General features: G+C 41.5%; 3 protein-coding genes across 10 annotated transcripts; 2 read left to right on the forward strand and 1 right to left on the reverse strand.

Annotated features, from left to right (window-relative positions):
• The first annotated feature begins 1,942 nt into the window (after positions 1–1,942).
• Positions 1,943–13,641, forward strand: trmt9b (tRNA methyltransferase 9B). Of its 2 annotated transcripts, XM_044031933.1 has the most exons (4): positions 1,943–2,022; positions 8,859–9,052; positions 9,229–9,402; positions 10,259–13,641. In XM_044031933.1, the coding sequence occupies exons 2-4, from the start codon at positions 8,896–8,898 to the stop codon at positions 11,200–11,202; spliced, it is 1,275 nt and encodes a 424-aa protein (XP_043887868.1). In that variant the 5' UTR covers positions 1,943–2,022; positions 8,859–8,895; the 3' UTR covers positions 11,203–13,641. The 2 variants fall into 2 exon arrangements, with proteins under 2 accessions (XP_043887868.1, XP_043887867.1); XM_044031932.1 differs by lacking the exon at positions 1,943–2,022 and having other exon boundaries at positions 7,926–9,052.
• hdac12 (histone deacetylase 12) lies at positions 13,631–18,333 on the reverse strand. 3 transcript variants are annotated; one of them, XM_044031934.1, is made up of 8 exons: positions 18,091–18,331; positions 17,868–18,014; positions 16,788–16,947; positions 16,244–16,440; positions 15,206–15,356; positions 14,424–14,540; positions 14,186–14,328; positions 13,631–14,065 (listed from the first exon to the last, which is right to left on the reverse strand). In XM_044031934.1, the coding sequence occupies exons 1-8, from the start codon at positions 18,190–18,192 to the stop codon at positions 14,042–14,044; spliced, it is 1,041 nt and encodes a 346-aa protein (XP_043887869.1). In that variant the 5' UTR covers positions 18,193–18,331; the 3' UTR covers positions 13,631–14,041. The 3 variants fall into 3 exon arrangements, with proteins under 3 accessions (XP_043887869.1, XP_043887870.1, XP_043887871.1); XM_044031935.1 differs by lacking the exon at positions 17,868–18,014; XM_044031936.1 differs by lacking the exon at positions 13,631–14,065 and having other exon boundaries at positions 14,262–14,328; positions 14,402–14,540; positions 18,091–18,333.
• A 7,762-nt stretch (positions 18,334–26,095) lies between these two features.
• stard13b (StAR-related lipid transfer (START) domain containing 13b) lies at positions 26,096–116,052 on the forward strand. 5 transcript variants are annotated; one of them, XM_044032752.1, is made up of 18 exons: positions 26,096–26,232; positions 27,380–28,331; positions 38,451–38,582; positions 40,231–40,356; positions 47,258–47,291; positions 103,132–103,203; positions 105,688–105,769; positions 107,963–108,026; positions 108,727–110,063; positions 110,170–110,340; positions 111,897–112,056; positions 112,291–112,489; positions 112,648–112,861; positions 113,737–113,851; positions 113,941–114,162; positions 114,508–114,725; positions 114,822–114,998; positions 115,176–116,052. In XM_044032752.1, the coding sequence occupies exons 2-18, from the start codon at positions 27,489–27,491 to the stop codon at positions 115,291–115,293; spliced, it is 4,284 nt and encodes a 1,427-aa protein (XP_043888687.1). In that variant the 5' UTR covers positions 26,096–26,232; positions 27,380–27,488; the 3' UTR covers positions 115,294–116,052. The 5 variants fall into 5 exon arrangements, with proteins under 5 accessions (XP_043888687.1, XP_043888689.1, XP_043888688.1 ...); XM_044032754.1 differs by lacking the exons at positions 26,096–26,232; positions 27,380–28,331; positions 38,451–38,582; positions 40,231–40,356; positions 47,258–47,291 and adding an exon at positions 70,979–71,185; XM_044032753.1 differs by lacking the exons at positions 26,096–26,232; positions 27,380–28,331; positions 38,451–38,582; positions 40,231–40,356; positions 47,258–47,291 and adding an exon at positions 77,462–77,747.
• The last annotated feature ends 28,127 nt before the right edge of the window (positions 116,053–144,179 follow it).

Raw genomic sequence — 144,179 nt, forward strand, 5'->3', positions numbered from 1 at the left:
GCATATCTATCTATATATCACTAGCTAGCATATCTATCTATCTATCTATCTATCTATCTATCTATCTATCTATCTATCTATCTATCTATCTATCTATCTATCTATCTATCTATCTATCACTAGCTAGCAAGCTATCTACCATACCATCTACGCTAGCTTGCTAGTATCTATCACTAATTTATCTATTTAAATACCACATATAACAATAACAATGAACATTCTGATTGGTTAGATGAGAACATGTCAGAAGCGTAAACCTTTCCAAAGAATAAAAAACCTGCAATTTCATGAGAGTGGAGTTGGTGGCGCTAATTCTTACACTCTGGGCCGACCGAGTAGGGAAATCTGCAATATATTGGTTTGATTTCAGGGGATTTTAAAGTTCGCAGTGAACTCAGATGACTAGTGTTATACATTTTAACACTTTCCTGCAAAAATGGCAGCGTAAACAAACAGTCATGACCAGACCTTTATAATATTGTATTTATAATTTATTATGGATACGTGTGAGCCTCCAAATTAAATTGATTGATTGATTTGCAGCATTTTTCACCTGGTTTTGGGATTTTTTTGGGAAACACGTCAGGTTCGGGATTTGCCCATGTGCTTCACGTTCGTTTGACACTGAGGACAAATCTCACCTGTAACACGAGGTCAGGTGTGTCTGTCCGTCGAGGACACTTGTTTGTTGTGTTTGTCACGTGACGCCGACAGCCAATGACACGCCGTGTTCTCCAACCTCGCAGAGTGTCATCTTTTCTACACACCGACGACCGATCAGCGGAGACAAGTCCAACGCAACGGCAACGAACACCGGATTTTAAAGTCTTCAAAATAAAAGCGCAGCTTCATGTGGGGTTTTTTGACAAGAAAATACATTTGGAAAACAACTTTACTTTTAAGTTCTTGGTTTCTACGGAGGAGGGTTAGGGCCACGTGTGAATATTTTTTCTAAAACACAAAGAAAAGCTAGAATTCTAAGAAAAACTCATGATTTTTTCTCAAAATTCTGAGATTAAAGACCAAAAACTGTATCCACATGGCCCTAATCCCCTTCCATAGCCTCATTTTTTTTACTTGCCATTCTTGTTTATTAATTTACTTCTACATTGCACTAATCTGGGGAAGCTGCCCAAATCTTATTGTATATTGTTTGCACAATCACAATAAACACTAAGCAATTATATTATAAACTGTTGAGTCAACAGCATGTACACCAGACATCGAGCAGATATATACCATTTTAAAAAGTAAACACTGACCAATTATTATTTATTAAACTGCCAATTATTACAAATACTAATAAGTCACTAGAACTTAAATTATTCACTCAAAAGCTTAATGGACACATTTTTTTATTTTTTATTATCTGTTTAATGTATGATATTTAGTTCACTACGTTTTTATTAAAAAAAATACTGTATATCAAATGTATGTAGGAGAGACAGCACATGAGTGTGTTTCAAAAACTGGTGACTTAAGTGAAGACATTTTTTATGGATCATTTGTTATAATATAACAGATATATTTGATAAAAGGAAGGCAAATACATTTATTGTAAACACACAATATAACACACAATAAGGAAATATTTTAAAAGTGCATATGATAATAATAATATTTTTTAATAATAATTTAGAAACATCTGACACAGAAAGATAAAAACGTTATCCTAAACAAATTAAGACATACTTTTAATCATCAAAAGTATGTTTTAATATTTAGTTTAAATAAAGTTTACACTTTGGACAAATATGGTGGCTTAGGTAAGATCAGATAAGAAAGGGAAATTAATAATATTATGGTAAACATGTTTTGTGTAAAATAAATATCGGTACTAGCTAAATATCTACGAAACAGTAATTTTTTAGGCTTTTATTTTGACACCCGTCGCCGGAAGTGTGCTAGTAAACTCGTGCTAACCTGACAGGTGTGAGTCTGAACATGCTGTGGATGGGATCCAGTCCGGCGGCGGCTTGGCTCGCTGCTGGCGGCCGCTCTCGCCCTCGCTCTCCCGGTCAGGTAGGTTTCCTCTCTTTCGCTCGCGGTGTCGTTGATCGCGTGTCCGGTGCCGCCCGTGTCGAGCGCGAGCCCGTGATTAAAGTGATGCCAGATCGATGATGTATTTGTTAGTGATGATGAAGAGAGGGAAGTTTCTGTGCGAGCGACCTGAGGACTGAGGCGGATCAGAGCTCGGCGGTTTAACCGTAAAGTGGCTTTGTATTGTGTGTGTGTGTGTGTGTGTGTGTGTGTTGGAGACAGAGGGTGAGCAAATATTGACTCGAGTGTAGCAGTTGTTTCTGTGTGTGGAGCTTAATTCATATTCAGATTCATTTAATATCTCCAAAAAAAAAAAAAAAAAACGATTTGTGTTTGTTCTGTTTCTTATCTCGAATTGAATGTAATCAACTTTAATGGGATGTTAAATCGTTGTCGATGGAGGTTGAGTCTAATGAACGTCATCTAATTTAAATCAAATAGATTTGACAAAACCCCACATAAGTCTCGTTTGTCATGATCAAACTTTATTCTAATTCCATAAATATTACCATAAAAGATAATTACATCACTCAGTATTGTACAAACATACATACTGTCATTACCCAATCTGTTTTATTTGTCTTATTACGTATTGCGATTATGCAAGAAATTGTGCAATACCACCGGAAACCTTGTGGGGGGCAGTATAGAGTTAATAGTCCCCAATCAGTCAGGAAAACAACAAAAAAAAGCCTATTCCAGCCTTCTGTTATACGTACATGTTTATATGTATGTAAACACACAAAGTTTGGGAAATATTAAGCTAGAGGGACGTGGACCCTTGTTTTACCGCAGATAATATGACCCTGTGCCCTTAGATGTCCTGATTCTTCTACACTGGACCTTTTAAGAAAAACTGAATAATATTGTCCAAGAAAACAAATATTTTTAACGTCTAGAGCAGGGGTGTCAAACATACGACCCGGGAGCCAGAACCGGCCCGCCAGAGGGTCCAATTGCCCCACAGGATGAATTTGTTAAAATTTCACACTAATCCAAACGTAATGTCAAATGCTCCAGATACCCATGACTAAATGTTTGTGCCTTTATAGATCCAGTGTGCTGTGTAAATAGTAAATTTAGGCATGATATTGTTGAAATTGGACTTATTTCTCAAGAAATTTCATGTTTTGTAAAATTATCCTTCAGTAAATATAAAACAAAGGAGAAAAAACAAAGGGGTTCTTGTAGTTCATAGGTTATTATGCTATTATTTTACTGGCCCCCTTGAGATCAAATTGTGCTCTATGTGGCCCCTGAACAAAAATGAGTTTGACACCCCTGGTCTAGAGGCATATCAACACTAAATGAGTTCAATTTGACATCTTGGCCCTAAACCAGGGGTCTCAAATGTCGTGTTTCCATCATGGTACCGCACGGTTTAGACCAGTAAAGCCCTTGCTTTGCGACTTCAGTCAGTGACATATGTAGCGTGACGTTGTGCCCGTGGTGTTCGCTGTTACACCAAAGTGAACCAAAACTCAAATGACATGGTGTCCAATGAGTGACTAGTTTGGTTAGTAGGGGGCCGGTGAACTTTCTGAGAGTTTTTTTAGCGTCCAATTACCATAGAGAACCCCCGGTTCTGCTTTAGTGACGCAAAGCTTTGATCATGGGCCATAGATATAAGGTTGATAAATTCAGTTTTGAAAGCAGAAACAAAAAGATGCCGCGACACATATTTGACCTGATTATGTGTTAACATTTTCCAGTTCCGGTATATTACACTGCAGCATTGAGAAAGAGGCGGGGAGGGGGGAGGGGGGGGAGATTCTAAGTTTAGCAAACAACCTCCCGCCGCATGTTGATGTTGAGTCATTAACTGAAGCCTTGCATGATGGGTAAAAAAACCCTGTTTGGCTGTGGTTTCCCTGTGTTTCCCAGCAGTGTGTTAATGGCAGCTGGCAGAATGACTGTGCAGCTCTGTCTCACCGCTAATCTCATCATAGCGCCGCTGAGGTCTGACCTGAAGCCTCCGCTATCAGCAGGGTCCAGGAGCACAATGACGGGCTCTGCCTCGACAGAGGTATTGTGATGAAGATGCAGAAGCGTGTGAAGCTCAAACCAAACACAAAAGACGAGGAACAGATTTGTATCCTTGTCCATTTTTTCGGTCCTCTGACTTGATTGTAGCATCCGTTGTCAGTCAGTGCGCTAAGCTTTCCCCCAGCTGCGCGTTACGTAATACGTAACAGCCGAGGACGACCACAGTTGAGTGAGCAGACGCGGTAACTCAGGCGGAGCAGAGACAATACTGTTGCCCCGTCCTTATGTAAGGTGCTGTTTGCGTTTTCCTTCCACTCGACTGGGAAGACGACGACAATGAGGATGATTGAGGAACAGAACAATGCGGCTCAGTACGTAAAAAAAGACCCGCGCCATTACGAGAGGTGGGAATCACAGGGTACCTCACGATACGATACACGGTCCGCGATACAACAATGAACGTGGATTTCTTAACTTAGCTTTCTCCACCCTTATCCCACTGTAAGCTCCCTCTTCTTCAGCCAGGTAACTTCCACCCAAGTTTCCCTCATTCGAATTCGAGTAGCGCCACCGTGAGGAGACGTGAAGTAGTGACGCCCGGCGAGTGAAACTGGCAGCGACTGTTTACTTTAGAATGAATATATCAAGTTTTATGATTACAACTGAGCCACAGTTTGTCATACCATCAATGTATACCCAGTATATTTGATTAACATTATTAACTTTTCCCAGATATAAAAGCGACCTAATCTTACCAACACTGTACTCATGATGATTTCATGATGACAATCAATTTTGAATAAAAAAAAAACAAACATGTTTTGAATTGCAAGTCATCCATGTATTTGAATATTCAATGAAGTAAACCTTTGAGCGCATGAGAGCTAGTGAAAGTTATGCGGGGTTCGCTAACGGGGACAAGTTAATCAATAACTATTATGATAATTGATTCATTGGTGTTGAGTAGTTGGAGTATTTAATGGTTTCTCTGCTCCATATAACAAAGAAATTATTAAAACATCATAATTTCCAGGTTTGGTAAACACCGATCAACATTTTACAGACCAAACAAGTACTGGATTACTCGACAAAATAATCGACCGATTAAGCGCCGATGAAAATAAGAGTCCATGATATAAATGTTGTCTGTCGCTGTGACCTTGTGATAATAGATGCACCACAGGTTATGTAGACACTGGAGTGGAAAAGATTTGTTTTTATAAATGCAAACATTGATGAAACGTTTGTTCGGGAATATTTTCAATATACAGCGAATAGTCACTGCAATAGTCCACGCATTTTTGGACAAAGCAAGACATTTGGGAATGGCATCGCCATCATAAACTAACATTTTTCAACATTTCAAGTCACCACTTAGCCAATAGATTCATCTATTTTGGGAATAATTGTATGTCAATGTACGCACACGTATCAATAGATGAGTGTGTTCACTTTGTCATAAAGAGACATATTTTGTTGTGTTCTTGCTAATATCCTGTGATAAACCCGGCTGGCAGAGCTCCTGCTCACAAAATGGACGCCACTGAACATTACATCCAAGGACAGGCCGTATCCGTTTAATGTCTATTAAGAGCGGTGAAAGGGAAACTGTGTGTGTGTGTGTGTGAGTGTGTGTGTGTCTGTGATAGCCTTCCATCAGGTTAACATCAGCAAAGTGCGCGCTATCATTACATCAGTTCCATCATTTATTTTTTTTATCGCTCTGATTTTATATTCGTGGCTGCAGCTAATAAAGATGTTCCTCATCAATTCTGTTTGTTGCATTCGGCAGCCAGTGCTCAATAATCCAGCGACGTTAACGTCGTCGTGTCAGACAAAACTGATCGATCACCGCTGAGCATGACTCAGAAATTGTGGATTTTATTTCACACTGAACGAGTGAAAGCATGTCCTGACTGCGATAGCCGGGACGTTAAAATAATTTACTGTATTTTGAATCCGTCCTTGTGCACGCGGCGCTTTAGGGAGCGATAGCAGCCGTGCAGGGGCTGTGGGCTGCGTCCTAACAAACAGAGATGACTGCAGCGGGAGCTGTGAAGACCAGATATAACACACACAATAGCACCATTACATTACACACACACACACACACACTTGCAGTTCAGTCTGGTGTTTTGTTCCATTATTTGGAAAATAGTGTAGGTTCAGGTTGAAGAGATATTTTCTGTGTGTGTGTGACAGTCAGCGCTGAATTTCAGGGGAAAATTGGGCCGTCGTTGTGGGTGAAAATGATACCGAGAACATGAGCCGTAATTGTGATGCTGAATGTATTATTACAGCGTATAAAAGCCACAGACTCTATATAAAAATACACGTTTCTTCTACAGAAAGAAGTTAAAAAATAAACCATATTCTGTTGAAGAAGAACTAAACTTAGTGATTGAGACTATTAACTCGTCGGGAAATATTTACTCATGGTATCATTTAAATAAGAAGTAGAAGTAATAAGAAGCAACCACCAGGTTCTGATACTTCTGTCGTTTTTGCTGGACTTCACTTTTAATTTAAATCTGCAGACATTAAACTGTGCCTTTCCTTTCTATGCTGATGATACTGCAACACTCTAACAACTAATCTGATTAATCTGTTGATTATTTTCTCGATTACTTGTTAGTTTGGTCCGTAAAATGTCAGAAAACGTTGAAAAATGTCGGTCGGTGGTTTCCCAAAACCTGGAAACGATGACGTTCTCCAACGTCTCGTTTTTGTCCTCACTTTTAGCAATTTCTTTGTTACGTGGAGCTAAGAAACCAGAAAATATTCACGTTGATGCTGAAACAATCAGAAAAACACTCAAAATAGTTGACAATTAGAGTTTTTTAACGAGAAATGGTCAAAAGATTGAGTTGGTATCTACATTCATAGTTTGTCACTTCAGTGTAACCAGGGCTCAAGACTACGACCAAGAATCACTGGAGTATAGTTAGTAGTTTCATATTTTCTATAGATGTAGTAATTAAAGTTTGTTTATTGTGTGTTTGTACGGCGCCGTCTGCGCTGCCCTGTTGGAGATGAAGATAATTGGGTCTCAAGCAGCGGTGTAGTCTACATGATTCACAGGTGTACACACACCCTTCTCTCAAAATTATGTATCCAGCAATGTACACACTATGTGTGTACTTTACCTGGAGACAAACGTTAACGTGCACCTTATTTTTCTTAACAATTGTTTACACAAGTGTGAATGTGTAGTCTATGAGAAATGTCAAATGTGTTGTATGTAGATTGGAACGTGTCCCAGAATCAGCCATTTATCACGGACGACAGATCGTCTTACGTGATTTTCGTATTCCCGTAGCAGCCTCCGCGTTAAAACCAGTTAAAGCGAAGCTTCAACTGTTCTCTACGGCTCTGGGTCCCCTTTTTTCCTTGAAGTCCCCCCTTGGTTGTGTCCAGGACAAACCAACTTTACCCTTTGGTACTTTTATGTCTCTCAGGCAACAGGAACATGGTTGGTGATAAATAGCTTAATACATTTAAAGGTGGTTTTAATTTAGCTGAGACCGACTTCTGATTATACGATGTGAGTGTGTATATTACATACGCACAAATATAATTATATTAACCTCACAAACAAAATCCATGGCGTCCCCCTGAGGGGGGGTCTATGGGACAACACAGAATAATTTTTTGTCACCACGGTGACCTTGACGCTGATTGGACAAATGCGGCAAAAAAAAAATGTAATTTCCATGGAAGCTCAGCTTCTCTGGGAGTCAGTGGAGCAGTGGGCGGGGCACGATGATTGGAGGAACTGTGTGAAAGGCGGAGCCCGTTTTTGAAACATACTGCTCGTTGTGTGTTATTTGCTCAGTGATGTAGACCATTTTCATTTGTACGTACATACACTGTAAATAAAAACACTATTATAGCATTTCAGTTCTACACAATTATCGTGTTTCCTTGTTCTAGTTCTTTGTTTGCAGAATTTCTGTAAAAATAACCGGGCCTGAAATGAGTTCCCCTCGTTTCAAACCTGTAGAATTGTGGTGGGAAAACTGCCCACGGAGTGATTAATGTTACAATTGATCACGCGAGGCAGAAGAAGCACACAGCGCGAGTAAAGAGAGACAGAGACTGAAAATAAACCTGGCCATGAAGTATAATAATCACAATCATTAATTGTCATGAACCATAAAAGAGTTCTAAAGTTCTGGTGAAGATTTGGAGCCCAGGTTGTTTTTAGATGAGCAACTTGTTTTACTGTTTTCTTGGCCAGTCTCCCTTGTAAAATACAACCATGCGATTAACCTTGTTAAATCAAAGCTAGATAGATTAAATAAACTGGACTTTGTCCGTTTTTATACACCGTCTTTGAAAAACAGCCTGGTGTCCTGTGGCTCGTAAAAACGAGGAAGTCCAGAGTTGGATGTGATTGGTGTTTTGCATCCCGTTGCCAAATAAAGATTTATGCTCCTGTGTTACCGTGGAGAAAAAACCCCAAACAATTGGACAGGGTTTAATTTATAATCCCTGCTGTGCTTTCACGGGGGATTGATGAAAAATTAAACCTGATGTCTTGTATTCATGGGGCTTAACTGTGCTCCCAGAGGACTGCAGGCTGGATGTGACAAGTGAGCTCCTTCAAATGTAAAGCAGGGGGCTTGGTGTTAAATTACCTCTGCTGTCTGACAGATGTGTGTGTGTGTGTGGTGATTACGTTCTCCGGCTGACCTTCACAAACACGTAAAGATGCAGAGCGCGGGAGACCTCAGCGTTGGAGGCTCCACTTTGATTTTCCGTGTCTGAAGCAGTTTGGTGGATTTATGACGCGGCCGTAATTCGGGAGAGATGTGTTTCTCTCGTGCCAGGCATGATGGTGTGAGGCCTGCCGCACGAGGACAAACCATGATGGAGGAGGCTGCCAGTCAGCTGGAGAGAGCGCACGTGCACAGCGTCTATGACAAGATCGCTCCGTATTTCAACGACAGCCGCTACAAAGCCTGGCCCAAAGTACGGCAGTTTCTGCTGGACCTGGAGCCGGGGAGCATCGTCGCTGACATCGGTGGGTCTGAATCTTTTTCTTCTCTGTTCTTCAAAGTTTTTTTCCCGTAAACACGCAGCGTTGTTCCGTCATTCGTCTTCATCCACACGAAACCTCGAAACGGACGAAAACACTGTGGTACTGAGGTTTCTGCCCAGGTGTGTTGTAGCTGACGGTCTTGGTCTTGGTCTCGGCAGGGTGTGGCAATGGCAAGTATCTTCACATCAACAAGGAGGTGTTCAAGCTGGGCTGCGACGTCTGTCGCCCCCTGGTGGACTTCGCCTGGAGCCAAGGACACGAGGTCCAGATGTGTGACGGACTGCGGTTGCCTTACAGGGACGGCTGCTTCGACGCCGTGCTTTCCATCGCAGGTGCGTGACACAAAAACAGATTCTGACACGCACTCGTTCTCACTGATAATTATTTTAGGATTAGTGTATCTTAAGAAAACTGTATGTTTGTTGCTTTTCAGACTTTTCAGGGTTAACCGCTGGCAGCTGTAAACCACTCATTCTCCTGCACCAAACCCCTTAGAGAAAAGCAATTTTTTACATCACAGCAAACAGATGAGGTTCATCCACTCCTGCCTCCATCTTTGCGTTCACATGTCCTCTTCTAACTTTGGTGTTTGCAATCATTCGTCCATATTTACCCAAGTGGCATAAAATGGCCAAACATTGCAGCGGTAGAGCAGCAGCTCCTGTGTCTCCACGCGCTAGAAATGCTGATTTTCTCTATGGGGTTTGGTGCAGAAGGGTTTCCTGTTTCCAGTTGAAAAGAAAAGTCTAAACAAAACATATTCTTAGGGTGTCGATTACATTTAGTTGTCTCTTTTATTAAGTTGGTAAAATCAGTTTCTCCAATTGTGAGCGTCACATGTGTAGTCTAAAAAAACACTGAATGTTAATTTAGTGGTTGCTTGTAGCCCCTTTCATATGTATGAATACCAACTGATGCAGCTGCCATTTGCCTCATATTAAATGAACTGCCAATAATGATAAACATCAGCTGTCGATGAGCTGGTGTTGTTGCCATGCCAACAGAGTGAACTGAGTTTGTCCTCTAACAAAAGACTGTAATCAGGAACCAAAAGGACAGCAGACACCCACTCCTCTAATTGATCCCGTGTGCCGTATCCTGCGCTTTTAATGACACGTCATCATAATTGAATCAATGCCTGCGCCACTCGTCCTGCTCACGTCTGACAGATTGATATTTTTGTCACAGTCATCCATCACTTGTCCACCAAAGAGCGGCGCATCCGAGCAATAAGGGAGATGGCTCGCACCCTGCGCGTGGGCGGACGCCTCATGATCTACGTGTGGGCCATGGAGCAGAAGCGCCGCAAGTTTGAGAAGCAGGACATCTTCGTTCCCTGGAACCCGAACCCTCAGTCCACCTCGGAGCACGGTAAGACCAGGAGGAGAGCCGCGGCGCAGAGCGTGAGCGAAGCCCTGGACAACAGTGACAAGCACAGGAAGGTGAGAAGCACATCGTCCGTCGCCGACGACGAAGACCTGACCTGCAGCGTGCCACAGCAGAGGACGCAGAGACTCTGGTTCTTCTCCAGGTCTCTGGACTCCGTGTTCGACTTTGGCAACTTGACCGTCTCGCGCTCGTCCTCCAGAGACATGAGCACTCTGTTGTCGCCCACCGGCGAAAGCGAGGGGAGCAAGTCAAGCCAGGGCGGGAGAGGACGGGGACTCATCAAGCAGGTGTCCAGCTTCTTCTCTCCTCCGTCTGTGATCGGCTCAGAGGAGGACGTCTTCGACGCGGTCACGGATCTGCACAGGGGACAAACTTACGGCGGAGGAGGCGGCGACAACAACAACGGCACGGAAAGCCAGGCCGTCTCGGTGTCTTTGGCCCAGGAGTGCGGCTCCCTGGCTCTGCCGGACCTGGTGCCTTTCCAGAAGGAGCACCTGAAGCAGTCGGGAGGTGAAAGTGAAGGAAGAGAGCAGCAGCAGCAGCAGCAGGAAAGCACAAAGAGTCCTCAGGGGGACGAGAGGCAGGTGGACGCCTCCTGCCTGAGGTACTACCACGTCTTCAGGGAGGGAGAACTGGCAGAGCTGATAGAGAATCACGTGGACGAGCTTCATGTCACACACACCTACTTCGATCACGCCAACTGGTGCGTGGTGGCAGAGAAAGTCCAGTTGTGGAAAATATGACATTTTTCCCTTTTTTTTTTGTTCATAATCCTTTTATTTATTTATTTATTTATTTTTTTTAGACTTTGCATCAACTCTGCCTCGAGTTTTAACCTTTTTTTTGTTACTGAAAAAAAAAAACAATGGAGACGTAGCCACTTTTTAACACTAAAGTAAACCATTCCAGCGAGGTTGTATATGAGGTGTTTACATGGTCGCCGTCAGTGACAGACGAGAAAAAAACTGGTTTTAGGCGTTAAATCAAAGGCTCATCTTAACGTAACAATTTATTAAGATAAACTTTTGCTGCCTTTTCACCCTGCCGTCCCACACCAAAGTCCCATTGAAAAATTTTTTGTTTTTAGCTCATGGCAACACGGGAGCTGCTGGTCTACTGCTGCAATGTTTTGGCCCATTTGTGCCTCTTTTTTTTTATTCTGTAGCCATATTATTAGGAACAGTGAGTGTTTTAGGCAGATTCTCGTATACACCTCATACAGTGACATTTTAATGACCCCCTTTAATTATTTCAATTCAGCAGTGTTCAGCAATGGCTACGTCTGTATATTCCACCACTATTTTTTTAAAAGTATTTATTCTGCTTCAGTTTTGTGTTTAAAGCCAGTGAGCAGTATCCACACACCGACTGCCTGCTCCCATTTTTAGTGTCAATATTTGAATTTTTTTCACCCAAAACGCAGCAAATTGTGGGATTTTTAGAGTTTTAAAGCAGGATTACAGCAGTGGAGATGTTAGAAAATACAATTTTTCCTCTTTGGAGTCATTATGACACGAGGTGAAAAGGGCCACACTCTTGAAGGTCCATAGCGCTATCATTGTTCTTATTATTATAATAATTATTCCCGCGCACTCTGACCTCCCTGATATCTGAAGTCACATGACACTGCTGCTGCTCAATGATCTCGTGCTTCAGGCTCAGTTTGGCGAGTATTTTCAGTTCCTTTCGTTTCCTTTTTTTTGTCCTGAAACCTCTCGGTAAAACAGGCCACGGGGAGTTTTGCATATTCAAACATCAACATCGGCAAACGTGTTTTTTTAAGCAACTTGTTTTAGCCTTTTTTTTTTGAGCACTTCTGAGCAAACACGCTGGTTTGCCTGACTTCCTTCGATAAAAACACAGTAGTGGATGATTATACGTTGGTTTTTGTTTCAGGCACTTTTGTTTTGTTTGTTTTTAAGGCCAGAAGTTCTCCACCACTTCGATCTACTTATGATTCATTTTATTGAAGAAAATTCAGTGTATAGGATTCAGTAACATCTAACAGTGCTCGTATATCGTTGCCTTCAAGTGACGCAAGGACATGAAACATCCTCTCGAGGGTCAGTGTTTCTGTCCCGATCTGCTGTAGAAACGTGGTGGACAATTTCCTTGTCGGGGTTGACTTTAAAAGCCCAGCGTGGGAAAATGAGTGACATCTAGTGGTGAAATTGTAGATTGCAGCAGTTTCCGCGATGGGACTTGACGTAAAAGTGGACGTCCAGTTTATGAAACAAACTAAAAACATGCAATTTGATCACGTCCGTCATGGAACCACGCACACAAGAAAGAAAAGAAAATGAATGAAAACGCAACACTTTGTAGTTTCAGGTGATTACATTTAAATGATGCTCCATTTCTCGCTGATAGATCCCACTGAATCCTTTACACTGGACCTTTTATTGCACTGATTTTACTCTGACTGCCTGTTTTTACGTGTGTACAACTCTGACTTCAATCTGGCACCAAGTGTCAGGGATGGAGTGGAATACAGATATAATTGGGTCACGTGAACCACGACGCCGTAAACACATTTATGCTGAAACGTTAACCACCAACCGACGACGAAATAAGCAGTGACTCAGCTAAAGTGCTGTCGTTGATTTTAGCCTGTGTGTCTAGTGAAGTGTGCGATATTTCAGGACGATCTGATCTTGCGTTTTTTTTCCGCGCTCCGGTGTCCGAGCCACTCATTTTTTGGACCGATATCCATAGTAAGTATTATATCAGCTCATCCCTGAGCTGAGAATATCATAAACACTATTATTATACAGGAAAAACTAAAGAAAAACAACTCTAATATGTGCAGAATATCTTCCAAAACCATTTGTGTCTTTAGCTCGGTGTGTTTTCTTCAAAGAACGCTGTTGTTTTTCACATCCGTAACCGTCGTGTAGTTGTCTCGTAACAAGCAGATTGTGCCACTGGTGTGTTTCAACAAATCAACTGCCTCCTCCTCCTCCTCCTCCTCCTCCAACTGTGATTGAATTGATTGCACTGTAACACAAAGTCTCCACGTCGCTGCTCGATGTCGGTGAAGGACGGACACACCGGAGGTAAAAACTTGACGATCTGTGTCTTTCCCGCCACGGAACGGTGAGGAACGTCATCATCAAACTGAATGTCTTACGATGTTAAATGTTTTTAAATGAGTTTTTCCTTTATTAAATATTTTTCATTCATGAGTGTTTTCGTGCTGCCTTCCCCGACATTAACGGTCCATTAGAATTTGCTAGATTGACACTGATAATCAGTTCAGCCTGGATTTATTTTTAATTTCATGGCTGTAGATATCTTCAACCGTTTGGGAGTCACGGTACTGAGAAACCGACAATGTCACAAACTGCAAAAGTTGGGTGCGTGATCATCCAACGCACAATACGTCAGTAACTATTTACCAAATTACAATAACCTGAGTGTAAGAAATACATCAATTGTACATTATGAAACAATACTAACCAGGAATATTCAGCACTAGGTACCAGAAAATTGACGTTTTTTCCAAACACACATATTGGCATTGGCTCCTAAATATTAGGAGTTACCCTTTAAGGATCATCTCGAGTCAGGAGACGTAAAGTTTTAGAGTCCACACTCCCTCCAGACCTGCAATAAGGATAAAAGACGTCAAGTTAAGAATAGTATTTCCAAAAGAATTGAAACTTAAAATTTGGCAAAGATTGTTTTGACCCAGTTTTTGAGAACCACTGTCTTGTGTTCTATGACCTGAGTTGCTGCTCTGTGGACGATGGAGTGTCTGAGCGCCAGTTTGTCGATGTCTCGCGAGTATCCTCCTCCGATGACGGCGGCGACGGGGACGCCTCTGCTCACCGCCGTCCTCATCACGTACAGATCTCTCTCGCGCAGGCCTTCGTTAAAGGAGACAGACAGTTACTACGGGTTGTGTGTGCGGTATGTTTTTTTTTTAGGGAAGAAACTCACGCGTCCGAACGTCATCGCACACCTTGATCGGTGAGATGGAGCCTGCCGAGCTCGTCGTCTCGGTGAGGGTCGACTCCTGCATCGTACAGTACCAGATCTGGATGGAACGTGTCCAACACCCAAGGGAGATGAGCTTCGACTGTAGATTCCATTCATATTAAATAGTGTTTAAAACAACAGCTTTATGCTACGACGTCTTTGGACAGCGTCTACGAGAAAAACAAATTTCACATCGTATGTGTAATTCCGCCACACGAAAAACGAAAAAAAAAAGTGTGGGCTGTGTCCCCCTGGTGGACTGTTGAGGTAAATTTTTAAAATGAGTGAACAGAGGTGATAAAGTCATCTGATTTGTGTTATTTTTAGGGATCATAAGTATTAAAAACATAACACATCACACTAAGTGGCTTTCAGGTGTAAAAAAAAAAAAGTTTTGTTTGTGTTGATTGTACCTAATTTAATGGACAACAGAAGATTTTCAGAATGTAAATTCAGACTTAAAATTTAAAAACGTAAAAGGTACAGTGTGTAAAATTAACAACATTTATTGGTGACGTTGCAGCTCGTCTCACCCCTCTCTTCTAAGTGTTGGATAACTAACCTATGTAGCCTTTAGTAAGCGTCAAAACTCAAAAAAGACTTAGTTTGTCCGCTGTGGGCTACTGTATGGTACAATCAGGTATCAAGTATAATTATTTTATTCTCAATTTTTCCTGCAAATGGAAATAATTTCCCCTAAATTTTACAAACTGAATCCTGGCATTGACAACACATGTATTATTATAATTATGGTCTGTAACTTGCCGATGGAGAGGTACTCCTTGTCTTCCAGTCCGTCCTCGACGCTCACATCGAGGTCACTCTGTTGTTTACGGAGAGGGAAGTTTTTCCCACAATGCACCGAGAACGTGAACACGCACGGCTCGTCTTTAAATATAAAAGCTGTGCCGTCGCCCTGGTGGAGACAAAAGGAAGTTTGATGACAAAAACCTCACAAAACATGCAACTACTTTTAAAAAAGAATCTCCCTTAAGTGCCGGGGTTTTTTTTTACTCGTCAGCACAACCTAGTGATTGTTTTCTGTACCAGCACCTGCTGTGTCACATGACCCACAACCTCAAAATTTTAAATGAAGACAGGTGTGCAGATCCTATGTTCAGAGGAAGTGGAAGGTGCTGTAAGAAACAGTCTTCCATCGAAAATAACGTGTTCATTTGACCAAATCAGACGTCAAAGTCTAGTTAAACTTTGTTTTTTAATTTGGGAGATTTGGGAGGACATGAATCAACATCCACAACAGCATCTGTGGAACAAGCCATGACTGTGAGTAGCACTGTGTGTTGATAATGTTGAAAAAGGTAGAAAAATATTATTTTTAACTCAAAATCCCAGTTTAAAATTGAATTTTTCAAGTCATTGATGAACTTGTTAACAAACGGCTAATTTAGTAAATTAAATGCCAATTACTTTGTAATCGCTTACTCAGTTTAAGTTCTATGATTTCAGATTTTTAAATGTGAACATGGTTTCGAGAAACTGTCACTGACATTTTCTGGGTTTAAAACACAAAACTAAAAGAATAAATGAGTAATTTAACAGATTAACTGAATGAAAACAATCACTAGTACATGTTGGATACAATATATTCAGGTTCTCATCTTTGTGTTTGAGTATACTGAGTAAGATTTTATTAGTGGTTTCATGTCTTGTTTGTAATTCATAAATTACAAATCAAAAAGTCACAAAAATCACACTTAATGTATCAGCTCTAACTTTCTCTGCATATATCATGTTTTTCTAATATCGTACGACGTGTCAGTCAAATAAAAAGTAGCCCGTCACCTGATGGACGTCCAGATCCACGATCAGGACCTTCCTCTTTGGTGAGGAGTTGTTCATGACCGATTTGGCTGCGACCGCCAAATCGTTGAGGAGACAGAATCCTGAGCCGTAGCTTGGAAACGCGTGGTGAGTTCCTCCTGCTGTGCTGCAGGTCAGACCTCGCTGCAGAGCCACGTTGGCGGCCAGAACTGTCCCCCCTGTCGTCAAACACAGGACCGGGAGGACATTTTGAGTAACAGTGGTAGTAGTAGTAGTATTGTTAATGTAGCAGTACGTGTAATCTTACCCAAATGCTCACTTCTGAACACAGTGTGATTATGTTTCCCCCCCCACATTTATATCACCTGCAGGGGGCGATGTGTCTACACTGTGATTTTTCATCACGGTCACATAATGCAACAGTTTTGGGTAAATGTAGTTTGTAATCCAGGTCAAGTAAACATGGTTAGGAAAGACCAAGTGCAACTTTTTTAAAATGTATTTATTTGATTATTCAGATAATCAAATATCTGAATATTTGATTATCCTCGTGTCTCCTCCTCACCTGTTTCATATCGACAGCGTCTCACGAGGCCTTCGCTCCAGGAGAAACCCGTCCTCCTTTGGTCCTTCTCGCTGGTTTTCCCATGTATGAAGTTGTCCAGGTATTCCTCGGTGTGCACACAGCTCAGTAGCTCTGTGGAGGCTATTTCAGGGACCCACACCTACTGTAAACAAGCAAATTCACACTGACGAAGAAGTTCTAATACAGGGGTCTCGAACACAAATGACCTGGGGGCCACCACTGAGCGTCTTGTCTGGTCAGAAGGAAAAAAAATGTTTGTTTTATGATTTATAGTTCACAATATGTATATATTGTGTATACAATGTGTATATATAATATGTAATGTATAAATATCAAAAACAGACATTTTGTACTATTAATAGTAATAATAACAATAATAGTAGTCGTTGTCTTACCCACCTGTTTGTGTGTAAACGAGTAGCAGCAGTAATATTAGTAGTAGCGTAACAGCAGTAGTAATACTTCTAGTAATAGTAGTAATGATACGCACCTGTAATTATGTGCAGTATTGGTAGCATCAGTAGTAGTAGTACTTGTAGTAATAGTGTTACCCACCTTTTTGTTTGTACATAAGCAGTAGCAGTAATATTAATAGTAGTAATATTACATTAATATTAGTCATAGTAATTGAGTAGTAGCAGTAGTATTGGTAACACTAGTAATAGTTGCAGTAGTAGCAGTAGTGATATTGGTGTAATTCTAGTAGTAGTACTTAACGACCTGCTTGTGAGTATTAACAGTAGTGCTAACAGTAGTAGTAATACTTCTAGTAATGGCAGTAATGATACGCACCTGTTTGTGAGTAATTATGAGTAGTATATATGTCGTAGTAGTGCTTGTAGTAATAGTGTTACCCACCTGTTTGTGTGTACAACGTGGTAGCAGTAATATTGGTAGTAGTAATGTTACAGTAGTAGTAGTAGTAGTAATGTTACCCACTTGCTTGTAGTAGCAGTAGTATTGGTTAACAATAGTTGTTGTAGTAGTAGTACTAGTAATAGTTCTAGTAGCAATAATATTAGTAGTAGTAGTAGTAGTAGTAGTAGTAGTGTTACGCACCTGTTTGTGTGTAATGACTTGGTCTTGGATTAAAAAGTGTAAAACCCGTGGAAACTTGTCGATTGGAAACCTGTGCTTCGGTGGAAGATCACACACATAATGTCTGTGATGAATCACAGGTAAACCGCTGCTGTCGTCACGTCTCACCTGTCAACAGGTGAATGACGTCAGCTTTAATCCCGTCTGTGACGTTATTAAACGATCAAAAAACTTCATATCTTACCGTTTCTTCGTGAAAACATCTACAGGGGGAGAAAACGGCTCTAAACAACCGCGCGACTTTCACACGCGGACTTTGAGAAAACAATTTATTTACGAAAATCATGTCTCTGATTTAATATTAAACTGACTGACGTTCAGTGACGCAATAAAGAGAATTTATCACGTGAATGTCAGTTTGTTTTGAAAGAAGCTGCTCATGAGCTGAGGGTTTCTTCTGCTGTGGACCCGGCTGTTGACGGATGTCGGTGTTAGAGTGGTGCTGCCCCCTTCCGACCTGGAGTGGAAATAACAACCGAGTCAGTGTCAGTGACTGTTTAACGCCATCTACTGACATAAAGCTACTGCTGCACAACATCATAGAATGACAGTTTTAACTTATTAAATATTAATTAATTAATTAATTAATTAATAATAAATAAATAAAATAAATTTGCTAATGTAGTCCAATAAGTAAGAAAGAAAACATTCTGGAAAGTAAATTTTTTTAAAAAAATACACAGCAGAGGAACTGAAAAATTGAATAATACTAATACTAATTTGAGATATGTGACAAACAACGTTTGAAGCAACACCAGACTTGATTTTTACTGAACTTTATTGGACTGTTTCACTCGGTTGTTTGTAGTGCTGCACGCGATGTGTGTTTAAGCAAACCAACAGAGCAAATCCATCGTAGCTGAGTTGCCCTGTCATCTTGGCATGTGTGTGTGTTTTTGGAAGCCAACGTGTTTGTGTTTGTTCAAAAGGAAAAAGTGAGGTGTACGTGTTTCTGGCACATGTTGTCATTTTACACAACATCATCATCACAAAACCACACATCCCTCACAAAACTCTGCCTCACATCTCACAGCGGAAGGAATTCAGAGGCCGTTTGTGAGAGTTGGCGGAGCGTGTTACAGCAGGTGAGGACGGGGGTTTGTTGTTGGAGGTAATTAATTTGTAGCTTGTGTGTGTGTGTGTGTGTGTGTGTGTGTGAGAGGGAGACACAAGGCTGACGAGTCACATAAAAAGGTCAAACTGATTGACCTGTAATCAAAGTGATTTAACCATAAAGTTGCCTTTTTTTATAGTAAACATTTTATATTTAAGAAAACTTTTGTTGGATACATTTAGATATATTTAAAAAGGGGATTACATAAGTAAATGTATACATTCAAATGTTAACAAAACAAATTGTGTTTTTTATGCTTAATTAACAAAAAATTTAAAAAAACACGGAAAGTTTTAAAAAGATATTAAAGAAGTATTATTTATATTCATTTGTTCTTGAAATTGGTTATTTCTGAGAAAACACTATTGTTGTATTGGAGCACATACATATCATATTGCCTGATTCTTGTATATACACGGTTTATACATTATTCCATTATAATGCATAATACATTATATTAGGGGTTCCCAAAGACTGGGTCTCAGATGTTTCGCAGCGGGTATTTTTTGCTTCCCCAAACAAATTTTGCGGTATTCTCTCAACCTTTTAGCTAAGATTCATGTGTATTATGTTTTAAATAACAAACATAAAATTAAGTTTTAACTACATTAGCAAACAAAGTATTTATTCACCTATTAAATAATGATATCAGATGTTTTAGATATGGCTGTAATATTTGTAAAATCTCTTTAAAAAAAAGTGGGAAAGTTTGGGAAAACACTGCATTTATATCATACTTTCCTCCCCAAATCTTGTTTACACTTGTCACAATGGAATTTCTTTGTTGTGACACATTAACCCACACGTCAACCTTAATTTGCTGGTGTAAATGACTAATAGTGCGGAAATGTTAAATTGAACGGGGAAGTGCCGTTTGAGAATGAAACAAACTGCAGTATGTTTGCTCACCGTGACGACTCGTTCATCAGATGGAGACACAGTGAGAGTGTACAGAGAATAAGTGATAACACAGAACATCTGTGGAATGCTGGGAATCTGTAGGGAAGCCGAAACGCTGCAGAGATATTGAGTCAGACTGTGGTATTGTTGGAATGTTTTCTAATGGCGTTCACTATTGTGGTGCACTCTCCATTTCAACAGGGGGGTTCTGTTCATGTTACATAAGTATGTAGGTAAAGTTTATTTATATAGCACTTTTCACAGATAAAAGCCTCTCCAAAACGTTTTAGGCTCCCTCTTAAAAGAATAACCCCTGAAACATTTTATACTGATTTTAAAGGTCATGTATGTGAGATGTAAGCATAATATGTCATTGAGACACAGAGTAATGCCCCACTCTATATCGATAGCGAATTTTGTGGAGAGACGGCGTCCTCTCTCGGGTTCCTGGGGACACACATCACAGAGGGGCATGATTGTAGGTGTTTAAAAAAAGCTACCATGCAACAGCGACTACACTTCCCTAAGAATGCTGAACAAGAACGAGTGCGCTGTCGTATCGCGTCACGCCGTGGTATGCCGGCTGTTCAGCTGCGGACAGGGAAGCTTTGTGGGGGGTGATCAAAACAGCCCAGAAAATCATCAGCTGCCCCCTGCCCTCCCTGCATGACATCACCAGTTCATGGCCTCTCAGCAGTGCCCCAAAAATCATCTCTGACCCCTTACATCAGATGCAGGATGTCGTTAAATGGCAACTAAAATGGTGACCATATCCCTTCTCTACGTGTTTGTTCAACAAAGAACAGAATAATGCAGCTAATAGCAATTTGACACACAGGATGCTAGCAGAGAGCAGCTGCTAGTGTCAGAAATGCTGAATCATACCAAACCTACAGTAAGTAGCATCTCAGAAATGCCTCATCCCGTGGAGAAGATGCGTTAAAATACTCAAAAAGAGTAGGAAGTTGACAAACGTGCCTATGAAGATACTTTTTCTCCAGAACAGGAAAGCAACACGGGCAACTTCAGCCAAGTTTAGCTAGCGCTCGCTGTCTTTGTCTCTTTCAGTTTGTCGCAGAATATTAATAAATACGATGTTTTCATGGCAGTTATTGTTGCCTTTTCATCTCCTTATCTGGTGATAATTCTCCGCTGTTGCTGTTAAGCAAACACATTTTCACTTTTAAATCTCCGCCTCTTGCTAACACGTTAAAACCTGTGACCACGCAGCAACAACAACAACAACACTCTTCAGTCTCTTCGGCACGTCTCCTTATCGTGATACTGCTGATAAAGAGAAGGGAGAGAGGAGACGGAGAGGGGAAACGACAGCACAGAATGTGTTTCTGCCTCATACACTGTAAAAAAAACAAACCATAAACCACTCAGGTGGTTGAAGATACACTAACGGTTTTTAGAGCTGGGTAAAATAGAAGCCACCCTTTCATACACGTGTAAAATTTCTGTTACAGATCGTGTAGTGACTTTTTGTTTTTTTTATTTTGGCAGTTAATTAACCATAAGTCTTTTTGGTGGTTGAAGATAAAGCCAGAAATCCTGAATTAAAACTTTTAGCGGCCGTTAGCCATACGTTAGTGCTGTGTGATTTTTGTTTTTGGTGTTAGCAACCAAAACACGAACATTCTGGGATTCAATACGTGAAAGTCCTAGCTTGGGAATGTTGCTAACGGTTCGCTTTGAGGGAGGAAAGAAAAAGGCGATGTGAAAGCTAATCCAGGAGTAGGTGAGTGTGACGGTGGTAGAAAAAAAGGTCATGCAGGGCGGCTGGTATGAGGTGGGAGCAAGCCATGAGGTGCACCTTCCTGATTGGGGCAGTGCACTGGCCAACGAACCTAGCTGCTACAAAAACAGAGAGTCCAACCCGGCCCTTTGTGCGACACAAGAGGGACACATGAAACACATGAATTCCTGCCCAACAGCGCTTGGCGAGGGCCAATACACTTGGCGGCACAACCGGCAGAAAGCTATCAGCAGCTGCAGCCGACCACAGGACACCACCCATACGATTGCTTTTCGCCAAGGCAGGGGAGAAACCGCGGTCTGGACAAAGGAAGAGACAGCAGGGATTCTGGAAACTGCCCGGGAGTAACGTGAGAGTAGCCGCCCTCTCGCACATGCGTACGGATCGCGTAAGAGTGACATTTCCACTTTCCTACATGTAAGCATCCATCATGATGAGTTATATTCAGGGTTTTTATTCTGGTAGTTAATGAATTCTGCCTCTCCAAAATGGGTAATATTGCATTTTCCATTATTGTGATTAAAATTTTCCCTCATTACGTGGATCAGACTCCATTACACTGTAATATCTAATCATTTGTTTAATTTTCTACGCACTGCGGTCAAAATTCCTCAGCTTTGTTCTGATCACATACCCTTAAAACCCCACTTTTACTCTTTGGCTTTCGACCCAGTATGAATTTTTATTGTACGTCGTTGTTTTTACAATATTTTTTCTCAGGTCTTATTCATCCCTGATCTACTTCGTTTCAGTTGCTTTTAAAGTGCTTTATAAATAAAGTTGGATCAGTATTTCTGATTTTCCCCATGTACCACCAGAGGAAGCTCACGTACCATTGGTGGTACCACAGTTTGAAAACCGTGAACTTTATATTACGGTGTAATTTATACAGTGCAGTGTTTTCAGTATTTTTGTAGTGTGTATGTGATGACTGTGTGTTCTCAAGAATTGTATTATCTCGCACAAGCTTGTGTAATTTCTTTTTTTCCTTTTTTTTTTAAAAGTCTACGACAATAACAAACCAGACAAGGATCAAAAAAAAAAAAAAAGCTAGACAAATGCATTTAACTCATTAAGTTGTTACACTGAAATTAACAGATTTTTTCTTTTCTATAGCCTGGATTGTGATTAATGATTCCATGGAGAAATGTTTTCGTGCCCTCGGGTGTCACAATTCTTCAGTGAACGGTTCATGAACTGTTGCACTCTTTCACGCTGGAGTGGATGGTGAACGGACGGAGGAATTATCCTTTTTATCTCCACTGTAAATCTAAGTGTTCTGTTTCTTTCTCGAGGGGTTGGCTCTGCGTTTGCCAACCTGGCTGAGCATTTGTACGTTGGACTTGGTATGCCTGCCATCTCTGGTAGTTTGCTTTGGCAGCCTGTTCACATCCTCGGGGTCCTTGTCTTGACATAGTTGTCATAGTTTTGAGCTGCGCGCAGGAAGCCTCGTCTTGTTTCCATTTAATTCCATTGAATTCAACCATAGCTAGTACTGCATGACACAGCCAGAGATTATGATTAAAAGTTTTAAAATCAGTCAATGTCTCAATTTAAGGCTGTGTGTTTTTTTTAGCTCGGAACAACAACAACCAAAAAGTCAATTAATCGAATTCCATGGTTCTCAAACTGTGGTACGTGTGCCACCAGTGGTACATGAGCTTCCTCAGAAAATCAGAAAAGCTGTTTCTACTGTATATACCAGTGTACGTGATCATAGAAAATGAAACGTATAACAAACTAATAATCATCTAATGTCACTATACCAGTGTTTGAAATATATGTGAGGAAATATTGCCGCCTATGAAAAGTCTGTAGCCAACGTTGCTCGACTTATTTACACCACTGTATTTTAACGTTAGCGATAAAGGTGTTACATCAAGAGCTTCTTATTGTTAAGAAGCCACAATAAATGTCGTATTCAAAATTGTAATTGCTCACTTTTACTTTTATTTCTAATACTGAAGTATATTTTGTCAGAAAATTACAGTAAATGTCAGGTACTTTAAGACTCTTACGCAAGTAATATTGTAAAAGGTGACTTTAACTTCTACCAAAGTCTGGTAATCTGGTAAAATACATTGCCGCCAAAAATCTGTAATCCATAATCTAATATTTTGCCCATAATATGAGACAGGGATTTCTTGAAAATACAAAACTTTAATATGAACATTGCTGGGTGATCACCTAACCATCATGAAGAATTCAGAGTAATCCAGACACAGGAAGTTGCTAAAACTGGGACAAACTTGCAGATAAACCCACGCCGATGAAAACACATAACCTCCTTGGTGGAGGAAACGAGAAACGAGGTTCTGGTGTCATTTCCTGCTCCACGTGCAGAAACAAAGTCAGTGTTTTTCTTTTCATCAGGACCAAAGGAAGGCAAGTTTGCCTGTGAGAACGTCCAGCTGTGTTTGAGCTGAACTGTTCTCACTCCCACTGGCCTTGGACTGTTCACCGCTGCAGCTCAGATAGACCAGGGCAGAGAAAAGGCTGATTATTCACTAAGTCGCCGTTTTCCCCCCAGATGTGTTTGTCACTGCTTCACACTCTTTTCACCTCCAGTCTTCCATTCTCTTCTCTCGCGCACCTGGACAGATGGAAAAAAGCTCCAACACAACCGTGGTCAGGAACATTTTTTAAAAAAAAATCAAGTCATCCTTACTTATTTCTTTTAGGATTAGTGACATTTCCGTGCCACTGTTGATATAAAAGGGGAAATGTAAACACAGATACTCTGCAAGGACATCAGGAATGTCACATGTGAGGATTGAGAAACATGTGCTTTTGTGTACACAACTTATCAGTGGCTCAACGCACATTTTGCACCTGAAACAACGTTGTGTTTTTACACAACGAGGCAGAGGCTAAAGATAATCTATGACCTCCTTTGTTCAAGGGGAACGACAACCACGGGCAGATTTGAAAGTATTTTTTTTTTTATGAATGAATGAATGACATCGTCTGCCCTCGACACCAGAGGTCAAACTGAGTCCAGTTGGCTGTGACCTCACCTCACCGAGATGGAACAGAATCACAAGTACTCACTGACATAAGACGGTCCTGAAACATTTCGAGTGCCTGAGCTTGTGTCGCGTCTCATTAGCCGAGTCCAGGGGAAGCGTAAACAGCGGAGTCCTCAGCCGGTGAATGAGCTCAATGCTCAGACATGCCCCATTCAGTTTTCCCCTTCTCCGTACTCATCACTCACTTTCACTCACAGCGTGGCGTAGTCATGCTGAACCACAGGAGGAGTGTTGTTTACTCAAGTGTGCCCCGGCTCAAATTACCAAGGTGGTGTTTGATTCAAAATCCACGCTAATTTCATAAGAGAGAGACAGAGAGTCTGTAAAGTAGACTGTGTTCACGGGATTTTTTTTCTCTTTTCAATTGTCAAATCAGATTAGTGTCACTTCATTTGGATTCATTTATTTTTTCTATTTAATTCCCGCCTTTTATTGAACCAGGATTGAAAGTCATTGAACTAAAAACAAATCTCTTTGTGGCCTGCAGCACATACAGGTCAGGGCGCGGGTACAACCCGTTCAACTACACGGCATATTTAAAACCGTGTAAAAGAAGAATTAAATTGTACTTAAAATAGACAAAATAGTATTAACCCAGACAGTATAGGGAGCAATGGGGGATTCAAACCGGCAACCCTCTCCAGTTCCCTCTCCACTGGACCATGACCTTCCCCGGTAATCAGCATTATTTAAAAGAAGTCGACTAAAGTGTATTTTAAGCAAAACTAAATCTAAAAGAGGGGTAAAAAAAAAAAAATTGGGCTTGTAACTGTAGGGTTGCTGGTTTGAATCCACATCAGGTGAAGGGGCTGGGGGCAAGAATCTAAAAATCGGTTTACGTAAATACCATGACACAGACTCCTGAGAAAACACTTGCTTTTACTTTCTGTTAATCATCAAATTCTTTATTGGATGTTATTTATGGTGTAATTAAGCTTCGGTAAAACATGGCTGGTTCACAGCTCTCTCTCTCTCTCTCTCTCTCTCTCTCTCTCTTTCTCCTCTCGACTTGAAAGCATTCCTCTGCGCCGTGTTTGAAAGCGACAGGTCAAGGCCGCGGTCCATCTTTGCTCGGCTGAAGTCAGTCCGTCTTCACAGCCCGTTTGTGGGAAAAAAAAAGAAACCGCACAACTCTATTCCACCTTGTTCTTTTACAGTGCCAAACCCCCCCACACACATCCACCCCAATCTCCTCCTTTCCTCCCTCCCCCTTTCCATCTCCCAACAAGTACACATTCTGCTCGCTCGTTCGCATATTCTGAATGGTTTAGTCACTGCTGTAGCTGAACACTCCTACAGGCCTCCAGGGAAACACAAGAGTAGAGGAGGAGGAGGAGGAGGAGGAGGAGGAGGAGGGCATAGCTGTGATGACAGGCTTGCCTTTAAGCAGAATAAGCCTATGGGGACATAAGTGCGGCACAACCTTTTCTGGTGTGAGGAACCAGCCTGACTGTCACTGTTTTGCCATGGTCTCCGTGGTTCTGTTGGTGCAACACAGAAAACTGTCTCCCCACTCAGCAGGTGAGTGTTGACTTTTTCTCCCGTAATCCTCCAAATCTGGGAATGACATCTCCCTTCATTTTTTTTTGGTGGAGTCAACGAGCACCACAGGGTTTTTTTAAAAAAACAAAAAACAAAAAAAAACTGTGAAAATACTTTTTTTTTTTAGGCTTGAAAATGAAATAAACAGCAGTTGAGTCAACTACGGTTGAATTCTACGTCTTGTTCCCTCCATTTTAAATCCGCTCTGCATTCACAGCTGAGGATAATTAAACCTTCCTTTCCTTGAATGGGGTTTTGAACAAGAGGAGGATTCTTGGAAGCCAAACCTTATCTCACATAGCCCTCGTTTGACGTTTGCCATGTGAGGCGTGTAGGCTCTAAACAGCATTAATTTGACTTCTTATGTAATGTTGCTGTATGGACTTGTAAATACACGCATCACTGTATGCATGCAATTTTGTGGCTGTTGTGCCAGATTTCTTTAAAAAAAAAAAAAATGTATCTTAAGATTTGTGTGTCCTTGTCTGAGGTTGTTTTTTTATCTACTTGTAAAAGCAAATGTTTGTCTCAAGGCCGCGCGGTTGGACTGCGGCGTTCTCACAGAAACACAACTTTCTCGAGCTGTACACCGTATTCTGAAATAATGGATTCAGTTTTTTTGTTCCGTTTGTTCCCTTGTTTTGTACGTTTCCCGACTCATTTGCACTTTCATCTGCTCTGGAACTGTCTCTCTGTCTCTGATGATGACGACCACGTGTTGGCACAATAATACCGTTGTTTTCTGCCGTTGTCCCAGACCTTCTCTGAGGTATGTTATCAATGCAAGGCCCTAATGAAGGGGTGAGCGCGACGTTAACCACAGTCGACCAGGGGCATCTCATGTCCTGATGAGAGGTGTAGCGTGTTGTAAATCACCCACTGAGTGGAAGAGCAGTCAGATTCCTCTGTGCAGTGATGTCACCACAATTGTGTGTGAAACAGATCCAGACTTGAACAGCGCAGCCTGATCCAGATGTTGATTTTCACGGCAAACACTCGCCTCACTGGCACAAACCCTTGAGCTGGATTTAGAAGCTTTACATTAACGGACACTTGGAAAGAACACCCGGACAACTTTGTCATTCACATGTTTTCATTTGTTTTTGTTTTTTTTTCTTTATTTCAGATGTTCTGCCGTGTGGTTTGACTGAGCAAGAATGGCCATCCGCTACATCAAGCACAAATACTTGTGGATTTATGTGCTGAATTATGAAAAACTGTAGAGTGAAGGAAAAATGGAAATCCCACCTGTGGTGAATGTGGAGGAACATCAGTTTCGAACAGTTTTAGGCAAATTTTCTTTACTGCACGAGCCGCCTTCAGAAAAAAATGGCTCGCTGGACCACCGAGAGGAGGATTGTCTCCCTGAGGTCCAGAACTGTTGGCCGTCGGAGTCAGATCGGGACAAAACCAAGCTGAAGATGGGTTTTGTCTTTGCCGGTCATGACAGCGTCGCGTTTCCTGAGGCTGTGCGCTTTGAGGAGCCTGGACATGTGTCCGTCATCCATGGGGAAGCATCTCTAGCCACAGTTCAGCATCATGAAGCAGGTATTGTCTTCACAAACTTGGATGATTTTGAACTTCCTGTCACTGAAGGTCACTCAGACCAGATGGACTCGAACCGTGGATGTGTAAAAACAGAACATTTAGAGCTAATCTCGAATGGCCATGTCGTTGGACACCCAGACTCCGCCTCTCCTGTCCCAGATTCGGGCCAGAAGCTCCTGGATCTCCCTCGCATTGTGAAGCACAAACCGAGCTCCATCACCTTCTCGGACAGCACGTGCACGTCTGGAGCCGACGGCCACGTTTGTGCCAACGAGAGCTCCGACGATGGAGAGTCTTCACTTGAGGAGGAGGAGGAAGGTCACGACGACGGAGACGGAGATGACGACGACGACGACGACGTGTTCCCAGAGTTTCCTCAGAGCAGAGATCTCCACGTCAGTTACAGACACAGGAGACATGGCCGTGGCAGACAGAAGAGGGGAAACGCTGTGAGCGGACGAGAAGATGCTGAGGTCACGAGCAGCAGCAGCAACGGTCATGAAGCAGAGGAGGAAACCGGCAGTCAAGAGGTATGCTGCTTTTTTTTTAGATCATCCATAAATTAATGCACTGATGAATCACCAGTCATTCACTAAAACCCTTAACGCTGTAGGGCGTAACTTTTAAATATGGACAAATGTCCGTGAGGGGATTAAAAGATCTTATCTTATGGCTGAAAACACCAAGAATCTAAAAAAAAGATAAAAAACATGGGCATTTGTGCGTAATTGTGCCATATTGACAGTTGCCTGACTATGCGCCTGCATGCACTAATCACACCTGCTGCTGTTTCCATCACTACGCAGCTCCAAGTTTCCTGGATGCCTTTTTTTTCCCAGGAATCCAAACTTTCTCAAACAGCCCGCTCTCTCACATAGAGAAAAACACTGATTTTACATTAGAGCACACGAGAGGCACTATTAAGTCAGTCAGTCATTATCTACCGCTTTATCCTCCACCAGAGGGTCGCGGGGGGTGCTGTGCCAATCTCAGCTACATCGGGCGATAGGCGGGGTACACCCTGGACAGTTCGCCAGTCCATCGCAGGGCCACACACAGCTAGAGACAAACAACCATTCACTCTCACACTCACTCCTATGGTCAATTTAGAGTGTCCAATTTACCTAATCCCCACATTGCATGTTTTTGGACTGTGGGAGGAAGCCGGAGAACCCGGAGAGAACCCACGCACACACGGGGAGAACATGCAAACTCCATGCAGAAAGGCCCTTGTTCCAACCGGGGCTCGAACCCGGGTCTTCTCACTGCAAGGCGAGAGTGCTAACCACTATACCACCGTGTGGCCCCACTATTAAATCCTTTATTCGGACTCAATTAAATGACTCAAACTTTCCAAATGAGGCAGCGGTAGATGAGTTTCTCTTGTTGTCCCTGTGAGTTAAAAATGTCAAATTTCTCTATGGGCTTTGGTGCGGGAAAGTGGCTGGTTGAGAAGCTTCAGTGTCCAGCCAGAAAAGCCCCATCTAATGGTGGGATAAAGTGTCATACATATTATTGACTCTTAGATTTTATAAAAGTGGCTAAAATATTCTTTTTGCTGCCGGCAGTCACTGTTGATACAACCACATGCAAAGAGAAAAATGAACTCTACATTCATTGCGTATACACAACTGATTTGATGTGACGCGTAATGTTTTTGCGTGCACATTTGCCACATTCGCTGCAGCTGACATCCCCTCCGCTGTGGCCGAATGCATAGCTGCAGCTGTGGTGTGTAAGAGTGTAGGGAGTAACACAGACGCGGGAGGAATGCAAACAGCTTCTGCTTTCTATCCACTCCTTCAGCAGGCAGCGCTGTTTTGACAGAGCCCATCGCCCGGGCCGTATGAGCCTCCCTTCGCTGAACGGCGACTCCCCTTCTCCTCAACAAGTCAAGGCATATTTGAGTTTTCACACAACCCTGACCGTGACCTTGGTAGCAGCCGTCCTGTAACCTACTATCAAACGGACACCTTACAAATATGTTCACATCCGTTAAAACGCGTTTGTCCGTTGGCGCTGCAAGGGAACGTGTCCAAGTGTCCACATAACTGTCATGCTTCTCTAAACGGTCTGCAGATAACAGCGCCCGCCGCCGCGTGAGTGACGTAAAGAGTCAATGGCTGGTTGTGGATTAGCCGCTAAGACGATGTTGAGGTAATGCCGGCTTTATGTGCGGAGTGACAACTCGGGCTCTGAATGGGTTGTTTTGGAGAAGAGCGGAAGAATGCAGGGAATCCATGGGAGCCTGCCGTAAATATTATCAAAGGACAGGCGCGTCGGTGCCTCTCGTGGTATGTGTGTGTGTGTGTGTGTGTGTCGCACCAACGTGCTTTGTTATCACATGGTGTTGGGCATCGCTGTAAAGAACTTGTTGGATTTCAAAAGATAACACGAGAAACAAGGGAGAAGGAGAGTTTCTTTTAGAGTCATTGATCCAATCCAAACACTGTGATCTCATTTCAGGGATACAAGTGAGGATGATGTCATTTTTTAAAAGGGACAGATCTGTCCGTTACAGAGACAGAGACATGGACAGATAACTGACCAAACGTGGATGCCAGAAAGAACAACACAATACCTTAAGAACACGTTTGACGCTTTTTCCTCTTCATTAAACAGCCTTTTTTTCCACAAAAGCTCACGCTCCTGCACCAAAGTGATTTTTAGTGTTGTTATGTAACAAAATACAAATACTTTGTTAATGTACTTAAGTACAAAATTCACATATTTATATTTCTAGCAACTTTTACTTTTACTCCACCACATTTCCTCTCACTATTTTTGTCACTCGTTACTACAAAATAAAATCAGAAGAAGAAGAAGAAGAAGAAGAGTTGGTGTTGAGCTGCTTTACACTACACACACCAGAGCCAGGAATTGAACCCACAACCTTCCAGTTGAAAGACAACTCACCCCACCGCTGAGCCACCATGGCTCAATCCTTACTCCTCACTTTTTACTTAATAATTTTACTTCTAAAAACAGTAAATGTCATGAATTTTAAGAAATTTACTTGAGTAATATTATAGAAAAAAGTGACTTCAATTTCTACCAAAGTCATTTTCTGGTAACATAGGTGTACTTTTACTCAAGTATCACCTTTAATAAGGTAACTTTTTGCAAGACTGGTGATTTTACAAGACTTCAGGGTTTGGAATCCTGTGTTTGGACTTAATTCACACAGACAAACTTTCCAAATGAGGCAGAAGTAGACGAACTTCTCTTGTTTTTTCCCCGGTGAGCTGAAAATGACAAAATTCTCCATGGACTTTGGTGCGGGAGAGTGACTGGTTTACAAAGTTAAAGTTTCAGCCTAATTTATTGGTGAGATAATTAGATATTGTCACCTCTTCACTGGTCACGTTTGCACATTTTTCTCCTCCAGCCTTTGACTCAGGATTTAAGTTCATATGCCTTAAAGGTAAAGTGTGTTGGATTTGGCAGCATCTACTGGTGAAGCTGCGCGTTGCAGCTCAGCATCTGTCACCTCACACCTTCTCTTCCGAGCATGTGAGCCTCCAGGTCTCATTAAAACTCAACAGAAGTTTAGTTTGTCGCTTAAAAACGATATGGTGGTCAAAATTTTATAATAATAATAATAATATATATATTTCCAATATGAATGTTGTTATTATTATTATTATTATTATTATTATTATTATTAGAAAGATGAACAGTGATTTCAATAAGAAATCAAAGAACTTAGAACAGTATCAGGGATAATAATTTGTCTTTGTATTTATATAAAAGAAGTAAAGAGACACACATAGGATGATACCTATTTGATATTTTGATCAAAGGTCAAAGAATTAAAGTGATTTTTATGACGCAAAGGCACAATATCACTCAATAATCTTTCTTTCTAAATATAGAATAAAGAAACAAAGTAAACACACAAATCATTACAAACTGGGGACTTTACAATATTAACAATTAACAATAATTTAAGACAACAATTCACACACATTTCATGACTTTTTTTATTTCAATATTCAGATTGAAAGAAAGAGAGACAGATGACGTCATATAGGGAAAGAAATGTATGATATTCGAGGAACTTGCTTGTGAATTATTCCTCAATAATGTGCATTTAATACAAATCAGTATAAAGAAATCAAATGTAAACGTGTAAATCATCACAAATACTTCTTTTAGAGATCAAAGAACTGGAAAGATGATGATCATTTATTCCTCAATAATCTGTCTTTCAGTAGAAAGAGAAAAATTATCACACATTGGTCCTTCAGGAAACTCCAGGAAACTTAATTGATCAATAAACTGACACACAGTCTGTTTCGAGTAGAGACAGAAATAAACTTCACTCCAATCACTGATTGAATAATCCATCCAGATTATTAAAGAAACACTGAGTTTTGACTGAGTTATTAAGATTGCATGAGCTCAGATTGGGGGCCTAGTTAAAAGATCCAGTTACTGAGCAAATAGCCTGGATGTAGTTGCTCACACTGACCATGTGAGGGCACTGTATGCACACATCACTCTCACCACTCCCCTGTTATACCTGCTCCATGTCTCAGCTGTGACTTCATGCTCCTAAAAATAAACATCTCCTCATCTTTCCTCCCCTCTGCAGATAGAACTTGCGGCCGCGCTCTTCTCCGCCGCGTCTCTCAGTCGCAGGATATGCATCGGGAGTGTAATTTATTCCTCGCCAGGAGGAGCCAGGTAGCCGTTGCCCTTTCGCATGACCGGGCTGCTACATTTAGGACCCCTCCGTGGTTGATGTGTGGCTCTGTCTCTGTGGGTGGTGTGAACCAGGCACCGAGCCCAGGGCTCACACACACACTCACACACACACTCTCCACTCCTCATTTCCATGTCAAAGCCCCAGTGTCGCGTTGCCACAATGTGGCCAATTTGCGCTGATAAAGTTATAGTCAGCTCGCATTTTCTTGTCCCTGCGAAGATATAACATTAATGCATTTATCTAAGGGATTGACTCATACCAGCTCAGTTGCCATGGCGGTATGAGGGGATTCACACACACACACACACAGAGGGATGAATCGAGGGTAGTGTCTCACTTGAGCGTCAAGCCTTCTCTGGAATTCCTTCCCATTCTAAGCAGAAGTGGCCGCATTCCTGACCAGCACCTCGTGAGGATGTCAGCGGGAATGTTGTTGTCCCACATTTGGCCTGAATGGAAGCATCTGTTTTTGACATCAGTGCGACTCCTGTGGTCAAAATAAATCCACTTCACAAGATGTTTGGCTATTTTTATTCGACGATCGCCCCCATATTTCTCTGTCGTTTCCTTTAGAGATGACCAAGTTGAGCTCTTGGCGCTAAAAGTCGACCTCTTTTTTTCTCGTAGACTCCGCAGAGGCATTCATACGTTTGGAAGTGCTTTGCAAAGTTCTACTCTCATTGTCCCAGTATTCAAGCTCTAGCAGGTAATTTGATTTATTGAATTACACGATACGCCCCCCCATTCAGCTTGGTAGTATTGGGCAGTTGCCAATTTAGCTGGTGGCTAGTTGTTAGCATGTTGAATGAGTCTTCCTTCCACACATTAACTTTAAAATATACACTTCTTAAATCTGACACAGCATAAAATCTGTGTCATTGTCAGGACAAAAAATGCTCTGGCCTGGATTTTGCCCTCTCTTTTTTCTGCCTGGTACCAGTTTTCAAATGTGATTTATTAAATTTATGTGTGTCAACCTAGCATAAATATGCCCCGTTTTAGCTCAGTTGTATTGCCTGTTTAGCTGGTGGCTAGTTGAGCGAATCTTCCTAATACCGATTACCTTTAAAATATTAACTTTAAGATGACACATTATAAAGAAGTTCTCATTGTCAGTCCAAAGAACTTGCCTGGCCTGGATTTTGTCTTTTTTTGATTAGCATCTGTGTGATTTATTGAATTGCTTGTGTCCATCTATGCTACGCTAGGTGTCCAAATGCCCCCCTTTCAGCTTGGTTGTAGTAGGCAGTTGCTGTCGTGTGACGCTTCCTTCCACCTTTTCAAACTTAAATATTTACTTCTTAAAGATGACTTAGCGTAAAATCTCTCATTGTCAGGACAAAAAATGTTCTGCCCTCTTTTTTGCCTGATACCAGTTTTTGAATGGGATTTATTGAATTTACGTGTGCCTCCACCTAGCATAAATATGCCCCCTTTCAGCTCAGTTGTATTGCCAGTTCAGCTGTTGGCTACTTGTTAGCATGTTGAGCGAGACTTTCTATCACCCATTACCTTTAAAATATTAACTTCTTTAAGCTTACACAACATAAAATAGTTCTCATTGTCTGTCCAAAAATCTTCACAGGTCCCATTCCCAGCTTGGTTGAAGTAGGCAGTTGCCAATTAGCTGGTGGCTAGTTGTTAGCATGTTGAATGACACTTCCTTCCACCTTTTCAAATTAAAATATTTACTTCATAAAGATGACGTAGCATACAATCTGTATCATTGTTAGTAATTGGATTTTGCCTGGTACCTGATTTTTTTTTTAATGTGATTTATTCAATTTACGTGCGCCCACCTAGCGTAAATACGCCCACTTTCAAGTTGATTGTATTGGGCAGTTGCTTCCTTCCACCCATTAACTTTAAAATATTCAATTATTTTAAGCTGACAGAACAACACACACAAAACAATGTACTGGTCTGGATTTTGCCGCAGGTAATTAATCTTTTTTTTGCCTGGTAATTAAGTTTAGTCTGTCCACCTTCAGCTTTGTTGTCGTAGGTTGCCAATTTAGCTGGTGGCTAGTTGTTAGCGTGTTTAGTGAGTCTTTCTTCCACCCATTAACTTTAAAATATGCAATTCTTTGAGCTTACATACATGAATTACATGTATCTAGTGTAGCGTACACTAGATACGCTCCCTTTCTCCTTGCCTTAGTAGTTGCCAGTTTAGCTGGCAGCTAGTTGTTAGCATGTCGAGCACCATCCGTGCCATCCATGTTATGTAAAATATTAAACCTTTTAACCTGACAGAGCATAAAAATTCTCTCATGGTCGGTTTTAAGAAATGGTCTGGCCTGGATTGCCACTTCTTGTTGTAATCTTCTTTTTATTGGCTTTTTATGTTATGTCTAGGTTTAAGATTGGGTTGAGAACTGTTTCTGTTGTGTTTTTCAATGCCTGGAGCTCATTTTTTTATGCCTGGTAGCTGTTCATAAAGACTGGTACCCCGTTTTTTTTTTAATTCCTAGTGCCTGGCACCTGTTTGAAATCCTGGTACCTTGTATTTTAATGCCTAGTATCTGTTTTTAATGCCTAGCACCTGTTTGTAAAACCTGATGTTTTAAAAGGCCCGGTAAAGGGTCTTTTTTTAATGCCAGGTACATGTTTTAATGAATGGTAAGTGTTTTTTAATGCATGGTAACCATTTTTTAAATGTCTTTTTAGTGCCCAGTACATGTCCTCTTGATGTTCACAGCTTGTTCGTGATCAGCCCGATCAGTTTTTATATAAACAAAAGCTCTTATACTGTGTTTCACAGACACATGGGGTTTGAGTTGTCTAAACTTACTGATTCAATGTCAAACTTCTTACATTCCTCGGTCATTGCCGTGCTCAGCGGGAAGGCAACGCAGAGAAGAGGAGCTTTATTTTTTCCTCTCAGTGACCCCGGGTGACCTGCTCAGGCCTCAGAGGTCAGCAGGGGATTGTCCAGATTTAGGTCATTCCTCAGGGATTGAAGGAGGGGAAAAAAAGGCCACTTTCTCTCAGCGGCAGTCAGCTGAGTGTGGGTGGTCAGCAGCCTGAATGGACCGTCCCGTGTCTAGAACCTGTGTCACTGCAATCATTTGTAATATAACTCAAATGGAGAATGATTAGGAGCATGTTTATGATCAGGAACAGAACATGAGAAAACGGATTTCTTCTAATACATTTTCAGTCAAACCAAAATGATTTATCAAAAATATGAAAAATTGTTTATCGCACTCGGTGACTAAGACATCACGGGGTTTTCCCATCAGACCTTTTATTGACAATGAAATTGTTGTGCATAATAAAGTTTTATGTCCTAAATCAAAAAAAATTAGTTGTGACTGGTAGAAATCAGGCCGTGGTCACGTCATGTTTTATGTTTTAATTCCAGGAAATGAATTAATGCGCTCCTAATCTTGGGTTAATTTTGGGCATTGGTTGCAATGGAGGTTGTTGATGGTCCCCTCTGGGATTTTCACTGTCTGTGAAGGTCATTTCCAAATTAAACTGGAGTCAGTCAACATAAAAACACCACCCACTGGAGACACATGCTGCTTTGTGTTGTATCAGGAGACATTTTAAAGCCTGAAGTTTGGGGTCAACAAACTTGTTGTCTGGATAGAATTCATTAGGGCTGGGTCAAAATATCGCCAGTCCCTGCCACTGTCACTCACCGGGTGTTGCTACTTCATGTCTCCTCAAGGTGGCGCTGCTCAAATGATTGAGGGGAATCTTGGGGTGGAAGTTACCTGGCTGAAGAAAGAGTTTACGGCGTTTTGTTTTCTTCAGTTAAACAGATATCGTGACGTATTGCTAAATCACAGAATCGTTGTATCGTGATATCATTGGTATCGTGAGTTAGCCTGTGATTCCTACCTGGAGCATGACCTTTTTTTCTTATTACCGCTGTCTTACATGAGTGACCTTGGTGAATACAGCCATGAAATACCATTTTTAGCAGAATGGCAGCTCTACAATGTTATGATTCACTTCTATTTTAGCGAATATCGATGTCGTTCATCTTCTGTGAGCTAATCCGACAGTAGGTTAGCATGTACTGTACAATGAATATGTTCTTGAAGGATGAGGATAACGTAAAAAAAAAAGTGTCCAAGTTCTATAATGGATCTTATTAATAACGGTAATAACAGAATATGACATATGATGTTGAAATTGAGTCCAAAAAAAGAAAAAGACCATAAGACCAGAGAGGGGTTTCTGTCGGCCTTAGTTTATAATGTTAAATTACATTTTTTTGCATAAAAAACCTGAATAAAAACATGAAGGGGGGGAAAGAAGTAATCTTGTAATATTGCATCGTTTTGTAGTGACATACAGTATATCTGTGTATATCCTGTAGACCACACATCAACTCTGAGGTTAATACAGAAAGGAATAAAGAAAAATAGTGATTGAAAGACACATGTAAAAGCATTATTAGATCAAAGATTGAAAAAGACAACACTTTTACTCAATAATTTGTCTTTCAAAATAAACAAGAATGAAAGAAGACGAGCACAAATAGTCAAAAATTGGTGATTTCAACTACAGTTTTAAGAATTAAGGTTCTTGAAGGCACAAAGACATCATTGATTTAAGTGTAAATCAACTCAATTCATTTTGTTACCAATAATCATTTGAATTTTGTTAATGCTTAACCTTAAACATAATTCAAATCTTAGCCCTAGACTAAACCAGTTAACTCAGAAATGAAGTTCTGCCTCGTTAGGACCAGGTTTTGCTCTCCATGAGGACTTCATGGTCCTGACATGGTTGGTGTTTATGCCAGAAAAGGAGGTCCTTCAGAGGTAACAAATTCAAGCACACACACACACACCTCTCCTCTGGTCAGAACCACTCTGTTCGTTTATGTTTTGGTGACTGAGGTGAATCCTGCTGATTTATGAGGCCGAAACCTCCAGATCCTCAGACGCGGCTCCCGTCTGCGTGAAGATGGTCTATTTATATACACTGTGTGTCGGGGGAGCAGTGAAAGCCGGCGCAGGGAATTCCATCAGACTCTGTGTGGCACACATGTCTGAGGACGCATGTGAGGAGATCACATTTCCATGTGTGGCAGCGGCTCCGTCCACTGCTGTACCGTGCGTGTGCAGTTTACGAGACGCTTTGCCTGTTAAACTCTTGTAGAGCAGAGTGGTAAAAAATAAAATCACACGCGCTCACCTTACCAGTAAAGTTCATGGTACATGGTAGTCAGTGACTGGAAAACTCTCTTTACCAATGATTTAAACTTTTTTTTACCAATGATTTAAGTGTACATTTAAGTTTTGATGACATTTAGCTATTATTTATTATTATTTTGATAAAGAGTCAACCAAAAACAGACAATGTGAATAAAATAAAACTTTAAAAATGGAACACACTTAAAAAAAATTTAACATTTCTGGTATATTTAGAGTTGAGGGCAATGGATCAGTTCAGATACTGAAGTTAAATTGTAAAAAACATAAAATATGAATAATTTTGTGCTCAGATTCGCTCATTTCGCTGGAATTTTTCAAAAATGGATAACATTGGCTGTCATTTATACAGAATAAACCTATTTGTTCAATTTTCTTGTAACTCATACACTAAATAATGTATTATTTATATTTTATATAAAAATATTTCCTATTTCCAATCAAAATTCATTTCTATAGCACGTTTTAACAACCATTAACAACCAACCATTGAACAAAGTGCTGTACATCACGTAAATACATGAAACAGAAAGAAAAAGCAATAAAAAAATTTAATAAAAGACCAATAAAACACACAAAACAAGAGCAATAATAATAGCCAAAACAAAAATGCTGTATAAATATGTATTTTATTATATTTGCATAAAACTAGACCTGTGCTCTTACAACACTCCAAAATCGGCTGAGTAATTAAACAACAGGTTGTCTTGTCCTCTCGTGTCTCCATGTGTCCTCTGATGTCCGTCTGTTTTCCTCCACAGGTCAAGTCTCCCTGGTCAGAGTCAATGATCCAGCTGATGAGGAAACTGGACCAGCTTAATCTGGACATAGAGGAGGCTCTGAGCGCCGGCTCATCTCCCTCCAACACTCCCTGCACTGTCCGCAAGAAACAGGTGAGTGAGAGTGTGTCTGTGTGTGTGTGTGTGTGTCCTCAGCGCCCGCATCACAAACGAACGGCGTGTCCTCAGCCTTTGTCAAGAAGCATGTGGACCACAGACGTTCTAATGGTGTGCGAGCTGTCACGCTCAGGACTGTACACATTCCTCACGGAGCATATGCCGCATACTTGGTCATGCTTTTAGAAACTTTAATAAATCAATTTAGTTTGCTCTGTGAAGAGAAAATCCCTGCAGATTATTTGGACTTGTCAGCAACAGGTGTTTAAGCAACACAATTTAATGTCCTGGACATTTTTTTTCTTGGGTCCCAGAATTATTTGCGCATGTCTCAACAATCAGTCTTAATGGCCCTTATTGTACCACAAGTTCGTACTTTCTTAAAACCCATACTTGGCACAAAAGTCTTTATTTTATTATTTGGGACATGTAGAGATGTTGGAGCCAAACTTTAAGTATAAACTTAAAGGACAAATATAGACTTTTGGGTCAAGTATTGACTTGAGGGAGAGACACTTTGGACAAGTATGGTCTATAGTAGTATCAAATGTCCATACTTTTCCTAAAAGTCTATTTATCCCAAAATGTGTACTTTTGCCCCAAAAGTCTGTACTAAAGCCTCAGTTTGTCCCAAAAGGCCTCACTTTGACACAAAAGTCTTTATTTGCCCTTCAGGTTTGTACTCAATATTGTCCCAATATTCCGTACTTAAACCAAGAGTCTACACTTGTCTCAAGTCTGTTTCGCTTTCTTCTTCATGTTTTAAATTACATTAATTAAATGATTTGCCATTTTGTCCTTCTGTAACCCTGTTAAACTGTGCACTCTACTCTCTGCAACAGCCAGGACCCCCTTGTTGTTTTGTAAACCATAATCCCAGTGTTTGAGACGTACAGTGTGTGGATTTCGTTCCCACGTGACATTGGAGATGCAAGGGTATGCTGTAGGTCTGGGACACTGCGAGCTTTGTTGGACCATCTAACCGTGTCCCACTGAGCTGAGACTGTTTTATGACGCCTGGTCCGCGGCCCTCACATGTGATCGCTGGAGTCTCCGGCGCTTCAGTCGGGGTCTAAGCGGTGCCGCGGAAAACAGACAGCTGTTGTAGTGACTGTGACCGTGTAACTGTCCCTTAAAAAAGGGCCTCTTATCGCGGTGGCGTGTCTCATGAAATATGCCACCAGAGTTAGCATTTGGGAACAAAAGCGCTCTTTGGGGTTACATATGTACGCGTCGCACAGAGGCTCTCTTGTGTTGGACGGGAGTTTGTATGATTTGCTCCGTTAGGAACAGTTGACAGAGGCTTGCATGCCTCGCAGGCATCTGCATAGACATCCCAGGCATTCACTATTACTTGCTTTAACTAATGACAGGGCGACTGAGCGAGACAAGACATCTTTACTGGGGGGTATTTGACAAGGTCATAATCTCTGTCTTCTCTAAAGAAGATGTACAAATACAGGCTCCCTTTGTGTTCTTCTGTCAAGCTGAATCAAGAGTAGAGATTTCATGTCCCCAGCCGCTGACCTCAGCCTCTTGTTTTCTTTTCCCTCGGTCACCGTTGAGACCATCCTGTCCCAGTGTGTTTGAGGGCGGACAGAGACAGAACCCAGCCTCGGCTGATGTTGTTGTGATGTTGTTGCAGTGGGGTGCTGCCGCGTCCAATTTGGACCAAATGTCGATGGACCAAGTTCTCCACAGACGAGACGATGGCGGGGAATGTCCGAGCCGCGACGGATCCACGGTGACGAGAACAAGAAGCAAGAAGACGGTAGGTTCCTTTTCTAGTCACACCAACAAGTTTCATTCAGACTCGACAAATAATCCTACAGATTGTGTTTGGGGCTGTGCAAACCTGCTACAAACATCTGCTACTGAATTCCTGATGCCTTTTATAATAACAAAACAAAAAAAAACACAATTCCATCTCAGATCTGGAGTATTTTTTGGGCGACTGCCATGATCTGTTTACTTCCTGCACGGCTCCCTGCTGATTCAAAATGTCTTTCTCTTCAAGCGCTCCGTGTCCGTCCTAAATCTGTGTCTTTGTTGAACTTGACAGCCTTGTTTTAGCTATAAAACAGTTGCTTTACGTCACCCAGACCCGAACCCTTAATCGAAACGTTCTAGGCCTTTATGCTTTAGCTCTACTCACGCTGCTGTAGCATGAGGTAGTTTTAACCGTGAGAAAAAGCAATCATGTGCCTATCAGTTGTTGATATATAGGGTATTTTGGCTGTGGCTACAAATAAATGAACATACTGTATGTGCACTTACTTCAGTGGATCGGAGGTTGTAAGCATAGGAGGCGGTCACTAATCAGAAAATGTGGTTTGTATTGGCTCTTTAATCCTCTCCCTGTGTGTGTGTGTGTGTGTGTGTGTATTTTCAGTTTGAGCCCATATACTTGTCATTACAGTATGACGAGATTCACAAGATTTACATCGCAAATACATCGTAGCTTAGTACATCGGTTGTCAGAAATCACAGCGTAAAAAAGAAGACATAAAATCTTTTTTAAGCCAATTTCTTTACAACGATCCACTCTCTCTACACTGTAAAAATCATCATGGTGGTTTCAACTTGAGTTTAATTATTGCTTTAAGAACAAAAACATGGACAACTTAAGCAACATTAGCTTCATGAAATACTGACAACTCGCTATATTAATTATTAATTATACGACTCATTCTCCCATGCTCTCAAGTGAATTAAAGTCACGTTGACATTTTTAACAGTGCAGTGACGGCACCTCTTTCCTGTACGTCCTGTAAATATTTGCGGGTTTGTGCTGGGAATACGGCAGCTTAGACATTCTCAAACAACCCGCTGGACCGAATATATAAATGTCACCGTTAACTGTCCCTAAAAGAAACAGTCGAGTGAGATTCCCAGAATGCAGCGACAGTATTCGCATCCAAAACCTTTCAGCTTCTTTAATTGTGCTCTGCTGTGAAGCGCTGGCAAACGAGTCTCGTTTTGTTTCACTGCCACAGCGTGGAGCATTTTTTCCAGGATACTGGAATCACACTGAGGACGACGGGAAGGAGTCAAAGAAAGTTGACTTTGTCTGTGGGGTGGCGGGTGCTTCAGACGAAATGGAGTTTTGGTTCTCAGATTAGATGCCACCTGCCCCATCTGAGCGAGGAAGCCATAACTAGCTCTTGAGAATGCCAGCGGCACAGGTGAAAACATGGCTGCGGACAGCTGCGAATTTTTCACACACACACTCACGTTTAACATGGAGTATTTTGGCTGCAGTGTGGCCTTGAGAGTAATGGCGTCACATGGTGGTTACATGAATTGGGATTACCTTTCTGAATGTTTTCTTTGATGAGGTGACAGAATGTTATTGCCATGTGCACTGAATCAAATTAGGAGATTAGTAGGGCAAAGGTGTTTTCTGGCAACTTCCAATACATTGTAAAAGAAAAGTATTATAAGAATCATACGTTTACATGCACCGTTTAATCAAGCTAAGGTCGCAGTCTGACTAAGACACACAATCAGACAACTTGCCGAGTATACATGCGGAGGAGAAAATCGATTCATTGGCCGTGTATGTTTGACTCCACCTCCGTAGGTGGCGCTGTATCTAAGACCGAGGAGGAAATGTAGGTGCATGCGTAGAAGGCCAGGTCCGACTCTAGTCCGACTAAGCGTATACATGCAGGAGTAATTGGACTATGAATTGCATTATCCAGGTTTGTTAGTCCGACTAAGAGTAGCTTGGTTTTAGTCGGACTAAAGTGTTCACATGACATTAAGAAAACCAAATTATTGTCTTAGTCGGACTAAAACCGGACTTTCTGTGTGTGTGTTTCATGTGTGTTTTTAATGTGTGGATCCCAGGAAGGCCAGTTGGCGCATTCCATTTGTAGTAAGAACTTGGAATTTTCCAACCTCTACGATGGCTGCCACTATACAAACGCTGCTTCTGTTGTATTTGTTTCACAGTAAGTCAGTCGTACACACAGTACGGTTTAATTTATAACCATAGACATAATACCACGTAGAGTGTGTTGCTAACAATGGCTAGCCCGATTTTTTGTGCTATTGACTTATCAAGTGGAAGGTGGTGAATGTCACTCCCAATTACAAAAAACGACAGTGTTCAGATGTAAATGGAACACAACATACCTGCGCTTTAGGTCATAGCTAATAAATAAACCATGTATTACGAGCCAGTGGGAACAGACAAGAAAGCCCCCCCCCTATGACTTAACCTTCATTATTTGACTGAGGGCCTCATCAAGACATTAGGGGTGGATAACACACTATAACTATACTATACACGATAACACCTATAAAGACATGTTATTTAGTTTCCAGGTCCTATTGAATTATCGGGATGAATAAAGTAATAGTGGAGATTTTAGAGGCTTGGGCTTCAGGGACCCCGGAGCCCTTGGGCCCCTTGGTTTGGGCCCGGTAGGCCCAATAAATACCCCATTCCCACTGGTCAAAACCAGTTTAACACTGGGTGTACAGTATGCCCTGTTGGAATGAATGTATTATATATCTCTTCAATGCATGTAGGTCTTTATTGGCTACGACTCTGGTGTTGGTGGGAACGTAATCTTCTTTATTCAAAGACGCGTCATGACATTTAATGACTTTACATCAGGCACCTTTTAAGTGTATTATCCCAAATGTCAAAGTGTTCCTTTGACTGTTTGTCCACTGTGTGACCCTGCAGAGTTTCTGGAAATAGAGAACTGGATATGTGAGCAGTGTCATTCCACATTTATCTATTCTCTAACTCTTACATAAGAGCTCTGGAGTCTGGATGAAACTCCTGACAGCAGGGAGCAGGAATGCAATCACAGCCTCACAGAATAGACCAGCGGTTACAGCCTGACTGAAGGCTGTTTTATGGAAGTAGCTGGTACAAGATTGTTGGCACCTGCTCCGCCACCTCTGCCTCCCTGCTGCTGTTGTACAATCTACGAAAAAAAAGAAAAAGAAAAGTGGAATGTTCCTTGTATCTCCCCCAATCTGCTGCACATCATGGAGGCAAAGCTAATCTTACCTGGAATGTGAGTTTATCTTGTGTATTCCTTACATCCTGACTCGCACAATGGATGAAAATGGATGGTATGCACCTGCGTAACAGGACTTGTCCCAAAATGTCATCCCCCAAAAAATATTAGAATAACAAATTACCAGCATTTAAAGCTAAACATTTTGGCAGAAATGTTTGAACAGTGTAACGCAAGCGTAATACAAAATAGACACATGCTGGTCACTTAATGGTTCGCTTTCTTGCCTGTAACTCTTCCTCGCTTCCTCCGACAGTGGTTTTCTCTACCATGATGAACGTCAAAATAACGTTTTAAAATAAAAAATTTCCACTAACAGACAGTAGGGGGCAGTGGAGACAGCCCCAGATCTCCCCGCAACCAGACATTTAACCATCACAATGACTCTGAAGCTGTTTATGGTAAAAAATACTGCATAGTTCTGCTTTAATTAGGACAGGTGCAAAGACACTATTGTATTTGGTGCCCATCGTCATCATCTTTTTCTTTTTCTTTCAATGACTCTTTGAGTGGACAGTTGAGGACCTTGCCATTCACAAAAATTCACCAAAGTTGGTGTGCACAACAGGAAAAAAAATGCAAAAAAATGTGAGGGGAGAACTTTGAGCTGCGTTGAGATGAGAAGAATTGTAATTAGGGCAGCATTGCACCTCTCAGGGGTACAGCCTGCCAGAAATTATTGGAAGAAGAAGAGGAACTTGGCTTTTTCTCTCTGCACCACCTAGTGGCAACAGCAAGTACTCCTCCAGTATCAATCATTGTTTTATTTGCATGAAGCTTACAGGATGTGGTCTACATTTGCTTTATGCTCTGACATAATAAATGACTGGCAGACCCTCTCTGTGTGGCGCACCACACATTGGCCATTTCGGTTGCTCCACACCCCGACATAAATTGGGAGTGTGAGGATGCGTTCAACGCTGGTTGTTTCACAATAGTTTTTGGGTTTTTTTGAAGTCGGAACCACAGGAAAACTGCATTTACCTGCTGCATCTTTACAACAGTGACCAAACAGGCACTGCTAATGTGTTTCTTCTTTTATGATAAATTTACTGAAGTTGCTCCTCAGTTGTACTTTTTTTCTGACTTATCTGAGCCTGACATTACAGTCACACCAAGGTTTTTAAAGGCAAATGTATTTGCCTGTTTTTAAATCTGTCTTAAAAACACTTCTTTTTCTCTCTTTGGCATTGGACTCGGCGTGAGTTGTGCTGTGCATGTCCTGTGTTTACTTTATTACTGTACAGCACACTGTGGCCAACAGTGTTATTTTTAAATGTGCTTCATCAGTAAATTGGATCGGACTTGAGGTCACGCAACGTCCTCCCCAGATATAAATAAGCACATCAAAGAAGAACTATCAAATTTAAATCATACTGGCAGCCTTTGATAAATCTGGAGAAGGTTGTTCTGAGAGACACGTGGTGGAGATCACACTGACGAGAAGGAAATTCTGACCCGACCGTGACAAATCTCACAGTCAATTATGAAAGGAAACATCAATGGCAGCAGCTCATGGTTTTCACAGGCCCCACTGACCTCCGGCGTGTATAAACAGAGGTTAAAAATACATATATCAACATCATATGAGTCAATGTTTGTCATGTGTTGCGTGTTTCTCAACTGAGTCAGAGTTGGACATTTCTTTAGGAAACATTGTCCAAATAGAACAGATGCCAAAAAACTCATCACCACTAGTGTTTCCCAAACTTTATTATTTTTTTTTTATTATGCTATTGCAAAATGTTGATTTGTTTGACAATTTTTACTGCCATTTCTGACGTACTTAATATGATATTATTATATATAATATTTCCAAGATATCCATGTTTGATGAATACATTACAACTTCATTTTAGTAAATTTCTTCCATAAAACTGAAGTAAAATGCTGGATTATGTTTTACAAATCTACTTGGTAACCCCCCTAAACACAGATCTGCATTTTTCCAAACATTTTCTGACATTTTATAGACCGCACAATCCATAAATGAATCGAGAAAACAATCGACAGATGAATCAATTTTCGCTACTGTGCATGTTCTACCTCAACGTGCTGTAATAAATCAAGAGTTCACTGTTTAAAGACTGAACCGCCAACCCTGAAGTCACATCGACATTGTTGGTGGGGTTTTTTTCGAGGATGAAACTTGCCAGGCGTTTCTTGGCTGCGACTTGCTGCACTTTAAATCCCTTTCTCTTCATCTGAATAAATGAGTAATGGGCTGCCAGGTGCCCGTTGTTCTCTCACCTCATTTGCCTTTTGGCCTGAAAGTGTCAAAGACCATGTAACAAAGATGGATAGTGAGCAAACAAAACCACCTGTCCTGCTTTCAATCCAGCCAATCAGGCCTGGCAGCCATGTCAGGATCAGCGCTCCCACAGCCAAAGTGCGTCTTTACACTGCACATGTGAGTGTGTGTGTTTTTGCTGCCATGACGACACCGCGGGTCATGAAACCTGCCATACATCGGTGACTTCCTGTCAGTTTTAAGTAAAAGTCACATCTATCTATCGTCTATATGTCTGTCTATATTGATATCCCTCTATCTATCTTAGCTAGTAGGCTATCACCTATCTATGCTAGCTAGCTCGAGTTAACTATATCTAAATAGCTAGCTTGTTCTATCTATCTAAGTGGCTATCTAGCTCTAGCTAGATAACTGTAAATAACTATCTAAATAGTTAGCTTGCTCTATCTATCTATCGGTCTGTCTGTTATGGCTAACTACGTAGCATGAGTTGCTAAAGTGATGATGACGCGATGACCACCATTGTTGGGTCCACTTTGTTTGACAAAGAACCTTGTACGAGAACATAGTGTGGGCTGTGTAAGGTTTCAGCTAAACACATACACATTATTTAAATGGCTAGCACCTGCACTGTGATATTTTGCCAAATGCGTTTTAACTGGCTAATGCGTGGAAAGTTGAACATTTCTCAACTCCTGCCTCACACGACACGAAGAAGCAAAGCCATGCTACGAGTTTGACGTCTTTATTACGTAACAAACACAGATTTATGACTTTTCTAAGGCTAAAAATGCAAAGGTTTTTTAAACTTTCCCTAAACTATTGAGTTTACAGCTTCTTATTCGGTCAATTGTTCTCTGACACTAAGGTATAGACGACAGATCATTGAGATTAGCAAGCTGACATGTAGCACCTGAGCTAACAACTGTGAAATCATGGTACACTTGTACACAACTGATAAACGTGAAGAGTGGTCCTCTGTCCTGAATACATTTCATGGAAAAGAACGTTGTTTTCGCATTCCTAATATTTTGGCATGTTGGATATCGGCAAAAAAAGTTATCACTATCGATATCACTATCTAGATAGCTATCATCTATGTGTCTATGCTAACTGGCTAGTAAGAAATTATTAATATCCATCTATTTATATCTTTGCTCAATTATTTCCTGTTTTTTTGTGATGTATGGAAGTTAATAACGGAAATTGACAGAAAAGTCAAATACAAGCATGTTTTCAAGGGTTTTCACAGCAAACTAATTAACCTAGCAACCTAAAATTTAAATTAAAATACTGTTTTTAATCGCTTTCAGTGAGGAGCAACAGTCAACTTATGTTGCCAAAGTTACTGATATTGTGTTTTTTCTTTTGTCTTTTAGATGTTCAATAAGATGACCAATGTGGCAGGTGCAGGTAAGAAATTCTTAATTATTTAAGATGTATTTTGTGTTTTTTCTCGAGGTTTTCAAAGATTTGGGTTCACGTTGCCGTCTTGGAAGTTCACTCTTTTGCTTTTTGATCTCTGCACCACATCCTTAAACAAGTCATTCACACTTCCGAATGTCTGTCTATCTGTCTCAAGCCTGTGATGGACGGGTGCCTGTCCGCTGTGTTTGCGGTGATAGCACAAACCAAACTTTACAACTTTCCTAAAGCATAAATATTGTGTTTTATTGCCTCAAGACCTCACGATAATCTCCACACTGAGCATTTGAACTTCATTAAAAGGCCAAATCTGTTACAATAATTTAATTATCCTATTTATTAATTGGGCATATTCAAGTCTGGGTGAGTAAGACGAGTGTTTCCCAAACCACCTCTATGGGAAGCCACTTTTTTAACACCTAAATCACAATATTAATCATGGCATGAGTGAATTTCTAGACAGATAGATGTACTTTATTGATCCCAAAAATGTATCATTCTCATATTTTCTACCTTCTTGTGTAGCTGTCTTTCTTCTCTAACATCTTATTTTAGAGAATAAGACATGTTTATTTTAGTTTTTCTCTCATATAAAATGTTCGATTATATTTAAGAAAAACCTGTTCCAATAAAGTACATCTATCTGAGTGCAAGTGATCAAATCATTTCCAAGAGTTGTTTTGTGAACGAATTAAAGCTCCACTGTGGTGTTTGGGAACCATTGAGTTAGACTGATGTTAGTGAATAGCGCAGACATCTTTCCGGTCAACTTGTTTTGAATATCCTAAGTGGATTTTTTCCCCCTCTTTTCTGTTGTTGTTGTGTGTTTTTTTTGTTGTTGAAAGACTGAAACAATTCCCCGTCTTCTGGCAGCAGAACTGAAGAGTGTTCATGTTGCTCCGCTCTGTGGCACATTATGCAAAAACAATGCCTCTGCCAGTTGATCCTGGACTGTGTCTTGCATGTGGGTGGGGGGGGGGTTTGGAACCACTCAGGCCCCCGACAACCTTAACAGGACTGACGGCCACAGGTGTTTGTGTCTCAGGAATGTCCAAGCGCGCAGTCGCTCATTTTAAAGGCCTTCCTTTGTACAGTGGTGACTTGTTGGTATGCAGTTAAAATTAGGCAGCGTGCCATTTCATTGTTTCTGTTTCGCTGAGAGGAAACATTTGGCCTGGTGTGATGTGGCCCTTGAGGGGCAGCTGTGGGATTTGGGGTAGATGCCATTTTGGGCTCAGTTTACACTCTCACATGACCTGTGTTGTGTTCGACGGACGGCTCCGCACAAGTGGACGTTATGGTGTGAAAAAAATTCCACGTCAATTCTATGCCGCGGTGAGCGGCTGTGGTGCGGCGGAGACTGATCATTCCTGACTGTAATTCTTGGAAACCTGAGCGTGAGACCACCGTGAATAACATTTGTCAACACGTCTGTGAGATTTTCTTCAGATACATTTATCACAAACCGGGGCTGAGGCAATACATCATTAACCAACATTGCATTTTGAAAGCCATATTTTCAAAAGACTGCCAATGAATTCTTGAAGATAGAATCTTCTATGCAAATGTTTTTTATTTAAAAAAAAAACAGATCTTGCAATATAGCAAATATAGAACTGAACCTCGAGCTTTGCCCATTTTCAGAGACCGGGATTTCTTGAAAGTGTGATAATCTTTTGTGATGTCATCAGTGGGTAGATTCTTATCTAAATTGAATTGGAACGTGCTCAGGCAAAGAAATTACGATTTATCCGTCGAAAACTGTAGACAGGAAGTTGATAAACCCATGCCCATGGAAAACAGAACCTCGTTGATGGGGGGAAAATCGGAGATGGGTACAATACAGTATATTTACACCAGTGGTTTAGTGGTAGAGTGAGTTGTCTTTCAACTGGAAGGTCGTGGGGTTGTTGTCCTTGGGCAAGACACTTGTGAGAAAGTGAATATGAATGGGTAAATGCCAAAAACTAGTGTAAAGCAAGATTGATTGGCCTAGAAACGCACTATACATATTCAGATAGAGCAGGGGTGTCAAACTCATTTCTGTTCAGGGGCCACATACAGCACAATTTGATCTCAAGGGGGCCGGACCAGTAAAAATAGTAAAATAATAGCATAATAACCTATGAACAACAAGAACCGCTTTGTTTTTTCTCCTTTGTTTTACATTTACTGAAGGATAATTTTACAAAACATGAAATTTCTTGAGAAATATAAGTGCAATTTCAACAATATCATGCCTAAATTTACTATTTACACAGCACACTGGATCTATAAAGGCACAAACATTTAGCCGCGGGTATCTGGAGCATTTGACATTACGTTTAGATTTTAACAAATTCATCCTGTGGGCCGATTGGACCCTCTGGCGGGCCGGTTCTGGCCCCCGGGCCGCATGTTTGACACCCCTGAGATAGAGGCTCTAATCCCACCAGGGTTTTCTGAACATGGATAAGTAATGAAAACAGCTCTGTGATGCTGCTTTCAGAGTAATCCAGGCGATGTGGCACCAGTGACAAATGTTGTGTTTTCAATCGAGTCGAACGGTTTGGTTTGGATACAGTATGGTACGTTTGGATACAGTATGGTACGTATTTTTGTTTTGTGTTTCCATTAGGAATTGTACCAACATAACCTGCCCCTACCGTTGCATTTTTTTTTTGGCAAGCTTCCCTTGGGGTGTCAGACTAAATTGGTGCGGTACGGTCAAGGTGGGCTGATTGGGCGAAACTGTACCATACCGTTAAAAAGCGGACTGGTACTCACTCTGCCACCTGGGAACCTGAAGCAGCAAATTCACTGCATCACTGTGAGAAACCATGAGCTTCTTCACACAGCTTTTCTTCCAATGACACCATAGAATGAAAGGATGATGTGACGTCTTTAATAAGATTGTTATATTTTACACACTGTATCTTGGAAAATTGGAAAGGACATCACAGATATCACAACATGTCAAAAATCGCAAATCTACTACGACATTGTGTCTCATGTTAAGATATTGATGTCATATCAAACCCCCCCCCCTGTCTCTATTTATAACAGGTTTTCTACCATATGATTTTCATATCTGCGTGTTGGAACACGTGCTCTCGCCTTTACGTGGTTATCTTGGCTGAAAGGAGTCAGACTCTGAGGCTGCGTCTCTGTCAAATTTATTTAGCCGTCAAAAAAACCCAACAAGAAATCGACATATGGTTTCCATTGAAATCTAATGGTGGAGCATAACTCAGAGGGTCGTGTTGTGAAAAGGACAAAGCTGGCAGAGAGTCAGTCCCGCTAGGTGCAGCTGAGCTGAAGAGACTTCATTTATGACATGTATACGAGACGAGCCAGATGGTTCTCAGTATCGACCGTAACAACATTGTCCACCTCGTTAAAATGACATTGTCCAGCAGAGGAAAAGCACATTCTTTGGGTGCAGATCCAAAATAGCAAAGCAGCAGTGAGAAAACCCTCTTGCTATGAGATGTTGTGATATGCGTGGTTTATTGGCACGTGCAGTATTTCATTAACAGCAGGCTATAAATAAAACACTCAGGTTAACAATAGAAAGCCGAGGTTTCCAACTCCAATTGCCTTGTGTCACTGCTGGTATAATATAGAAGAGCTATTTTAACATTTTACTAAGAGTTTACTTTTTTCAAACTTGAGTTCAAAGGTGAGCCAGTCTGACGCTTGGCGCTACAGCAGGGGAGGGGTGTCCAAACCTTTTTTAAAGAGGGCCAGATTCCCGGGGTCCAATCGTATCTTCAGACCTTTTTTTTAACAGTAGAAGTTACATACAAATACATTGTTTTCATTGTCACAATTATCATTTTGAATGGCGTTGCAGCCAAATCTAAGACAAGCAGGAACGATAAAATTCCAAAAACTATGATTTCAAAGCACACCTCAACTTACCACCCAAGCTAACGGGGATGATTGTCTGTCCCAGTCCGTCCCTGGCCATAAATAAAACATTATGAAACTGCAGCTGCGGGCCGTGGGCCTGGACTTTGAACTCAACAGATGTTTAGTTTGTCCATTGAGGGCTATTTTTAAAAACAGGGTGGTCCAAAAGGGTTCCTAATAGGGTTCCGCAGATCAGATTTGTATCTCAGAAAGTCGCAGTAACCCTACAAACCCCAGAATACGACTCCAAGATGTTGCAGAACACATAGTACTGTTGAACTCTTATCCGTGAACATGTTGCTACGCTGTTTGTTTGAAAAATACTGTGAGGGGCGCGTTGTTATTCACTGGTATTGCTAACAATGGTAACAGTCTGAGATACACTGTGTCTTGCATCCCTGTTTTTGTAATTTTTCCCCAACTTCTCAAAAGGATTTCGGTCAACTCGGGGGTGAGGCCCCAGGAGACGAGCACCAGTGGGGAATCTATATTTTTGACTGAAGTGCTTGTTAGCATTAGGCAGTTTCTGCTTTAGCTTGTGGCTACTTGTTAGCCTGTGAAACGCCATTTCAAGTCTTCACACCATCCGTGCACTTTAAAATATTAAATCTTTTAGTTGACAGAGCATAAATTTTGTCTCCTCATCAGTCCAAATTATGTTCCCGCTTAAATTTGATCATGTTTTTCTGGCTGTGGTTGTCTTCTTCTGCGGGTAAAAAGCAACTGTGGAACATGTGCAGTAGTTCTGACTGATAATTTCAATTTCAGTCAGACTAACATGGTGAAATGTATTTTAAAAGTCAGATTTTAGTGCGACTAAGACCATAATTCAGTTCTTTAGCGACATTAGTAACTATTGCTGCTAATTAAAAGCAGTAGTTGCTAATGTCGCTAAAGTGATGGCGACATGTAGTTTGTAGTCTGTTCAACAGAAACACTGGTAGAATTGTCCAGAATTGTCCGATAGCTGTTTGGAGGATGTGGTGTAGCGTCCAAAGTCAAATTGATTCAAATATCATGGTCAAATTTGATGATATTCATGATTTAACCGACCCACAATGCAATGCGCCAAAGCCCCGTTCACTTTTAGTGAGCAGCATTTTAGTTGACACCTCTGAACTAATGAATAAAACATTCAAAAGCAAAATTGTAACGCGTCATGGAACACACTTAACGGAAATATGTTTAGTTTCAATTATTATCCCTAAAATGTCCATTTAAATATCCATAAAACCTTTTACAAACTTCCAATTTACCTCTGAGGAAAATGTTGTTTTTATCAAATAGCTGAAGTTTTGAAGCTTTTAAAGGAACATTTGCCACATCGTACATCATATAGCACATATAACAAAGTGGTCATTCCGTGTCAAAAGTTAGTTTTATTTCAAAGTTTTAGATCCAGTATAGGAGCCACTCGGGTGTTTTTAAAACTCTCTTCATGTTTACATTTCACTCAACAGTGAAGAGCTTCTGACAGGCTTCGCTTCTGCCAAACAACGGCCGACTTGTTTGTCGTATCGTCAGCGCTGATAATACTCAACTGCGTCACTGAGAAATGAGATGGTGAGCAGAGATTCCCAAAATAGTTGAGGGGATTTCGAATCATTTCTGCGCCTGTTTTTATTTACTTTAGCAGTGGGAAAAAAAAACACAGAGACGCTTTGACCCTCTTGACTTGACTTTTTTGTTGTTATCGTTCCCTTAAATATCACACACGAAAACCACATGTGGATACGCTTGGAGAATATTTGTTCCACGGAAGGAGGAAAAAAGAAAAACCTTAATCCCCCCCTCTCCAGTGTTTATTTTCTGAAGGCATTACTTAACATTTATAGAGCGTGTTTCGAGTTTTAAAGTACATGAGCAGACAAAAGTGCTTCATTACCGTCTAACACTGTGTGATTTGTCGGGGGAAAACTCTTCCCAGCGGCCTCTTTAAATGCACAGTGGAAATGAATGGTTTCCTCTGGTGAGAAGACGCAGCCGCCGCGTTCATCCTTAAAAAAAAAAACCCTGCTTTAACTGGCATTAATCACAAAATGAGTGAATGGATGGATGGATGGATGAATCTGCAGCCACAGCGTCAGTGCAGATGATGATGACGATGTAAGTGTATTTATCTGACATTAAACACTGGGCAGATGTGAAGGGTTTTCGTGGATTTGTTTATAATTTCGTTTCGTGATAATGAATCATTTGTGAATGTGTTTCTACAGTAGAGAAAAAAAATAGATATATTCTATGTGGTTAAACTTTGTGTTACGTTATGTGAAACCAGTGAGGGCTAAGTGCTTTTAAAAGTAAATATTCCATACATAACCAATTTTTTTACTAGTTTAGAATTCAATGCACAGACATGCACATGCACTGTTGGTATTTCATGTATTTCACTTGTATTTGCCCTATTAAGCACTTTCTTTCGCGACACGGATTCAGCGCTGCGATTCTCCGGATGACGTGCGTGGCACATGGTCAGCTGAAGAAGTTGATGCCGTCCAGTGGTTGGAGCTCGATGATGCCAGTAGTTGATATTGGACAAAAATGCAGTGATACCGATATGGTGCGACGCGAATATTCCGGTTTGGCCTGAACGCAGTATTAGAAATCCAACTTGAGGGGACATTCAAATCTAAACTTCTGACCAGGAACGCAAGATCGGCTCTATGGAGATCTGAGGCTACATATATTTTTTTCACTTATACAGTATATCATTATTATCACTAGTTTAGGTTTGTCCCAATCAGCGTTTTGCTGTCCTGATCCAATACTTTGCGGCCATTTTGGACGTCCATGTTTTAACCAGTGGCGAAGACAGTAAGTGAAGCTCAGCTTCCTCTGAAATGTGGTCAAATATGTACTGTGTTCTCGTAATTCCCGTAGCAGTCTCCGCATTAAAAGCACTCCGCTTCAACTCTTCTCTATGCGACAAAAATGCCCCTTTCATGGAAGCTCGGCTTCTCTGGGAGTCAGCGGAGCAGTGAGCGTTTGCAGTCGACTAACAAAACATCCTTTTGAATTTTGACGCTAACTGGAGGCAACATAGGTTCTTCAACACACTTGGAAGGGATGGATTTTCAGTTGCATTTTACAAAATACAAGTACACATACAAAAAAATACTCCATTACAGCGAGGCATATATATGTAGTTTGTCTCTTTTCACCTCTGGTGCTCTGATGAGTAGACGGTGGAATTTCAAGGTAACGCAGAATTCATGATTCAAGCGTTCATGTGCTTTGTTATGATAAACATCACCTTCTGAGGGAAAATGGCACAAGTGAAGCTTGAACAACAGTCTCTGGCCCCAGACCGTCATCCGGCCGAGGAGGTGAATGAATATGCTAATCACCTTCCACTAATTAGAAAAAGAAAAACAAAAGGTGAACCTTTGAGAATCCCAACGAGCTTTCCGTCTAAAGAGCAAAGAAACTCGTAAGAAACGGAATGACTGATTGTTTATATGTCACCTGGCAGTGGATTCACATTCTGATTTCAGGGTCGTCTAATCAAGCCGCGGCCTGTTCGTAAGTGAGATCACCGTTTGGCGCCGTTTGCTGCCGAGTGTGAACGTGAGACGAGCTGGATGAGTAGTGAATGTTTTGGGTGTAGAACAGGAACATAGTGTAAAGCTTACAGGAGAGGAAAATAAAACACAGAGGTTGTGAGAAGGTGAGGGTTATATCTTTTGTTTTGGAAACATTGTTCTGGCAATGATGAGCCGTACAAGCTCAAGCGTTGAACTGTGTGTCAACACTGAACTTGGATTAGAGGACACTTGCTTTTATCAGGGCGTCAATGTCGAGCCAAATACGTGCAGATTCATCTGCTGCTGTTGCTCGCTTTAAATCTCTGAGGCTGAGACGTTTCTGTTGCTGCTCTTTTACTTGATGTATTTGACAGTGAGTGATACTGGACACCAGTGATCCACCGATTATTGTCCAATTATTGAGGTCAAATGCGATTTTTATTTTTCAGAGTAATAATGTATGATGCATGAAACATAGAGATTATAATAATGATAGAAAATTGGGATGTGATCATAGCTGTAGATAAAGTTTAACAAAAGAGTCTATGACGGTGCTAGGCTGATATTTTTTTTGTTACCTAGTGTGCACAAGTACAGACAAACTGACTTAGGGAATGCATAAGTGTTGTGAGGGAACGCAAAAATGTTGTGCGGGAACCGACGTTTTGCAAGGGAACACAAAGGTTTATTGCGAGGAAACGCAAAAGTATTGCAACCTAATCCTAAATTTGTTTTTTTCACTTCACATAAACATAATCCAAAAAAACTTGAGTGTGAGAAAGGACACGCAGTGATACAGTGGCTAGCATTGTTCCTTCTCAGCATGAAGGTCACAGGTTTGGACCAAGGTTCGACTCGGAGCCTTTCTGTGTGTGCATGGGTTTCTCCTGGTTCCCCGTCTCCATATGTTGACCCCACAATGGACTGGAGACCTGTCCAGGCTGTGACCCCGCCTTTCACCCCCACCCCCCCCGCGACCTTAATGTAGAGGATAAAGCGGTAGAAACATGAATCATCACCATCCTTGATGTTTCCTCAGTGAGTTTTTCCCACATTATGTAAGCCAATAAAGCACCAGATGAATCACCACACTGTTATATAATGTGGACGACTACTTTGTATGGATTACAGCACAGTTTTCTTCTCTTGTTTTTTGGGACACGTCGATGTTCCTCAGCTGTTGTCAGAGTCCAGACCTTCATGCAGTTTCACTCAGAGGTCAGCGCCCGGTGCTGTGGTCAGCCGGTGACCTCGGACAGCTGCAGTCACTCTCTCTGGAGGCGCATTAGACGTGATAATGTATACACACCACGAAAGGCTCTTAGCAACCAATGACAACATGCGTATATGTAATTTACTGAAATAAGAACCTGTTTCTACATGAGGCGAGAGCTGCGAGGTGTAAATTATAGTCAGATGTAGATTTGGATGTTTTGAGCTCCATTTTATTGGATTCTGACATCACTGTTACTGTATTTTTCTAGTTTGAGCTGTCGTAAAAGAGACAGGACAGGTATTTTTTCTTTCTTTTTAAACAATATACAATTTTATAAGACACAGCACTTGTAAACTGGTGAGCCGTAACATTAACAAAAACAGTTTTAACCATAGATAGTTTCCATAATCACAAATTGGTTTTTCCACTATTGGTTTTTCTGGGCTGATATTGATACTAATTATTACTATTTAATGAGGCCAATCACCGTTGTTTCAGATATGCACTTACAGTACAAATTCAAACCTAAACTCCGACACAAAACTTTACTTAAAAGGTCATCAACACTCAAATTTTACATGAATTTTAAATATAAAATGAATAAATACAATAATGCATGAACTCTCATGAGCTAAGAGCAAAACAATAATATGATACCATTTTGTTTTTATCCCTTGTCATTTTTATTGGCATCTCTAATTAGCAGTCAGAGCACTTTGGAATTACTTAATAATATCATGATCGGTAAATATAAAACACTGATACTACCTAATATCAGCCTTTACAGTGTAAAAGTAATAATTATAGTTGACAAACTTAAAATAAAAATATTTGTAAAGCAGGGGGAGAGAACCCATTGCTGCTAAGCTAACTGCTTAGCTAGGAAAAACAATTTACTTATAAGTCAACTGGGTTAGCGAAAGTGTCGCGAACAAAGGATGAAAGCGATTCTTGATGAATCAAAACAAGTGTTTGTCCAGTTGATTGTTTGCAACTGTAGCTTAACAATAGCAGGGATTGTTCGCTGTTGCTTGCTAGAAAACACAGTGGAAACAGGAAGTGGCACAATATGGTATCGTAGCACGTTAGCCTCCTTGAATTAAGCTCATTCAAACTATTTGAATTTGCATTTTTTTGAAGACTGGTAATAGATAATACGATAATACTGGCATTTAAACAACTAACAAAGAGTATAAAGAGAAATATTTTATCCCCAGGCACATTTTCTGACGTTTTTTTGCAGAGATGGCACTAAAAATTCCACAGTGAAGCAGTGAATGACGACCCTGAATAATCTCCGTTTGAAAAACAGCTGGACTCGTGTGAGTCCGTCTTTTTGTACGAGGCTGTTTGAGGCTCACCTGGGAGAAGGTTCTGTGTGTGCTGTAGCTGATGATGAGAAGTGGGAGTGTACGTGGAGACATGATATATCAGTTTCAGTCTGCGGTCCTGCCCAAGCAGCACATTCAAAGAGATCATACACAGATGTATGTATGTCAGAACTGTGGAATCACGTCTGCTTTACCTTTTCACCCATGAAATGTCCGAAATGAAAGACAGAAGTTGGTGCTGGAGTTCGTCGTCTATGATCGTGACACGAGCTGCAGTGGTGTGGTCTGAAACAGAAAATAATATTTCTTCTGGAACTGGAAAATGGTTTCGGAAGCCAAGAGCGGTCGCTACTGTATTTCTTCATTCTGTCACAAAAGAATCATCTTGTGAAATGACTGCGTTCTTGGGATAACGAGGCTTTTGTCGTGACATAGAGCGTCAACAATCTGAGCATCGGGACTCACTGAAGTGTGATCGTCTGTAAATCTTCAGACAGTATAAGTCTTCTCAAATGAGGAGGCCCTGATCTGAATGTTATCTCTAACTAAAACTACAGAACTATTTCTTTTTTTCCCGGCATCCCCCTCTCACGGGGGCCCCACAGCGGATGATCCACATGTTTGATTTGGCAGAGATTCTTTTTTACAGCGACTTGCTGATGCAACCCTCCCATTTATCCAGGCCTGGGACCAGAACTAGGAGTACACTGGATGTAGCTTCCCCATGGCTGGGGTTCATTTAGTCTCGCATCCAATTAACATTGAACAATGGAGATTGGGTACCTTGCTCAGAGGAACCCCAGCCCTTGCCCTGGCGAGGAACCCTCTAGTGACAGTTGGCCATGGGCTCGAGAAGGGTTAAACGGTGGTCAAACTGTGTGGGCTCTCTCTGGGTTCTGCCAGTCCAGGCAACCGGTCCATTTAATCAGGGCGAGCCCCAACTTTCACCCTATATCAGCTTGGATTGGCTCCACATTTCTTTCAATTTCCTTAAGCTTTTCCTCAGGAATTAGCTGTAGAAGAACCTGAAACTTAACTCAAGCAAGTCCAGTTTCCACTTAGCTAATTACTAAAGATGACTACAACCTGGATGACTGAGAACCTTCACAGACACCTCTGTGAGCTTTTCTCTTTTCTTTTAATCATCTTGTTATCACTTGTGATCGTGAGATAATGAGATGATTATACTGTGATGTCAAGATCACGCAAAGTGTTCTCGGCTTCCATACGATGGAACATTAGGTCTTCCATTGGGTGTCTAGGGGAGGTTGTATTGTGTTCCCACGAGTGCAGTCAAATAGGTGTGTGTTGTGTCCTCTTTTGGCCCAAAGTGAACCCACTGGCCAATTAGGTGCAGTGGACGCCTAATGAAGTGGCTGAAAAGTGGAAACTGATGAGATTTTCTGCTGCTGCTCCAAGATGCATCCAGAGATGATCATCAAACCTCAGTTCTCCCCTGACATCTGGCACCAACAAGACATTTTCTCCCCATCTTTCTTCTGCTCACTTCATACTTTTAGAGAGGAGAGGAGCAAGTTTATGAAATATTCAGACCAAAACTGTTCAAAAGTCACTTAAATCTGCGTATGTCCTCACTCTGATTCTTCAGCATTTCATCTTTATGATGTCTACATGCGATGTTTTGGGGGTGTTTTTTTTATCGTATCAGCAATTTATCCACAAAACTCTCAAAACTCCACCCTTGCATCGAAAACAAATTGATGTCATAGCGCCACCTCTCTGTCACTTATCTTCGTCTTCGTTGCTGTTAGCAATGTTAACATGGCCCCAAGTAATTGGAGTAACAGCCTGACCCAAATAAAAATATCCCAGATTGTCTACACAAACATGCCAATCCGCAAAAGTCTGACCGGAAACAAATTCGGATCAGTGGTCAGAAGTCCTCGTTACAGCGCCACTTACAGGCCGTGCATATGTACTACAGCATTTAGAGACATGTTGGGTTTCTGTGGATGAAGACATATCTTGAAACGATGCCGGAAAACTTTTTTAAAAACCACAAAGCAAAATATAATTTAGGGAAATTCCTGTTTCCGTGTAGACTTGAGGTTTGAGTCGCTGCCATGTGACTGGCTGATTAGCAACTAGCAGGTGTACCTAATAAAGTGGCCTGTGAGTGAGTTTGTGTGGTGCATTAGATGTGGCTTTGGTTTTGTAAGGAAAAGCCAACGTGGCACTTTTTTTTTCTTCTCCCCCCACGGCCACAGTGAATAAAATATGCTCATCAAACGTTCTGGATTGGAAACGTTTAGCGATAAAACTGCGGGAAAAATCCAAACTTTCGCAAACGTGTGCCGTCATTTTCAACAGGTGCCAGATCAGTGACATCATCCGCTGAGTTTGTAAGCCGGCGGCCGTCACTTGTAGATCCGTCTCAGGCCGTATGAAGGGTGGTGCTGGCATGACGAGTGCATGAAAAATTCCACACATGGAAAGATGGAAAATGACTTGTGGTTTCCTGAGTGTAGGGGCCAACTCGGCTGTTTGACGGGGAGAAAACGGGGGTTGTATTGCTGTACTTTTTGTCTTTGTGTATACAGTAATTTGTCACGGTTATGAAAGCAGTATTAGCTCTTCGTCTATTTGCTTAACCCACTCTGATCGTCCATTGTAACGTTTGTGTTGCAATTACGACATTTTCGTCACAGTTATTGTAGTTATCCGAAGTAAAATAGCAAATAATGCCGTTTAATAATAAGAATAATAGTAATAATAATAATGATGCCTTCAAGGCCCTTTTACAGGATGACCTCACGGTGCTGAACAATTGCCATCACGCTGGCGTTTCATTTATTGCCAATGGTTTGATCCTGTCACAGTTTAATTGTCTTTATTCTCTTTAATGTTTTGTTTTCTTTAAACATGTTAACTGCTGAAGGCAGACCGTGTGTGACCTGAATCTGTGGACACAGTCACACCATGAGGACAAAAATCAAGTCCCCATAAGGTAAATGATTAGATTTTAAGGTGGAGACATGTATGTTTAGGTTTAGGGTTAGCCAATTAGCAGTTATGGTTAAGATCAAAGTAAATCTTCAGGATGTCCTCTTTAGTCAGAAGAAACCTGACTGTGTGTGTGTGTGTGTGTTTGTGTGTACTTACAACAAACATACAAACTTAACTTTGTGGGGACATTTTGTCATTAAAGTATTTTTTTATACTTGGGTTAGGATTAGGGTAAGGGTTAAGGTTAAGGTAAGGGGCTCAGGAATGTATTTTATCTATGATATGTCCTCACTAAGTCATAAAAACAAGTTTGTGTGTGTGTGTGTGTCCTCTTCGGCCATAAACACTGACCTTGTCAGGACCAGTAGTCCTCGTGGAGACCAAAACCTGGTCCTAATTGAGGCAGAACCTAATTTCTGAAGAACTGGTTGAGTTTAGGACTAAGATTTGAATTGTGGTTTGGTTCAGGTTCGGGTTAGACATTGAGTGGTTATGGTTAAAGTTAGTGATCAAAAGATGGTTACGTAGAGCAGCTTTAAGGTTCGGGTTAAGATGTCATTGTGGGTTGGTTGAGGTTAAGGTTTAGGCATAAGCTAGAAATGGTTGCTGAGCAAAACGTGTGCGTGCACGTGTCGTTCCCTCTGTCTCGTGTGTGTGTGTGTGTGTGTGACTTGAGGAATTTAAGCCTGGGTTTTGTAAACTCAGGGGAAGGAGACATGAGCAGCCGTGTCAGGATGCAGGCCAGTCACAGGAGAACACGTGCTCTGTGTGTGTGTGTGTGTGTGTGTGTGTGTGTGTACCAAAAACAAAACAAAAGCTAACAGGTTGGTCCAGCACTCAGCTGCCAACTGGAGAAAAAGGCAGAAACGAGGTTTGGAGGTAATGAGACAGGAAGGGCCGCGCTACTTCAGGGACCCACACTAGGATGTGACTAAACAATCAACAGACCTGTTATCTCCTTCTGTGTGTGTGTGTGTTCAGGATCTTTTCTGGAATAAACACTGACCTTCTCAGGACCAGTCGTCCTCATGGAGACCAAATCCTGGTCCTCACGAGGCCAAACCTCATTTCCGAAGAACAGTTTGAGATTTAAATTGCAGTCAAAGTTAGGGTTGGGGCATTAATTGCTGTATAACAGAATCAAATAACAAGAACATTTGCTGTGCTTCTCCTGGTCAAACGAAAATATTGAATTACAACAAATAAGTGCAATAACGCTGTTTTCAAGTAGTTATTTGGCAATACGTTACTACAAATATGCACAGTTTCATAATGAAATGTCTAAATCCACTTTGGTCAGTAGAAACACACTCCTATTTTATATTTGACTGTTTTCTATATTGTATTTACAACAAACAATCTCCAATATGTTGAATTGGGATTAAAGGTCATGTTATAAAATACACTTTTTTTATCAGAAAATTGAACCTTTTTTTTGTTATTTGATGACTTGTTTCATGTATTGTAGTTGTGTTCATATTTTTCTTTGAAAACACATTATTCAGACTGAAGAGAGACTATTAGTGTTTGGATTGATTGACTGATTAGTTGTTTGGTCCATAAAATGTTGAAAGTTTGAGTTTCTCAAATCTGGAATTGATGATGTTTTGTCAACAAACCAGAATTATTAAGTTTTATTGATTTCTTTGTTATTTGGAGCAAAGAAACCAGAAAATATTCAGATTTCAGAAGCTGGAAAATCAGTGAGCTTGTTTTTATCATAAAACACACACACACAAAAGATGAATAAATTATCAAAATAGTTGACAATTACTTTAGGAGTCAATTAATGGTTGCTGCCCTTGTGTTCTTCAATAACTGATAACAGAAGTTAAGCACATTTTTGTTCCTAAACAGATATATTTTATAAGTTATAGGCTAAATTTCTGGGCCACAAAATAAATCGGCATCAATTATCAGCCATTGGCTTCTCTGATTTCTAAAAATTGGGGAAAAAGACTTACTGTTTCAAACACTAAAGGCCAGAGTTTTACACATTTTTACATAATGCCCCTTTAACTACTGCAATCTTCTCATTTCCAGAGCGTTATCTAACACTTCACGCCTCTTCACTCGCCGCTCTTGTAAACACACACACACACACACACACACGCTGAGCCAAGATCATTTCCACAGAGTGGGTTCACACACAGTAACCACACTGGTTCTGTCACTGGTCTCCCAAATTTCCCACATCAGCCACAGAGATTCCAGATGTTGCAGGGAGGCGAAAAGTCTGCGCCTGTGTCGCGCTGGGCCCACAGGCCCCGCCTCCACATCCGCGCCGCGGCTCACAACCAAGCACGGTGTCTGTCTTTCTGCACTGGAGCAAAAACCGGCGGTTTGACTGACAGAGCTGTTTCATTTCCACCTGTGCACAGATAACAAAAAAAGCACAGGTCGCTTTATTTCAAAGGCTTCTCTGTCTGTCCCAGAGTCGCAGAGTCGCACCGCTACGGCTTCTCTTGTGCTTTTCAGACCCGATTAAACTGTTTGGCTCAGTAATCAAAGAGAGCAACAACAGGCAGAGGCAGAGCAGACTTCCTGCATCCTCTCCGGCTCACAGGATTTCAAAAGTGAAAAAAAAAAAGCCCAGCAGGACGTGTGTTTGTGTCGGCGTGAAAACAATACCTCTGCTGTACTTATCCAGCTTATCACGGCTGATGACTTAAGCAGAGCCGCTGGCACCAATTGAGGTGATTACAGTGAGTCTGTGCATCATTAGTAAGACAAATATCACACAACTGTGATGAAATATATGATTAATACAAATCGTCTTGGGTCCAAAATACCGTTACAAGGAGTAGTGGTTAAAATCCGTCCTTCTGTGCCATGTTTTTAACACAGTCAGTCCTCCACCAAGGCTCTAACACTCAACACACATCTTAAATACCCGACACCTGAAATGTTTACCTTCTGATGCACCGGATCCAGAAGAACTTTCCGGATCCACGTAGAACTTCACCTGCTTATAGTTGTTACCATCTTACATAAACATGACAAAATTGTCACTGAGATATACTGTACACATCTGAACTTGTTCAATGGGACCGAACCATTTTGGCGCAAAGTCCGTAATACGTAATCTACACTTTTGCTTCATACATAGGGACCATTGTAAAGACAAAAGTCGAACGAAACAAAGAACGAGTGAGGGAGCGCAAAGAATGAGGGAGGGGGAGCAAAGAACAAGTGAGGGAGGAAAGAACGAAAGTGAGGGAGCAAAGAACAAGTGAGGGAGAAAGAACGAGTGAGGGAGGGCAAAGAACAAGTGAGGGAGAAGAAGTGAGGGGGAGCAAAGAACAAGTGAGGGAAAAGAATGAGGAGGGGAGCAAAAGAACAAATGAGGGAGCAAAGAACAAAGTAAGGAGAGCAAAGAACAAGTGAGGGAGCGAAAGAACAAGTGAGGGAGAGCAGAGAAAGGAGGAGAGCAAAGAACAAATAGGAGAGCAGAGAACGAGTGAAGGAGTGCAAAGAACAAGTGAGGGAGAGCAAAGAACAAGTAAGGGAGCCAAAAGAACAAGTGAGGGAGCAAAGAACAAGTGAGGGAGCGAAAGAACAAATGAGGGAGAGCAGAGAACGAGTGAGAGAAAGCAAAACAAGTGAGGGAGAGCAGAGAACAGTGAGGGAGCAAAGAACAAATAGGGAGCAGAGAACGAGTGAAAGAGTGCAAAGAACAAGTGAGGGAGTGCAAAGAACGATTGAGGGAGCAAAGAACAAGTGAGGGAGCAAAAGAACAAGTGAGGGAGTGCAAAGAACAAGTGAGGGAGAGCAAAGAACGAGTGAGGGAGTGCAAAGAATGAGTGAGGGAGTGCAAAAACAAGTGAGGGAGAGCAAAGAACAAGTCAGGAGAGCAGAGAACGAGTGAGGGAGTGCAAAGAACAAGTGAGGAAGTGCAGAGAACGAGTGAGGGAGAGCAGAGAACGAGTGAGGGAGCGCAAAGAACAAGTGAGGAAGCGCAGAGAACAAGTGAGGGAGCGCAAAGAACAAATGAGGGAGCGTGTAGTGTATTTTCAAACAATAAAATACAATATTTTTGAGCGATTAAATCGATATTTTTTGCTTCTTAAAAAGTGTTGTTTGATTCGTGTAAAGTGTGAAAATATTGACACCCATCTAATTCCACACTCCTCCTGTCGTCAAATATTTTCTTTAGAGATCACGAAACCTGTCCGCGAGTGAAGACTCGCGGGGGTCAACGTTTGTATAAAGAGGCTGGAGGAATGTAAAGCGGCCGTGACAAGCGTACGTGGCCATTGTTTCATTGAATGACAAAGCATGTAATGCTGTCAGGTCCGAGTCTGCCCACATAAATGCCTGGGAAAACATTTGCACCACTGTCCGGCACCTGGTTCCCATTACAGCGACGAGGATTTAATCACAGAGGTAACATTTCTCCCTCAATCACTCTCTCACCGCTCCTCTCTTTTTCTCTCAAAGGTGGTAAACGTGTATAAAAATAACCTCATGTTTTATTGATTTGAAGTCATTTTCAAACCCTCAAACTTTTTCTCCCACATTTTCAGTGATGTGGAAAAAAATACACATGCTGGGGGGGGGAGCAGCCGTCACAGATAAATACAACAGACAGGATAACTCCTCCTGATTTATTTCTTATGATACAGTTACACCGCGGCGGGGCATTAGCCTCCGTGAAACAACTTTTAAACAGGAAGTTGATGTTTATCTTCTAAAATGAGTCTCATCCTGGGGAGGGAAACGGCACTTGTGTCCGTCTGACGAAAGTGGCTTTAACTGAAGGAGAGTGTGCAGTTTTCACTTTCACAAATAAAAACCCTGTTTGCTCTCACACATTTTGTATTTAATTTGATTTCTACAATGGTTGTAGTTTGTTGTTATTGAGTGCCTGGTCTACTGCATGTATGATCCATGTTATCTGTAAGTCTGTCCATTCTGTTAGCGACTTCCTGTCTACAGTCTTTGACGGATCAATATGAATTTATTTGTGTTAATTCCGCACTTTTTAGACCCACTTGTACGGGGACGGGACCTCAATCCCAGAAGGTAAACAGTGTCCGCCATCTTTGCTAACAGTTACGCTAACAGTGTGACTGGTGGTCAGTATTGTAATGTAACGAAGTACAAATACTTTGTTAATATACTTAAATAGAATTTTCACATATCTGTACTTGACTTTGTTATTTATATTTCTGACAACGTTTGCTTTTACTCTACTACCTTTTTACTAAATAAAATGTGTACATTTACTCCAATACATTTCCCTTAACCGTCTTCATTACCATGAATTAAAACACTATTCTATTATAGATTACGTGTTACGGACTTTGCAGCAAAATTGTTCAGTCCCATGGAACAAGTTCAGATGTGTGTATCTCAGCGGCATTTGAACAGGGATGGATGTTGTCATGTTTATGTATGACGGTAATAACTATAAGCAGGTGAAGTTCGGCACAGATCCGGAAAGTTCTTCTAGAACTAGTGGATCTAAAATGGAAACATTTCAAATGACGGTACGTAAACCACAAGTGAAAGTGTTTAAGCCTTGCTCTCCGGGTGATCTAGTTTCGATAATTTTAGTCATTTCTTTTGTCATTTAATCCAATTTCATTTGACTTTCATTTGATTTCAACCTTAAAAAACTGTTATATATTGTTATATAACTGTTATATATTGGATTTTAAATCGAATAAATCGTAGATTTTATCATTTCTACTGCATTTCATTGATAATCATCGGGATGACTTTGAGATAACTTCAGCTTTCACGTGCTCACTGGTGTGAAACTTGATTTCAGACAAAAATGGACCAAAAACAAGAGGTACTTCACAAATACATGGTGAAAAAATGGCTTTGCACCAATATATATTGAGCCTTTATTTACATTAACACAGAGGGAAATGATATTTTTCTATATATTGTTATTGACTTGTTGCCCAGCTCTACATACAACTACAAAAAAACACTCGGCCACTATTAGAAGAAACCATGACGTTTCAATGGAGATTCCTTGAAGAAAATAGAATTAGTGGCTACTTTCATGGAGCGAGAGCAAAGTCAGCTCCTCCTTCCCCAGCCCCTTAATCTAAACCCAGATATACACCACATGTGTGGCAGCTCTGGAAAAATGAACTCGACTTGGGAATATATGGTCAGGAAATTTATAGCACATGCCTGGGACAAGCCCTCAGGGGCCGGGGGGAGGAGGAGGAGGAGGAGGAGGGGAAATCTCCCTATTCCCTGCTCCCTGAGCCTTGTTTCCATTAGGCTGGGAAGAGCAGTCTCCCAGACTATTCAAGGAGACCTGGTGTAAGACCTCTCGGCCAACTGCCTGACCCAATCGTCAGCCGATTTCCTCACATCTGGGGATTTTCCCACTGCAGCGAGCGAAGGGGGCGGGCATTCCACATCCGTCACCAGGCGCCGACACCGGCAGCGCGCACGCAGACACACACACACACACACACACCCACATGCTGAACTGTAGCGCAAATAAATATGTATGCGTGCGTGTTTGCGAAACCACGTCACGGTGACAAGAGCGTGTTCCACCGAAAGAAACCCGTCCGTCCAAAACAAACACGTGGGTGAGTGGAGTGGAGGGAAAACATTCCCAAGCTGATTGATGTTTCCGTGCCGTGCATCTGCTATTACTTCCACCGCTGACGACCTCCCCGGGGCTCAAGTCATCCTCGTCTCGCCACAGTGATCCTCACCGCGATATAAAGCTCATCTTTATAGAGTTGAGGTTTCTTTTTAGAGTGGGCAAGGTGGTGGGGCTGTAGTTACCTCTCTGGTGATTCACGTCGAGAGGTCAGAGCCTTGTAACCGCACGTCCTCCATCACTCTTAATCTCTGTAACAGCCTCGTCACTTTACTGGACATCAGTACCTTGTTTACTGCTCGGTTTACTTCCAAGTGTATTGGAGAACCTACGTAGGCCTTCATTTAACATCAAAACTCAAAAGAGGTTGAGTTTGTCCATCGTGGGCTCTTTATTAATTTCTGCCAAATGAAAACCTATTTTTATCCAAAGTTTGTAAACTGCTTAGCGTCCCGCACCAAAGTCCATAGAGAAAATCTGCGATTTTACATCACAGCAAGCAAGGAGTTGTTGATCCAACCGCTGCCTCCATTAGCAAGTTGAAGCAGCAGTAGACCAGCAGCTCTTGTGTCCCCATGAGCTAAAAACACTTATTTTCTCTATGGACTTTGGTGCAGGAGTGTGAGAAGTTTAAAAGTTTGAAGAGTGAAATAACGCAACAAACATTTTCATGAATTGTATACACCAGGGGTGTCAAACTCATTTTTGTCCAGGGGCCACATACAGCACAATTTGATCTCAAGGGGGCCGGACCAGTAAAAATAGTAAAATAATAGCATAATAACCTATGAACAACAAGAAACCCTTTGTTTTTCTCCTTTATTTTACATTTACTGAAGGATCATTTTACAAAACATGAAATTTCTTGAGAAATATAATTGCAATTTCAACAATATCATGCCTAAATTTACTATTTACACAGCACACTGGATCTATAAAGGCACAAACATTCTGGAGCATTTGACATTACGTTTAGATTAGTGTGAAATTTTAACAAATTCATCCTGTGGGCCGATTGGACCCTCTGGCGGGCCGGTTTTGGCCCCCGGGCCGTATGTTTGACACCCCTGGTATACACTTAAGCTGGAATGGATTTCTATTGCTCATGTGCCTGCATTCAGCTATTCACTATCGCATTAATGTCGCCAATATTTCTTAAAATTGACATTGTTATCTTGGATTTCGGAGTAGTTTTTGGGGTCTGAGTCACACACAGACTTCTGTTTCTGTCTGAGCTTCACGGTTCATGTGACCGGCAGAAAACGAAAAAAGAAAACAAGGTGCTTGACTCGGCCTGACCCTGACCCTTCCTGAAAATCCACAGGATCAAATGAAACTGGCTCCGTGGACAAGCGTGTGTGTGTATTTTCACCCTGAAGGTCTGAAGACGTGCGGCTGAAAATAACAACACCTTGATCACTCGTGACCCAAACCTCCCCCAAAAAAAGCGTCTATATTGTCTGGCCTATTTTTCATTCCCGCCTCTTGTCCATACTTAGGTAGAACTGCTATGATGATATATGATATGATAAAAACTGTTCCTAAACTAAAGGTTTAAGGAGCTAATAAATGTTTTATAATGGGAAAGCGACATCTGTATTGGTTATCGGCTCAAGGACTTCTGTCTCACGACCCCTCGCTCTGTGAGACAGACTGATAGAGATTAGAGCAGATGAGTTTGGATCTTCCTAAGTGCTCGTGACTGTCGACAGAGAACTGAGAAAACTGAGCCCTTCATTATTATTATTATTCCTCCTCTCAAGTGCACTCTGTCCTTAGTGAAATGAAGTCATGTTGTCTCAGGTCAAACTGAGGTCGGCAGAGGTTTGCTCATTTCAGAAACTGTCAATCTCCAGCCGCCAGTCTCTGTGTGTGTGTGTGTTTAGAGTGGGATTAAACCTGCTGTAAAATAATAATCCCAGTAGGTGACCACATTAAAAAATAATGACGCTGTCATGCACACTTACAGACACCGGAATAGTTTGGATTCGGAGTGAACTCTGAACTCTCATCCCAAAATATACCCAAAAATATCAGCTAAATCGACCTCATATTTAGTGCAAAGAGACGTCAGACACTGATGGGAACATTTTGTCTTTTCCTCAAATGGTGTTGCCGTGGTGACGTGGGTTAGGGTCCTTTTTTAAAAAAAAAAAGCCCCTAAAGACACAGGTCATTGATTTTGTGTAAGAAAGTTTAATTTCTGTCTCCCTTGTTTGTTACGACGCCACCTACTGTTTCACGCCCTGTGTTGCTTGATGTAAACAAACGTGGACTCGTAATCACTAGGACGGTGTTGTGTGGACACCGTCCTCTGTCCTCTCTCTCCGCCGTTGACGTGAGATTCCGACGTCAAAACGAGAGAGAGCAAATGACGACGTCTCTGTCTCACCAACGACAAATTGTCCAGACGCAGAGCGTGGACGCCATCATGGACGAAGACAAGCTCTCGCAAGTCGTCCTCCCATCTTAGGCTGAGTGTACACATTCTCGTCCTTGAATTTGAGGGAATTGGTCCTGGAAAAATCCTTGAAAAGTCCTCAAATTTGACTAACACTCTAGGTCAGACGTCCCAAACACGGGGCCCCAGCACTTAATATCAAGTTATAATAGATATAATTAAATTAATAGATTCATTTTCCATAAATATGTTCATATTATGATCTATTTTATAGTTCCATATCAAAACCAACACTTTTATTTTTAAATAATGTGAAATATCATCATATATGTTATTATTATTTAGTCTTTTTCTGGCTTGACCACCCCCTACTGACCAAACTAGACTCTCAGTGGCCTCCAGGTCATTCAAATACCACGTAGACCCCTGCTTTACTGAGTTACTGTGAAACAAACATGACACATGTTAATCATAGTAAAAAAGTAGTCCCGGGATCCTATGCCGGGGTTGGCGACGTTGCTCCGACTCTCCGACTCTCCAGGTTGGGAAATTCAAGTTTTTTTGAACTTGGAAAATTCCGATTCCTGGATCCGAATTGAACACACCGGGAGTTCATGCTTGTGATGCGTTCTGGTGCTCCATGTAAAACTCATAACTGAAGGGCTGCAACTAACGATTATTTACAATAGTTCATTCATCGAGTGCTTGTCTGGGCCGTAAAAGCAAAGGTTCTCTCTACACTGTTGCGTCACTCAGCCACATTATCGGACTATATTTTGTCACATTCTTACAGTTATACAGTAAAATGTACATAATTATACTTTGTGATTAGCTGAATACTAAATTGTTAATGATAAAAATGTAATAATAATAATAATGATGTACAATTTTCCTTCAGTTCAGTCATTGTGTTGTTGTCGGAGATTAAGATTATCAAGAAGTCCAGTATAATGTTATTTAATACACACAACAAACTCAGATAATGATATTAATGATAGGAAAATGCTCATTTGTGCTTTGACAAGAAGAAAGAGAAACACGATGACAGGAGTCCTAAAAATGTGAATATAATGTGAAGAGCAAAGAAAATGAGGAAATAAAAGAAAATACTGCAATAAAACATAATAGTTTTTGTGATATATTCACGTATCTGTACTTTATTTGTATTTCTAGCTCGCACCACATTTGGTCTAACTCATTACTACCAAATAAAATCAGAAGAAGAAGAAGAAGAGTTGGTATTATGGTCTGTATTTATATAGAGCTTTTCTAGCCTCGATGAGCTGCTTTAACACAACAGTTTTCACTCATTCACACACTGCAACATGGGGTTAAGTGGCACATAGACGAGCAGAGCCAGGAATTGAACCTTTTAATACTTTTACTTAAGTAATATTATATGTATACATATATATATAAAAGGTGACTTTAACTTCTACTTAAGTCACTTTCTGGAAACACACTTCCTTCAGTTCCCAGATTTCCCACAGCACGTGAACTCACCACATGTGTGGCGCTCGTTTTGCGTGGATTCATTCCTCCACACACACACACACACACTTGAAGGACACACACACACACACACATTTGCGTGGATCTCCTGGTGTTTTACCATCACTTTGTGACTTCTTTTTTAAGTCAAACAGAGGATTTAATTCTTCCTAAAATGTTCCCGCCGACGCCACTGAAGTTTCCGCTTCTTTTCTGTTAACAAACACAGCCCCCACCACCCCACTTTATCCGTGGGTTAATTCGTGTTTTTTTTTTGGGACGTTCGTGGATTTTTTTTTTTCTTTCTCCCTGTGATTATGTTTGACTGGCGGTTTTGCGATGATGACATCTAGAAGGAGAAGCTCCAGCAGAGCGAGGCTGAAGCTGCGCCGCTGCCTGAGCGAGCAGCTGCGGAGCTCCACGTCCAAAGCCTGGGACTTTCTGTGGAGGAACGTCAGGGAGCGGAGGGTGGCAGGTCAGTGTCCCCGCCGCAGGAGCACCGTGGCCCCGCTGCAGGGGCGCACAGTGGACGGTTCACTGTCAACCACCACACGCCGTGAAAACTGACAACGTTTATCAGGCCGCTAATTCATATAAATAAGGGCTGCAGCTAACGATTATTATTTTATACATACATAATCGATTAATCGGTCGATTATTTTTACGATTAATCAATGAGTTGACCCAGAAAACTTAAAAATTATTATTATGTTTTTGCCAAATCCAATTCAATTTTAATGATTTAGTTTTAAAGATGTTGCATGAATGAATGAATGAATTGTCATATAATCGGAGAAAAGTGAATTTCTCATTAAATATGAATTTGTCATGGGAATTGCAGATTTTTCACTTTTCTTTCATTAGAATGTTCAGCAGAACGACATAGTCATAAAAACCAGACAAGGGAGTCAGAATTTAACAAAATAAATGCAGTAAATTAATATTTAAATAAGATTCAAAAGGTTAAATTCCACAATGTTTTGGCCAACCAACCGTTTCAATTGTTAGAAAACCCCATTCTATCTGATGAATCAATGAACCGTTGTAGCCATAATCGTCATATAATAGAAGAAAATTGAAGGAAAAGGGAAATTCTCATTAAATATGATATTCATTTGTCAAGGGAATTGCAGATTTTTCACTTTTCTTTTTGTAAAAAGTTCAGCAGGACAAATTCTTGCACAGTCGGCCTATGAAAAGTCATAGTAACGATGATAAACTTTATTTATGCATCAAAACACACTTTAAAATTCTAAAAGAATTAGAATTAAAAAGGTCAAACTCACGTTAAAGACGGTTTACTATAGGAATGTTTTTAAAAGATAACATGTTATGACCTCCAATCATTCATACTTATATACACACATATATAGATGTAGATATAAACTTATATTTGTATAAATGATCATGTGAGACTCAGTGGACCAAACCATAAACTTTTTGCACACGTGTAGGAAAAGACTTGATCTGAACTGCACCAAACTTCAGTCATTCACTGATTAAAAATGAGCACATGCCTGGTAATACCGCATGGGGGCGCTGATGGGCAACTTTATTTTTTTTGCACCATGAAAATGGAAAAAACTACTGCATGAAACATGAACTCTCTCTCCCTTTGTATGCATATTATGATAAATGTGAATATTCATTGCTGCTTTTGTTTCTTTAACTTTAACTGCACGTTATAAACACTTCCACTGCTGCGGCGAGGTAAAGAAAAAGTAGGATTTATCGGTATTAAAAAAATACCGATAAAATGAATACAAGGTATTTTAAAAGTGAAAATCCATCCATATTTGTGTCAACAACATTTACTTTAAACTGTACGTGAATTAAAGTGTAAAAATGGACGTCACTTTGTCATGAATTCTGAATCTGCAGTGATTCTCAGTCTAAACTAAAAAATCTGTGCCTTCAGCCCATCACCGTGGCAACTGCTGATTCTCGAGTTATGTGCATTTACCTTTTTCTCTTCCTTTAAACAGTTTGTATCTTAGCGTTCTTGTATTTGTGTCTTCGTGAGGACAGACTGAAGACGTTGTTTTGGCCCCAATATTCAATTGCTTACAAAAAATAATTGGCCCTCGTCCATATTTGCTTGCTGATCCCTGCCCTAAAACCAGGTCTTAATCCTCAATTTTAGTGTGGACCAGCCAGAACGTCCAAAGACAGGTTTGTTTGACAGTTGACAAATCCTGAGACTCTTTAGACCAGTGCCAATTTCCGCGACGTGGAAAACCGGAGGACGGAATCGCTGCATTGGGCGATAAAAGTGGACTCAACTGTTAAACGTGGAATGTCTGAAATTGTCTGAAAATGTTTATGCGTGCGGGACGAGTGTGACCACTTTTCACGATTAATTGAAAATGTCCGAAATGTTAAAAAATGACGATCAGTGTTCGCCAAACCTGGAAAACGATGACGTTCTCCAACGTCAACACAAAATGATTCACTTTTAATGATTTCTTTGTGATACGGAGCAAAGAAATGAAGAAAATATTCACATTTGAGAAACTATCAGAGATCTTGTTTTAGTCCTGAAAAATAAAGATTAACAATTGGAATAACTGTTTCAGCTCGAGCGACTACACCTTCTGTCAATGTTTGAGCTCGACACTGAAGGAGCTTCCCAACAGTGTTAAGTTACCTTCGCTCCAGTGGCTGTACTGTATGTGTGGACATTTTATATTAAAGTGCAATTCGCTCCCAGACCTGAGCTCAGGATTCAGACATTCAGTGGCTCGCGAAGGTGGAAATCTGCCGTCACACTGCTGCTATTCTTAAGCCTTAAACCACAGGAAACTTTGCCACAGCAGAGCCAGCGCTGCCCAGCACAGATTACATGTTTCTCTGCTGGTGAATCAGACCACATCACAGCAACCGGTGTCTAAATCTCACTCTGCCACCGCCACTGTGGGGGCCCCCCCGCACTCTCTAAGCTCTGTGATTCAGAGCGATACAGTAAGGTTTTCCTCTTTGTCATCGCACCTGGCAGAGTTTGATTGACACGTTGGGGCACATCAAATCAAATCTTTGGATTAATTTGTCATCGTGAGGTTTAGTTAGATTTTAGTTCACGACCGTGTGAGCGCGAGGATTCCCGTTGCCGTGCCGTAAAACGTCGGCACTCTCTTGAAAAACCCAGACGTGTTGAGACACGTTTGATAAGGACTGGAGTCACTGGGACTGTAACCGCTCCCACTGTAGGACACGCCGCAGCCGTTCCTTCACGGCATGTAGTGCAAAGTTAAACACACACTCACACAAGGACACACTCTAGAGATCCTGCAGCTCTTTCCCACCCCCCGGTATTTGAGTGCTGACAGAGACAAAAACACCCATTAATCTCGTTCATTATCGTGTTTCACAGCGGCGCGACGATTGATTCCGTAACGCGATACGTGCCACATGTGCTCGTCTAGACGAGGAGGGAAGACTGAAGCACAGGACTTCAGGGTTCAAGGTAGATCGTGCCGTTGCCAACGAGCTGCCACTCACACTCGAACCCGACACCTTAAAGCCTTGTGCACACGGAAACGGAAACTTTCCCTTGATGATACTCGGCTTTTTCATTCTTAAAAGGTTTTTTACGTAACGCGGAATACTGTCAAGAAACGTCTCCGTACACACGGAACCTGCCAAAGCGAGTCTAATTCGTCTATAAATGTACACACATACTACGTTGTATCATATTTATATCTGAATATTCTATTTTAGCTTATTATTGTGTGTTTTTAAACACTGTAGAGGGTGAGGGAAACACTATTTCGTTGACTTGACTTGATCAGACAAAACTAATTAGTAGTGCATATATATCTAAAAGCTTACTTTTTTGATGACTGTTTCTTGTATTTAATATCTAATTTATACTTTTTTCTTTTTTTTTAATTGGAAAAACAGACGGTTACTAACAGCTTACAACATCTGCTTAACTATAAGCTAGCTCCTTAACTTCCGGTCAGTTGTCCAGTAATTTTATGGTGCATTCACATCAGCTCCGTCTAAATCAAACCCTTGTTTGTTTGCTCAGAAAGTCCGGTTGGTTTGGGGTGGTGTGAATGCGCAGCCGAACTCTGATCCGCACTAAAGAAGCAAACTAACTAAGGTCGCTGGTTCAAGTCCCCACCAGGTCGAAAGGGCTGGGGTACACCTGAGCAAGGTACCCAACCCCCATTGCTCCCCGGGCGCTACTAGTGTGGCAGCCCACTGCTCCTAATTCTAGGATGGGTCAAAAATGCAGAGAATAATTTCCCTAAGGGGATTAATAAAGTATTTAAAAAATTAAAAAGTAACTGAGGAACGCATTACTCAAAAGGTTCAAAGCTTATAAGCAAACTTGGCTGAATGTTGCAACCCCAAATCGTACCGAGTCTAACGGACGATTAGGTGTGAAAACGACCTTTTCAGTGTCACTATATACCTTATCTTTGTAATGTCTGCAGATGTCAACTGTAGAATACTGTAGAGTCAATTAAAGGCGATTGGCTGCCCCAATTTAAAAAAAAAAAAAGGCATTATCAGTCGACCTCTACGAGGTGGGTCTATGACATCATCATTTTCTCAACGCTAAGTACGTTGAGACGTAATCTGTGTCCCCAAAAATAGCGCTTATGCTTTCTCCTCAACTGAATGAATGGACACAGGTGTCTGTGCGTCACAAGTGAGTCACTGCCCACTGAAATCATCTGAAAACGGCGTAACAACATAGGCTTATTAAAAATAGCTCCACCTGAGGGTGAGGGGTGTGGGGAGGTTCATGCTTCAGGACCTGACGTGAGCGGCTGAACCGTGGTCTTTGTGAGCGTGGCTGTTTTCCCCAGCAGAGAGAGGAACAGACGCGCACTGTGTTTGGAGTTTGGTCGCTTGCCCTCACGTACGCGCGGCGCCATACATTCACCGAACATACACGGTGAGGGTGAGGCTTTCATTAGCAGTGGGTGGGTCTGCTGCCCGGACGGATGTGGATTGTTTTTCCACGCTGTAAACCGGCCGATGCAAGAGAGAGATTCTCTCTCTGAAGGTTCTCAGAAGAACCTTATTATGTATATATACATATATATGTATATTTATATGTATATGTATGTGTGTCTGAAGGTCCAGCAATCTGTTGTTAAGGTCATTAAATCTCACCTTTTCATACACCTTTTTTAGTTTGTAGTACGTTGTGACCTGCTTGGCGTTCCGTACGTTAATTAAATGTTTAAAGGTGACATAGAATGCTTGTATGACAAATATATGTTAGTTATGGAGGTCTACTTACATATATTAACTTGTTTTCATGATTAAAAACCTCCTAGTCGCTGCAAACGAGCCGATCAAAATATCTCCTCACTGACGCTCTCGTCAGCCGCGCTGTTTCAGACCAAAACCACACCCCCAGAACGTGGACTGTGTTGTGATTGGCCAGCCAACGAGAGCTTTCCTACTGTCCTGTGATTGGCCAGGTACCTGGAAGTGACGTAATAGATAGGCCAGCTCTCAGATACACAGCTCCCCCTTCTGGCACGGTGGATGCTCTGCATCTCAGCAGCTACAACGAGAGTAGTTCTTCTTCTTCTGCGGTTGAATGTACGCAACCGGATGTGCCCGGACTAGTGCCCGCACCAGGAGGCGCTACGGTGGTGAGAGGAGTGGTGAGGATTTCTGATGACGACATCAAATTAAGGAAGTGCCGATCCGCTTCGCAGGAAAACAATACAACACTATTTTCTCAGCAGTGGCTGAACTGTTTGTTCTGAAACTTTAGGGTTTCATAAACGAGGTAATGACGCAGATACACACACAAACGCAGCGTTAATTGGAGCTTCCGGTCTATGTGGCCTTTAAATCCAGGATTTTTTTCCACCACTGAATACGCTCACATGTCCCATGCTGCAAACACGTCTGTAGCTCGAGTCCTCTATAGCTCGTCTACAGCACTAGGGAAATCCCCAAACGCCGCGCTTGCGTTTTCCATGTACACAACAAATGCACTAGTTAAAAACGATGATTCATTGGTCAGAAAACTTTGATGTTCTGTCACTGTTTCCTGTTTCTGAACATGCTTCCTCTTCTCCCGTTTTGGTGGAGCAGTGCTACAGCGCCACATAGAGGCCTGGCATAGATCGGGCCAACGTTTCTTGTGAAAACCTCACAGCCACCAGATCTAAACAGACCAAAATCTGCAGCCTCATCTTTCCGTCTGTGTTGAGGTTTTGGTCACCAGATATTCCGGCTGAAATTCCTTGTCCCCAGGAGCTGACACTTGGAGGAGACCTGCTGCTGAGAGGCCTTTCCTGTGGCTGGAAGTCTGAGTTGTTGTGAGGCGGGGGTGGGGGTGGAACAGAAATTACCATTCCCCAACCACAGGAAAAAAGTGACTTCTCTCTCTCTTTTTTATTCTCCCCTCTTTCTCCTCAAACGCTACGTAACCACTCTTGCCCAGTAAACTTGGCACCTGTGTGACCAGTAACAGCATAGGAGTTGTTTGAGAGCAGGGCGGCTCCAAAAACCACTATTTTTGTAGGGCCCTCCTCCCGCACTTATGTCTCTTCCACCCCTGCTCTCCTTTACTCACACCATCGGCATTCCAATGGTATTTATATTTCCCTCCAGAGCAGGGGGAAGCTCACACAGACACTGGATTCAGCTCAGCAAGGTGGGCAGTACTCCCACTGTTCCCCTGCCATTGGCCTCCTCTTGGTCACATGAGCTGAGGAAAAACAGTGAAGTGTTGGCACTCCTCCCCCTCGCCTCCGCCTCTGCCTTGCCTCTCAGTTCACTTCAGGCTTTTCGCGTCTGCATGTGAAGTTCTCCGCCAGGGCTGGGAGAGAGCGTGTGAGTTTGGTGTGTGGTCAAAGGGCTCGTTCGGGGAAGCAAGTTCTTCTCCTCAGTGATGTTTCGAGAGCTGCCAGAGTCCGCGGGCAGCGAGTGTCTGGGTAGTATGACCCGAGAGACTCAGGATATTTACCTGAGAATGGACCATCACCGCAGACGCTCAGGATACAGACTGGGCAGGATCATTGCCAGGCAACAGCTCCTCAAGAAGATTGCAGGAGGTAGGAGATGTGACAGTTCAGACTGACGTCCTACTATTGGGAAACCTTTGAGCCTTTAATTTGAGCTTTTCTCTAAAGAGCGAAATACACATTTCTACTTGTGTTTCCTGTTGGATTAATAAAGTATCCACCTGTTTTATGTAAATTAAATCTTTGTCATAATTCCAGGAATGCCAGGAGATAAAAATATCTTCTATCAGATGGGGTTACAACAATTAAATTACCAGTAGATAATAAATTCATCAAGTGTTCTCGGCAATTAAATCAGCTTCTTAAATGTGAACATTTTCTTGTTTCTTCGCTCAATTTAACAAAGAAATCATGAAAACTGAGTCATTCTGAAAACACTTTTTTGGACCAAACGACTCGTCAAACTATCGTCAGATTAATTAATCATCAAAATTATCATCAGTTGCAGCCCTGACAGTAGGGGCGTTGCACATTAATGAACATCAAGGTGTAAATATGCCAGATTCTTGCCATTGGCCAATAGCAGGGTGATATTATTATGTAATAAAATACACAACAACAATAAGGAATAAGAGCATACACTTGTATTCCAGTTAAAAAAAAGGAGCTTTTTTTTGATCAAAATGTGAAATGAGTTGGTGTGAAAGCTTTGGTTGTTACTGGACACAGATTTGTATGGAATCTAGTGAATAAGCGATGACACATGCGCATGAATATGAGCTTTTGAATGCAGAGCGACGTGGTGGTGAGTCAGCGACAGAGCAGATATGTTTGCAATCAGCTGACTGCCCCGCGTCCACAACGTCTGCTCGTATCTTTCGGGCTTGTTGTATTTTTTTGTCCCGTTCCAGATGAAGAACGTGGAATAGGAGAGAAATAATCATCAGCAGACAAAGATCATGAGAACATTGTGCGTGACAAATGTGTGTGTGTCACTGCAAACTTGACCTTCGGCCATGAAGTAGTCAATAGGTGTAGTGTTGGTAGATAAACGGAGGAGAAGAGCTGTGGGATCAGTTATGTAAGAGCAGATAAGCCCACAGTGTAAATAAGAAACCGGCAAACGACTGTAAGACCTGACAGTTTTACAAGCCGACAGCTTTATTTGTCAACCGCTGCCTGCGCCCACGAGAGCAATACTGCCGCTTTCTCTCTGTTTTATTTACCTGTTATAAGGCCATTTCTCCTCAGACTGTAACCTTTACCTGGAAATGTGAGGTGAGCGCGGGGGGCAGGGCCTGCATGATAATAGAGAGGACAAATCCCCCCCCCACCCCCCTACTACAACCACACCTGCTCAATCAACAATCACTATGTTAAATATGGCATTAAAAAAACCTGATACATATATATATTGTGTTCGGGCCTGTAGGATAAGCTTTTTATCCACACGGAAATGGCATTTGGAGTGTTTGGTCTTTTCGTCCTTTCATTTTCGCAACGTAGTCACCCTGGCCTTCTTCATTCTGTCTCCGTTTCAGTTCTTTTTTTATACCTCCTTCTCTGGTTTTGGTGTGTTTCTGTGACAGCGCTGCAGTGCCCTGAGTCGCTTACAGCGTTGAATTTCTCAAAGTCTGACTAAGACACGTAGATAATGCGACAGGAAGTTCAATTACTGCTGCACAAATATTTGGGCTAAGCTCAACTATAACTATCGTAGCCAATTGCGAACAACTATATCTCACTTTAATTGTATGTGGAAACAGTTAAGTCAAGCTACGTTTGTAGCTCAGCTATGACGTTAAATTACTGTCCTTGTACCAGTTTGAAAGCACTAGCTAGGAATTGATTTACTGAATGAAAAGTGCTATCTAGCTAGCAAGTCTCTTTGTGGTGAAACTTTAGCTTGCAGCTAGTAAAAGTGGGACAGGAAATGGCGGCTAACATGCTAACAACTAGCTGTAGTTGTTGTCAGCTGTCATCTGCGACAACAACTTTAGCTGCCAGCTAGTTCTCCATGTTTTTCTGTCCCCGTCCTCCAAGTACTGTCTTTTTTATTTTCGCAAAAAAAGTCACAGGAGCATTTTCCGGTTGTGTTACTACTGCGACTTTGAGAAAGTAAATTTAGTACAATTTCAATCCATTCAGATGATAACATTTATTTTATAAGTACAGTGTTAGTCGCATAAAGACAATAATTCGATTTTTCGCCAATGTCAGTCAAAACTATAACAAAATACTAAGTTTAATGTCATCAGATGCAGCGTGGGATCATGGGAATTCTTGTCCTGTTTGGTTCTCCTGTGTGTTTTCACTTTACGTGATGAAGAAACTTGATGGCTACCGCGTAGTTGTGAATTCTTCCTTTCTCACTCTGACGTTTCTGAAATAGATGGATTTGTCCTGGAAGTTATAGCGGATTATTGTTGTTTTTAATGCAGGGATGTTCTGTCTTTCATGAGGGAAAAAGAACAGGAAAGAAACCACATCAACACACAGCTCGGCTTTCCTCTCAGTCAGATAAAGCCGCTCCTTGTGTGGCGGAGGTTTCCTGCATCACCACCGAGGACTGAGACGAATCACGAGTCTTGTTTTGTGGTTACGATGACGTGAAAGGATAAAAGGTTCACTGTTGGATTGATGTGTCGAGATGTCCTGGGAATGTGTGTGTGTGTGTGTGTACGCGGTGCACACGTGTTTCTCAGGAGCGGGGAAATCTTCCTGATGTGGTGTTTGCAGGCGTGTGCAGTCATGCAACCTTGGCATGTGTTTTCAGATTACAGATGTGTGCTTTGACAGCAACCCAACAATTTAGGTGACAATGACCGCAAGTTTTCAGGTTCTTTTATCTGAACTTAAAAGTCGTGTTTGAGCCGTTTTTCTTTTTGGGGGTCGTGATTTCACTACAGTCTTCCGCAATGTATTTATTTAAACCTAGATTTGTTGTCTCCAGTCAGTAAATGGATGTGTTAAAGGTACAGTATGTAAAACTGGTGTAGTCTCATGTTGCAGCTGAATATCCCAGCGTGTTGGAGAACTTACAGTATGTAGCCTTCATTTAGCATCAAAACTCTGATGCTGAAGCTGTTGACTTTTTCCATCATGGACTATTGTAAAAATATGGTGAACCAAACTGGCCTCTCAATGTTATACACTGGACCTTTAACCTGAAATGGACTGACTTAAACTGATAAGCCGATTGTTTTCCTATATTTGAATTTTTTAGTTATTTACGAAAACTCTCCTGTCTTGTAAGGTCAAAAATTTGTTTGAATAACTACTATAATGTTAACTATTTGTGTTAACTATAAGTGTTTTGTTTTTTTAAAGAATTAAAACAGGTTTCAGCTTATTAAATTTGAACTTTTTCTGGTTTCTTTGCTCCATGACAAAGAAATCACTAAAACTGGATAAAACTGCGTTTTTGTTTTGTGCACAAAACAAGACATTTGAGAACATCATCATTTCCAGGTTTGAAAAAACTCTGACCGACATTTTTCAACATTTTGTGGACCAATCAAAACAAACAGTACTTGATTCTTCGGTTATGAAAATAATCTATATTTCTGTAAGATTCCATAGGATTCTTGGGGATAGGATGATCTATCAACAACAGGTGATCTGCTGTGTAAGCAGATCATCTTAAATTATGTCTTTAAGATTTCAAGTTGCTCACGAAAAGAAGAATACGCAGCCCAAAATCAGAACCTTCTTCATGTTGAAAGTCACAAAGAAACGAAGGCTGTAAAACACGTTCAAGTCACCGCCAATTCAATCTCAAACTACTCTGACTAGTTTCGCAACAAGAAAGTGAATTCAGACTTCTCTAATGTTCTTCACACATGTTGAATTATACAGTTATCGCCAAGGTAACCCGGCTGTCACATCTGTTCTCTTGAGCTGCACCATTATGCAATTTTCCTCACCTAATTTTGGGTAATTAAACTTTAAATGCCTTAGTCGGGCAATTTTCCCTCCGTGATCCTCAGTTTTTCTTAGAAATGTCCCTCGGAGAATGTCGATTATCCCCGTGTGGATCTTATTTCCTCTCATACCTCGTGTGTCTCACCTTGATTTGGTGGTTTGTTTGAAATGTGACTGATCGTAGAGCGGTAATATTTTCAGGGAGTGACTACAGGAGTATGTGGATTTGCAGGATTGAGGATCCTGCATTCCAGCTGGCTGGGCCCATGTTGACTTAGCAGGTTGAAAGTGAATGGGGGCCACGGTGATGGGCCAAGTCACTCGTGTATTGTTTCACCCCCTGAATTCCAGGGAAGCCTGCGGGGTCTTCGTCATGTTTCCGATTTGATGGCATTTCAAAGCCGTCACAGATATGTGTGTCGGTTCTTGTTCTGTCGTCTATGATGAGCTGTTGACACAAGTACCAGGACTAACTAAAATCCCGGTGCTATTGTCCGAAGTAAACCTCGGCATTGTATCTCACTGTCATAACTGTCTTTGGCTCCATCCACTGTAGTCTGTTTACCCTTTTGAAAATCCATAAATTCTGCTATGGATATGTCTGCCGTTGTTTCTGGGACGCTGCTAGCTCCATTTTTTTTTTTGGAAACTCCACATTCACTTCCCGTTTTGTTCGAATCAGTTCAGTTTCACCTCGTCGCCCTTGTCTCAACAGAAGTCCTTGTTTTTCATTATTGTTTCTTGTTCGTCGTACTAGCTCTAGCACCATGTTTCCACTGAGTGGAATGGTTCGCTTTACGGTATGGCAGTTTTGTTTTGGCGTTTCCATTAGGAATAGTACCAACCGTTCCATTCTTTGGCACCCTTCCCTTGGTTTGAACTGGTACAATAAGGTCGGGTAAGGTTTGTGGTAGCATGGACGCAGATTTCCGCTCAAACTGAGCTGAAACAATGGATTGGGTGGAGACTGTGACGCCCATTTGAAGGATATAATGGTAGAAAATGATTCAATAATACAGATAATGCAAATTGAGAAGAGGTTACGAGGCCGGTACAGGAAGGTTCCTCATCTGCCTCGGCCGGTTGGGGTGAAAGGAAAAATGTGAGACAGAGGAGAAGTGAGGGACAAGGTAAGGTAATCTGGATCCTGAGGCCTGGGTGTCACAGGTCGTCACCACGGCCTGGAGCAGTAGTGCGCTGACATCATAGCCTTCAAAACCCAGCAGAACATTTACTATGTTGATTATTTCTTCATTATGGTGGGTTGATTGTTAGTTTGTTGACTCATGGTTGTTCTGCAGTAGTTGTGTCTGTCTGACGTAACAAGAATTTCCAAAAGAGCCAAATAAACGTAAATAAAAATCCTACGGCATTGAGGAATGAGTATAAAACAATAGCAGTGTGATAAAGGGATAAAAACAGACGTTTGACTGCTACATTCTTAGATTGTTGAGTAAGAGATGGAGTCTGATTTTACTGTAGAGGAATGTTTTGTCTTTTCCTTTAAAAAATGATCCTGACATTTTGGAGGAGTATTTCAGACTTCATCTATCTGGAATGGACTAATATGTACTCGTAGCTTTGTGCTGCGTCAGCTTTGCTTCCTGCCAGCCCCATGTGGATTCCAGATTTTTTTTCTTTTTCGCTGCATCTGTTGTTGCTATTGTTACTTCAGAAAATAGAAATGTCAAATGATGTAACAGTAATATGTCATTTTTAAATATAAATATAATAAAAACAACCCTGTGTTTGACAGTATGGCCATAAGAAAAAGGGGTCCATGAAAGTTTTTCAGAAGTAAATTATACTGCTTAATAAGAGACCATTCAGGCGTTTGACAAGATAAATGTGTCTTGTCCCTGCCCACCCCTGCTTTGCTAATGTATTAACACAAACGCTCCCTCAGTCAGGTCTGATAGTTTTGCTTCACTGTTTACACGGGTTAGGATTAAGACGTAGCAAACTGATCAATTTACATTATTTCTGTTCACAAAGGCCAAAACAGCCAAAATAATATAGTCACCGAACATTACATACTGCAGCTTTAATTTACGTCTGGTGATCCAAATACTTGAATTTTATATCTTCAAGTTCACATTTGAGCCTCAAGCTCACTAATAATAATTCAAACGTTCATATTTTAGCAATGCTGTTGCTAAAAATGTGCATTTTTGCAACAAATTGAGATGTCTTTCATCATAAGGATGGCTCAATGCCACTTTTATCTTATTTATTTTTACATTTTTAAACCACGTAGCTGTTGATAGCACATTTGTGCTTACGCATTTACCATCCAACCATAACCAGCTGTCTCAAAAATGTAATGTTCCAACTCTAAAACAAATATTCTGCTCTTATAAAGAAGAAATAATCAGTGTGTGAAGAATTTTGAAGCATTTTTGGATCATATTTTGTTTTGTCTTCCACTTTCCAATCCAGTTATTTTCGCCAGAATTGGACCAATACTGATACTGAGTGTCTTATCATTCTGTGGTGATTTCAGCAAATATGAATCCATTATTTCATAAAAATAGGCCCATGCACTGTTTAAGAATCACATAGTTATGGCATCAGATGATATTTCCCCGCGCTTTTCTTCTACTCTGAGGAAAAACAGACTATTTATTGTCCCATATTTGGGACGTGAATGCGTTCCCGCTGCAGTGGAAAAGTCCTGGGAACTTCATCTCTGTGCCTCAGTGGAAACCTTGAGCAGCTGAAAGCTCGAACGGCGTGACTAAACGCTCGCTCGTCGACTGTGGCTGTTTGTGTTCCCCCCCACATCATCATTGAGAGGCTGTTGTGTTTCAGACAAGACGCTCTGTCCGGCGTGACCCTGGTGCAGCCAACGGGCTCTGATCTCTGGCCCTGGAGAGGTCATCAGTGGCCACCACCACCACCACCACGGTCGAGCTCTTGGTTGCGTCTCTTGTCTTGATGACAGAAGTCGCAGCGTGGCAGCTGTGTGCTCGTCTCTCTCTCTCTCTCTCTCTCTTGTGTGCTGCAGTTACAAAGCGTGGCTTTTATATGGCTGAAAGGCTGGACTGTTCCAGGTCGACATGCTGTCGGCCGCAGTTGCTCCTCTGCTGGCGCTTATCAGTGTTCCTACAGTTTCTACATTCACAGTTCATTATGCTGTGCTCGCATGCTTTTGGTTTTTTGATGTCCAACTGGCAGGTTTTTTTTTTGTCTTTTTAAATATTGTGATTTTTTGCAAAATTTTAAGTGGCTAAGTGTCAAGCAAGTTCACATTCAAGATATTGGACAATGTTTCAACCCTCCTCCCCAGATTTTAGGCTCTGGTGGGTCCTCCTTGTCTCCTTTTGATTCTTGTTAGTTGTACTTTATAGCTCCACCACCCTTCTCTTGGTTTAAAATGGTAGAGTAAGGTCGGGTAAGGTTTGTGGTTAGCATGGATGCAGATTTATGCTCAAACTGAGCTGAACTTTGAAGGATAAAGAGGTAGAAAATGAATGAAGATAATTCAAAGTGAGGAGAGGTTACGAGGCCGGTAGAGGAAGGTTCTTCATCTGCCTCGGCCGGTTTGGGCGAAAGGAAAAAATGGGGGACAAAAAGGGAGAGAGAAAAAAACTATACCGCTAATAATAGCCTCACAACTTAATCTGGATCCTGAGGCCCAGGTACCACGGTTCAACATCAGGGCCTGGAGCACTCTGTAATGAACTGTGAAGCATTTTTGCGAAATTTAATGGTTTTTGGATTGGATTGGATTAGATTGTATCTTGTCAGTTCATTCGTATTTTAGGCAGGATTGATTCTGTGGTGATTTCAACTAATTCAATATATTGGACAATGTTTTGACCCTCCCCAGATTGCATCTGGTGGGTTGCCATAGTCTTCAAACACAGATCTCCAAGGACCCAAATTCTGGATCTGTAATTGAATAAAACCCAGAGACTCATGCTGTGTTCCATTTGTAGTCGGAACTCGGAATTTCCAACTTGTAACAACCAACCCACATAGCCAAAGTTAACACTCACTGCAGTTGAACACCCAATTTTGCGTGTAAAATTTGAGATTTGAGCAGTATAACACATTTTTGTCTCAATGTCCAAAAACAGGCCAGGCAGTTTTTCCAACTCTTTCCTCTCTGGCAACAGAGACGCTGATTCGCCGTCTTCTTGCGACAGCGCGAGTGAAATGACCGTAATAACCACAACACGTTGACTCTGACGTGCAACTTCTCAGCTTTTCAAAAGCCGCTGCAATTTTTCCCGACAGCACAAACCGTCACGCAACTACGGTAATGCAGGGTGCATTTTTATGACATCTCTTACACTTACATTGGAGAGACAGTTGTGGAAAAGCAGGATAATGAGTGTAGCAATAACATACTTGAAGATTTTAACCGCTTGGCACAGAGAGGGACAGAAACACTTCAGCTTGTTAAGAGGACGAGCTCTCACCTCTCCTCCTCCTCGTGGATGGATTGTTGTTGGAGAGAAAGCAGCTCTGAAATGGAGGATGTTGTCATTGTTCTGTGTGTATTTTGAAATGTAACAGTGAAACGCACTTGTGAAACGCGTCAGAGTGAAACCAGTCGAACTCTTGTTGCCCTTGTTCCTCCTCTCCCCCTCTCCACAGCGCTGAATAATTCATCCAAGGTTAGACCACGTCTGTGTGAACGGGGGTCTGGCGATAAGCGATGGCGTGGACTCGGTTGTTGCGTGAACTTGGACGTCATCTTTTATTCATGAGTAGCCTGGCTACTGTAAGACTTCGGTGGTTGCTATGCAGACGTCGTTTGCCGCCACCGCAGGGCAGTAAATGATCACGCCGGGGGGGGGGCGCCGCGATCTTCCGCTCGTCAGCGCCCCGACACGAAGCGTTTTTTGTCGAACAGAGAGTGAGTTTATATTTAAAAATGTTGTATGACGGAGTAAGGAGGCGCTAATGTTCCCGCAGTGTGATACACAACGGTAGAAAGAGAAATTTTTTCATCTCTAAGACATGTTTGTTTCTATACCGCTTTGACATTTTTCTGTATCGCAGAAATAAGAGAATTATGCAGATTTTCTTTTTCAGTATTAGCCACATTATTAGGTACACCCGGTCAACTCCTCTGTAGCACAAATGTCTCACAGGCGGATCCTCACTACACTTTTTCAGGTAGACGTGGTAAATGTGAGCTGCTGAAGTTCAAACCCAGCAGCAGAATAAAGGATGAAATGTGACGCCGTTGACTTTGAACGTGGCGCTGTTATTGATCCAAGTGTTTCAGAAAACTGCTGATCTACTGAGATTTTTCATCTCCAGGGTGTTCTCAACAAAAAAAAAGAACAACAGAGAGAGAGAGACAGGGAAACTATCCTTGGAGTGATTGTTTTGGAAGTCGCTGATGTTTGCACATTCTCTCTTTGTGATGCTGCATGTGTGAGAAAAGTGTGTGAGCCGCCCATTTTCTTTTATTTGTGTCGTGTATTTAAATAGTAACAGGGACGTTTCAGAGAGACAAAGTGAACACAGCTGACGGACGCAGATGTAAAAAATTGGGCCAAAACTATTTCTAATTGAATCCAAATAAAAAACAGAGCTGTGAACAGATCTGATTTATCAACACGTCTCTGTACTTCCTCCTCTTAATCCCACAGTTCAACCAGAAGCCAAAAAAAAAACGAGTCGATGATTTTATAATCTTGTAATAAACTAGGAATAAAAAGCACCCATGTGTTCACATTGTTGGCCTGTAGGTGGCAGTCTCAGCTCGTCTCTGTCCACGTTTCCGTGTGTGTTGGTTCCAGTCAGCGACGAGGTAAACTTGACAGCGGCCACGTGCGGCTGCTAATCATTAGCTTAGGGCAGATTTCGCAAATGCCTCGGCTTCACTGTAACAGGAACACGGAGTCACACATTAACAGAGTCGACGTGGAAAATCTCTCCTGTTCTCAGGTCTGTGACATTCCACAGATTAGAGAAAATGCAGATTCACATGAACCAGAAAAAAAACAAGAAAACACTTTCACTGATAAAGCAAATAAGGTAAAAACATATGTAATGAAGGGAAAAGTAATGCGTGTGCTTAGGGGGTTTTAAGGATTGGCGAAACAGGTAGAAATACAGTTTATATCACAAATATTTACATTTAAATTTACATTTCACCGAGTAAAATTTAGGTTTATTTCAATGTAGATTCTCTCTCTCTCAATTTTCTTGGAAGAAGTTGCAGTTTTTAAGAAACCTACAAGTCCACTTAGTACAGATAACTAACTTTTGTGTGGAAGTACTAACGTTTGATCATGATTGGATTTCAGTGACATACTTGCTGTTACACTCTACATATGTACACATCATGTGAAGTCCAGCACTTGACTGCCCCTCTGTGGTCAAACCAGGCCAGTACATGTCAAGAAAATGGAAAAACTGACAGACACAAAGGCAGCACACACACACACACACACACAGCCCACAGACATTCAGCTAATGCTGCCTCACTTTATAGCCTAAGGGTGTCTGAACACAATCTGTCACATATGGCATGACATATGGACCCTTTATTTTCTAGTGGTATTTTCTAAAATGAGACATATCGTGGACAGCGAGGGGACGGGAGAGTTCCTCCTCAGCTGACTTTGTCTGATCCGCAGCAGTTTTAAGTCTCTTTGACACTAATCAGTGTCCATATGTCAGTAATTTCCCAAACTGGGATAACCTGTACACAGAGAGATTATGTGGACATTTCTGAAGGATTAGGTAAATTGGACACTCTAGATTGACACTGTGATGGACTGGTAATCTGTCCAGGGTGTGACCCTGCCTTTCACCCTATGTCGAAAAACTGAAATTGGAATCAGAGATGACCAAATTCAGTAAAACTGACCCCAAAGATTACTAAAATTAGTAAAAACAAAAATTGTAAAATTGACCCCAAAGATTACTGAAATGAGTAAAAATAATTGTAAAATTGACCCCTAAGATTACTGAAATAAGTGAAACTGACCCAAAAGATTACTGAAATGAGTAAAAATTTGTAAAATTGACCCCAAAGATTACTGAAATGAGTCAAATTGATCCCAAAGATTAGTGAAATTAGTGAAATTGACCCTAAAGATGACCAAAATTAGTAAAAATTTGTAAAATTTTAGTTGTCTGACAGCTGAGGGTATGAAATATTTGGCGAATTCTTCCACTCTGGGGCAAAAGAAACTGGTGACCTCAGTGTAGAACTCATGATCGTTGATAATACGATCTACTGCCACAATATGAACACTGATCACTCTATTATTAGTTTTTTTTTCCCCCCAATCTAATTTCAAAGTAGATGCATCCAGGTCACACTTTAATGCCAGCTGTGAACAGTCCTAACAGAGTCATTATGTCAGCAGGTCTGTAGCACGAGTCCTGTCCCAGAGGCCGTTCACTTTGATGTCGTTAATGAGGACCAGCGTCCCCTAGGGATGGCTCCATGCTTTTATTGTAAAAGTCTTGAGAGGGCTTTCTCACGGTAGGGGCACTTGTTCTGACATTGGCCCCCTCTCTCTACCCTCTTCCCAGAGAAGACGGGAACCCCTCGTTGTCCCCTCTGGGATCCGGTCCAAATGACAGAAGGGAGGTGGACCCAGCAGAGTTTCTTCTGGATGTTTTTCTTCTCCTCTTTTTTTTTTTTTTTTTTTGCCCACACCCTGCACTTTACTGAGCCGTGGCTTGACATCATTTGTTAGTTTACAGTATTTTTATACCGATTATTATCCCCGGGCTTGCGCAACGCGTGCTGCTGTTAACTTTCCAGTCAATCTTTTTCCATGTCTCCATGAGTCAGGATCTGAGGTCGGTGTCAGTAATTCATAGTTGTCCCGCTTTAGTTGTGTTATACGCCACTCTCGGAAAACCAAATTACAGTGTTTATATAGACTATCAAAGGGAAGCAAGAATTACAGCCCAACAACTGTATATTATGAGTGGGAAAAACAGCATGACATGGCGAGGCGCACACACGGCTCGACATAAAACACGACATGTATGGACATCGAATCAGGGGAGAGAAAAAAAGAAACAAAAACACGCACAAGACAACACACCTCGAGGCACAGGATTTGTTGGCGACGCAGTTAACTGCAAGACCACATGGACGAGAGGAATCCAACTGTAGGACACGAGGGACAACGAGGAGGGAACAAACGAATCAGAGATGGAGGGAGAGGGAGGAGAAAAGAGAGGGAAAGCTCAAATCGCCGCTCCCTTTTCCAGGCAAACTACGGTGGCCTTCACACATCCTCTGCAAGCTCTAGGTCAGCCGATGAGGTTTCCATAGATACCGATTGAGCATATACTGGGTAACACGGTTCTCAAACTGTGGTGTGTGTACCACAGTTTGAAGCTTTGCTTTGCTTCTCAAAGCAAAGCAAAATTTATACGGTTTTATAAATTTATAACACAAATGGACAAGTAAGAATGTAAGCACAACCCGGACCTAAAGCAAACACATAAATGGCTGTTTCAAACGCTACGTAAAGTGATTATACACATATGAAAACATACTTATGGCCAGTATATTCCATTTCTGCCCATAAAACCCTCCCAAATGTTACACCGCGGGCCTTTAAAAGTCCTCACATCTGGACTGAAGGCAGCAAAGTTGCCCACAAGTATTTACCTCCCCTTATCCGTTCCATCAGACGACCATAACTATTCATGTGCTTCCCGGGAAGATTTGCCTTAATTGGCTTCATCAGAAGAACATTTTTTGTCATGAGGAGGGGGAATAAAAAGACAACAGGGGATCAGTTTTTGGTTTTTTTTTGCCGAAAAGAGACCTGGTCAGCATCTTCACAGATGTGTGTTATCAGCCAGCTTATTCACCCAGAACCCTTATTTATTTTCATGTGGATAAAAGCTGAGCTGACCAACAAACACAATGATGATTATTCTGCAAAGATCAATGTCGGGTTGAAGAAATAGTCTGTGATTTTTTTTGGGTGGTGGTTCGTGTGTGTGTGTGTGTGTGGGGAGGGCTACGTCGAAAATGAAATGAAGAAGGAAATCTCCGAAAGCCAAAGTTGATGTTTTTATCACCAATGAAAGCAAATCCTTCATAAAAGCCTCCAGGACGGTTGTGAAAACACTTTAACATGCGTGGGAACATGGCCGCAGTCCAGGGTCTGGAAGTGTTTAGCATGAGCATTGTGCCTTTGGAAGTTGTTACGGTATGAATTTCACAGAAATCCTTGCTGATTGATTTCTGCGCCATTCAGAGTGATGCCAGTAAAGCGCGCGGGTGGGACGAGTGGATTGGGGGAATTTCGCAGAGACGTCTCCTCCTTCCTCGATGCACGAGGTGAAAGGTTCCCGTTTCTCGTAAAGAAAGTGTCTGCTGTATTCTGTAGTGTGACCAATGGGGGAAGAAGAAGAAGAACACCTGTCTGTAAAGCTGCAGCGCTCTCAGTGGTGTGGTGTCGGCTACATTATACACAGATATTACATATAACCACTTTAAAATGTGCAATAATCCGCATCCACACTATTTTTTATGACAGAACTTGCACCACAGCTAATCATTTTTACAAATAAAAGGCAGGGACGTCACTTCTATTCTTTAAAAAACTAATTAAATAGAGTAAAATTCATAATGTGAGCTCTGTTTTTGTCGTTAAATATGCTGGTGGACTGCTAACGCCTGCTTCGTTGGCAGAAAAGAGTACACTGGACTGTAGCACCTGACTAGCTTAGCATGCTAATGCATCTCATCGTGCTTTCAGACTGACGCGGTTCTGGTTCTACGCTCGTCTTCACAACGCAGAATATAACAGAGCCACTGATACCACTCTTCCTCAAGAATGTCAATTTTTCTGGTCCCAAACCACTTTTGTTTTCGGTTCAAAATTAGGTTCGGGAACCAGAACCTGCCGGTATGGGAGGGCTATCAGTTATAGAGCTGCATTCCATTTAACGGAAGTCAGAACTGGGAATTTACCATAACGTATCTTGAGCTCTACGCGGTATTTTACGCCCTCAAACATCATATCAAAGCAGCATACAGTTAAAAATGAAACAGTACGTTCTTTTGAAAGAAACCTTGGAAATTTCTAGTAGAAAGACACTTTTTAAGTGTTTTCAACAGCCTGGCTCCGAATCTACAGCCACTTTAGAGGACAATGAGTCAGCAGAAAAATGTTGTAGCTGCAACTACAACATGTTAGCCTGAGGCTAACATTACTCCCACTGGTAATTGAAGGATTTTGGAGAATTAGCAGATATTACGGTTACAGCGTGGGTATCACATTACAGTTTACAATGCTCATGATATTTTTCTACTAGCATCTTTTACAAGTTTACAAGTTAGGTAGGCAGCTTTAGCTTGCTAGCACCCCAATTCGGCTCACGTTCGTCTGTTAAATATTGACATTTTAGGCACTTCCTTTGCTAAATGTTGGAGATTAACGCACGTTGTCTTTTTAGTATCGGCGCCGCTCGCTTAGAACCTCGAAAATAAAACACCAGGTACTAGCCATCCCGCTGCCTTAGCTGCAGGTTGTTTCCTTCAGTCTGTAGAATGTGATTTACATATAATAATTTTTCACGCTTTCATAAATATTCAGTTATTTTATGAAAACAGAACTGCATCGTGGAAAACCCCCCACTATTAGTGTGAGTGTGTATCGACAACTCTCTCTGGCTTCGTTTTTGCTAAATCAACTCGGGGGAATCCACATGTGTTTGAGTGTGAGAAACTTTGATGAAAACGGCAACAGCTTGAACTCTGAAGCCTTGGCTTTTTATTCAGAGGCAAAATAACCCCAAACATCACATCCCATTATTTGTCATCCCGGCTGTGACACTCGACACGGTTCCAGACGGCGATCGGTTTACCAGCCAGGGTTCAGAGGTAATTTATAAATCCTTCAGTGAAAAGCTATTTGTGGCTGTGGATGAGACCTGAGGCCTCGCTCTGATCATCTTTTCCATTTCTCTCCCCGGGTTTATTGGCGCACGTATGATGGTGATGTGTCTACTTTTGGAAACGACGTGGAGTGATTTTTCCTTCGTGTTTACTGGATCATCCTGACCCGGTTTTAGCAGTGTCAGTGCCATGTTGACTTTGACTGTGTTTCTCAGGCCGAATAAATCAGCTTTGACTTTTTATTATGAGAATCTCTAATTGTTTATTTTTTTGTTCAGTCATGATTTTTATCATATCCTCACTCATTCACTGCCTAAAACTCACAAAAGGACAAAACTAACAGTTTGAAATGTTGTATCTTAGACATTTGAAGTGGTTTTAATAAACTTAAACTGGTTTCTTTCACTCTGGAGTGAAAAATAAATAATACATTATATACATATATCATAATAATTCATATTGATTGATTTGATCTCAGGGCATCTCACCCAGCTTTTACATATCTGTATTTTAAGTTTGTTAAATTAGGGCTGAACAATGATTAAATGAAGCCTTTTAAAATAGTAACTTGAAACAAATGGAATTTATTGCACGTAAAAAAAAAAGAAATATTGAAGGAACCTTTTGAAATGACCTCAAAATAACTATAGAGTTTTGTAGATTGTATATATCTTTACTCACGCTGTGTGCTCGGGGACAGGAAGTCGGACGCCACTGCAACATTAAAAGTTATTTTCAGAATAAAATATAATAAGTTATCGTTTTGTTTCGTTTATTTTTGTTTTTTGGGACCATACTCGTAAATTGAAACGCAGGTTTAAAAGAATTGCACAGCCCTAATGATAGAAACTCGATTTTTAATAATAAAGACATTTGAAATGATTTGAAGGATAATCCGTATAAACACACAACACAGCATGTGACCTGGCAATGTTTGACCGGTATCTCCAGATTTTCTGGGCAGAGAGAGGGAGAGTGTATGGGCTGTTGACCCTGCAGATGAAAGGCTCCTCTCTCTGGGTGTCCCCTCAGAGGTGAAGGAGAGTGTTACCACAGCTGTGATGCTCTTGTTTGAATTCAATACAGGAACCTCAGGAGGAAAACACAGCCCCGATGACTTTTGACCCAGCAGGCTTTGGCTACGGTCAACAACAGCAGCTCGCATACTTCTGTTATTTACCCTCAGAATCAATGAGCTCTGGCTGTGTGTGTGTGTGTGTGCGTGCTTGTATTCATTACGTCTAAAGGACCTTTTCTGGCATAAACACTGACCTTGTCGGGACCACAACCTGGTCCTAATGAATGAGGCGGAACCTCATTTCTGAGGAACTGGTTAAGATTAGAGCTAAGATTAGGTTAGGTTAAGATTATTCAAGGGTTAGTCATGAATTGGTTATGGTTAAGGTCAGTGCAGTTTTTCCCATATCTTTTCCTGTGATTTGAACCAATATTCAGTGTACAAGTACCAGTATATATGTTGTAGGTATAAAAAAAGGCCAGTTGACACAGCAATGACTGCTTGTTATTGGCCACAACTCCACTATGAGCTGAAATTGAAACGTTAAGTTAGGCTTATTTTCACATTCACCTTCTTGTAAATCCCCTGCTCTTCCCTGAAACTTCACTGTTATTGATTCTCTTTGGTTGAACTTTTTAAAAGTAAACACAGCAAATACAGAGGAAAGAATCTGGCCCAGTTGTACCTGAATGTTCAAATACTGTATGTTTTTAGACGTGTTCGTTTTGGTCTTCGATGTCTTCGTCATCCGCTCATTTCCGCAGTGGTACGTACTAACCCTACGTCGTTGAATGCGAGCAAATCTCTCCGTAGAGACTCCGAATGGCATAACACGGTCCAATCGATGAAGAAAGTATGCGGAATAAGCACGCGGAACACCTGGCTGACATGGATTTTATGCTTTCAGGAACAATGGGCACGTATGTGCGCTAACGTAACTCTCAACGGATACGGAATGCGGAATTTATGACGTGGTTTTGGACATTTTAATCAAGGATGGATGGAAAATTTAACCTTCAAACGAGTGACTTGAAAATGCTGTCTAGCTCGCCTCCATGTAGTCCCTAGTGGTTTATTTTAAATTGCCACAAGGGGGAGTCTGCATCTTTCCAATCAAGGAAATTGGCAGCCATGGAAACTTAAGTTAAAGATTATACGAGAAAAGCTCCCGGAATGGATGGAGAGGTTGAGTCCGCATGTGTGGAACGCTACGTTGACATGGACTTACAGGGACGTATACGTAGATCTCCACGAATACATAACCACGGAATTCATGACCTGGCCTGGGACATTAAATGATCCCTCGCAATACAAGATTTACGGAAATACGGGATGGAGTCCGTACGATATACGGAACCGCGGATTCTTTTTCCCTGAGCTGGCATCTGTGTTTGTCCTCCAGGAGTCCATGAGATCTTTGTGGTACCCTCTTGTTGCTGGAGACGCTGAGGTCCGCTGAAAGGATCCGGACTCCACAGGTCACCGTGGACCACAGGTCCGAGACTCAGTCACTCATTTGTATTTGAGGAAATTTCACTTTGGGTATCTTGGCAACCAACGCCGCCGCCTTGGAGCTGATCATTGTAGACCTGCGTCCCCCCGTGTGGACGGGGATGAGGACAGGTCTCCTCTGTGTCGCACACACACACACACAGCACAGGATCAAATGAAGCGGCTGGAAGTCTGTGCGTGATTCAACACAGACTCTGTAATTACTCGGCCGGCTCATGTGTCAATTACTACACGAAGAATAAAGTCGCGTTGACAAAAGGCCCAGTGTTGTTTCTCGTCTTTGAGGACAGATAATCTCCGAGATTTGACTGCCGTCCTTTGTTTCGCCGCCGCGCCGCCTCACAGAGGATGAGACTTGCTGTGAAGTGTTGTGATAATAGTGAGTGACGGCTACTGTTCTGCTCGTGACATAATGCAGCACTTTGTTCCTCAGGAGGAGGAAGTGAAGTCTTTGTTTAAGTCTCGCTTACAAAACACATTTTTATTGGAACGCTTCGATTTTATCAGGGGGTTTTTGGCAACTGTTTTACACGGAATCTGTTTATATTTCACATCTCTGCTTTGATTTTTCAATTAGTTTTCTTGAACGTTTCATTGGATTCTTCTTCTTTTTCTTATTATATAATCTAACCTTGGGAAAAAGGATGAAATGATTGAATATTTTCTGTTTTCCTTTGCTCCACAAAAAGATTAAATTTAAATCAATGAATACATTTTCACTTGTGGGCAAAAGAAGACATTTTTTGGTCCAAATATTTTGGAGAAAACAACCGACAGACGCAGCCATTTCATATCATTTAAATAAATAAAAACCTTGTACATGCGGGATTATCGATGAATAATCGAGTGTTCTGATCATTGATTGTTTTTGTGATTAAAATAAGTGAAAATAAACAAATAAATAACAAAGAATTTGAGAACATCACAGGCGGATGCTGCCACTTTAGTATAATTTAACTATTTCAGATGATAAGACAATTACTTTTGGACATTTTCGTTCAGTCCTTCAGCTCCGTTTCCTGCGATTACGCTCTCGCCACGATCGCAGCTTCCTGCGGCTGTGCGCTGTGAGACAGACGGGGAAATGTCGGGGGCTAATTTTGGGCACATGACACATCAGATGTTGTGGTTTCAATGGGACAGTGTGTGTGTGTGTGTGTGTGTGTGTCTCGTCTTACTGTTTTACAGTAAAGGCTGTTGACTGGGTGACTGAGTGTCTGTGTGTAATTAGCATCATAAAGGAGGGAGAGGAAGGGGGTGAGGAAGAGAGAGGCCTTTCCTTCATTCCTCACAGTGTGATGACACCTCTCTCCGCCAGCCGGCTACTTCTGGAATCTTTTTCCTCTCTGTCCATATGATTGTCTCGTTCTCTCTCTGTGTGTGTGTGTGTGTGTGTTTTGTGCTCCAGGTGTTTCTGATAAAAGCCGCTTCAGTGCTGCGTTGTAGTCTGTGTGGTTTTTGACTGATGTGTTTGGGCCGCCTCGTCTGGCTGATTCACGCCGTCGTCTCTGCCACGGAGCGGCGGCGTGTGGGGGAGGAGGAGGAGGAGGAGGAGGAGGAGGAGGAATGGACAGACACATTTGTAACCCTGTGTACAGTTAGTTAGTACTTTATAAATTCAAACGGTTTGTTTTCTGAGGGCTTTCAGAGCCGCTCGGCGATATGTGTGCCGAGGGCCTGTGACTGTTTAAAGTGTCTCGTGAAGGTTGGCCAGAGTGGATCCTGTTGCGTCACCGCTGTCTGTCTGTCTGTCTTTATATCGAGTCCTGGCTCCAGCAGGTCAGAAGAGAAGTGTTTTACAAGAGGAAATGGCAGAAGCGTCACAAAGAGACGTGAGGGGCCTTCATCTGGATTTCTACTTAAGCCTATCGGGGGATCATGGAACGATGTGATGTCCTTAAATAATCACGAGCCCAGACATTTAAGATGCTGGTCATTTTATCTAGACACTTTCCTCTCTTTTTTTTTTATCTTAGTGTGATATAATCTAAGAACTGAGCAATGGATATTAAAAAAAACAGTTAAAGTTAAAGTTTTAGCAATAAAGGAAGCAGATGCTGTAGATTACAGTCACATTGGACGTGTTTCCACCAGCTCGACTCGGCATGGTTGTGTTTCCATTAGTGATTGTACTTGGTTTTAGGGCTGCATCTAATAATTATTTTTATTTTTTGGTTCACATTCCGAGATTAGAAAATATTCACATTCCGAGATTAGAAATTGTTCACATTCCGAGATTAGAAATTGTTCATATTCTGAGATTGGAAAATATTCACATTCATACATCAGTGTTGACCAAACCTTGAAATCATGATGTTCTCAAATGTCTTTTGAGTTTTAATGATTCTTTTTGTCAAAAAGAAAAACCCTCTAAAACCGATTAATCGATTATCAAATTAGTTGATGATTAATCTAGTCATCGATTAATTCGAATAATCATTGCAGCCTTACGTTTTTCGAGTACCAGGTACTTTTCTTTTAGTACCTACTAGGGCAGAGTACGTACTATGCGTTTTGTTGCCAGACTGCCGGCCAATGATCAGATCTGCTCAGAGTGCCATCCTAAATCCTAAATTTAGGATGTCTAAGTCGCACATAGTTATTCCGATTTTAACCAAACTTGGTACTCTCGTTGCTCTCATCATTCCAAACTGATTTCTAATGCACTTCCATTAGCTCCACCAACCCAGACGTCAGCTATTTTGGAAAAACAAAAATGGCAAGTCTACGCATTTGAACAAATTTGTCCTAGCACGTTTGAGCTAGCTGCGCCAAACTCGGTCCATACGTTCTAGACAAGTTGATGATTAAAAGTTATCAAAAGATTTTCTTTAGGTCAAAAGGCGTGGCCTCAGCACTTCGACAAATTTGGCGTTAAAATGGCAGGAGAATGACTTTAAAATTCCACGAGTTTAGTTAAAATGTAGAAAATTTCGCTTTTTTTTAACAACTTTCCAACAGCATTTGCGTCAATTTAAAGGTTGACTGAAAGAGGGAAGGAAGTAGAAGAAACAAAGTAGGAAGAACTCTCTTTTCACGCACAGGTAACGTGGTGTGAAAACACACGAGGCAGACGTTGATTGTCTTCCTGAAGCTGCGGACTGTGTTTTCAGGTCTTACGTGTGAAATCTCTTATCCGATATTGTTTGAGAAAGTGTCTTTTCTGATGTCCTGCGAGCGAGTCGTTCTCTGTTTGGCGTGAACTCGCGCTGTCGTCTGACTCCGCTGACTCAGATCTGTGAAAGAGGCTGAGAGTGGATCACTCTGATGATGTCTTAGTGCGGAGTCCTGCGGGGTCGGAATGCCTCGGCGTGATTCACTGCAGCTGACTGCTGACGGGTTTATGTCATGGTTTTCCCCGACTTTCTGCTGCCTGTGTTTTTTCCATTTCTGTCTTTGATCTACTGGGACACAAAGACTCATGTTTGTTTGAAAGGAAAATGTCAAAATGCATGGAAAACAAAAGAATATATTATTAAAGGAGGGGTTAATCCTCTGTGTTTTCTTGAGAAACGTGTCAGAAATGTGCTGAGTGGGGTTTGGAGGAGTTGTTGTGGGTAGGAGGGAAGTGAGGAGCTGAGGGAGGGAGGGAAGGAGGGTAAACGTTAAGGCAGCCTGACACAGGAAGGGGTGGGCTGAAGGAGAGATTTAGTGTTGGGGACCGGCATATGGTGGGGTTGGGGGCAGATGGAAAGAGAGGAGGAGAAAGACGGAGCTTGTGGGTTGTGAGTTCAAACTGCAAGCTGTGTTCGGAGAGGGAGCAGGAATGTGGCTCGGCGTGGGAATGAAGATGCTGCTGTGACACGCTCGAGTCTTTATGGATTTATGAAACACCCTCGCGCTGTCTTTATGATGAAAATATCCCGTAAGTACGCAGCGATTTCCTTGCTTGTGGAAGGATCTTTGGAGGGAGGACAAGTTAAGGCCTTTATGCCTCAGTGATGAGCCAAGTCTCTCTTATCTCTTTTGAACGATTCTGGAAACTTTACACAAACAACAATAATAATCAGTATCTGCCTCGGTTATTGGTCAAAATCAACAGGTCAGATATTGGAATAATAGAAAAACTATTTCAATGAGCATTAAAAGTAATTTAAAAAGCACCAAAAGAGTCATGTTTATGTCTTTTTTATGACAGAAGAATATGTGTCTTTCAAATGGCAGGTAGTAAAGTGGCGAGGTTGTAAAAACATCGGCACAAATGTGTCGTTTACAGTTTAGTAGTTTAAAAGATGTAAATACGGACATTGGTTGGCATTTAGTGTGGCTTTTTAAAGAAGTGACGGAACTGGTAAGAACACTATTTTAATTGAAAGTTTGTGCTCTATTTACCTTTTCTTTTTTAAAGAATAGACTTTACGTACTACGTGATTGACCACATAGACACTATAATGCAGCTTTGCAACTGCAGCGAAACACTCTGTTCATCAAATACTTAATGTAATGTAATGTAAAACAAGTTCTCTGAAATTCCAGCTCCTTAAATGTGAATTATTTCCTGTTTTGTCGCTAAATATGACAAAGAAATGGTTACAAATTGAATATTTTTAGTTTGTGGAATGAAACAGGACATTGTCTGACATTTAATGAACAGATTGTCATTTTTATCATGTTTTAATTTTGGTCCGTTTTACCCGTCATGCAACTGTTTCTGCTGAAACGTGAAATGTGTTTTAAAACATACACGGATATTGGTTGACATTTGAGGAGTTTCAGGTAAATTTGACCGTTTTCTTTGTCATTAGAAACTGGCTTTAACTCTGGTAAATATGCTTGTAAAAGAGATATTTTTTCACCTCAGAGATTAAGATTATAATGATTTAAAAAAAAAGAGCACAGAGTATAAACCTCTGCCAAAGGCTTTGAACATTTGAGCACCTGAAACGTTTACATTTTCATCCACTGGATCCAGAAGAACTTTCTGGATCTGTGTAGAACTTAACCTGATTTAAACTATAACCATCTTACCTAAACATGACAAAATTCATCCTGATCTGTGAACATGTCGCTGAGACGTCTGAACTTGTTCAATGGGACTAAATTTGAATTTCCACGTAATCCGTACCACGGAATAAACTTAGTCTGATACTAGTGTCCTGATCCTGTATAGACGTGCCAAATTTCATTCTAATCTGATTAATTTCTTGAAATGTTTTTCTCATCAGTGGATAGATTATAGGGATGGCACAATACCCCCTATTTCATTTTGTGTGGCCACCACCAATACCACAAACTCTGCCAATATTGACATCAGTCTGATGACTATGAAGCTGGTTAACAACACATTTGTGTCATTTCCGCCTATTTCAAATTAGGAAATATTCACGTTTAAGAAGATGAAAAGTCAACGAAAATAGAAAATATTCACATTTAAGAAGCCGAAAAATCAAAGAAAGTAGAAATGTTCATATTTAAGAAGCTGAAAAATCAAAGAAAGTAGAAATATTCATATACAAGAAGCTGAAAAATCACAGAAACTAGAAAATATTCACATTAAAGAAGCCGAAAAATCAGAAACGTAAACATTCCTCGGATAATTCCGATTGATCAGTCAAAAACTGTACACAGGAGGTTGCTTCAAACAAAGCTTCCTTGTTGGAGGTAATATAATAATGATAATAATAATAAGAATGAATGAATGCATGAACTTGATTTATTGTTTTTCCACAAGAACATGAGCTGAAACCTCACGGACAAGACTCTGGAAAGATTTCGCTGGACCGTAAAAGCCTTTAAAACGGTGGTGACTTTTGGCGCACTTATGCCATCTATCTCTCCCCTGCAGACACATTGCGTGACACGCTGTATCTCTCGGCGATGAATTGCATAATCCGTGTCCTTTTAGCATTGCGTAAAAGCGAAATGAAAAAAAAAGAGACGAGAGTCAAATCCGCTCTCCACCTCCTCCACACCACCCTCTGCCACATTTAGCTGTAACTGGGCCATTGTGTCACAGCCAAACTGGGTTTCATCTCATTGTGCAGCTGTAATTTTATACTGTATGCGCTTGTTTTAAAAGCTGCGGGGTTTTGTGGAGAGCAAACACTCACAAGTTCTCATTCTTTGGCACGATGCCCGCCCCAGCCCTTTTATCCACAAGAGATTTCCTGAGAGCGAGAGAGAAAGAGGATGAGAGGACAGAATGTCTCCGTGTCGCGTTACAGAATGCCAATCGGGGAGGAATTCCCAGCTCGTGTTACTCACTCCCAGTGGTCCAACCTGTGGTTGTGGGACACTGGAGGAGGACGACACTGGCTGAGCTCTGGCCACACAGGCCTGGTATTATCCACCTGGGAGGGGTGACAGAAACTCTAGCGATGATAGAGGTGGGAACAGAGCAGAGAGGCTCCACATGTTGACTTAACATGCTGGTTAAACTGTATGTTGTTGTTTTCTCCTCCCTCTCGTCATCCAAGGACACAGGGAAATGTTAATATTGACTCAGTTGTGGCTCCGACTGAAGCCCAATGTCGCGCTTTATTGATCTTTCCCAGTGACGCCGGTGCGTAGGTGAGCCGCGGATCCAACAGTTCAGGCGATAGCAGTGATCTCCAGTGCGAGGCTACTGCGGTGGTGGTAATTACGCGTTATGGCGGCGCGTGATGAATGAAGCGTGGCTCGTGTTTCAGAGGCTCAGTGTGACAGTGGAGCTCCCACCGCGACCTCAGATTGTCGTCGTCCGCGCAGCTTGTTGTTGTGTTATGTTTTCTTGGACGTGATGGTTTTTGATTTTTTGTGTTGAGGAGAGAGTTTGACTGTTGTGTCGTTGGAACTGGTAAGAACACTATTTTAATTGAAAATCTGTGCTTTGTTGACTTTTTTTTAAGTGTAATAGATTTTACGTACTACGTAATTAACCACATAGACATAATGCAGCTTTGTGACTACAGGGAAACACTCTGTTCTTCAAATAATCACTAAATTCTCTCAATTGATCCATGAATGTTGAGTAAAGTGTAGTAAAACACTATAGTTTGAAGCTTTTTTCATGACTAAAAACAAGATTTCTGATTGTCACAGCTTTTTAAATATGAATATTTTCTAAAAACAAGACATTGGTGAACACGATCATTTCCAGGTTTGACAAACACTGATCAACATTTTTCTGAGATTTTATGGACCAAAACGATTCCTCTATTAATCGAGAAAACAATCGACAGATTCATTGATTATGGAAAACAATCGTTAGTCGCGGCTCCATAGTAATATAATGTATGTTTTTAAGATATTTCAAACAAGTTCTCTGACTTTTCGGTCTCCTTAAATGTGAGTTATTTCTAGTTTCTTCTTCTTAAACAAGATAATTATGTACAGCATCTAAAAAAGGACATAAAATGCGATTAACTTAGGCCACTATTGTGAAATGTGTATTAAAACGTGCGCAACGGATCCTCAAATCGTTGTTTCTCCGCACAGTTTCCTCATTTAAAGGTGACATGTATTGTACAACAGCGTATTTTTAGCATTTAAAAGAGATTACACGAGTAGGTTTGCCAGATTTGACAAATGATGTAAATCAAATCCCACATAATCAGCATAAATCCAATTAATTGTGAAAATAATCCAGTTTACTGTAAGCAGTTGAAATGTATGCATTTCTTGATAACTGCCAACAAATCCCATTCAAGTTTATCAGTTTCTTTATGTTAATATGCCGTAATCCAATTGGATTGCAAACATCTACACATTTCTGCATCGTCTTTTATTTTTTATAAACATTGGAGCTATTTGGTTGATTTTAGAGAGTCAGCAACAGGTTGGAGATTGATAGTGAGCGAGTGGCTGCCGGTAATCGTGTTTATAATGAGATCACTAATCTTATTTCAAGAGGTGAAACATGGATAATCAGAGGAAATGATCATTGTCATGGTCATTTTAACGTGGGATATCTCATTCAGATAGGATATAATGTGTATAAAATAGAATAGAAAGCGCATTTTTAATAGTTAACTGGATTTATTGTGCAATAATTTACTGTTGCAATGATGACTTGATTAACTTATTATGTCATATTGACATAATACCATCAAAATATCTTCTTATAATGTCATGGGATTGTCTCTTTATCCATTTTGGCGTATAATAAATTCTCCAAAGTAAAAGAGACAACACGCAGTTATGTAAGGCGGCATGTTACTCAAGTGTTTAATGTTCTTGTGTTTCAGAAATTGAGGCGAAAGAGGCGTGCGACTGGCTGAGGGCGGCAGGATTTCCCCAGTATGCTCAACTCTTTGAAGGTAACAAAAAAAAATCACTCGGTACATTCTCATGTACGCATTCATCGAACACCGGCATAGATTCACTGATGATACAGAACATTTCTGTGAATGACAAGATTTATGTAACCTATTCTGTGAAGTAAATTGGCTTAAAACCTTTCCAGAACTTAAAATTCATAGAAATGGACCATTTCATTTTGTTTAAGGTCAATTTTAAGCACTTTCAAAGTCACATTTTTCCAGCACTTTATATCCAAATGTCAATACATATAGTCATTATAATAATTTAACTCTTTTAATCACAAAAAATAACTAAACACTGCTTCTGTCTGTCTGTCCATCCGTCTGTCTGTACTCACCCCCCCAATGCTTTCAGTGTAGACATTTGTTTGTATTTGAAGGTTACGTACTACAGCTTTAAGCATGAAACCTAATGGGGGTGTTGATTTTCGATTGTGACTGAACGATTATTTGCAGCGTCACCCGATCCGACGCCCTCGTCACCGGCACCGACACACCACATTCACCGCTTACATAATGAGCCTCATTTACACAAGTGTCCTCAGGAGGTCTCGGTCCGGGGACTCCGGGTCGCCCAGACACCACAACAGAAGCGGAACGCCGGCCGCTTTTAGACCCTAATCTTCTCCAAGCTACGGTTACTACATAAACATGTCGTCTCTGCGCTGCTTCAAGACTGAAGTCATGGGAAGAAAGGGCTTTTATCAGAGCTTAAAGAAACTCTGCTCCCTCAGATCTTTGCGTTGGCGCCAGACGTTTGATGTGCTTTGGTGCAATACATTTGTTTGCTGACAGTTTCTAGATAGTAGGAACAGAACTGCCCAGTGTTTTGTGCCGGTAAAGGCTGCTGGAAATGCAACCGGATGTTCTGGATGTTGTGTTTTGGACACAGGCTTGTGGCATAAATCGCTATTATATCGCTATCAAACGTGTCTTTCATGTCTTTGCCTGGTCGCGGTTTTGATAATGAGTAAAAGTGGGCAAATAATGAGCTATTCATGATAACATAAACATAACATAACATAAAATTGCGCAAATTAACAACTCTTCTTCACTTTTATCCCCGTTATTTGTGGTTCAGCAGAATTGGACAATATTTATTGGCAATTTTATTGTTTCTAACATGTAGAAATATCCTTTTTTTTAAACATTAAAAAGTAAAAGAATCTAAAATTAAAGGTAACAGCTATGTTTTAAGTATTTTATATAGGTTATGATCAGGTAGAATATAGAAAAAAATATATTTTTAGGGTAAATAGATGTCTTTTCCTGGTTTTAAAGGCTGTTACATAAAGTTGTACAAGTTAACAACTCTTCTTCACTTTAAAGCCCTGTTATTTGTGTTACAGCAGAATTGGACAATATTTATTGGCAATTTCATTGTTTCTAACATGTAGAAATATCCTTTTTTTTTAAACATTAAAAAGTAAAAGAATCTAAAATTAAAGGTAACAGCTATGTTTTAAGTATTTTATATAGATTATGATCAGGTAGAATATAGAAAAAAATATATTTTTAGGGTAAAAAGATGTCTTTTCCTGGTTTTAAAGGCTGTTGCATAAAGTTGTACAAGTTAACAACTCTTCTTCACTTTAAAGCCCTGTTATTTGTGTTACAGCAGAATTGGACAATATTTATTGGCAATTTTATTGTTTCTAACAAATATCCTATTTTTAAAGCATTAAAAACACGTCATCTGAAATTAAAGGTAACGGCTATGTAAGTATTTTATAGAGATTATGGTCACGTAGAATATAAAAAAAATATTGTATTTTTAGTGTAAATTTACTTTCACTCTAGAGCAGGGGTCTCAAACTCAGTATATTATATCAAGATATTCTTGATATAACTATATTTGTGAAGCCATTTCACCGAATTTCAAAATAAGTGCGTTTGTATTGCTATGGAATAAGATATCATTTACCATAAAAACATTTATGACGCAAAAAAAACCATTCATTAAGACATTATTAAATTGGGATCTCTGCTACTGATGCTGTCATGTTAGCAGAGCACAACCCCCCCCCAAAACAAAAACATCATGAGCTCAGAGAAAAGCTTTAAATTGAGCTGCATCTCATAAAAATGTCAAGATCTGACTTGTCAGTCGTATTTTCTTTTTCTCTTAATTGGAAAAGACGCTCATGATGAGCTCTGAAATGATGAAATCGGTGATATAAAGTTGTTTCGGAGGCCTGTGGTACATTATGTCCCCCAAAGAACAGTCACTGCTGTTTCTGCTTTTCATAAAAATGTAATGACTTCACATAAATGTGGTGGAATGTCAAATTCAGGACTCCGAGCACAGTGTAGCCCGAGTCACTGTCATTATTTGGGCAAATTACGTCTCTCTTCATTAGCATTGCGTACAAAGCGGGTTTGACGGTTGCCCAGCCGTGTGTCAGTGTTCGTGTGGAAAAGCTTGTGGTTTCTAGATCTTTCCCTAATAATGCTGATCTGCTCCGTTTCTTTTCCCCACAGATTCCCAATTTCCAATCGACATTTCTCCGGTGAAGAGAGATCATGACTTTCTGGACAAAGATCTTGTGGAACCTCTTTGCAGGTAGCCAGACTTTTGACTGTACCACTTTCTTGTACTGCATTTCCAAGGTGTTGTGGATTAAGAGGCTTGTGAAGAAAATTAAAATGTCTCTGTCATTACTTTTGCCAAAGAAGTTGTGTTTTTGGCCGTGTTTGTCTGTTTTTAAGCAGCATAACACAAGAAGTATTGGCTGGATTCAGATAAACCTTTATGGGGATGTTGATTATGGCCTAAAGGAAGACGTTAAGAGATTTTGTGGTGATCTGGATCCAGATTTGTTTTCAAGAAAATCAATCGCTAACCTTTGGAGATGGGGAACGGTATTGACACTGTGGGAAAATGAGCAGCTCTGGTTGAGGCTGAGTGCTTACTCTAGTTTGTAATTTGATTAATTCGGTCCATCACCATCAGTCCTCCAACTGTCACGCATGAGAGAGCCTTGGCAGGAGACTCCTCGTCCAAACATTGATTTCACTCTGATGTAACTGCTTGAAAACTATCGAGCGCCTCCCCCTCCGTCCTCATTTGCCAGAGAGTGCAAAGAATATAAAAGTACACAAAGTCAATAACTGGTGGTTCCACATCACTCCTTTAAAGACCGGGACGGTTCGACCAAGCCCCCGTGAAAATGCCACTTCATTTACCACCACTGGTAACCATGGCAACCGTCCAGAGGGGCAGCGCGAAGGGAGCGCCTCGCGCGGCTCGATATATATATATATACGCTGTGACTCTAAACAACCCCCGAAAGCAACTCATCTGAATTCCAAACCAGGCCATGGGATAAATAGAGGACAATTGGAAACAGTTCCACCTCCAATGCCGATTCTGTCCGCCGACTTCCCAGCGTCTCTATGGCAACGTGAGGACGGCTTTGTTTGTCGGTTACAACGCCGTCAGTCTCGTGTGCGAAAATAAACACACCGCCCGACCGGGGGGGTGTCTCTGACAGGAGCTAAACTTGTAGATATTTCATGTATGTGAGAGCGCTCTCTCGCTCCCTCTGATCCCCGACTGAGCAGACCTCCTGTTGTAGCAACCACACTGAAAACTCTCCAGGCCTGTGGAATAAGGGGGCCCCCTGGCTCAGAAATCCTGCTATCTACTGTAACAATCATGGGAACTTCTTGTCCGCCTAATCCCTCGTCTCATCTGCAGCCCTACAGCAAAGTCATATCCTCAGTCTGGGGCCATTAACTGCCACAGAACAATACCGTCAAGTCTGAGAAAGGGACCGCTCGCAATATCTGGCGGTGTTGAACCGTGTCATTATCTCACCACAAATTAGTTTCTGAAGGCGCAGTGAGCTGTGCTGTGTTACTGTATGTCGTCACCTTTTTCCTCTGTGCCATTGTTGGGCAAGTGTGGTTATTTGTATTTCTATATATACACATATATATATATAGATGTAGATAAACCTCAGTTGAACACTCACAAAACCTTGACTCACATACCGCATGTTTTCCAAGGCTGTGGCTGCACTGTTTATTGCAGTGCTTGGAAATATCTCCAAGGGAGTTGGTTTCTAGTGACACTGTGAGAACTGACAGCATGATCTTATGTCTTCAGACTCGAGTGGAACTATCACTCGAAAATCATGTGTCCACTCAAGAGTCACGAGGGAAATTCAAGTGGCCCCATAAGAACCTGGTCGAGCATTTGGCCGACCACAGTGTTGATGTTTTGCAAAATCAAACGTTCAGAGGCTCCGATTGGACAATAGCAGCTGTCCATCACACTGGTGTCCACCCATGTGTATCTTTTCCTGTAAAATGTGGCATCATTTACAAGATTGACATCATGTTTTATTGAAGAAGGGCTGCTTTGAGACATGGACTCCTCAGGAAAATCCCCATTTTCCCATCGTCTTCCATTCAAGCCCGACCCCGGATTCACCTTTCTGAAAATGACTCTTCAAGCCCTCACCGTCAATTAGATCCAACCACAAGAGACAGAGAACAGAGCGTCTGACAATTACCAGCTTTCATTAGGTTTAGGATGATAATGCATGAATGGAAACAGCGTTTCCCTCTGGGTCTGGTCGTGCTGTATCCAGAACAAAGGCTGATCAGGTTAAGACTGAAATAGCCACCGAGATGGGGGTTTTATTCTCAGACTGCTCGTTAGATTAGAGGAGAGTGTTCTGCTGTTTTTGTCTTCTCCTGTTTGGGTCGGAACACTTGTTCATCCTCGGGCTTGTGTTTTGTGTTTCAGGCGACTCAACACCTTGAACAAGTGTGCCTCTATGAAGCTTGACGTGAACCTCCCGAAGAAGAAAGTAAGTGTTGACGTGTGAACTGTGGTTAGTTTGACACAGCACTTTATTTAGTTTAGTAAATAATATTCTTTAATCCCCTGATTGTTCATTCACGTGTGAACAAATTACCCAGACTTTATTTTATTTTGAAATTCAACACGTTGCTCTTGGGCTTTGTTATTACTTTACTCGATATTATTGGGTTTCATTTCTATAGAGGGATAGGATGAACATCAGTGTCGTCGTAACTTACAAACGAACATGGGCTTAAGTTACGGCATGTACGTTCTTAATGGCCCCGTCCGCTTAACCTAGATTAAGAGATATTTGAGAATCGCGCCATTGTTGTCTCCAGCCCTTTCTGAGTATCTTTGATTTTTATCAGTCCCCACACTGTAATTTAGCCTGCGGGCCTGACATTTATGACCTTTTCATGTCTTGGGCTATTTATGGAAAGAGGATTCAATTGAAAGGAATGGTTTGTCTGGTGTTATATCACCGTGCTCGGATTGTATAATGTTATAAATTCCGAGCAGACGCATCCTTTAGCAATTTCCTTCATTTCCTATTTTACTGTTGGCGTGTGACACTAAACAGGCCTCACTATGAAAGCTCACTGAAAAAATTATGTTAATTAGTCTACAATTAAGTTTTGGATGACCATAAATAGAAACATTGTTTACAAAGAACTGACATAATGTACTCCCGTCTTTCTCCCCAGAGTGAAGACTCTGATGAAGAAGACCTGTTTGCCATTAGTGACAAATGGACCTTTGAGTGGAGCAGCCGTCGCTGGTCGAGGTTACAGGATATTGACTGTCTGCTGGGAGACCAAAGAGAGGACCAGCCCTACAGGGACGGCTTACCTCTGAGGACCACCACCAGCAGTGAGAGTGTTCTGACCGACCTCAGTGAGCCCGAGGTCTCGTCTTTGCACAGCGAGAGCAGCGGGGGCAGCGGCCACCGGGGCCTCAGCACAGAGGACTCGGACTGCTCCAACCGCACCTGCTCAGACTCTGCAGCGATGCCGGACTCCACTGCCCTCACGATGCCTCACATCCCCAAAGAGATTGCTCACTACAAGCACGGCAGGACGAGCCGCACCCGCGCCAAGGACTTCTTGAAGCGCATGGAAACGCTTCGCTCTCGAGGAACTCTGGGGAGCGGCCGTAAGACGTTAGTCATCAGTTCTCCAGTGGTGCAGCAGGAAGCCCAGGCACTGAAGACGCTGCACTGTGTTGAAATCCTAAACGGAGACGGGGATGAGACTCCAGAGCCACTGTCCAATAAAGTCCCTCCGTCCCAGTGTAGCAGTGACGGTAGCTGCCATTCTAGTGGCAGCGCCGTCAGCACGCCCAGCTTGAAAGAGAATAAGCCCCATCGGTCCGACTACAAACGTAGTGGTATGTATTTGGAGGATGTAGACATATTTTCAGACACGCAGGTGAATAAAGTGGCAGAAGAAAACCGCAGGAATGAATTTTGCTCCTATGAAGACTTGGTAGTCCACATTCCTAAAGACCACAAGCCAGGGACCTTCCCAAAGGCACTCTCTATAGAAAGCCTGTCCCCAACCATTGGGGCCTCTATAAATTGGCACACAGGCAGCATGCACCTGGACTCCTCGCTCATTTCATCAAGGCCTGTCACCCAGTGCAGCTCCAGAGGTAGCCGCATCAGTGTGTATGACAATGTTCCCGGCTCACATCTGTACGCCAGCACTGGAGACCTGATAGATCTGGAGAAGGAGGACCTCTTTCCTCACCTGGACGATATCTTGTTGCATGTCAATGGTCTTCAGCAGATAGTGGACCACTGGTCTAAGAATGTGTTACCTGGAGGAGAAGGGATGTTGCAAGTGGATGGCGTGAGGGAAAGTACAGTAGGTCTCCAGTCCTCTAGTCAGATCACACTGGACTTTGAGGGGAATTCAGTCACTGAAAGCCAGACGACGCCAAGTGACGGGGACAGAGACCGGGTATCGCTTGAGACGGAATCGACGAGGCTCAGGGAACGGAGGGATTCTGGAGTAGGTGCTTCACTCACGCGACCCAATCGGTAAGTGAACTGGCAACAAAAGAAATCACACAAGTTAATTTCCCCTTTGAACAAAAGCGAGAAGTCATTTTCTTTTTCTCTATGGTTTCATCTCTTATGGCATCAGGTTGCGATGGCCCAGCTTTCAGATATCTAATCGCCTCAGTCACTCTGTGGCATCCCTGCAGATTACCAACCAGTCAGCGGGCCAGTTGAGCTTGTTGCAGAAGTTCTCTCTGCTGCGTCTCACTGCAATCATGGAGAAGTTCTCCATGTCCAACAAACATGGTTGGACTTGGTAAGTCTAAAGTTTAAACTTCCAGAGGTGTGATTCAGGATTTAATGCATCATTTTCTCTGTGATTCAACGATTGTATCTGGGTTGATTTTTACATTTTTGTCCAAAAAATATACATGATATAACTAGATTCCCTTTTGGTTCAAAGCTGTCATTTTTTTTCATATTAAGTCGACATACAGTATATTGATTACACTTGAGACTGCAGGACCCACTGATCGATCAAACCTTTCACTGAAGGTGAAGCACTGCCACAATTTCTGCTGCCAGACACAAGAAATTGAATGGCTTACTTAGCTAAGCGCCAACTTGTTAGCATGAGTTGGCCCCTGCTTTGTTAATGACCCACAAAAGCCCAGTTGAAGTAGAAAATATAACTAATGTTAACCATGGTGTTACTAACCCCTGCTTTGTTAATGACCCACAAAAGCCCAGTTAAAGTAGAGAATATAACCAATGTTAACCATGGTGTTACTAACCCCTGCTTCTTTGTTAATGACCCACAAAAGCCCAGTTAAAGTAGAGAATATAAACCAATGTTAACTATGGTGTGTTACCAACCCCTGCTTTGTTAATGACCCACAATAGCCTGTAGTTAAAGAAAGAGAATATAACTAATGTTAACCATGGTGTTACTAACCCCCTGCTTTGTTAATGACCCACAAAGGCCCAGTTAAAGTAGAGAGAATATAACCAATGTTAACCATGGTGTTACTAACCCCTGCTTTGTTAATGACCCACAATAGCCCAGTTAAAATAGAGAATATAACCAATGTTAACCATGGTGTGTTACTAACCCCTGCTTTGTTAATGACCCACAAAAGCCCAGTTCAAGAGCAGACGACAACTAATGTCAGCCAAACCGCCACCTGTTAGCATTGGCTAGCATGAGGCTGGATGTGAACTGACCCCTTTAAAAGACACACAAAAGCCTAGTTAAAGAACAGACTGCAGCTAATGCTAACCATGACGTGTTACTAGTAAGTAACACAAAAGTAGTAGAAAAAAAACAACAGACTTCAGCTTTAGAACTACCTCCTGTTTGTTAGCATGCTGAAGACTGAAGCTAATGTTAGCCAGATAGCATGAAGATAAGCACGAACCAAAACCTGCTTTGTTTAACGTTAGCCAATCTAACGGTTAGCAGGAGTTTTTTTTGTAATTAAAAGAAATGTTCAGCTTCTTAAATGTGAATATTTTCTGGTTTCTTTGCTCCATATAACAAAGAAATCATTAAAACTGAATAATTTTGTTTTGTGGACAAAAACAAGACATTTGAGAACATCTTTATTTCCCGGTTTGGCAAACAGCGATCAACATTACATTTTCCCAAAAGATTACTCTAGTAATCGAGAAAATAATCATCGATTATGAAAGTTTCACCCCTATTGTGTTTGTCTAACCAGGATTTCATGCAAAACCATTGTTTAAAGCAAGATTATTTCTCTTTTTAGGGGATTAATGAGAATAATTTCCCAGACGTGAGGCTTATTTTCTTTCTTGCATCGACAGCCTCCTCTCCAGTGCTCAGAGATGTTTTGTTCTCGTTTCTCTTAGGTCTGTGCCAAAGTTTATGAAGAGAATGAAGGTACCAGATTATAAGGATAAGAACGTGTTCGGAGTTCCTCTCATAGTGCACGTACAGCGCTCTGGACAGCCGCTTCCCCTCGGCCTGCAGCAGGCTCTGCGGTACCTCAGAAGCCAGTGTCTCGATCAGGTCAGTTTCAGCAAAACAACGCGCTCTCCGGTTACGTTCGACTTCCATTATCAAAATGTTACGTAAGAGATGTTTGGGTTTATCGTATGTGTGTGAAGAACACTGTGTTAGGTTTTTAGGGCACAAAGGTGAACAAGGTGTAGTAACAAATACATTGAGTGGAACTGCGGAACAATGACATTGCGTGTTAACCGTGCACTCGCGCTGACATCCACACCCGTGTTTTGCCTCCAGGTGGGTCTCTTTCGTAAATCGGGGGTGAAGTCTCGGATTCAGGCTCTGAGGCAGATGAACGAGAGCTCGCCGGATGATGTGAACTATGAGGATCAGTCGGCGTATGACGTCGCCGACATGGTGAAGCAGTTCTTCAGGGATTTACCTGAGCCTCTGCTCACGAGCAAGCTGGGGGAGACCTTCCTCCATATCTACCAATGTAAGAACACACATCTGTCCTTTTACTATGCTGGGTTTTTAGATTTTGACAGATTTTTGTTTCGAATTTGCATTGTATGTTTCATATGATATGGCCTATGTTTTACTTGGTTTTCGCCAACTTTTCCACCTTCTCACTTTCTGTGTGCACGTGTGCAGATGTGCCAAAGGACCAAAGGTTGCAGGCCGTCCAGGCGGCCATCATGCTGATGTCGGACGAGAACCGAGAGGTCCTGCAGACGCTGCTCTGCTTCCTCAGCGACGTCACGTCCTCCGTGGAGGAGAACCAGATGACGCCCATGAACATCGCCGTATGTCTGGCGCCCTCGCTCTTCCATCTCAACATACTCAAGAAAGACAATCTTTCACCCAGGTACACACACCCGTAGACAATGAAACAAATGACAAAATTGTAATAATAATTAGAGTCACCTGACGTCGCACGCCATCTTAATCTAATGTCACAATACCAGTGTGTAAAGTACAGTTTCATGAGTTTATTTTTTTAAATAATTCTGTTGAAGCATGGTTGAAAAGCAATCTCTGACTTTCATTGGTTAAATTTCATAGAATTTTTATTTATTATTACTTTTGTCAGATTCAAGTTATTTCTGTGACCCTTGTGAGTTTTTCTTTCATTGACCGAAGGGTACCAACAATTTTGGAGGAGGATGAGAGTGTAAATTATCTTTATGGGACAAAATTTGCCTCCTGTGAAAAGTCCGTAGCTGACTTTGCTCAGCCTATTTACGCCCCTGTATTTCTGAGTTTTACTTTGGTGGTTTCTCAGGTGGTGCTTGGTAATGAAAAGTCTGAGAACCACTGATCTACAGAGAGAGATTGTAGCTCAGAATAAAGTCAGATGTGGACAAAAATAGCACAGAAACGGCAGATACTAATGAAGAGGACGCGCGTTGTGCAGCCTGCTACTTCCTGTATGATTATCTTCACCTTTGACTCCATAAAGACAAACATGAAGGGGCTTACAGAGTCTCAGCTCTCGGCGGTGCACTAGATTATTGTCTCTCTGGGCCACTTTTTAAAAGGACACGACTCTCCTTTTTTTACGAGTTCATGCTGTGTACAAACAAAGCTAAGCTCCCTAATTTACCATGTTGAAATTATTGCTGCAGCGATCAAAAGAGTGTCCCGCAGAGCGGAGGAAGGGTTTATATACTGTGTTTTGTGAGTGCGATGACCCTGGGACTCGTTCTGGCTTAATAAATTCCCTCTCTCCGTAATCCTCAGGGCCATGCAGAAGAAGTACGCCACCGGCCGGCCGGATCAGAAGGATCTGAATGAGAACTTAGCAGCGACACAGGGTCTCGCACATATGATCGTCGAGTGCAACCGTCTCTTTGAGGTACGAGAACCCGCAGAGATACGTAACCCGTCCGTATGACACTGCCGCGCGCGAGTCTCACGCCCCGTCTTTAATGTCGCCCCAATTAGATCCCCCACGAGATGGTTACCCAGTCGCGTAATTCGTACGTGGAGGCCGACCTGCACGCGCCGACGGTTTACGATCTGTGCAAGCAGCTGGAGGACGACGACGGGACGTACCAGACGCACATGGAGGGGAGGCTTCAGAACCTGCTCAAGGAGGCCCGGGAAAAGTCCAAATACTGGGTGTCGTGCAGCAGCTCGGACAACACGGAGCTCTACTACAAGAAGGTTTGTGCTCTTCCCATGGTTGCATAGTTAAAGGGTTTAGTTCAGGTCTCAGGCCCTATACGCTCCTGCACCAAGTTCCATATAGAGCTAAAAAGCTAATTTTTGTTTAGCTTTTTAGCTCACAGGGATACAAGAGCTGCTCGTCTACTGGTGTCTCATTTTGGTCTCAAGTTTATTCCAGCTAAATAAACCCAAACACAGGAAAAATCACAAACTGGATTAAAAGTAAAATTGACAACACTGGTGCGGGTTTCTAACTTCTTTGGTTTCATACTGTATATAACAACATAACTCCAGATCCTGGTAAAACTTGGTGTAACACGCGCCGTTGTGTGTGTGACGCAGGTGGGAGACGGGAATCCTTTAAGGCGGTGGCGAGTGTCCGTGGAGGTGGAGGCGCCGCCGTCTGTCGTGCTCAACCGGGTGCTGCGAGAGCGCCACCTGTGGGACGTCGACCTGCTGCAGTGGAAAGTGTGCGAGACCCTGGACAAGCAGACCGAGGTGTTTCAGTACGTCCTCAATCGCATGCCGCCGCACCCCAGCAGGGACTTTGTGGTTCTGAGGTGACATACTGTACCTTCCTTTGTTCACTTTGTCAAATTTGTGACATGTATTTTCTTTCAGAGCACACACTCAATCTCTTTTTTTTCATATTAAAGGTCATGGAGGACAGACTTGCCCAAAGGTGCCTGCTCCCTGGTTTCTGTGTCCATAGAGCATGAGGATTGTCCTCCCATCGGAGGGGTACGAGCTATCGTCCTGGAGTCCAACTACCTGCTTGAGCCTTGTGGCTCAGGGAAGTCCAGACTGACTCACATCTGCAGAGTGGACTTAAAGTAAGTCCCCCGCACGGTCGGTTCAGTCAAATCAATGCTCCCACGTCGTCCTCTGGCTACTTTGTCCATCTGGACTGCTGTAGAAACATGGCACGACCTCTGTAGAGCAAGGCCTTTTGACCACATGTGTGTATTGATGCTACGTTATATTAAATACATGTTGTGTTTTGATTTCAGAGGGAGAACTCCGGACTGGTACAACAAAGCTTTTGGTCACCTTTGTGCCGCGGAAGCTGCCAGGATCCGCAATTCCTTCCAGCCGCTGATCACGGACGGACCAGAGACCAAAATCTAATCGACTGGACCCCAGAACAAAAGCACAGTTCATTTGAAAAACTTTTTTTTTTCTTGCACAGCGATAAACGAGTTGTACAGTAGGTGCTGACCATAATTACTTATCGGGAAATTAATCATCCTGCCAATATTGTTAGCATTAGGAGTTTATTTACCTTAATATTGCTAAACATGTATATTATTATTATTATTATTTTTAATAATTATTATTATCTCTGATAATGTTATTGTATTACTGTCACTATAATCTACAATGTCTACGACATTCAAGCTCTTAAACGCTTCCGGGAAGCTTTGTTATTCATTAATTCATCTGAGATTTAAAGCTATAATTATTACGTTGTACACTGAAGTGTCTGTAAATATATAATGTGTGTGTGTGTGTGTGTGTTAAATAATGCTGTACATGCAAACAAGATGTATCTATTGTATATATGTGATGGGATATAAAAAAGTACCTTTTGTTAATTTCCTATATATTGATATTGATTAATTCATGGTGCCAGCCTTCCTGTAATTCATATGGTACAAAATTGTAAACTGGTTTTACTTTGCTTCAGTATTGCCATCATTATTATTATTATTATTATTATTTGTGTTTTCAATGGGTGTAATTTTATTGTTGAACCTCGACCTCCTACGGTTCTGAAAAGACTGACTTAAGGTGTGACTCGATCATACCTGCTTTATGGTACTGTTTCTGTGCCGTGTCAAAACAAAAGACAGAATTTTTTTAATAAAAAAAAAAATATGAAACATACTCTTATCTTATCATAAATCCATTATTTGTCAAGAAGGGTGTGTTTTTATTGAGAGTGTGAAGAATTGCACTAAAAACACAATTCTCTGTGATCTGGGATGATGGGGACCTCTACTGGCCATTTGGTGGAAGCACAAAATTGGGAGTCCAGATTTGAGAACAGACTTAAAACTAAATTTGTGTGGCAAAATAATAATTTTAAACATCTGTGTGGCTATTATAAAGGCGTTATTCCATGTAACAACAAAGGTTTTTGTACATGTTGAACTCTCTGGAAGTGTCATAACACTATTTCTCCCAATGATATATCCACTTATTTTGTGTTTTTTGTTAAAAACCTAAAACCTTTTTAATTTGCCTGTATAGATTGTTAGTTAGCAGATAGATATATAGATAGATAGATAGATAGGTAACCATACAATTTCAACTGAACTATATAGGGTTAATTAGCAAGCGAGCTAGTTAGGTAGCTGGCTAGATGGATAGAAGTGGAAATTTGTGACAAACATTAGGACACTTTAGTCCAACAATACATGATTAACACAGTAAAAGCTTAAAATAATTTAGTTAAAAAGTTTAAAAAATAATAATTTAGTAGTGACATTGTATGTTAAATAAGCTAATAGATACAGATGAGTTGTGAGTTGTAGCAGCATAAGGACACTTACAACTAGGCAAACTATACACAATGAACACAATAAAACATGCTATAAATAAAAAAAGAATTATAAAAAGTCTTCATTTTTTTGGTTTAAGAAAACCGTGTGATATGTAACCGTAAAGTGACAGCATACATGAAAATAAAATATGCAAAATTAGAGCAAGTGAAATTCTACTTGCACTTGTCAAGAACATAGTTAATTATAATTCTGTCAGTTTTTCCCCGCGTCTCTGGAGACCAGCACATTTATTCTTGTAATGTGGGATGTACAGCACATGGGCTATCTTTGCTGACTTAACAGTCCCTGATGTAGGTAATTGCAGTTATAATTAATTGCAGTTTACAGTAATTGTACAGTCTAAAGCAGCTGTGTTGAAGCATCTGTTCTGTTTCCCTGCTAATTTAGTCTTTAGTCTGGCCTTTTGGCACAAACACAAACGTCACTTTCCTCCACTAGATGGCTCTTTCCTTCATTTTCACTGTATCTTATCCTAGGTAGGACAACACATGTTAACCTATTGGGATTCATTCAGTCATCAGTCCATACATAATGAAAGAATGTAAAGTGATCATTCACACAAAAAGAGAAAACCGAATTAAAACAAACATCATGGAAATCATCAATCATCACATCTATATCAAATTCCCTGCCTTTCGTTCGCCAATAACCAGACAAATGGCCCTTTATTAATTTTCTTCCAGCCATTTATGTTGTCATGATTCCTGTGGCTATGAAAAGGATATTATTAGATACATTGCTATGATGAAACAGGAGAATAACCACATGCAAACCAGTCCTGTAATGATAGCTTTAAGTGTTTGTGACTAATGTAATAGTGACTGTAAATTAAGATGCTCTTCCATTTGTCAAAATATTAAATTACTCTTCCTTTTCTCACAGGCTGAGTGAGCAAAAATGATGAGATTATCAATTATTTTGTGTTGCATTGCATCAAATTAATTAATTTAAAATGCAGTACATACCTTATAATATATATATATATATATATATATATATATATATATATATATATATATATATATATATACATACAGCTCTATACAAACCTGGCAGCAGTTTTACCTCTGTGTCTTTTGAATCCGCACTGACATAGTCATAAAATGTAAACGCAGGTTTTAAGAGTCAGGGTTGCTGCCAAACTGTTACTGAATTTACAAAATATGGACAGAGAAAGAACTTAAACTTAAGAAATGTAACAGAAAAACTGAAAAATTGTCTGCGTGTGCTCCAAATTTTATAGTTTCCATTCAAAGTCAGGGCCAAACCTGCCTATAAATGAAACAAATGGCCACTAGGGGGCTCCCAAACTACGACAAGTTACTTCTGAAAAAGGTGAAAAAATCTGTTCCATTTGTCGTCGGATTTCTGGGGAAGCTTTCAGGAAGCTTTGCGGATTCTGTGCTCAAAACATCACGTATAGCTATATTATATAACACTATATTATTGTTTATTTATTTTGTCATATGTGTTTATTAATTCATAATACTTGTATTTGAGCATTTTTTTAACGACTAGCCTGAGATATGAACGCGTCAATGTTTTTTTTCCACATCATTTGTTCGAATTCCGATGTTAATGGAACACAGCGTAAATATGAAAATAATTGCCCCCAACCTACGCGTGTTTTGTAAAATTTCGTTCACGTACGTTAAACCAGACAGTCAGTTTTTAGCCCCGCCCACTTCCAATACTTTTTCACCGAACCACTTTCACGTGGAAATTTTCATTGATGCGGTCCCAAAAATCCTTGAGTTTTGGGGGTATGTTCCGGTTCTCAAAAAACGCGATTCATTTCGAGGAAAAGTAATAAAAAGAAAAAAATTAATTAATTAATCTCTTTCATTGTACATTTTAAGGGTAAATTATTATTTTATTTACTTTATCTACTTACAATATACTCTACTCAATATACTTTATTTATTCATTTTATCACTAAAATAAAAGAGTGGACTCGCCGACAGGGGGCAGCAACACAGACAAAGTGAGCAACACACTCAAACACACACACACACACACAGACACACAGTGGGTCAGTTCACCGGCTTTGGCAACGACATCTCACACATGAAGAGTGGATTTAGCTAAAGAGAAGAAGAAAGAGAAGAAGAAGAAGAAAGAGAAGAAGAAGAAAGAGAGTGTTTTGTTTTTGTTTGTCATCATTCAAACCACCACCACACACCTCCTCGGAGTGTGAGTCTCCGCTCCTCCCTCCTCCTCACGCGGATTCTGGCAGGTGGAGGAAATGACAAGCGAGACGCCGGTGACAGCAGCGACGATGCCGGGCTCGCTGTCGCTCTCGCTCTCGCACCGACAACCGGCTCCAGGTCACCGGCAGCACGGAGCTCCTGTCCCCGCAGAGACGGACACGATGATGATGACAGTGATGCCCGGCGCTGCTCCGCTGCTGCTCCCGCCTGGGATTATCAATCCGTCGCTGCCAATCCGGAATATCAGGATGAAATTTGCGGTTCTCGCCGGACTCATTCAGGTCGGAGAGGTGAACAACCGGGATATTGTTGAGACGGTGCTGAATTTGGTGAGTGGATTTCTTTTAATCTTTTCACGACTGCCCTGTTACTACCTCGTGTTATTCAACGGCAAACTCAACACGATAGAAGATAAAGATAAGATGAATTTTCATTGATTTCGCTTCAGGCAGCACAAGAAGTACGATAATAGACATTTAAAAATGAACAATTAATGGTCAAAAACGTTCATAGAAAAAAGTTTTAAATCACACCACATGTCATTTGAAAGACAAGTTGAAGACATGACTTGTTTTGTTGCTTTTAGTCTCATTTATGGACAGAAAACGATGCAGATTTTCTCAAATGAAGTTTGCCAAATGCTTTGTAATTGAATTATTGCTTGTTTCTCGAAGAAGGAATACTCTTTACCGACAGAAATATACAATATTTAATGGTACAAATACATTCATTCACAAACTGATATTAATACAAAATCAGTTTACAATGTTTGAAGTTCAACATGGTTGATCTGTGTTTGCTGGTAAACAATCTATGACCTTTGTTAGGTGACTCAGATTCAGAACTCTGTTCAGCTGAATTCTGAACGGGGGACTTGGCTCAGAGTCAGAGGACTGGGGACCGGGGACTGGACTCTGTCCTTTCTTCAATGATTTAGACGACTCAGAACACTGACGACTTGACTCGGGACAGGACTCAGGGTCAGAGGACTTGGGACGTGTCCTTTCTTTGGTAACTTTGAACTCGGGAGACGTAACTCGGACTCAACTCGGACTTTTCTTTGGTTATTCGGAATCAGAGCACTGCGGGTTATGAATTGACTCGACCACCGTGGACTCCCGCTCTGACTTTTCTTTGGTGACTTTCACTCAGAAAACTCTGAACTCTAGGGACTTTTATTTTGTAACTTAAAACACTGTGGACTTAATACGGACGTGACTCTGACTTCAGATTCAGAACACTGCAGGTTCTAGACGTGAATCTGATTCTAACATTCTGACTTTCCTTTGGTGATTTTGACTCAGACCTTTCTTTGGGGACTCGATTTGGACATTTCTTTGCCAACTTAGACTCAGAATATTGGGGACTTGACTCAAACTTTCCTTTGCTGACTCAGAACCCTAGGGATTTGACTTGGACTTTTCTTTGGTTACTTAAAACACCGGGGACTTAATCTGTCTAGAACACTCTTGAGGTTTCTTGGATGACTTTGACGCAGAGCTCTGGGGCCACTATTTAAAGACTTGTCTTTGGTGACTCAGAACACTCTGGACTTGACTAAGACTTTTCTGCAGTGACTCAGCATACTGTAGACTTCATTTAGACTTGTCTTTGGTGATTCGGAACAATGGGGACTTGACTAAGACTTTTCCTCGGCGACTCAGCACATTGGGGACTTCATTTAGACTTGTCTTTGGTGACTCGGAACAATGGGGACTTGACTTGGAATCACTCTGCCTTCTCTTTAATCACTCAGACTCACACTATAGAACTCCTACACGAGTGCTTGCTGCTGGTAAGAGATTATAAATGGAATATATACATACATATATATAGTAAATTGAATTGAATTTATGTTGAAGGATGATGGAGACTCCAGCTGTTGGTAAGAGGATGGTGGCTGATCAATGCAGACTTTAATGAAACTTTTTGTGTGTCCACTTTTAACTAAAGTAAGAGAACTTGTGGCTCGGTGCCATCGCTATAGTAAAATCAACCCAGGGAGCTCTTTCTCTGCTACCTTTTCTCCCCATTGTTGCTGCGAAATAAGAGGAGAATGAGAAGTAATGAAGTGTCGACTCAGAGAGGTTGGGGGATTTGAGGCCATAGTTAGACTGGGGTTGGCAAATGAGGGCAATTTCCTCTGTTGTTACAATTTAACACCGTGTAAAGAGAGTGTAGCACCGGCTCTCACATTTGCCGCGACCAGTCGCTCAAGTGCAACAGCAGAGCATGTTTGCAGTCGCTGGCTTCTCCTTCGCGGCACACAGGAGATTAATTACGACTTGTTCTGGCACAACTGAAAATCCACTTTGGAGAGTAGGACAAATTGTAGCCCCTGGCATGTTCAGACACGAAGCAGAAGGCCAAGCTGTAGCTGGAGCTCCTCACACTGCCCCAACCGCCTGACATAACTACACTGATTTTGCCAAAGCAAAAAAAAATCGCATTTAATCCATTCAAAATATTGTACTTTTATTGTTTGAAAATACACTTGTCCTTAAGGCCTCAAGTGGTTTGTTCTTCTTTTTGTGTCATTTTTTTGTTTGTGGGCGGCCCTAGAAAGCTGCCTAAGCTGGATGGCTACTGAGTTTTGGAGCCACACCCCAATGGACCCTGAAGTCACACAGGCTTGTAGTTGCTGTCCAGTATAGAACATATGAGGAAGCAAGAATAAGTGAGGAGCTTGAAAGAACAAATAATGGAGTGCAAAGAACAAGTGAGGGAGAGCTTAAAGAACAAATAATGAGGCAAAGAACAAAATGAGGCCAGAACAAGTGAGTGAGCACAAAGAACAAATAATGGAGTGCAAAGAACAAGTGAGGGAGCGAAAGAACAAATAATGGAGTGCAAAACAAATGAGGGAGCCAAGAACAAGTGAGGGAGCACAAAGAACAAATAATGCAAAGAACAAGTGAGGAGCGCAAAGAACAAATAATGGAGTGCAAAGAACAAGTGAGGAGCACAAAGAACAAATAATGGAGTGCAAAAGAACAAGTGAGGAGCGAAAGAACAAATAATGAGTAAAGAACAAATGAGGGAGCGCCAAGAACAAGTGAGTGAGCACAAAGAACAAATAATGGAGTGCAAAGAACAAGTGAGGGAGCGAAAGAACAAATAATGGAGGCAAAGAACAAGTGAGGGAGCCTAAAACAAAATAATGGAGCCAGCCAAGAACAAGTGAGGGAGCTTAAAGAACAAATAATGCAGAACAATGAGGGAGTGCTAAGAACAAGTGAGGGAGCACAAAGAACAAATAATGGAGTGCCAAGAACAAGTGAGGGAGCGCCAAGAACAAGTGAGTGTATTTTCAAACAATAAAATACGATATTTTTGAATGCTGAAATCAATATTTTTTTGCTTCTTAAAAAGTGTTTTTTTGAGTCGTGAAAAGTGTTCTTTGAGAATATTGAGACAAATCTAATTCCATATAGTATCAGACACCTTGTTTTTCCATTACTTCATAGTTCCTCCTCTACGTGGTCTTCATAGCACGGCTGAACGAAACTGCCCTGACGTTGTTTTATACACGTTTTGACACAAACACACAAACTCACGTAGTGACAGTCAAAGCAGTTGTTTTGAGTGGAACTGAATCATTAGAATCAGTTCATTTAAAAGATTTGTTCACAGAATCGTTCAGTGGAGTTCTGACACTGTACTGAAATACCACGTGGTCGTGATTCGGCTCACGATCGCCGGCTTTCGGCAGCGCAGTCGCTAATCACACCAGACTGCCCTGCTAAATATTGAGATTTTAGACATTTCCTCTGCTAAATGTTGGAGATTAACGCAATGTTTTCAGGATGTTTATGTTTTATTAACTTTAATCTATCATATATACTTTAATCAGTTTGGCATTGTTCAGCTTGGAGATAAAGTCAAAGAGGCAAGGTCGAGATGGTCTAGATAGTGATTTATATTGGACAAAGGATGTTGAAAATGGAGCTGGAGGGAAAGAGAGACCACAGGACGTAAGGACAGTTGGTGTAACAGAAGGGGACGCAAGGGAGAGGACGAGGCGCTGTGGCGACCCCTAATGGGAGAAGCCGTTGTTGAACTGTGACCACTGATACAGTTCAAGAATCCAACCATGGTGGTTTATTTTGAGTCGTAAACCCCAGTTCTAAGCAGATCAGGTCAATTACTTTTCAGTTTCTACGTATGATCACTTATTGTCTCCACGTTTTTTGTCTCACTGTCCACGCTCTAATTTCCACCAGACACAGATCTATATCGAAGACGTTTCTCCTTTTTTTCTGCTTCATCGCGACGACCCATCGATTGGAGGCCGTCGGTGTCTCTCAGCTCTGTTTTGTCCGTTAATGCTTTTGATTAAAAGTGATCTGCGCTTCACACACGGCAGCGAGTGCACTTTATCCAAACACATCTACAGATGTAGGGGGGTGGCAGATTGAATTCAGAGAGATTTCAGTGCGGCGCGGCATCTCAAAGAGTGTCACGCGAAATTCAATTTGACTTTGCTTGTTTGCAAACAGGGAAATAAAACCTTCCCCTTTCAAATTATGTGCATTCAAATGACCACATTTGAATCAGCAATTTTTGGGAGCAGATGAGACAGTGATTGTATGAATAATGGTACCAAGGGAAGACGGCAGAGAAATGTCCCCGTCTATAAGAACTCTGTAGAGTTAAAGGTTTTTTTTTATGTCCTTGAGCTCAGGTTATTTTTGAATGTGAAGATTATGGAGCATCCAGAACTGCATCTCATGGGATCCAATTTGTGGTGTAATGAAACAATAATGTTTTGTGGTTGGAGGGTTCCGTGTTGAGTTACTTTTCCACTTATTATTTTTGTGATATAGCTGCTTAGATTGTAAATGTGATGTTGCCAGAATGAGAGCCCTCTCACCCTGCTGAGAAATGTACCATAGACGGGAGAAATCAGTCATATTACGAAATATCCGTCACTGAATGAGACCCAAAACAGGGTTTCAGGGAAAAGCTTGAAAATGCAGAAGTATCAGCTTTCTGTGTACTGTTTTTTTATTCTCATTGTTAGATTTAGTCATTCAGTGTTTCCCAAAGACTGGGTCGAGACCCGCAGTTGGGTCACGGGAGATTTTATTTATGGGTCCCCAAATACATTTTTAGATATTTTTCCATCCTCTCAGTGAAGATATACAGTATGTGTATATGCTTTAAATGACATACATAAAATGAAGTTGGACTTCATTTATCTTGGATATTTGGTTTATTGAGGTCATGTGTAAATTAAAACCCCCATAAAATATACATAAAGTGAAAGATATGGCCTCTGTCCATAGCTTTTCTGAGACAGTTTGCAGCGTCTTTAAAGACTTTTGTAAAGCAGTGTTTTGGAACACCACAGTAGTCAAATTCAAAACGTTTTAAATCTCGCCTGGACCAGGAGTTTATGCTGCTTTCCATTTATGCTGGAAGTCGAGATGAACCTTCACAAAGCCTTGAAGTGTTCCAGCCAATTGTGCTGCTTTTCAACTACACTGTCCCGGCATGTCTCACCTCGGCACAGCACGCTTATTTTGCTTTTCCATTAGTGATAGTACCTGGTACCTGGTGCTTTTTTAGTACCTGCTCTGACAAGGTTCCAAGCAAGCTGAGCCGATACTAAAATGTGACGTCAACAGACTGCCGGGCAATTGAACAATACCGAACTATAGATCAGTTAAAAAAGACTTAAAAATCCTACTTATCGTTCCAAATTTACTTATAGTTCCAAAATCTACTTATAGTTCCAAAATTACTAACGTTACAAAAAATACTTATAGTTCCAAAAACTACTTATAGTTCCAAAATGACTTATAGTTCCAAAATCTACTTATAGTTCCAAAATCTACTTATATTCCAAATTCTACTTATAGTTCTAAATTCTACTTATACTGTAGTTCAAATATTGCTTATAGTTCCAAATTCTATACTGTAGTTCAAAATCTACTTATAGTTCCAAAATCTGCTTATAGTTCCAAATGTACTTATAGTTTAAATTTACTTAGTTCCAAAATCTGCTAGTTCCAAAATCTACAGTACTTATAGTTTAAAATCTACTATAGTTCCAAATTTACTTATAGTTCCAAATTCTACTTATAGTTCCAAAATATACTTATAGTTCCAAAATCTAAAGTACTTATAGTTCCAAAATGACTTGTGGAAAAGGCATTAGGTTCTAGTATCATTTCACCGAGGTTTCATCTTTTACAAGCCCCATGGTCAAGGAGCTGGCATGACCGATTCAATGTGATCTGCTTTATGTAGCGATGCTCTCAAAGCTGTCTTGCTGTAGTTTGGGCATGCGAATAATTGCCATTCTAGCAACAAGAAAAAAAAATACATTTACGTTTAACTATTCATTTTAAAACCCTGTGTTTTTGTCTTCCCTTATTAACGTGCTCGTTTGTAAATAGTGTGCATAAGAGTTTCTTGGCTGATTACATTCTACGCGATGTTCCGCTATGGTAGTAGTCCTATTACGTCAATATTACGCGATATTGAAGTCATGGTACGACGTTATCACAATACTGCAAAATATTACTCCCGCAAAATGTTATATTGCGATATATTCGCACATCTACAGTCGTGAGAGTGAGCACTCGGCGCCATCTAGTGGACTAAACTGTCCCTTGATACTTTCACCCCTTCTCTTTAGGGACATTTAAAGAACAAAAGGAGATGGATTTATTTTATGACTGAATTTGTTTTTCATTGGTTTCAATAAGCTTATCTTTTCTGTTGTGACTACGGGGAGTTTCACTTATTTCTTATCCGATACGACCTTGTGTTAGCTGCTCGGATGAAAAACAGACCTGCTGCTGAGACACTTTGATTAAGAAACAGATTCTCTGTATTTTAAATTCTCTCACCGCTCCATTAAATATATTATCTCCCGGTAGTTATTTTCATCAGCTTAATGGCATTACACATGCTTCTTACAATTACCTCTATGACGGGTGCACTGATGCACATTCTCCTATAATTTGCTATCACTGATCCTTGCTGTTTCATACTAAAAACGCTGTTGAGAGCAATGGCACCGAGTCGGAACCAGACAAAGGGAGGCAGAGCTCTAAGGTGAAGCACATTTTAAAAACCTATTATTGTATTGAAAGCCAAATTAGTCAAGAAGCCCGTCTTTTGTGTAAGGATGACGTAACTGGAGACTTGGCAGACCTGAAGCAAGCAAGCTGTCTGCAGATCAGGAGCCAGCTGAATGCACTTTACCTTAACTGATTGTCTGCTTTAAATAAAGCCTCTTCACATTAAAATGAGTTGCTGTACACCAGATTTGTTGAAAATTTGGTTGAAGCTGCGCCAGAAACAAAACAAGTTATAGAGGAAACTTGCCGTACAATCTCATGTTTGGATAAGATGAAGCTCCAACTCTGTCCCTAGCTGTAAAAAGGCAATGGAGGGCAATGTGTGTCATAGCTTTGCACCAGACGTTGCGCAGTAATTTACATCACTGCCAAAAATAACCCAGGTCTTGCATTTCCTGCCAAAAAACACTTTAAATCCGAGTTGAAACAGGTGTAAACAGTTTAATTAAACCAGTTTAAATGTAGTGTTTAAACTGGTGTAAACTCGTTAGGTGACAACCCTCATAACCTTTGTAAATTTGAACAAAAGGTGATTCTTTTGCACCCTAATCCACTTTATCCACAATTTTGTCAGTGACTTAGTATTTATTACTGTTTTGTAAATTCTAATCCCTTCCAACTACTCAGTTACTGGGTAAAGTGCTAGCGTTATACTAATGTATTACGGAGTAGTGTGTGTTGACTCTCTGCAGAGGTCTGAGTTTTCTGAGCAGTTCCACTTATGAGTTCTTTTAAAAAACAAAAGTTTTTTTGTTTTTTGAGTGAAAACAATGGTGTGAAAGCTGCGTGGGTGTAAGTACATGAACAGAGTGTAACGCCGCTGTGGAGTGTAGTCAGCCATGTCCCCATTAACGACAAACAACGACGTCCCTCTGTGGTGACTCCAGCCTGTGAAAAAAGCAAATTGATGCCTAATTAAAAGCTTTCTCTTGCTTGTTGAACCTGGACCTGCACTGGTGAGAGTAAAAGGTGTAACTCACTGTTATTTTCATAATCATTTAACCTGTCCATTATTTTACTCATTGAATTGATTTAACGTCAGAAAATGTGGATCGTTTGTTTCCCCAAACGTTGAGCCAAAACTATTCAAATATAAACTCAAACCCATTAATTATCAGCATAATTTATGATTATCTTAGTAATAATTTAGAGAGAACGTCAGTCGGGGTCCGCACTCAGTGGCCTTGCGATCTTTTCCCAGGACGGCATATGCCTTGAAAAGCCTGAAAGCATAGGGAATTAATTAAAAATAAGAATAATGACTTCCCCAAAGTTCATTAACTTCATTTAAATAGAGAATAAATGAAAAATAATTTAAAACTGAACCAGCGTTTCCTCAACAAAAAGAGATCAGGGCTCACTCTGCTGTCAAAGGGCAGTCAGGAAATCATAACATGCATAATAGATTTTTTTTTAAAAAGGATTGAGGATTGAGATTTGTGTGCCTTCAGCTGTGGTCGACCTTCACTTAGCGGTAAGTGTCCCTCTGCTGCTGTTGACTCTCTTGCAGGCTTTGATCAATACTGGATCAATATCCTCTCTCTCGTCTGGGCACAGGGTACAGTTTTGAAAAAAATTACACGCCAGTGTTTTTTGTGTGCGTTCATTTTCAGTGGATTCTCATTCATCCAGGTCAAAGTTATCCAAAACAAAGTTATCATAAAACATATTTTATTGTGTTTTTCTTTCACTCTGGATAACAAGACCCCTCTGATTGTCTCTCCTCCATGGGGGTTATGTTTTCATCGACACGGGTTTATCTGTGAGTTTGTCTGTCCGTTTTCAACCTTGGATCAATATGAGTTTTTTCATGATTGGTAGCTGATCACCCAAGTATCCATCCATCCATTATCTACCGCTTTATCCTCCACAGGAGGGTTGCGGGGGGTGCTGTGACAATCTCAGCTGACCTACGGTCAATTTAGAGCAGGGTTGTCAAACTCATTTTACTTCCGGGGCCACATACAGCGCGTTTTGATCTCAAGTGGGGTAAACCGGTATAATACAACCCATCTTGTTCCAACCGGGGCTCGAACCTGGGTCTTCTTGCTGATGATTCACACTGATTTTAAGAAATCCCTCTCTCTTATGAAGGATAAAACCTTAGATTACGTATTAGGCAATTCAGCAACAGATTCGGATAAATGTTGTCGTGTATATGTAAGATGGTTAGACAGATCCGTACGGTTCTTCTGGATCCAAGTGGATCAAAATTTAAGAAGTGTTGGTTGTGTAAAACACTGGTGATAAAGTATTGAACCCTAACCCCTCTGTTAGGATTTGGCATGCGTACTTCTCATTACCGTAACTCCAAGACCGTTTGTGATATCTAGAAAATTCAAAAACCATGGACTGGCGATTTCACGTGGAGGATAACGTGGTAGAAGATGGATGGACGGAGAAAAATAGAGGTCTGCGATTGTGGTAGCCCCTCACAGACGATTGTGACGACGTCAGCGTCTCAGTACCGTCATTCCTAAACGCTTGAATAACTGCCAGATATCAAAAAGTGACAGTTATCATGGAAAAAGGGGCTGAAGAACTCGCTCATTGAAATTGTTTTGACAATTCTACAGCCTTAACATCAAAATAAATCCAGACGGCATGAATATTATGATGATCGTAAGAGGGTTAAGCCTTGGTGGAGGTCTGTGCTCTCTGAGGGCTGTGTACATCGTCCTCTTTTGGCTTCCCCCTCTCAGTGGATCATCTGATATTTGAATTGGCAAAGGTTTTACGCCATATGCCCTTCCTGATGAAAGCCCCCCCAATTAATCCAGGCTTGGGACCAGCAATAGAGGTGTTTTCTTCAGTCCGTCAATCTAGAATGCTAATTTGGATGTTGCGCCTCCCACGATTGGAAAATTGCAGGAGGTCGTATTTTGCGATTTTGATAAAATGTCGATTCATTGTGAGCTAAAACCTTAGTTTAATCTATATTCCTGGTTTTTGAAGATGTCACCTCTGGCGTCTTAGCAGGAAACCGGTGGATTGCCTTCTCCGGGTAGGGAATGACTCCTTGCCCCAGGTGAAGGAGTTCAAGTATCTCGGGGTCTTGTTCACGAGTGAGGGGACGAGGGAGCCGGAGAATCGGAGCGGCTGGTGCGGTACTGCATTTGCTTTACCGCACGGTTGTGACGAAAAGGGAGCTGAGCCGGAAGGCAAAGCTCTCGATCTACCGGTCGGTCTTCATTCCTATCCTCACCTATGGTCATGAAGGTTGGGTCATGACCGAAAGAACAAGATCGCGGGTACAAGCGGCCGAAATGGGATTCCTCAGGAGAGTGGCTGGCTTTTCCCTTAGAGATAGGGTGAGAAGCTCGGTCATCCGGGGGGAGCTCGGAGTAGAACCGCTGCTCCTTCACGTTGAAAGGAGCCAGTTGAGGTGGTTCGGGCATCTGGTGAGGATGCCTCCTGGGCGCCTCTCAAGGGAGGTATATCAGGCACATCCAGCTGGGAGGAGGCCTCGGGGTAGACCTAGGACAAGGTGGAGAGATTACATCTCCACTCTGGCCTGGGAACGCCTCGGGATCCCTCAGTCAGAGCTGGTCAATGCGGTTTAGGAAAAGGAAGTTTGGGGTCCCTTGCTGAAACTGCTGCCCCCGCGACCCGGCCCCGGATAAGCGGATGATGATGATGATGATGATGATGACCTCTGGCGTCGGGCACAGGGGCGTGGTTTCACTGATCAATTCACCTGCTCATGTGCACGTGGTGGTTTTTTTTGGACAAAGAGGGCGAGTTTGGCTCCGTCATTTTCTTAATTGAACAGGGAAAATTCTTTCTTTTCTATGTGCTGTGTTATGAAGAAGAACTTTTTTACCTGGGTTCTGATACTGTTAAACGTCAAATGATGCTACAGATTGGAAAATTTCCCATCGGGTAATAAACCTGTGATTACACCAGGGTTATGAATTACATGGAGCGTTTTACAAGAGGAGCTGTCCTGGCTCAGTCTCTGTACTGACATGTACACACACACACACACAGAAGAGAGTTACTGAGTCCACAAGACGTTTTACAAGAAAACACACACACACGCACACTCGTCAGCTCAGTTACTGTAGAGTTTCTCACTTCAGAAACATCAGATTTTGCTGCAGGCGGCATCGCTCTTGTCGAGCACCTGAACGTGTGAGTGTCAAATGAGAGGTGTAACCTCCACGCGCTGCCACCTTCAACAGAGAACGTCTGCAGATTTGCCTGATTTGATCTTCTTCTTCTTCACTTTTGGAAGTCAGGTGTAAACGGAAGAATTGCATGACTTCATTCTCATGTGATGAATTTGGATGAATTAGTATTAAGTATTCTACCATCGGTGCGTGAAAATGAACCATTTCGTTGTCATTTTACAACCCAAATTGGGATGTTTTGATGGTGGGAGGAAACTGGAGAGCCTGGAGGAAACCCACACGGACACGGGAGAACACCGCGCAGAAATCGAACCCAGCACCTTCACTGTGAGTGTTAACCACTAAACCACCAGGCCAATACTTCTTATCTCATAATTATGACTTTTTATCTCATAATTCTGACTTTTATCTCATAATTTCGACTTTTTATCTCATAATTTCATCTTTTTTGTCTCATTTAAAATTTTTATCTCATAATTATAACTTTATCTCATAATTTGTTTTGTCTCATGTTTTCTAACTTTATCTCATAATTATGACTTTTATCTCATAATTATGACACTATCTCCATAATTTCTTTTTTGTCTCATAGTAAGCTTTCTCATAATTTCGACTTTTTATCTCATAAGTTCATCTTTTTTGTCTCATTTAAAATTTTATCTCATAATTATGACTTTATCTCAAAATTTCGATTTTTAATCTCATCATTTTTACTTTTATCTCATAATTATGACTTATCTCATAATTTCAACTTTTTATTTCATAATTTCATCTTTTTTATCTCATTATTTCAACTTTTTATCTCATAATTATGACTTTATCTCATAATTTCGATTTTTAATCTCATCATTTCAACATCTCATAATTTCAACTTTTTCATCTCAGTTCCGACTTTTATCTCGCGTTGTGACTTTTATCTCATATGAAACTTTCCCATCTCAATATTATGACTCTTTATCTCATAATTATGACTTTATCTCATCATTTCAACTTTTTATCTCATAATTATGACTGTTATCTCATCATTATGACTCTTTATCTCATAATTATGACTTAGCTCATCATTTCAAATTTGTTATGTTAAGAGATGCTCCATCCACATTCAATACATAGACTTAATTACCTTTGTTCTTTATGCTGTGAGTAATTAGAGAAAATCCTGCACTTTAAACTATCCACGGACGTTTTGTTTTCTTCACTTAGACAGATATCTCATTGTGAGGAACCCTGTAATTCCCACCCCTAATGTAGAGCTCCGTCACACAATGTCATCACGTCCATTAGTTTCCCTCCAGGCTCTTGTAAACTTCCAGTGAGTGGCTCTCTGGAGTAAAGATGAAGGGAGGTTAATCAGGAAGTTGAAGAAAGCATTATAAGGATGAGATGTACTCAGTCCGCTAAGTTTTGTGATATATCGGTCGATCTCCATGGATTTAAAGTGTGCGGTCAATCGCAGATGAGCATAAACGCAAACGCTGGGACGTTACACAACACCAGTTTACAAGAGAGTTTACTCTGGCCTCGTGTGAAGGTCATTTTTCACGTTAAAGATCATTTATCAACATGATTAAATTGAGTGTTAACACTGATGTTAATGTACCTGAGCTAGTACCAACATGCCGCATGTGTAATGAGAGAATGGGCTCATCAGCGTCAAAAAAAAACAGCCACGTTCATCTCCATGAATTGTGTACCGAGCCTTTCACTTTGCCTCCTCGGCAGAGTTTTTATTTGTTCTCTGCCAGCAGCCATTTCTGCTGATCCACTCCAGATAAATAATCTTCTTAGGATTTGAAGCAAAAATTGAAATGCTGATTCTCTGTGCAATTTCATATTTATGTGTTTAAAAGTAATTTGCCTGAACTGTTGGTTGATGCATTTTCGTGTCCTCAGACAAGGACAGAACGAGCGGCTGCATTTTTAATCACTTCCCCGTCTATTGCGGTCGCCCTGATGGAAACTTGAATGGAGCCACTTCTTCATTTTTCTTTTAATGAGGTTCTTAATTCGTCCACTTCACGGTTTGTTGTGTATGTATGTTTGAGTCATGGATCGTGACAGAAACCTGAAGTGCGGTGGTGAGGTTTGGGTATTCACGCGGCCTTTTTTTTGAGCAGCTATTTAGCATTAAATCAGTGCTACGTTACGTTTCATTCCTCGTCACTGGACGCCGGATTTCTCAATTCAGCCAATAATTTATTAAAAGGAAAAGCGTCAGATTGCACAATCAGCGGGACTGTCAGGGAATAAAATGTCGATTTTTGAACGGGTGATGGAGTTTTATGTGTGTCACAGTTTCTCTTTCACTGATGATCCTACTTTATTCTCTCAATCACACATTGTCATGTCACTGTTCCTTCCATGGGAACCAAAAACAGAAGGAGGAAGAAGAGGAACGGAAGAACTCATATATTATGGTAATAATAAAGTTCATTGTTTTTCACAGGGAGGCAATATTACAGTAACACTATTGTTTTTTTTCTTGTGCTATTTCCACGTCGGTCATAACAACGGCAAGAGTGTGGCAATAAAATCCAGGTAATGTGAATTACTGTAGGCTGCCATTATTGCAATACCTTTGATATGAAAATGCATTTAAATTTAAATTGGAATTGATAGTTTGTGTCTTTCCTTCCATTCCAACCTGTCCTCCAACTGAAACGTACATATAGGTCTGAAAACATTTTTTTCAAACCCCTGAATGCGACGTAAAGGTAGTATTTTCCAACTCGAATATGCACAGATGTTACTGAGGGTAGGGTTAGGGCAAAAAAGACAGGGTTAGGTAGTAAAAATTAAAAAAATATTAAAAAGGTGGTATAGTTAGGGACCGAACCATTGTTGACCACGCTCCGGCGCAGCGCTCTCGCCACTGAGCCAACTGCCGGGGCCGACATCGGCGAAGCCACTAGATATGGCGTCTCAGGCGGAAGTGGTTGCTGTTATGTATACAACTGCTAGGGGCGCATGTTTTGAAAACGTAAACATTGATATAATTCCTGCATACGACCTATATGTACATTTTATTGGACTACAGTCTCTTCCATTCCCCTCTCGCGCTCTCTGTGTCCTCATCTTGCAGGTTGCAGGATCCAGATCCAGTTTCAAGGCCATTATTATCATACATATCATCACCATTATTATTATGCTATAATTAAGTTGATATCAGTGTATTTTTTTCAATTTCTGCTGCTGCTTATATAAATGACACCATAGCCCTTTAAGCATGTCATCACTGATTCTAACTGTCCTGTATAAACATATAACTTGAGGTAATGTATGTTATGATTTGGGGTTAAACAAAAAAAAATTTGAAGAAATTGAATGATGATCTTTATATAAACATTTACCATTGTTATTACAAAGCGTTATTACTAGGTGACTACTACAGAAAGCAGATGGCGGAACCTAAATGTTGCAGTCAAAGAGTGAAAATGGATTAAAATAAAAACTTAATTAAATTCATTTAAAGGTAATTTTGTCTCAAGTATTTAAAATGACCATATTTAATCACAACAAGAAATATTGAACTTAATTCTCAATGTGCAACAGAAATTAGACACTAATAATGAATATGTCCCAGTAATTAGAGACTATATATATGTATATACATAACTTTTATCTAAAACCACAGGTTATAGGTATAGGCTGAGAGAACATGTTTTCTCTATAGAAACACACATGCTCCGCCTTCGTCTCCGCCTACATTCAGCTCTGCGTGCAATCACGTCACCTGTGGCGGGAGCAGTGAGCACACCTGCTCCCAATCCCTTCGTCAAGCACCTCTACTTATTCCCTGGTTCTCCAGTCAGTGGTTGCCAGATTGTTCTCCCACGTGCACGCTGCCACTGACCTTCACCTCCCGTTTCCTGCGTTTATCATCTCTTCTGTTAACCCATTCTTCAATAAATAAACTGTTGAACTGCCTTCGCCCGCCTGCTCTTGGCCCCTGACAGTAACATTGTTACTTTACATTTCAGTCGGCCGAGACTCAGGAGTCACAGAAACCGAACTCACGATCGCAGTGCAGCGGGGGAAAAGCATGTAATTACCAGGACTAAATGATCTAAATGACCATAATGGTCATAAATTAGCTCTGCGCAGATCGGCAAATGATGATGAAAGTCGAGAGCCGGCCTCATTTAAAGGCACGTCACCGCCGAGGACACGGATCTGACAAGTTGCTGCTTAACCGTCGGTATTTTTCAATTTCGTCTCAACTCGTAATTATTGCGTAAGAAGATGTGATCTAAAGCGGAGCGTCTTTATATTAACATTGCACTGCACAAAATTCAAAGCACATGCTATTGGAATTAGCCTATTGACCGTGATGTATAGTGAAAAAAACATTTCATAAAAGTGTGACAAGAGCGTCGAGCAGGGTTCAGGACAATGGCAGAGCAACGCAGTAAATAATGGATTACCCAAAGCCGACTTTTAAACTGGGCTAACCATTTAAAGCTTACAGAGGCAGACGCAGCGCTGACAGGTTTGCATTATTCATGCTCCACACACACACACACACAGCAGCAGCAGCAGCAGCCCAGATCTTTTCTGTTTCTGGAATATTTGACAAACAGAAAAGCATGTCATCATCACTCCAACAGTGCGTGCACGTTTCAAAGGTGCATTTCTCGCCACTCTCATTTCTGAAACATCTGAGTGCAGGTTCCTGCGTCCGTGAAAGGTTGAGCGGCTTCGCCGTTGACACAAAAACGTCCCCGTTTCCGGTCATTCTGGGCGCTTTCATACCTGTATCCCGTCGTCGCACTTCACCTTAGCGCTGAATCGCTTTCACGCCGCGCGTCTCGACTCGACATGCCCGCAATTCTGTGGCAAATTTGGACTTCGGGAAATCCCTCAGAGTCCCGTAATCGAAAATGGATTAGCAGCAGCAGCAGCACAGAGTATGGGCCAGAGCATTTATTGGCGTTCTCTGGATGGTGATACACCAGTGCTCAGGATATGAACATTTCCAATTTGGGCGAGCAACTATAGGCCACGCCGAGAAATCTGACGGTGATGAGAAGACGCGGCACGGAGGCAGATAATGTCCCAATCATCGGACAGTTTGTGTTCCAAGAAGAAGCTGATTGGTTATATAGTGTGCGGGCAAATTGTGTACACGCTGAGACCGATTGCAGCCGAGCAGATACCACCCTCTCCGGGGTGATTGCTGCGTTCACTCAAGCCCGTTAATCGAGCAGGGATACGCTCTCAGTTTTGGAACAACAAGCCAGGGATGAAAGCAAGCACCAGAAAAGAAACAGGAAGTTCGACTGGAGCAACACATGAAAATCACCAAAAATCTATTGTTTCCTTTGGTTATTTTGTGGTTAATTGAGAAGTTGTTTTTCGTCAGTGTTGGTCACATCCAAAGTTGTGCTTGTGCGACGTGTTTGGTGTTAAATGCAGCGCTTTCAAAGACGTTTACGAGGCTGAAAATATGTGAGTTTATCATCACATTTGTCTTGAAAAGTTCAAAAAGTCCGATTATTTGTTTCCAGTCTTTTATAATTAGCTCTAAATGTTGCATTCTTTGTATTCATTTTGGCATCGTACTGAATACTAACATTGTTCCAACTCCAATATTGAATCTGTTGAGTGTGAGAAACGACAATCCGTGCACCGGTGTGTGTGTGTGTGTGTGTGTGTGTGTGTGTTAAAATTGGCAGGTAAAATCCTAATTTCCTGAGCACAGGAGCGACGCCGTAACGCGATAACGGAAGAACTGTTTAAAACTGTGCAGCATATAATTTAGAGGATACATAGAGTGACTAGTGGTGTGTGGCAGATAATTGGACGTTTTTTTTTTATTTTCTTTCATGCATGACATGATAATAATAATCTAATGTCACCAGCAGGGCCACTGTCAAGTTGTTTACTTGTTATTTCGGCGACTCCGTCGTGTTCCATTATTCCATATTTAAAATGTTGCCCACTGTCAATGAACGTCAAAAGCACCGTGGTCTTGTTTTAATGACTTTGTTTTTAATAACTTCTTTTTTTTGTCAATAATGATAAATGACTTCACAGTGAAACTTATACTTGAGTGAACAGCTACAATAAAGGTGGAGGCTGAACCAAAACTAAACTTGCTGGATTCTGAGGACGTTTTACGGAGGAGTCGGCTATAACTTTGGCGTTTTCGGAGACTCAGCAGACGTGGAGACAGACCACGGGGTGCACTTGATGAGTCAGGCAGAGCGAACAATTCCAGCCGTCTGTTCCAGCCAGAGACAGCGTGAATGTCAGGGACGCCGGCCAGGACGACATCAGCGTCAGCAGCAGGCGCGCAGTGGCGGCCCATCCATAGAGGGCGCTAGGGCACCACCCCACCAGTGTCACGACAAGAAGATGTGACACTGATGAAGATAAAATAATTTATAAAAGCCTGGAAAATTGAACTTCAAATGAAAGAAAATTAACTTCTTTCATTTGATTTCATTCCATTTATTTGATTAGGACAATGTGTATATATATACATATATATATATATATATATATATATATATATATATATATATATACACATATATACACACATATATATACATATATGTGTATATATATATATATATATATATATATATATATATATATATATATATATGTATATACATGTATATATACTTACACAGACAATACACCAAGATAACTGGACACTTAAACCAACCAAAAAAAACATGAACAGTCAAGGACACATATAAATGTTTAAACCTTTACAATGCCTGAAAATACACAACTAAAAACTTTTTGTTATGTACAATATTCCACCAGCCGCCAACTGCAGGCACGGCTGAAAACGAGATAACACTCGGACGAGACAAGGTTCCAAATAATCAGGATCTGTGAAGGCGAAATGAGCGCAATGTACTGAAAAATAAGACTTGGTTCGGCCTGCTCGTTCACGTCGCGATCCACTGGATCAGCCAATCACGCGGCAGCGACTCGAACGCGCATTCAAGACGACCTGCTGCAGTTCAAACTGAGCATCAGAATGGTGGGGAGGGAAAGAAAGAAAGAAAGAAAGAAAGAAAGATTTTTTTTTGATTTTTAAAATGAACATTTATTTTCAAAGTTCAACACAAATTACAATAGAACACTATTAAGCAGAGGGAAATTTACCCCATAAAAATAAAAAAAATAAATAAAAAATGACTCATATATTCAATACTAAGGAGTCATCTGTGACTGAGCAGAGAACACCATGCACTGCCCAAATGTCTCTGAATGTGTGGATATTGTCAGTCAGGCTGTAGAAACCAAACTCTACTCTTAGTCGAGCAGATAGGAGGCTGCTACAGACTCTGACTACATCCTCTGACCCCTGACCTCTGACCTTATTTCTGCGACTGATCCAAATAGCTAGCTTTGCTGTTCCTGAGATGTAGTTGACCAAGGTAAGTACTTTCTTTTTACGGGCAGAATAGTGTAGTCCGTAGATGAATAGAGAGAGTGAAAACTCTACCCCTAGACCTTGAAACCATGTTTGCAGCAGATCAAAAAGCCTCGTCAGCCTGGAACACTGGGTGAATAAATGCTCTAAGGACTCTACCTGTGGGCAGAATGGACAGCCCTCACCTGTGTTCGGAGCGAAGTGAGCCAGAAACCCGTTTGTAGCTATGGCCCCGTGTACAATCCTCCACTGGAGGTCGCCCGTTCGTTTTTCAATGGGGGCTTTGTACAGGGACCACCAACAGCCCCTCGGGGATGAGTCCACATCAAAAACCTGTGTCCACCTCGATGCTGGCACCTCTGCCAGTGAGCGAAGGTTCAAAACCTTCGCGCTCATGATGTATATCGCTTTCCTTCCAAGACCCTCGAAATCTCCAGACTGTGGGGTGTTGAGAGACAGCAGGAGGTTCTGTTGGTTCTGAAACTGCCCGACATCAGGAGACACGAGCAGAGGAGGAAATAAGTACTCGCATTCATCATCCCATTGATCGGACAGGGTGTTATCTTCAGCGAACTCTCTGAGGGCAGGGGGTAGCGACGCACAAACCTCCTCCAGGAGCCTCTTCAGGAGCCTGCTGGACCTGACTTTGAGTTTTTCAGACAGCTTGGGGACAGGTGTCTTCAGCAGGTGACCCAGTTTGACAATGCCAGCGTCCCTCAGCTTTGATTTAATTGTGCTTGATGACAGCAGTTTCGATTTTATTAGTGTGTCTGTGAAGAGTGGTTCTTCAAAAAGCCACAGTCCAGGTGTTGTTGTGGGTTTCCTGTGGATTTTAAAGACCTGCCAGGCCTCCAGTACAGAGCGATAAAAGGGAGAAAGTCCAGTTAGGTCTCTTGAGACTGGATCCAACAGGAACAAATGTTTGTCATAACCCAGCTCTCCAGCTCTTTTCAGTAGTGTGTATGCAGTGTCCAGCCAAGCCATTCCAAGACCGTATAGGAGCTTCTGGGCTGTTTGAAGTCTGAAAGCTGTCATCCGGGCTTGAATGTCCACCAAACCTTGTCCCCCCTCATGGATTGGCAGGTACAGTATCGTGGACCTCAGCCAGTGTTTTCCTGACCAGAAAAAGTCCACTAGTTCCCGTTGGATCCGGGTCACCAGGCCACCAGGAGGAGGGAGGACCATCAATTTATGCCACAGCATCGAGGCAACCAAATTATTGACTACCAGGACTCTCCCCCTATAGGAAAGCTGAGGTAGCAGCCATTTCCATTTGGTTAATCTGGCTTGCACTCTCTCCACCACACATTCCCAGTTCTTCTCCTGAAATCGCTCTGTTCCCAGGTAGATTCCTAGGAATTTCATGCCTTCTTTGCCCCATCTGAGGCTTCCAGGCAGAACCGGGAGCCCCCCACCTGTCCACCGGCCCACCTGCAGAGCCCCACTTTTCTCCCAGTTCACTCTGGCTGACGAGGCCCTTTGATACAATGAGATGCATTGTTGTAGTGAGTTAACATCTTCCTGACTCGTTATGAATATATTTATATCATCAGCATATGCTGAGATAACCAGTGGTGGATGACTGGAGAGACCTGGCAGAGTTATGCCTGAAAGTCTCTCTCTTAATTTAACTAAAAAGGGTTCAATTATTAATGAGTACAGTTGTCCTGAGAGTGGACATCCCTGCCTAATGCCTCTTTTCACTGGAACTGGACTGCTGAGCCCACCTCCCACCTTTACCAAGCAAAAAGCCTCCTTGTACAATAAATTGAGGTGTGAAATAAAACCCTCACCAAAACCAAAAGCCCTTAACGTTGAAAAAAGAAAAGAATGGTCTACCCTGTCGAAAGCCTTCTCTTGGTCTAAAGAAATAAAACCGGCATCGATATTTTGGTCCTTGCAGATTTGTAGGAGGTCCCTGAAAAGGAAAATATTGTCCATTATTGTTCTATCTGGTATGCAGTAAGTTTGGTCCTTGTGTACGATGTATTCCAGAAATGTTTTCAGTCTGTTGGCGAGGATTTTTGAAAATAGTTTATAGTCTGTGCAGAGCAGTGCAACCGGTCTCCAGTTCTTTAAAAGCGATAAATCGCCTTTTTTTGGCAGCAATGACAGCACGGCCATCCTGCAGGAGTTAGGCAGCACCCCCTTCCTGGAGCACTCGAGCAGGACCTCCCACAGGTCAACACCAACACTACTCCAGAAATGTTTGTAGAACTCAGCTGGCAGACCATCTACACCAGGAGTTTTTCCTGCAGCCAACTGATGTACGGCCGCGGTGAGCTCCACCAGAGAAATGCTGTGGCCCAGAACCTCCCTGTCCTCAGTGGTGAGCTGTGGAAGTCCCTGTAGTAGCTCATCCACACTATCTCCACAACAGGTCTCCGCATTGAAAAGCTTGCTGTAATAGTCCACAGCGTGGTGTTTCATTTCCACAGGGTTTGTGGTAATTCTGCCACCAGGAAGCTGCAGACAGGCCATGTGTTTGGATCCTGATGCGGACTTCTCTAACCCAAAGAAGAAGGATGTAGGAGCGTCCATGTCTTTGATGGTAGTAAACCTGGATCTTAGTAATGCTCCTTTGGCCCGTTCATTGAGGAAGTTACCTAGTTCTTGCTTTTTATGTTTAAGTCTGTCCCTGTCTGTGTTGTTGCTGTCTGTTATGTTGCTTTCTAGGTCTATGATTTCTTCCTCCAGTCTCCGAATTACAGATTTGATATTTGCTGAGGAATGGCTGCAATACTGTTGGCAGAAAACTCTAATTTGGGCCTTGCCCACCTCCCACCATTGTGAAAGGGACTGGAACTCTCCTTTTCTCTGCCTCCAAATTTCCCAAAAAAATTTAAATTTTTGACAGAAGTTGAGATCTTGTAATAATTTGGTGTTGAAGTGCCAATATGAGCTACATCTTTTTGTAGGTGACATGCAGAGTTCAAGGGTGATTAGATGATGATCGCTAAAACCAACTGGAAGGATGTTTGCTTTAGATAGTCTGTTGATGTAGGATTTGGACACATAGAAACGGTCCAACCTGGCTGCACTCACATTGCCGTCCGCCACCCTGAGCCATGTGTACTGCCTGTCCAGAGGGTGTTTAACCCTCCAGGCATCCACCATGTCTGTCTCACACACTAACTGGGACAAAGCAGTGGCAGACGGAAGGTAAGATTCACCGCCTGTCCGATCCATGGAGGCATCAGTGGTGCAGTTCCAGTCACCTCCCAGAACAACACACTCCCCTTGATCACATTGTTGTAGAAAGGTTTTAAGGTGTTGAAAAAAAACTAGTCTCGAGGGGCCCTGGTTTGGAGCATAGATGTTAATAAAGCAAAAAGGTGCACCATTAATTTGGGCTCTAACTGCTAAAGCTCTACCAGGAACTACCTCTGAACTAGAGATGATGTTTGCATTTGATCCTGCAGTGAACAGCACAGCGACGCCAGCAGACAAACGAGTACCATGAGACAGACAAATGTGAGGTCTCCACCACAGAGTCCAGTCTGTCTCATTTTGGTCGTCACTGTGCGTCTCCTGCAGGAACACTACCTGCAGATTTTTCTGATTAATCATATCAGAGATGACAGCTCTCTTCTGCTGATCTCTCCCTCCACGAATATTCAGAGAACCTACCCTCACCGAGTGCATGTCAACCAGGAGAAAGGAAATCAGTAAAATGAGAAAAAACACCCTGTGAAACACATTCATTTTCTCATCCTTCTCCCTCTGAGCTGTTCCTTACTGTCACGTCTATCTTTTATTTGTTTTCTGACTGCTGTCAAATGTTTAAGTAGTCTGAACCGTTTCTTTTCATCTAGGATATGATTTTTTGAAGTTTTCACACTTTTTACAAATTTTTCCAAATCTGGAAAATAGTCTGGCACTTTTATGGCTTTTCTGAATGTTTCATCCAAGAAAGTGTCCAGTTCTTGTAATGTGTACAGGTCTGGCTGAGAACCTGCCACAGAAACACAGTCAGTGTCGTAGTCTATGTCATCATATGCCTCGCTGTCATCGTTGTTGTCTATCTGACTGTTGTTGTTATCAGCCACAGAGGAAACTTTCTCAGTCTGATCAGTATTTTTTGCAGTGGTGGGGTCTAGCACCTGCCTGCTGACGTCACACTCAGCTGACACCTGCCCGCTGACGTCACAGTCAGCTGGCACCTGCCTGCTGACGTCACACTCAGCCGTGTGTGTGTCACTGTCAGCCTGGCTCATTGACCTCTTGGACTCAGGAGACTCGGAGTTAACAGTGGAATCATTCCTGTTTTTCTCCCTGCGTTTTCTGTTCTGTCCCTCTGTTTGAGCGTCGCGCCCCTCCAGCGACCCCGCCCGCAGGTCCGCAGCGGCCGAGGCGCCCGAAGCGGTCGGAGCGACACGCGCAGCGGCCAGAGAGGGACCCCCCCCCAGCCACAACGGGCCCAGCCACCGGATCAGATCCCTCCCCGGTCAGTTTGCGCGGACACGCGCTCCGCTTATGACCCTCGTTGCCACACTCGAAACATCTCATCCTCCCTGTGCTGGCATAAACCATATAGTTTCCCTCACTGTGTTTTATTCTGAAGGACACCTCTAGAGTTTGTGTGGGACAGGTGAGGAACATGAAAACTTGTCTCCGGAAAGACTGGACGTGTTTTAATCTTTCGTCTCTGCAGCCCAGATTTATAATTTTAAACCCACTCGCTAGCTTCCCGAAACGCTGCAGTTCATGCGCCAGTGCCTCATTCGGAACGAACGGCGGCACTCCAGAGATGGTGACTCTGGTGGAGGGAACTGCGAGGGGGGAGACCTGGAGATACGAGCCGCGGACAGTGACACCACTTTCAATTAGCCCCGCAACAAACTTTTCCTCCTTGAGGAAGACGATGACACCATGGTTCATCCTGGAGGCATGGGACAGACAGGAGTGACCTACTGCGTCCCCCACCGCCAGGAGAACCTCCTCTACCGGCACCGATGGATCGGGTTGGATCCTCACCCCGTGTCTGAGCGACAATGACAGCGTCTGTGAGGACGCCATCGCCGCAGAGACACGCGGGGACCAAGCCGTTAGAAGACGATCAAGCACAATTAACAATTAACCTACTCTTCTACACTATCAATTTAGATTGAGTCACACATGCAAACCAGCAGAAAATAGAAAAAGTGGCGAAACTCACCCAAACTTTCAGTCACTCTCTCTCGAACTCTCTCACTCTCTCTCACACTCTCTCCCAGCATGCACCACGAGAAAGAAAGAAAGAAAGAAAGAAAGAAAGAAAGAAAGCAAGAAAGAAAGAAAGAAAGAAAGAAAGGTGATGGTATTGCTGTCGGTGCCAGACGGGCTGGTGTGAGTATTTCAGAAACTATTGATTTAATGGGATTCTCTTACATAAGCATCTCGAGGTTTTACAGCAGAATATAGAATATGTATATATATATATATATATATATATATATATATATATATATATATATATATATATATATGTATATATATATATATATATATATATCTTCAGTGAGCAGCAGTAGATCTCCAGGGTGAAAAATGCCAGGTTGATGCCAGAGGTCAGAGGAGAATGGACAGAAAATGATAGAAAAGCAGCAGCAGCAGCGACTCAAAATACATACAACTGAGATATGAAGATTATACATAAGCGTACAACAACATAAAACCTTGAAACACAAAGAAAACCACAGTTGTTGTGCCTATGAGGTGTCTATTGGTCCAAAAATGACCAATCTATTTTTAGCATTATTTGGTAACCTTAGTGTTGTTTTAACCATGGATTTTTACATTCCATCCCTTATGTACATTCCCTTGCTCATGGCGAAAAGGGAAAGGAATAGGGTTCAAACCCTGGATGGGTCAAGTTCTCGAGTGCAGAGGTCAAATTCATCATTAATTGGTGTGTGTGCAAAATTAATTAACCAAAATGAATCACCTTTTTTTAATTCCCATCACATTTTATTGTTGTAAAAAACATTGCTGAAGTCCGACATTTGCATAAGTGCTCCCTCATTAACACCGCATCAACATGAGACCACAGGTATGTCGATATAGCTGCAGCTCCTTCACCGAATGGCTGAGTGCGTCTTTACATCACCACCGCTCCGTCGTCGGCTCCAATTATCGCCCCGGCTCAAAGCATTCGCTGCTTGCTCTTTAAGCAGCGGCAGCATAATGAGCAGCAGTGGGTGAAACAGCAAAATGGTGAAGGAGATGAATCACCGCCACAAGAGAGAGATTTCGGGGTGGGGGTGGTGCGTGTCGACATAATTTTAGGATTTAAAAAACAAAACACATTATGGATATTTGCAATTGAAGGGTTAACCCCTAACCCACACACCGCCTACTGTAGATACTTATTAAAGCTATTAATCTAGCTACTAGCTAAGCTACTAATTAAACCTATTAGACGCGTCACATCACTGAATGTTCGTTATTTGACCGAGGGCCCCCTCAACACAGCCTATGGGACTATGGGACCCCTTATTAGATAAAATTGGTTACATGGTTCCCACGCCTTGGTTGACATCAAATTCATAGACTTTTAAGGACCAGTTTCCTCATATTCAAGGACTGAAAATGGGCAACTTGAACTTGAAAGAGCATCTACAAAGTGATCG

Source organism: Solea senegalensis, linkage group LG8 (genome assembly GCF_019176455.1).
Source record: "Solea senegalensis isolate Sse05_10M linkage group LG8, IFAPA_SoseM_1, whole genome shotgun sequence".
Classification (NCBI taxonomy): Eukaryota; Metazoa; Chordata; class Actinopteri; order Pleuronectiformes; family Soleidae; genus Solea; species Solea senegalensis.

Coding starts and splice junctions, on each gene's coding strand:
- trmt9b (XM_044031932.1), top strand. CDS start 8,839: ATGTGTTTCTCTCGTGCCAGGCATGATGGTGTGAGGCCTGCCGCACGA. Junction 9,053..9,228: donor GAGCATCGTCGCTGACATCG/GTGGGTCTGAAT, acceptor TGGTCTCGGCAG/GGTGTGGCAATGGCAAGTAT. Junction 9,403..10,258: donor CGCCGTGCTTTCCATCGCAG/GTGCGTGACACA, acceptor TTTTTGTCACAG/TCATCCATCACTTGTCCACC.
- hdac12 (XM_044031934.1), bottom strand. CDS start 18,192: ATGATTTTCGTAAATAAATTGTTTTCTCAAAGTCCGCGTGTGAAAGTC. Junction 16,441..16,787: donor ACGCTGTCGATATGAAACAG/GTGAGGAGGAGA, acceptor GTTTGACGACAG/GGGGGACAGTTCTGGCCGCC. Junction 14,541..15,205: donor CAAGGAGTACCTCTCCATCG/GCAAGTTACAGA, acceptor TGGAATCTACAG/TCGAAGCTCATCTCCCTTGG.
- stard13b (XM_044032752.1), top strand. CDS start 27,489: ATGGAAATCCCACCTGTGGTGAATGTGGAGGAACATCAGTTTCGAACA. Junction 47,292..103,131: donor GACCAATGTGGCAGGTGCAG/GTAAGAAATTCT, acceptor CTTGTGTTTCAG/AAATTGAGGCGAAAGAGGCG. Junction 114,999..115,175: donor ATCTGCAGAGTGGACTTAAA/GTAAGTCCCCCG, acceptor TTTTGATTTCAG/AGGGAGAACTCCGGACTGGT.